Genomic DNA, 144,179 nt, shown 5'->3' on the forward strand with positions numbered 1-144,179 from the left:
ATTGATTTTCACTGCTACACAGACGATACACAACCTTCCATTTCTGTATCACCAGATGATTTTAGCTCCACAGATACATTATTAGACTGTGATTTAAATACTTGGATGTCTCACACCGTCCTTCAGCTGAATCAAGACGAGACCGAGGTACTTATTGTTGGAGCCAAAGCACAGTGAGAAAATCTAGCTACACATTTTAATTCACGGGTAATAAAGGTAAAACACCAGGTAAAAAAACCTAGGTGTTATTTTAGATTCTGAACATTTTTTTTTATCACACATTAGGAATGTGACCAAAATAGCTTTTTACCACCTGAGGAACATTGACACGTGTGGTCGTTTCTCTCTCAGCCTGATACAGAGTGACTCATCCATGCTTTTATTACAAGCAGACTTGACTACTGTAATTCTCTCCTGTCTGGTCTATCCAAGAAAGCCATTGGTCAACTGAAAAACATACAGAATGCTGCAGCACGGCTACTGACCAAGACCAGATGGAGAGCACACATTACACCCATTTTAAGGTCTCTGCACTGGCTGCCTGTGAGTTTTAGAATTCATTTTAAGATTGGTTTTTAAATCAATCCACAATTGTGCAGCCCAATACATGTCAGACATGCTTTTAAGTTATGTACCCAGTAGGGCCTTCAGGTCCTCTGGCACTGGCCTTTTAACTATCCCAAAGCCTAGGACCATGAGGCATGAAGAGGCAGCCTTTAGTTATTATGCCCCCCGCCTCTGGAATAGCCTGCCAGAGAACCTGGGGGGGCTGAAACTGTGGACATATTTAAAAGCGATCTTAAAACACATATTTTTTGCTTTGCTTTTCCTTACGGTGCTTTTTAGTTGTTCAGTTTGAGTCAATATTTTGTTTTTTATTTTATGTTTGTTGTGTAGTTAATATTTCAGCTTTTATTTTAATTGTTTTTTATGTTTTTTTCCTGTAACCCACGTTGCGTTACATTCCATGTCTGATATGGGCTGTATAAAGCTTAATTTGATTTGATTTGATGTTGTGAACAGAGTTCCCCATTGTGGCAGTGGAGCTATGGTATGGGTAGGTATAAGCTACGGACAACGAACATAATTGCATTTTAACAATGGCAAGTTGAATGCACAGAGATAACGTGACGAGATCCTGAGGCCCATTGTTGTGCCATTCATCCGCCACAATCACCTCATGGTAATGCATGGCCCCGTGTCGCAAGGATCTGTACACAATTTCTGGAAGCTGACAATTTCCCAGTTCTTCCATGGCCTGCATACTCACCAGACATGTCACCCATTGAGTATGTTTGGGATGCTCTAGATCGACGTGTGTGTTCCAGTTCCCGCCATTATCCAACAACTTCGCACAGCCATTGAAGAAGAGTGGGACACAGGATGCAGTTCATAATAATGGCCGGAACGGAGCTAATGGAATGGCATTAAACACCATCATGTGTTTGATGTTTATTTAACTAGGCAAGTCAGTTAAGAACAAAATCTTATTAACCACGGCCTACCCTGGCCAAACCCTAACCCGGACGATGCTGGGTCAATTGTGTGCCGCCCTATGGGACTCCAATCACAGCGGGTTGTGATACAGCCTGTAATTGAACCAGGGTCTGTAGCGACGCCTCTAGCACTGAGATGTAGTGCCTTAGACCGCCGCGCCACTCGGGAGCCCATGTATTTGTTACCATTCCACCAATTCCACTCCAGTCATTAGAACGAGCCCATCCTCCCCAATTAAGGTGCCACCAACCTCCTGTGGAGTGGGACAACATTCCACAGGCCACAATTAACAGCCTGATCAACTCTATATGAAGAAGATGTGTTGTGCTGCATGAGGCAAATGGTGATCACACCAGATACTGACTGGTTTACTGAGCCATGCCCCAACCTTTCTTTTAAAGTACCTGTGACCAGCAGATGATCTGTATTCCCAGTCATGTGAAATCCATAGATTAGTGACTAATGAATTTATTTCAATTGACTGATTTGCTATTATGAACAGTAACTCTAACTCGTAAAATCTTTGAAGTAGTTGCATATTGAGTTTATATTTCTGTTCAGTGTATTTGTACTAATGCATGCATGCAACTGTCCTTAGGACCTTTTTGTTTCTATTGTCCTTATTTTAAATGTCTTTAGTTCTGATCTTGAGCTGTTCCTGTCTAATGATGTTCTGTATTATGTCATGTTTTATGTTTTGTGTGGACCCCAGGAAGAGTAGCTGCTGCTTCAGGGGATCCTAATAAAATACAAAACACTAAAAAGATGCAATGTTGTTTCTATGGTGTGATGACAGGAAAAAAAACATTTACGAAGACATGTTAAGTTTTATTCTAAAAACATAAAAAGTTTCATTTTAAGGAGACAGATTTTGCTCAAGCTATTCATTCACAACATAAAAGGCATTGGCTGCTGTTTATTGCACATGAATTAAGAGAGTGAAATGTTTACTGCTCTTTACAAGAAGTTAATGTCGAAGCTAGAAAAATTTACATTTCAAATGACACTTCTATTTAGCACTCATCACCAACCTCAACATTTCACCACATGGCAAAATAATTGTAGTCTTTTCATCTTGCATAATAATTGTAGTCTTTTCATCTTGCATAATATACAAACAGTCCTGCACCTAAGATAATTGGCAGGACGATAGACTTGATATGCCCAGTAATTTCTCAAACACTTGTTGGTAATTACCAGGAGAGTTTGACTTTTAACTCTAATCCAAATGTGTGATAGAAAAACCCTTATACTGTACATTTGCCATTTTACTCAATTGAGTAGAACCCCACAATAAGTGTATTTTATTTCTACAAGGCACATGCTTTACAATCCCTTTCTTTTCATGACATTCATCACTGATCTGCCCTCTGTGTGGAGGAAGAACTGTTCTTACATCATCAAAATCGTCAACAACTACAGTACATGGGGCATCAAGGCACTAAACACTCTGCAGCCCAGTCAATAAAAATGTGACAGGAATTTTTCAATAAGGCACATTTTAGAGAAGTACCTCAGAGGGTTGTAACAAATACAAAAAGTGCATCAATATATTAATTTAAAAACGTTTTTTTAAATTGTTCCGTTCGACAAGGGAGGACAGGTTTTTTCTTATTTACATAATACAATACTTAGTGGCATCATATAATCACAATCTAAATCCATTAGAATTACTTCACCTTCCAGTTTCAATAAAGTATGCGTGTGCTGGGAGGGGACACCCGTCAGCTCTTTGGCTCAATTACCACACTATTAACTTCTCAGTGAGGCCATACCATTACAATTGCATTGTTTGTGCATTTAGCAAAAAATAAATAAAGGCCTCAAAACATCTGATATTGAACTTTTTTTAGGGCCTAATATGTGACAGCTACATGGATGCATGGGGGAAACAAACATGGTGCTTGTGTGTATAACCTTCTAGTGCCACCTAGTGGGAGTTCCACACTGCAAGTGATCGTATCTTATCAAACTATACTCCCTCATCTCTTCTGTCATGGAACATATCTATAAATGTGGCATACACTGAAGAGACTCCATTTGGAGACATTTAAGTTAGTCAACTTTGCTATTGGCAAGGACTAGGTCAAGGAGAATAGTAAGGCAACCTAAAACCTGCCATTTTCACCCTGAGTGGAGTAGGGACGTGAGCCTTGTATACTGGACGAGGATGAGAGCGCTGTGGGTTTATTCCCACAACTTTATGCATATCGATTGAATTCCAGAGACAATCAATCAGAGCCATGCACGTGAATGGGGTGTCGAGGCTGAACAAGGTTCCGAGGGGGTCCCACTCACTCTTTCCTCATTGGATGTGCAGGATGTCACTCTCTTTCAATCCGAAGCGGGTCTTATACTTGTCAAAGAGGCTCCTGAGGGACTTGATGTACATGGCATGGTACAGTTCCACCATATCCCGAGTAGGCTCCTCAACCTTTGGTACCGTGATCGGTTCACCCACTAAGAGAAGGGGGTAAAAATCAATATCCGCACAATCAACTTTGACATTTTACTTTTTGGTTTGACGAACTGCAACGTTTAACATGAACATGGCCTTGATGCAGGGAAGAGAAAATGTTGACTGTGTGGTTGGTTCTGTTAACACAGAGGAGCTAGAGTTGCCCTTGAACTGCTTGGTAGTAACCATAACCTGACCTAGCATTGTAATTACTTAAGATTTTTACAGATGGACAATAATCTACAGATCCTGGCTGACAGAACAATTTGAGTTGAGCATATATTTTGATAGATAAGATCAATAAGATAGATGGATAACAGGAGGCTGCTGAGGGGAGGATGGCTCATAATAATGGGCGGAACAGAGCGAATAGCATCAAACACATGGCCTGGATCACTATCAGAAACTAAGTCATCCAGCACTAAATGCCTGAGAGACACTTTCAGTGTGGTCTTGGAGAGGGTTTCTCACCGATGGTGGTGATGGGTTTATTGTAAGGCACCATTCCCCAGGAGTCGGAGAAGAGGCCACAGCCATGGAACAGACAGGGAGCAAAGCCCAGAATCTTCTGCAGCCGCTTCTGAGCTAGCCGACACCAGGTTCCCTCCTCAAAGATCACCTGCTTGTACACATTGTTCTCCCCAAAGGAGTAGACCGGCACCAGGTCAGACCTGACAGAGAGCAAGGGTTTACATTAGTCTCCAGAAGTTACTCATAGGGCATAATGGATATCACCTGATCTCTGAATGATGATGACTTGTTTTGGTGCTTCCCTGCTCTATTTCAACATGTCATGAAAACACATTATGAGGAATTTAGAAAAGGAACCTTTGGGAAGCATTTAACCAGGGTAACATAGGCCTACATGCCACTTGTCTTAGAGATCCTAAAAATATGAGCCAGTGACCCAGAAACGTACTGTACATGCCAGGGGAAATTAGCAATCATGCATGTTATCGAAGGTTGTTGTGAATGAGGGTCTAATCTACATAACATTTTATACAACCTCTAAGACACCATTAACCAGCGTATCTACAATCAACCATCAAACAATATTTATCACTGAAGTGGGCTTGTTTGTGTAATATTTGTGTTGTGGAGAAATGACCAGGCAGGAGACGGGAGTACAGTTAGTTTTCGTTTAGTCAAAACCTCTCGTGCTCTACAGTTCCCGGGCACACTAGTGCATTTCCTATTAGGTGTAGTAACGTAACACTGTCGTAATACATCACCGCTTAGTAACAGCATAGTAACTAATATAAACAGATGTAGATCCCAGATACTACACTCCTCCCCCATAGTTTTTAACTCCCAGAGAACAGGGTAAATATGTTAGGGAACTACTAATGAAATATCTGAACAATGCATTCTTAACATTTTTCAACTACTGGGTTGAAGCAGACTTTTCAGAGCCCAGCACAAATCCAGGGGATTATTCTGCCCCGAAGATGGAGTTTGTGTCCTAATAACTAACCCAGGTAATGTCCGTTTTCTTTCCTTTTATCTAGGACATATTAAAGTGTTTGTTTGTTTTACTGTCTGTTACCTTAAACAGCTCAACTCACAGGTCAAGCTTTTGAGGTGCCCTTCACTGTCGAATAGGATATCTCCGCTCCTCCTGGGCTTCCGGTAGTGGGCCAGGTTCGGGTGGAAGGTCAGGCTCTGTCTCTCCCGTACGTCCACAGTCAGGAGAATAGTCCTGGGGGTCGTTATTGTTCTTGTTCTCTCAGCGTTTCTCTGCTGGGGCGTTGGACCGTAGCAGATGATCCACATGAACGTTGACCTGGCGATGACCAATTTGGACTTGGTAAGTCAAAGGTCCTTTGCGTTGCAAGATCACACCTGAGTTCCACAGGCTCTTGGGGTGTCTGAAATCACGTACCATCACCCTCTCTCCCTCTGAATTCTCTGACAGTCTTTGAGTGTCTGTCATGAGCTTTCTTCTGCTGTAGCTGGTGCTTTGCCACAGTGCTTGACAAGTCTGGTTTCAACAATGTCAGGCGGGTACGTGGTTGGCGTCTCAGAAACAGTTCAGCTGGTGTACATTCCGTTACTGTGTGTGGTGTGTTGCGGTAAGTAAACAGGAACCGGGGAAGCCTTTGTTGGGTGGGCACAGACTGAACCTCGAGTCTAGTCCAGGCCTTCTTAAAGGTTTGCACGGCTCTCTCCGCTGCTCCGTTTGATGCCGGATGGTAAGGTGGTGACCGGATGTGCCTTACTCCATTGTTCTTGAGAAACATTTCAAAATCGTTTGACGTGAAAGGAGGGCCATTGTCCGATACGAGCTCCTTGACTAGTCCAAAGGATGCGAACAGGTGTCTGAGAAGATTGATGGTCTTCTCAGCTGTGGTCAGTTGAGTAGGGAACACTTCCATCCACTTGGAATGGACATCGACGACAACAAGGAAATGTTGCTTGTCAATCTCGGCGTAATCCACATGGATGCGTTCCCAAGGTGTAGCAGCCCAGGACCATGGATGAAGAGGTGCAGCAGCAGGCTTGTTGCGAACAGCTTCACAAGGTGAGCAGTGGCCTACATGCTGTTGAATGTCCTGATCCAGTCCAAGCCACCACAGATAACTGCGAGCGAGTGCTTTCATTCGAGTGATCCCTGGATGTCCCTCATGCAGGTCAGATAGCAGTCTCCTCTGGAATTTGTGAGGTACCACCACCCTTGATCCCCACAGAACACATCCTTGATCAGTGGACAACTGGTCTTTCTTGTCGATGAATGGACGAAGGTTATCGTCATTTACAAAGTTTGGCCAACCTCCTAATGTTAAGTCCAAGACTTTGGAAAGCACTGGATCTTTCCTTGTTTCCTCTGCTATGTCTGAAGCAGATATGGGCAGTTCGTCAATGAGAGAGATCTGGAAGACTGCTCTATCATCTTCACTGTCGGAGTCACTATTGCATGGTAGTCTTGATAGTGCATCTGCATTTGCGTGATCACTGGATCGTCTGTACTCAATCTCGTAGTCGTAGGCTAACAATATCAGAGCCCAACGTTGCATTTGAAGTGCAGCAAGGGTTGGTATAGCTGATTTTGGTCCAAGGATGGCCAACAGAGGCTTGTGATCTGTCAGCAGTTGGAACTTCCTTCCGTACAGGTATTTGTGAAACTTCTTCACTCCGAATATTATGCTCAGGGCTTCCTTCTCAATTTGAGCATAATTTTTCTCACTTGGTGACAGAGTCCGTGATGCAAATGCAATAGGGTGTTCTTCACCTGACGATAGAACATGTGAGATGACGGCTCCTACTCCGTATGGAGATGCATCACACGCGAGTCACATCTCTGTGTTGTAGTGGGCAAGCCACTTGCTCTTTAGCAGACGATGTTTGCAAGTCTTGAATGCTTCTTCGCATTGTGGGGACCAATTCCACTTTGTATCGGCCTGCAGCAGTTGGTGAAGCGGATGTAACAATGTGGACAAGTTTGCCACAAACTTTCCGTAATAGTTCAGGAGCCCCAAAAATGACCTCAGCTCTGAGATATTTGTGGGTGCTGGTGCGTTTACGATTGCTTCCACCTTGCTGTTGGTTGGGTGCAGGCCTTGTGCATCAATCTTGTATCCGAGATACTCCACTGAGTCCTGGAGGAACTCACACTTGCTGCGTTTCATTCTCACTCCGTATTTCTCCAGTCTTGACATCACTTTGTCCAGCACTACAAGGTGCTCTCCAATGGTTGGTGCTGACACGAGGATGTCGTCCATGAAGCACACAACGTTGTCTATACCGTCCAAGATCTGATCCATTGTGTGTTGGAATATCGCTGGAGCTGTCGAGATTCCATAGGCCAAGCGATTGAATCTGAATAGCCCCTTGTGTGTATTGATGGTCAGATACTGTTCTGACTCCGGATCCAGCTTCAGTTGCTGATAAGCGAATGCCAGGTCCAGCTTACTGAAAACCTTCCCACCAGCTAGAGTGGCAAACAGATCTTCAGCGTTTGGTAGTGGATATTCCTCTGGTAGTATGCAGCGATTTACTGTGACCTTGTAGTCACCGCACATTCTGACGGTCTTGTCTTTCTTTGGGACTACAACAATCGGAGCGGCCCAGTCGCTCCTCGCTACTTTCGTGATTATGTTATTCTTCTGTAGGCGGTCCAGTTCCTTCTCTACTGCTTCCTTAAGAGCATAGGGAACTGGACGTGGTTTGTGAAAGATAGGCTTGGTTCCTTCTTGCACTCTGACTTTTGCTGTGAAGTCTTGTATTTCGCCGTAGCCATCTTTGAAAAGTTCTTTGTGCTTCTCCAGCATGTTAGTGAGTGTAGCCTGACTCACTGGTTTGTCCTTTCTCAGACTGAAGATTTCTCCCCAGTTCAACTTGATCTTTTGTAGCCAGTTTCTGCCTAGCAAGGCTGATTTTTCTCCTTTAACAATGACAAGCGGTAGCGTCCACTCCTTCCCCTCATACCGGACTGGTACCTGGATCTGCCCTAACACAGGAATAGTGTCACCAGTGTATGAAGAAAGGCGGATGGACGCTGGCTGAAGAGGGCACTCTTTCAGTTTTTCTTTGTAGAGTCTCTCTGGAACCAGAGATACAGACGCTCCGGTGTCCAGCTGCATTTTTACCGGTTTTCCCGCTAACTCCATGTTGAGATAGATTCCATCTTTTTGTTGTTGAGCTGTGTACACTGTGGACAGTTCCAATACTGTTTCAGTAGTACCTTCCTCTTCTTGTGCTGCGTCTGACACTGTGCGCTCTTGCTGTGCGTTTTGAGGCTTTACACACTTTCTGTAAATGTCCAACCTTTCCACAATTGTGGCACTTTACATTTTGGAATCGACATTCACTGTGCTGATGATTATCTCCCCCACATCTGTAGCAACTTGGCTTAGACCTTTGAGATGTGGGCTGCTTTGTTCTTGTGTAACCTTGAGGACGGGACTGAGAAGTGTGACTTTTGTGAGCCTTTTTCACCACGTGCATCACTGACCTTGTGAACACCTTTCTGACGTTCTGCATATCCCGATAGCTCAATAGTATCCCTGTGGGCAAGCTCGAGTCCAAGTGCGATATCACAGGCTTTCTGAAAGGTCAGGTCCTTCTCTGACAGAAGCCTTCTGTGATATGCTTCACCTGTGAGACCACATACAAACTTGTCTCGAAGAGCATCATCAAGAAATTGTGCAAACTCACATGTACTTGCCAGCCTTTTCAAAGCAAGGATGTAGTCAGCCACGGTTTCCCCTTGACTCTGGTGACGTTGGTAAAATCTGAAACGTTCTGCAATGAGAATTGGCTTAGGCTTGAAATGCCTTGAAAGAGTTTCAGTCAGTTCTGCATAGTTCAACTCCACTGCTTTTATTGGTTCAATGAGACCTTTCAGCAATCCATACTCAGTTGGACCCAAAACACTGAGAAATACGTCTGCTTTCTTTTCATCTTTGATTTCATTTGCAGCCAGCCAACGCTCAAAACGCTCCAAATAGGAATCAAAATCCTCTTTTGTAGCCTCAAACTCTGGTACTCGACCAATGGTTGCCATTTTCACAGTTAATTGTTCAGTTTCCTTATTCCTTAATTTTCATCTAATTCTTCACTTCAGAAGTTTCTGCAATTACTTCGTTCACTGCACTCATTTGTAATAATGTACACACCGTGTTACGTTCCTTCTTCCTTTTTTTTTCTTTCTTGACAATATTTCTCCACTGAGATCGCCTAATTTCAATGGGTTCAATGACAGTTTTTTTTATTTAACCACCAGAGGGCAGTGTCGCTATTCTGGACTCCAATAGTCTTGCTACTTGGCAGCTCCTGAACACTGTACCTGCTAGCAGTGCTTAGCCTTTTTTTACTGGCGAAAGAAAATAAAAAATAACTGACGAATTACGTAATTATTTTGAGTTTCATTACTCACGCAACATTCTTCCCTTCAAGCAATGTCCGTTAAAGAAGTTTAATCACCTCGTCGCCACTGTAATATTTGTGTTGTGGAGAAATGACCAGGCAGGAGACGGGAGTACAGTTAGTTTTCGTTTAGTCAAAACCTCTCGTGCTCTACAGTTCCCGGGCACACTAGTGCGCATGTGCATTTCCTATTAGGTGTAGTAACGTAACACTGTCGTAATACATCACCGCTTAGTAACAGCATAGTAACTAATATAAACAGATGTAGATCCCAGATACTACAGTTTGGATAAGTTGAGCAAGTCAAAATGGCAGCCTAATGGGTCTGGAGTAGAGTGGGATTCCCAGTTAGTCTGATCTGGTCTACGCCAGCTCACTCAGTGTGCCGAAACAGTGTTCTCAGGAGTCACAATCTGATGGAGTCCATCCTTTGGCCTTGACCCAGGTGTCTGTGTACTATATGCCAGGAGGAGCTCTGAGCAATTGAGGACCAATTACCACACAAGTAAGTGTTTTGTGCCAATCAGGGTTGTGGTCAATTCCAATTTAAAATTCCAATTAAATTCACTCATGAAGTGGAGAATTTACATTGAATTCAATATAATTTCAACAATCTTGAAATTAGACCGTTTTGACTTTGAATTTAATTAGAATTCAATATTTGTAAATTTCACAGTTAATGAACTTCGTATCACAAATTGACTGCAATTTAAATAATTTCAATATAGCTAGGTTGTCTGAACAATGACATGATCAGCCTGAAGAAATTGGAATTTTCGGGGATAATATTGCATTAGAGATTGAATCCTTGGAATTGACCTAACATTGGAATTGAGAGGAAATGAATGTCTGAATTCAAAGACTGACCTGGAATTTGAATTAAATATAATTTTCAGGGAGGGGGGAATTGAATTAGAATATAATTTTTAGACTTAACCCAACCCTGGTGCCAATCCTATTGTTGAGCCAATTCTCTCGATTCAATCCAATTGGTCATAATGACATTAGATTTACGGTCTAATATTTCAAAAACTAGTGTTGAGGATAAACGTAGACAAAGTCCACTAAGGTAGGAATACTCCAGGGCTGTTTTGTGCAATACCTAACATCAATACGTTCACATTGGCAGACTAGATATCCTGCACTCTTCTTTAGCAGTTTATTCAGTTCAGTGTTTTTCTGTGCTGGCCCGATGAGATGTCTTACATAAAAACAAACACCATGTAGTCAGATCAATTGATGTGTGTAACAGAGAGGTACACTATGTACAAATAAGTATGTGGACACCCCTTCAAATTAGTGGATTTGGCAATTTCAGCATCACCCTTCCAGCATTGGCTGGAGTGGTGTAAAGAGCGCTGCCATTGGACTCTGAAGCAGTGGAAACGCGTTCTCTGGAGTGAATCACCACACTTGACCGTCTGGCAGTCCGACGGACGAATCTGGGTTTGGCGGATACGAGGAGAATGCTACCTGCCCCAATGTATAGTGCCAACTGTAAAGTTTGGTGGAAGAGGAATAATGGTCTGTGGCTGTTTTTTTATTTTTTATGGTTCGGACTAGTTAGTTCCAGTGAAGGGAAATCTTAAAGCTACAGCATACAATGACATTCTAAACGATTCAATGCTTCCAACTTTGTGGCAACAGTTTCAGCATGAGAATAACCCCATGGCCAAAGTGAGGTTCATACAGAAATGATTTGTCGAGATCGGTATGGAAGAACTTAACTGGCCTGCAAAGAGCCCTGACCTCAACCCCATCGAACACCTTTAGGATGAATTGGAACGCCGACTTCCCAGGCCTAATTGCCCAACATCAGTGCCTGACCTCACTAATGCTCTGAATGGAAGAAAGTCCATGCAGCAATGTTCCAACATCTAGTGGAAAGCCTTCCCAGAAGAGTGGCGTCTGTTAAACCAACAAAAGGGTGGACCAACTCCATATTAATGGCCATGATTTTGGAATGGGATGTTCGACGAGCAGGTGACCACATATTATTGCTCATGTAGTGTACGTGTGTGGCCAGGATTTGTGTATGGCAGAATGTTTGTGCTCTACTCTCACCCTTGCTGGAGGGCCAGCCTCACAAAGCCCTTGCGGTTATTCAGGGTGACAGAATTCATGCCTGGAGCACAGTTCAGAGATTCTGCTGCTCCCCCGACAACGATGACCACTGCGTTGCCAGTTCCATTCTGAGAGAGGAGGTAGTCGATGGAGTTACGATTCACTGGGCAGATACCTGACGCACGGGAGAGAATGGGGTTAGGCTCAGCAATCACACATGAGCCCAAAGACCAAACCATAAAGTCTGTTTTCAGTAGACATTATTTAAGAGAAAATACATACTGGTTGAGCACAGACACATATTATTGCTGTACATTTTACATTACACTGCAATACTACTCTAAATGACCAAATTAAGATAACCTGCACTGTTAGCTTTTGACAGAAGCAGCTCCCTACAATAGCGAGATCAGCAAATACAGGTTGGTAGACAGAGGCTGGCTGTTTCGTCCTGGCTGCGCAATAGGACAAAGCTCAGAGTTCTGCCAAATTACAGTCTGTAGATAAAGGGCTGTTATCAGCAGTTTAAAGAGAGAAGAGGCAGCCTCTTCAGAGGGACAAAACTCCCAGAAACCATCTCACCCCCAGACATGAGATAGTCTCTAAGGACTGGCATCCGGAAGTTTCCAGCCAGGGTGGCAAGAGAAGGCTTGATACCCGGGAACTTCTTGGAGAATCCAGTGGCCTCAGTCCCAAAGTTACAGAAGGCTCCGAAAGAGAAGATCCCATGGGGGTGGTACCCAAAGATGTAGTTTCGGCTGGGCAGCAGGTTATGTGTCTTGATGAGCTGGAAAAAAAGATGACAAGAGAGACATGATTAGACTGTACTATCACACCAGTCTCAGAGGAGAGGAGGTTTAGAGGATGTGTTAAGACTAATGTCCTGAAATTGGAACAGCTTATCATTTAAGCCCTGATATGATGCATCTTTTGCACTCAAGTAATAAAATAAATTTACAGGCAAATAAGGCAAAATGTGCGGTGTGTCTGGGATGTTTACCTGCACGTTTCCACTAAATAAAATGTATTTATATAGCCCTTCTTACATCAGCTGATATATCAAAGTGCTGTACAGCCTAAAACACCAAACAGCAAGCAATGCAGGTGTAGAAGCCAGTTCCATTCTGAGAGAGGAGGTAGTCGATGGAGTTACGGTTCACTGGGCAGATAGTGTGAACAGTAGTTTCATTACAGAGATGCAATACTGCCCCGGTCAACTGTAAATGCTGTTATTGTAAATTGTAAAGGTCTAAATCAAGTAACATTTTATTGGACACATACAAAATGGTTAGCAGATGTTAATTGGAGTGTAGCGAAATGCTTGTGCTTCTAGTTCCGACAGTGCAGTAATATCTAACAATTCCACAATGACTACCTAATCACACAAATCTAAAAGGGATGGAATAAGAATGTTTATTTAACCAGGTAGGCTAATTGAGAACAAGTTCTCATTTGTAACTGCGACCTGGCCAGGATAAAGCATAGCAATTTGACACGTACAACAACAGAGTTACACATGGAATAAACAAAACATACAGTCAATAATACAGTAGAAAAAATAAAACAAAAAGTCTATATACATTGAGTGCAAATGAGGTAAGACAAGGAAGACAATAAATAGGCCATGGTGGCGAAGTAATTACAATATAGCAATTAAACACTGGAATGGTAGATGTGCAGAAGATGAATGTGCAAGTAGAAATACTGGGGTGCCAAGGAGCAAGATAAATTAATAAAATACAGTATTGGGAATATATGTACATATTCATGAGTCGTCGCTCATATGGATGAGCGATGACCGAGCGGCATAGGCAAGATGCAATAGATGGTATAAAATGCAGTATATACACATATGAGATGAGTAATGTAAGATATGTAAACATTATTACAGTGGCATTATTTACTGTGACTAGTGATCCATTTATTAAAGTGGCCAATGATTCGAGTCTGTATGTAGGCAGCAGCCTCTCTGTGTTAGTGATGACTGTTTAAGAGTCTGATGGGCCAGCTTTGATGCACCTGTACTGACCTCGCAGTGGCTCAGGTGGTTCTTGTCCTTGATAGTCTTTTTGGCCTTCCTGTGACATCGGGTGCTGTAGGTGTCCTGGAGGGCAGGTAGTTTGCCCCCGGTGATGCGTTGTGCAGACCACACCACCCTCTGGAGAGCCTTGTGGTTCAGGGCGGTGCAATTGCCGTACCAGGCGGTGATACAGCCCGACAGGATGCTCTCAATTGTGCATCTGTAAAAGTTTGTGAGGGTTTTAGGTGACAAGCCAAATTTCTTTAGCCTCCTGAGGTTGAAGAGGCGATGTTACGCCTTCTTCACCACACTGTCTGTGTGGGTGGACCATTTCAGTTTGTCTGTGATGTGTTCGCAGAGGAACTTAAAACGTTCCACCTTCTTCACTGCTGTCCCGTCAATGTGAATAGGGAGGTGCTCCCTCTGCTGTTTCCTGAAGTCCACGATCATCTCCTTTGTTTTATTGCCGTTGAGTGAGAGGTTGTTTTCCTGACACCACACTCCGAGTGCTCTCACCTCCTCCCTGTAAACTGTCTCGTCGTTGTTGGCAATCAAGCCCACTACTGTTGTGTCATCTGCAAACTTTGATTGAGTTGGAGGCGTGCATGGCCACGAGTGAACAGGGAGTACAGGAGGGGGCTGAGCACGCACCCTTGTGGGGCCCCAGTGTTGAGGATCAGCAAAGCGGAGGTGTTGTTTCCTACATTCACCACCTGGCGGCAGCCCGTCAGAAAGTCCAGGACCCAATTGCATAGGGCGGGGTTGAGACCCAGGGCCTCAAGGTTAATGATGAGCTTGGAAGGTACCATGGTGTTGAATGCTGAGCTAGAGTTAACCAGCATTCTTACATAGGTATTCCTCTTGTCCAGATGGTATAGGGCAGTGTGCAGTGTGATGGTGATTGCATCGTCTGTGGACCTGTTGGGGCGGTATGCGAACTGAAGTAGGTCTAGGGTGGCAGGTAAGGTGGAGGTGATATGATCCATGACTAGTCTCTCAAAGCACTTCATGATGACAGAAGTGAGTGCTACGGGGCGATAGTCATTTAGTTATCTTTGCCTTCTTGGGACAGGGAGTGATTGAATATGTCTAAAACACACCAGACAGCTGGTCTGCACATGCTCTGAGGACGCGGCTAGGGATGTCGTCTGGGCCAGCAGCCTTGCGAGGGTTAACACGTTTAAATGTCTTACTCACGTTGACCACGGAGAAGGAGAGGGGGGGCCCCACAGTTCTTGGTAGTGGGCCTCGTCGATGGCACAGTATTATCCTCAAAGCGGGCAAAGAAGGCGCTTAGTTTGTCTGGAAGCAAAACGGCGGCGTTTGTGACGTGGCTGGTTTTCTTTTTGTAGTCCGTAATTGTCTGTAGACCCTGCCACATACGTCTTGTGTCTGAGCTGTTGAATTGCAACTCCACTTTGTCCCTATACTGACATTTCGCTTGTTTCATTGCCTAGTTTATGTTATATATATATATTCCTAGTCATCTTTTCATGGTTAAATGTGGTGGTTCACGCTTTGTTGTGTGAATGCCGTCATCTATCCACGGTTTCTGGTTAGGGTAGGTTAATAGTCACAGTGGGTACAACATCTCCAATGCATTTCCTTATAAACTCACTCCATATTGTAAGGGCATGCACAGAGCCCTTACCTCAACCCCATCAACCGCCTTTGGGATGAATTGAAATGCCGACAGCGGGCCAAGACTAATCGACCAACATTAGTGCCCGACCTCACTAATGCTCGTGGCTGAATGGAAGCAAGTCCCTGCAACAATATCTCAACTTCTAGTGGAAGGCCTTCCCAGAAGAGTGAAGGCTGTTATTGCAGCAGAAGGGGGGCCAACTCCATATTAATGTCCATGATTTTGGAATGAGATGTTTGATGAGCAGGTGGCCACAGTGTACCTTTGATAAGCAGCTAGCCAGCTAGCTCCAATGCCAATTTTAAGTCTTTCTAAACTAATATCTGACAAACTCAGAAATATGAAGTTATTTCAGAATGAAAGTTAACTGGCTAGCGCATCATGCTGTGACATTGTTAGCTAGCCATCCTGGTGCACTCGATCTTTTGAGCTGACTGCTCGTTCTAAATAGTATAATCTATCTGTTCAAAAACAGTGTCAGCATGTGTAGCAGTGGTTATTCAGTTTGATATGCAAAAGTAAAATAGGTGTATTTATGCTGTTGCTCAAATGCACAAAATCACTTGAGAATGTTTGATTTTTAATAAATACATTTTTTTAAAGTTTGAAAACTTGCGATTATATTTCTGCCATGCTGCTTTGTTGACCACTCCAACCACCTTGTGCCCCGGGCATTCAGCCAATAACCGGCCACCGCTGTATTTGATAACATACATGCAGTGAGTGGAAGAGAGAAGGAGACCTTGCTGGCACTGCAAGATGTAAGCCACCGTCCCTGCATGCACTGACACACTCACGCTGCCACCAGCCAGGCCTGACTACCAGCTGGCATCCAACTGCATTAGTTGCACAAGCTAAAACAAGTTAAGCAACCATTCATCTGAAACAGGATGTTGACATGTGAAGTATCTAATGTGTCTTAAGCCCCACCAATACCTGGCATACAGTGCGTCTTTGAGCCAGAAAACCCTACAATTGATGCCCCTTAACTCCACATCACAAACAGCAGTAAACATCATCCTAGTTACCAACCCAAAAAAATACAATACTTTAAGTCTCTAATCGATGCAGAGACATGTTATCAAACACAGCCATTTTATTCAGTTTGCATCAGAGCTACTTGATGCAAATAAGTGATCATCAAGCCACTCAGACAGAAACAGTCAGTGCTCAAAGTATGGATCACAAGCAGGGCCAAAGTTCAAGCTCCAGAGGCAACACACACACACACACACCTGAATCCCCCCTGGCTGTTAACCAAACTGTCAATAATTGAGTAATTTAAGACTACCTTTATTCGGTGACCATATCCAAGATCTGGCTTCGCTTTAAGAGCCTTTGACTATACTTTCTATGTATGAGTGAAAGAGATTGTATGGTAAAACATTTATTGTAGGGTTAATGTTTCTAAAATGCTCCATTTTAAACACTTAAATCAAATAGCTGAACTGAAGGACAAGTAAACATAGCAGATGTAATTTGAATGCCGTTGGTTCATTGATATTCATGAGGAGTGTGAAGGCATACAAACAACTCAGCTAATTCAACCCTTGGTTAGCAGGGCAGCGAGAGAAAGCACAAGAGGAACTTGCCAAAAAATGTGAAGGCAAAAAATGTATTGCTGTTAGGATACCAAGAGAACGTGTCTCCCAACAATCTCCAGATGCGGAGGAGCGAAATAATACAAATTAGAAAAAAACTCAGCGATGAGCTGTCGCCTATCAGGCGGGGCAAAGCCTATCCTTTCAACCAACGTCAACTCCTTATAGCATCATCAGGGAACAGGAACCAACAGCTGATACTGGATACAGTCACAGATAAGGTTATCGTCAAGCTTGTGCTACAGCACACCATAATCAATAAAAACATTGATGCCCTTTAACTTTGTATCTGACCAGAAAAAGCACATTTTATCATCTGTACAGGCAGGCATATCCATGTTGTATTCCATCAAATTTCCAGTTTGATAGCAAACCTAATTATCTGGCCTTATGACAACGCATACACACTGACAAGTGAAAACCATCCCACTTTTATTTGTTTATACATCCTCCAATATAAAGAGGTCAAGATGCTACATAGCACTGAATGGCCCATTCCCAAATCACACATTCCACACACACCCGTAAGTTCACACATTATACCTTTAAAAATGTTAGGCCTATTCTTTTCCACTCACCCTGATGGGAAAGTAATCTCTGAAGTAAGTCCACACAGTCCAGTTCCTCACCCAAGAGGACCTCCTGCCACCTGAGAAAACCGAGGTAATGGATAGATCTCCAGTCAGAATAATACTGAATAATGAATCATGTAACCCACATAATGATTAATGTAAATAAACAGTAACATAGTGCCAATTAACTCAATTTCCCAGCACAGCTCCTTATGGTCACAGACACAAACCACTGCTTCTGAAATGACACCAGTTTCACACACACATTACCAGTCAAAAGTTTGGACACACCTACTCATTCAAGTGTTTTTCTTTAGTTTTACACATTGTAGAATAATAGTAAAGACATCAAAACTGTGAAATAAACATATGGAATCATGTAGTAACCAAAATAGTATTAAACAAATCAAAATATGTTTGAAGAATACAAGTAGCCACCCTTTGCCTTGATGACTGCCAAACGTGTGCAAGGCTTTCTCTCAACCAGCTTCATGAGGTAGTCACCTGGAATAAATTGCAATTAACAGGTGTGCCTTGTTTTAAAGTTAGTTTGTGGAATTTCTTTCCTTCTTAATGCGTTTAAGCCAATCAGTTCTGTAGTGACAAGGTAGGGGTGGTAAACAGAAGATAATATGGACTTGGTCTTTTACCAAATAGGGTTATGGCAAGGAGAGCTAAAATAAGCAAAGAGAAATGACAGTCTATCATTACTTTAAGACATGAAGGTCAGTCAATACAGAACATTTCAAGAACTTTGAAAGTTTCTTCAAGTGCAGTCACAAAAACCATCAAGCGCTATGATGAAACTGGCTGTCATGAGGACCGCCACAGGAAAGGAAGACCCAGAGTTACCTCTGCTGCAGAGGATATGTTCATTAGAATAACTGCACATTCAGATTGCAGCCCAAATAAATGCTACAGAGTTCAAGTAACAGACACATCTCAACATCAACTGTTCAGAGGAGACTGCGTGAATAAGGCCTTCATGGTTGACTTGCTGCAAAAAAAAACACTACTAAAGGACACCAATAATAAGAAGAGACTTGCTTAGGCCAAGAAACACAAGCAATGGACATTAGACCGGTGGAAATCTGTAATATGGTCTGATGGATTTTTGGTTCCAACTGCCGTGTCTTTGTGAGACGCAGGGTAGGTGAGCGGATGTTCTCCGCATGTGTGGTTCCCACCGTGAAGCATGGAGGAGGTGTGATGGTGCTTTGCTGGTGACACAATCAGTGATTTATTTAAAATTCAAGGCACACTTAAGCAGCATAGCTACCACAGCATTCTGCAGCGATACGCCATCCCATCTAGTTTGTGCTTAGTATGAGAGTGATGGAGTGCTGCATCAGACGACCTTGCCTCCACAATCACCCAACCTCAACCCAATTAGGATGAGTTGGACCACAGAGTGAAGGAAAAGCAGCCAACAAGTGCTCAGCATATGTGGGACCTTCAAGACTGTTGGAAAAACATTCCAGGTGAAGCTGGTTGAGAGAATGCCAAGATTGTGCAAAGCTGTCAAGGCAAAGTGTGGCTACTTTGAAGAATCTCAAATATTATTTAGATTTGTTTAACACTTTTTTGGTTACTACATTTCATAGTATTGATGTCGTCACTATTATTCTACAATGTAGAAAATAGTGAAACTAAAGAAAAACTCTTGAATGAGTAGGTGTGTCATACACACACGTTCATATGTTTGGGGCCACTTACATTTATTCCTGATTATTATTTGACCATGCTTGTCATTTATGAACATTTTGAAAATCTTGGCTCTCTCTAATTTTCTCCTTCTCTCTTTCTTTCTCTCTCTCGGAGGACCTGAACCCTAGGACCATACGTCAGGACTACCGGGCATGATGACTCCTTGCTGTCCCCAGTCCACCTGGCCTTGCTGCTATTCCAGTTTCAACTGTTCTGCCTGCGGTTATGGAACCGCCACCTGTCCCAGACCTGCTGTTTTCAACTCTTAATGATCGGCTATGAAAAGCCAACTGAAAATTATTCATGATTATTATTTGACCATGCTTGTCACTTATGAACATTTTGAACATCTTGGCATAGTTCTGTTATAATCTCCACCCGGCACAGCCAGAAGAGGACTGGCCACCCCTCATAGCCTGGTTCCTCTCTAGGTTTCTTCCTAGGTTTTGGCCTTTCTAGGGAGTTTTTCCTAGCCACCGTGCTTCTACACCTGCATTGCTTGCTGTTTGGGGTTTTAGGCTGGGTTTCTGTACAGCACTTCGAGATATTAGCTGATGTACGAAGGGCTATATAAAATAAACTTGATTGATTGACTTAGAAATGTCCTTGTTTTTGAAAGAAAAGCAACTTTTTTGTCCATTTAAAATAACATCAAATTGATCAGAAATACAGTGTAGACATTGTGACATTGTTAATGTTGCAAATGACTATTGTTGCTGGAAACTGCTGATTTTTAGTGGAATAACTATATAGTCATACAAAAAATAAATAAAATAATCTGCCGTTTCCAGCTACAATAGTAATTTACAACAATAACAATGTAACCTGTATTTCTGATCAATTTGATGTGATTTTAAAAATGGACCAAATAATTAGCTTTTCTTTCAAAAACAAGGACGCTTCTAAGTGACCCAAAACTTTTGAACGGTAGTGTATGTATATAAACTCAGCAAAATAACTATTCGTAAAAATCCAAATAACTTCACAGATCTTCATTGTAAAGGGTTTAAACACTGTTTCCCATGCTTGTTCAATGAACCATAAACAATTAATGAACATGCACCTGTGGAATGGTCGTTAAGACACTAACAGCTTACAGACGGTAGGCAATTAAGGTCACAGTTATGAAAACTTAGGACACTAAATAGGCCTTTATACGGACTCTGAAAAACACATTCATCTGCGTGAACGTGCCTTAGGCATGCTGCAAGGAGGCATGAGGACTGCACGTGGCCAGGGGAATAAAATTGCAATGTCCGTACTGTGAGACGCCTAAGACAGCTCTACAGGGAGACAGGATGGACAGCTGATCGCCCTCGCAGTGGCAGACCACATGTATCAAACACCTGCACAGGATCGGTACATCCGAACATCACACCACGGGACAGGTACAGGATGGCAACAACTGCCCGTATTAAACCAGGAACACACAATCCCTCCATCAGTGTTCAGACTGTCCGCAATAGGCTGAGAGAGGCTGGACTGAGGGCTTGTAGGCCTGTTGTAAGGCAGGTCCTCACCAGACATCACCAGCAACAACGTCGCCTATGGACCAGACAGGACTGGCAAAAAGTGCTCTTCACTGACAAGTCGTGGTTTTGTCTCACTGGGGGTGATGGTCGGATTCGCGGTTATCGTCAAAAGAATGAATGTTATACCGGGGCCTGTACTCTGGAGCGGGATCAAATTGGAGGTGGAGGGTCCGTCATGGTCTGGGGCAGTGTGTCACAGTATCATCGAACTGAGCTTGTTGTCATTGCAGGCAATCTCAACGCTGTGCGTTACAGGTAAGACATCCTCCTCCCTCATTTCGTACCCTTCCTGCAGGCTCATCCTGACATGACCCTCCACAAATTTCTTGTTAACAAACTATAGTTTTGGCAAGTTGGTTAGGACATCTACTTTGTGCATGACACAAGTAATTTTTCCAACAATTGTTTACAGACAGATTATTTCACTGTATCACAATTACAGTGGGTCAGAAGTTTACATACACTAAGTTGACTGTGCCTTAAACAGCTTGGAAAATTGCAGAAAATTATGTCATGGCTTTATAAGCTTCTGATAAATGATGTCAATTAGCCCGAGTCAATTGGAGGTGTACCTGTGGATGCATTTCAAGGCCTACCGTCAAACTCAGTGCCTCTTTGCTTGACATCATGGGAAAAATCTAAAGAAAGAGACCTTGGTCAAGGAGGTGACCAAGAACCCGATGGTCACTGACAGAGCTCTAGAGTTCCTCTGTGGAGATGGGAGAACCTTCCAGAATGACAACCATCTCTGCAGAACTCCACCAATCAGGCCTTTATGCTAGAGTGGCCAGACAGAAGCCACTCAGTAAAAGACACATGACAGCCCGCTTGGAGTTTGCCAAAAGGCACCTGAAGACTGAGACCATGAGACACAAGATTCTCTGGTCTGATGAAACCAAGGTTTAACTCTTTGGCCTGAATGCCAAGCATCCCGTCTGGAGGAAACCTGGCTACACCGTAGGGATGGTGCATGGTGGTGGCAGCATCATGCTGTGGGGATGTTTTTTCAGCGGCAGGGACTGGGAGACTAGTCAGGATTCAGACAAAGGTAAACAGAGCAAAGTACAGAGATCCTTGATTAAAACCTGCTCCAGAGCAAGTTTCTGAATGTCCTTGAGTGGCCCAGCCAGAGCCTGGACTTGAACATCTCTGGAGAGACCTGAAAATAGCTGTGCAGCAACGCTCCGCCACCAACCTGACAGAGCTTGGGAGGATCTGCATAGAAGAATGGGAGAAACTTCAAAATACAGGTGTGCCAAGCTTGTAGCGTCATACCCAAGAAGACTCGAGGCTGTAATCGCTGCCAAAGGTGCTTTAACAAAGTACTGAGTAAAGAGTCTGAATACTTATTTAAAAATGTGATATTTCCAGTTTTTATTTGTAATAAATTAGCAAAAATTTCTAAACATGTTTTTGCTTCGTCATTATGGGGTATTGTGTGTAGATTTAGGGAAAACACAATGTAATACATTTTATAATAAGGCTATAACCTAACAAAATGTGGAAAAAGTCAAGGGGTCTGAATACTTTGAAAGCACTGTATAGAAGGGCACAATTTAACCACAATAGGGCAACGGCAGCCATTAGGTTAAGTAAGGAACCGAAAGGTTGCCAGTTCAAATCCCAGGACTGACAGGGAAAAACCCTCTCAACCTGACCATTATTAAGAGCCGGTTTGAGTGACCGTGGTACTTGCCTTGTTTGGGGGTGTTCCAGTCGAAGATTAGCCAGGTAGTGTACATGGCAGCGATCACCCAGAGGTCTGTGCAGAACATGTAGATTAACAGCACAGTGCAGCTGATGCCTATGTGGTCAGATAGGAGAGAGAGCAGAGGAACAGCTATTCAGCACCTGCACTGTACTGTCAAGTATGCAGGCCACTAGGAACTGAGACATTTTTAGCTTCCAGTTATTGTGACATGGGGCAGTGCATTATCAGGCTGAAACTTGAGGTGTTGGTGGTAGATGAATGGCACAACAATGGGCCTCAGGATCTCATTACGGTATCTCTGTGCATTCAAATTGCCATTGATAAAATGCAACTGTGTTCATTGTCAATAGCTTATGCCTGCCCATACCATAACCCCACCATGGGACACTCTGTTCACAACGTTGACATTAGCAAATCGCTCGCCCACACACGCCGTCTGCCCAGTACAGTTGAACTGGGATTTATCCTTTAAGAGCACACTTCTGCAGCATGCCAGTGGCCATCAAAGGTGAGCATTTGGCTACTGAAGTCAGTTATGAAACTGAACTGCAGTCAGGTCAAGACCCCGGTAAGGACGACGAGCACGCAGATCAGCTTCCCTGAGACGGTTTCTGACAGTTTGTGCAGAAATTCTTTGGTTGTGCAAACCCACAGTTTCATCAGCTATCCGGGTGGCTGGTCTCAGACATTCCTGCAGGTGAAGTAGCCGGATGTGGAGGTCCTGGGCTGGCGTGGTTACACGTGGTCTGCGGTTGTGAGGCCAGTTGGACTTACTGCCAAATTCTCTAAACGACATTGGAGGCGGCTTATGGAGAGAATTGAACATTCAATTATCTGGCAACAGCTATGGTGGACATTACTGCATTCAGCATGCCAATTGCACACTCCCTCAAAACTTGGGTCATCTGTGGCATTATGTTGTGACAAAACTGCACATTTTAGAGTGGCCTTTTATTGTCCCCAGCACAAGGTGCACCTGTGTAATGATCATGCTGTTTAATCAGCTTCTTGATATGCCACACCTGTTAGGTGGATGGATTACATTGGCAAAAGAGAAATGCTCACTAACAGGGATGTAAACAAATCTGTGCACAACATTTGAGAGAAAAAAGCTTTTTGTGCGTATGGAACATTTCAATCTTTTATTTCAGCTCATAAAACATGGGACCAACACTTGACATGTTGTGTTTATATTTTTGTTTAGTGTAGTTAGAGCCACACAGAGATCCAGTCACATTCTCACCCATGGCGAGGAAGGAGATGACCCACTGAAGAACTGCGATGACCTGAAGGTGTTTCTCCAGCTTGGATCGAAGGGCAGGCCATGGAGGGGAGGGCAGGTCCTGCAGGGACAAGAGGATGCTATAGCCTGTGCCTAGAGAAGATAGACAGGGTCATAAATGAGTCAATACTGTACAGTACATCCACATCAATCGATTAAGTCACAGTTGTAGTCAGTGAGAAGACTAGAATATGAAAATAATAAACTGTCAATCCTTTTCCAGGTTCTCAAAGTATGTCAAATACACAAACAAGGGACATTAGATTAGACACTAGAGAGAAAATGAACAAAATGTTCATCCCTTACAAAGCTCCGTGATCAAACAGACCACAAGCAATAAACATCACGTCAAATTCCTCATGCCACTGCAATTGCTATAGAAACAGAGCAACTTACCACCATGGTCTGATCACTACTCATAAAGAGCAGAGCCACAGTCCTGACAGCTACATGTACACTTAGTGTACAAAATATTAAGGACACCTTCCTAATATTGAGTTGCACCGCCCCTTTTGCCCTCAGAACAGCCTCAATTAGTCGGGCCATGGACTCAATGAGGTGTCAAAAGCATTCAACAGGGATGCTGGCCCATGTTGACGCCAATGCTTCCCACAGTTGTGTCAAGTTTGCTGGATGTCCTTTGGGTGGTGGACTATTCTTGATACACAGGGGAAGCTGTTGAGTGTGAAATATCCAGCAGTTTTCAGTTTTTGACACACTCAAACCAGTGCACTTGGCAAATCTTGTATCTTGCCCAGTCACTCTCTGAATGGCGCACATACACAATCCATGTCTCAATTGTCTCAAGGATTAAAAATGCTTCTTTAACCTGTCTCTTGACCTTCATTATGACTTTACACCCCATGCTATATTGTGGATTGAGAGTTACCTGTAAGATGGGAAGCCCTCTCCCCATAATAAAGCACTGCTCTGCCTTCTTAACAACAAGGCAGGTCCTACAGGCCCTAGTTGTCGCACCTGGACTACTTCCCAGTCGTGTGGTCAGGTGCCACAAAGAGGGAACTGCCCCTTAAAATGTACACGCAGAGCTAAAATTAATAATATGCATGTCAATCGCTCAAAGTAGAAGAGAGATTGACGTCATCACTACTTGTTTTTGTAATAATGTTGAATGTGCCGAGCTGTCTGTTTAAACTACTAGCACACAGCTCGGACACCCATGCAAACCCCGTCTTCAAGTCCAGAAAAGACTATGGGAGGTGCACAGTACTGCATAGAGCCATGGCTACATGGAACTTTATTCAACATCAAGTAACTCACACAAGCAGTAAAATCTGATTTAAAAAGCAGATAAAAATATACCTTATGGAACAGCGAGGACTGTGAAGAGTTACACACACAGGTATAAACACACACGTACACCTGGATTGTGTGGCGTAGTAGAGTAGTGGCCAGAGGGCACACACTTAATGTATTGTGAAATCTGTTGTAAAATGTATTTTAATGTATGCATCTTACTGCCTTAGTTTTTACTGGACCCCAGGAAGAGTAGCTGCTGCCTAGGGATCCATAATAAATACAAATCTACACTGGTTGAAGTTGATTTAACAAGTGACATCAATAAGGGGATCATAGCTTCTTTCATCTGGATTCACCTGGTCAGTTTGTCTTGGAACGAGCAAGTGTCCTTAAAACCTATTAAACTCTGACCCCCCCTCTGGTGGCATTTTCTAAATGACGCAAAATATTGTATAATACCCTCAATGTACATTTCGGTTCCAAAATGATTAGTCTTAAAAACACATGCTTAGTACTGTTAGAAAAGGTAAGAACTATGGGATTCAGATACACGTGTCAGAAACAATGTGACTACTACAGAGCCTGATGCAGCAAACAAAACTTTGTCTTATAGGAATGATATACATATGAAGTGAAATCTGAAGTATATCTATCCATTGATGTAAATATATGTCTGATTCCCAGTTCATCCACTAGACAGCAGTAGGAGGCCACATCATGTCTCTTGGCTACTTGGGTCTGGTTTGGGTAGTGAGTCACTGTGCCAAAATAGCTGAATGGATTTTTAAGCCTTTAAATGAACTTAGCAATCAGGGCTTTGATGTTCCGGAGTTTTTAAATAAGATAGACAGGTGAAGAAACTTCAAAACGACTTTCCCATTCACTTTTCCTATTGAAAACAATGAGCAAGCAAAAAGGCGCATGTGGAGGATGCATACAAGGCAATGTGGATGGAGAAGGAAATGCAATTCTTTACAATGACCATCAGGGTGGACCCTTTCCATGCATACTAAATGGTTGCACTTTTGGTGACTTGACCTACATTGCATACTATATAAATATGTCCCATAGCGCATGATTTAGAGCCTTTATGGGGTTCGATTAAATAAAAAAGACATGGCCTGTAGCTTCAAATGATATGTCACACCGGGCCCTGTACATGGCCCAAAACAACTGCTCAGAGTTTAACTGGTTAATGTTTTATACAGTACCAGTCAAAAGTTTGGACACCTACTCATTCCATGTTTTTTCTTTATTTGGGCTATTTTCTACATTGTAAAATAATAGTGAAGACATCAAAACTATGAAATAACACATATGGAATAATGTAGTAAGAAAAAAAAAGTGTTAAACAAATCAAAATATATTTTATATTTGAGATTCTTCAAAGTAGTCACCCTTTGCCTTGATGACAGCTTTGTACACTCTTGGCATTCTCTCAACCAGCTTCATGAGGTAGTCACCTGGAATGCATTTCAATTAACAGGTGTGCATGGTTAAAAGTTAATTTGTGGAATTTCTTTCCTTCTTAATGTGTTTGAGCCAATCAGTTGGGTTGTGACAAGGTACAGTAGACAGCCCTATTTGGTAAAATACCATGTCCATATTATGACAAGAACAGCTCAAATAAGCAAAGAGAAACGACAGTTCATCATTACTTTAAGACATGAAGGTCAGTCAATACAGAAAATTTCAAGAATTTTTCAAAAGTTTCTTCAAGTGCTATGATGACACTGGCTCACATGAGGACCGCCATAGCAAAGGAAGACCCAGAGTTATCTCTGCTACAGAGGATCAGTTCATTAGAGAGTTACCAGCCTCAGAAATTGCAGCCCAAATAAAAACTTCAAAGTTCAAGTAACAGACACATCTCAACATCAACTGTTCAGGGGAGACTGTGTGAATCAGGCCTTCATGGTCAAATTGCTGCAAAGAAACCACTACTAAAGGACACCAATGAGAAGAAGAGACTTGCTTAGGCCAAGAAACACAAGCAATGGACATTAGACTGGTGGAAATCTGTAATTTGGTCTGATGAGTCCAAATTGAGATTTTTGGTTCCAACTGCCATGTCTTTGTGACACGCAGAGTAGGTGAACGGATGATCTCCGCATGTGTAGTTCCCACCGTGAATTATGGAGGAGGCAGTGTGATGGTGCTTTGCTGGTGACACTGTCTGCGATTTATTTAGAATTCAAGGCACACTTAACCAGCATGGCTACCACAGCATTCTGCAGCGATATGCCATCCCAAATGGTTTGCGCTTAGTGGGACTATCATTTGTTTTTCAACAGGACAATGTTTTTCAACAGGACAATAGCCCTCTCACACCTCCAAGGTGTGAGAGGGCTATTTGACCAAGAAGGAGAATGATGGAGTGCTGCATCAGATGACCTGGCCTCCACAATCACCCGACCTCAACCCAATTGAAATGGTTAGGGATGAGTCGGACCGCAGAGTGAAGGAAAAGCAGCCAATAAGTGCTCAGCATATGTGGGAACTCCTTCAAGACTGTTGGAAAAGCATTCCAGGTGAAGCTGGTTGAGAGAATGCCAAGTGTGTGCAAAGCTGTCATCAAGGCAATGGGTGGCTACTTTGAATCTAAAATATTTTTGATTACAACATGATTCTATGTGTTATTTCATAGTTTTAATGGTCTTCACTATTATTCTACAATGTAGAAAATAGTACAAATAAAGAAAAACCCTTGAATGAGTTGGTGTCCAAACTTTTGACTGGTACTGTATATCAGTGGCGGTCAGTGCCGTTTAATGAGCATGGCCGTATTTCCATTACAGCATATTGGATGACTGTCATTCATATTCCATTCACCCAGCTCAATGTAACATCGATAGGTTTAGGTTACTACCCATGATACTTTATTTTTTCCCATACCCATCATGAGATTGCTACTGTACAACCTAGCCTATGAATTAAAGTTTATTATGTAGGTGCACAGGTCGAGAGACATTTTTTTTAGTAATCAGGGTGACAGACTGACACATTCAATACCGCCTTGCAGTCTTGCCTGCATCTAGCTGATCTAGGGCATAATCATTAGTCTAACAGTTGCAAAAGAGCGTTTCTATTGGACAAATTCAGATTTATTTATCCCAGTTTCATTCCATTTAAGAATTTTTTTTTCTCCAAAGTATAGGCGGAATGAATACACCTCTGATCACACACAAGCACAGTTCCCTTTCATAGCAGCCCCATTCAAGCAGCATGATCACTTTGCTTGTTGTATTCCTTCTCGCATATACGCACTCTCTTCCTCTCACCTTTTCCCCTTCGCTTGTGGACTTCAGTGCACAATACATCAGCTGTCTGTGACCAGGTGAAAAAAAAACTTTCCAAGCCAAAGCTTCATACATCATAACTGTTACACACAGCCTACATCTTTGTCACCATATTATCTAACGTCATAGTCAACATAGCTACTAGACCTAACGGGTTAGTAAACATGCTACAATTATGCAGTACAATGTTCAGTCAGCAAGCAGTATGGAAGTTACACCGGCGGGCCCAATGGCAATACATTTATAAAACCAAAACCTTACCTTGACTTGGAAGAGTTCCAGTATTGGATAGCCATAGCCAGCTAGCTAACATAGCATCCATCTCTGAGTAGGCTGAACTAGCTACCTGCATTTGTTAGCCAAGTAAGTGAAAAAATACAAAGGAAATTGCTAGCCCTCTCTCGCTTCTCCTTAATTTTTGAAGACATTAATTTGCTCAAAACTGTTCAACTTTAGTCTTTCTCTAGGAGTCAACTACTCACCACATTTTATGCACTGCAGTACTAGCTAGCTGTAGCTTATGCTTCCAGTACTAGATTTATTCTTTGATCCTTTGATTGGGTGGACAACATGTCAGTTCCTGCTGCAAGAGCTCTGATAGGTTGGAGGATATCCTCCATAAATTGTCATAATTACTGTGTAAGTCTATGGAAGGGGCTGAAAACCTTGAGCCTCCTAGGTTTTGTATTGAAGTCAATGTACCCAGAGGACAGAAGCTAGCTGTCCTCCGGCTACACCATGGTGCTACCCTACAGAGTGCCGTTGAGGCTACTGTAGACCTTCATAGCAACACAGTGTGTTTTAATAACTATAATAAACATATCATCAAATTATTTATCTAAAAATAATTTTAATGTCTCACTATTTTTTATGAAATTCACTGAGGATAGTCCTCCACTTCCTCCTCTGAGGAGCCTCCACTGATGTATATAGTGACAGACCAGAACAAGAACGAGCCACTGAGGGGACACTTCTTAATCTACTCAAGTTCATAGTGCCTCATCAGCAGATCTTTCCCATGCCACGGGACAACACAACCACGTAAACCTATCTTAATGGACTAAATAACACTGCATCGTGCTGTCAAACAAAACACTATCCGTTCTGCACTCTGGCCCACACTTGCATAATTAAGTCAATAATGCTTTCAAAATCAGGGCTACTGGGCAGTATCAGCCTCAGGGGGTCAAAGACTTCATGTAGACTAGTAATACTACACAGTGAATCAGTCACTAACCTCACATCTTTCCCCTTACCGGGCAGCTTTCAGCAGGGCACAACGTTGTGGAAAGTTGCTGATATACATATATTATGTTGAACAAACTTGAGCCTCTGGCATGTAGAATAAATGAACTTGTCAGCCCTATTCATGATATGTACTGTATATCTTCAACATTCACATTTGCCAACTGAAATTGGCCCTGGTGTACACTTTTTTACTTCTCTTCCTTCACAGATCAGACCCCTAAAAAAAATACACAATCAACATGTATGAAAACTACTGTGCCCAAATACACTCTTCACCACACACCAATGTGTTGGCTTATCTGATGTCTTTCAGAACAAATGGCTTACATGACAATGACGTATTGCATCCACAACAAACTTCTGATTATGTTTTGGGCTGTCATAGTTCTGTCATAGTTGAATGTTTTGCAAGCTGCTTCTTCATCTCACGAAAGCTGATTACACGCCAACACAGGATTTGGAATATAGTGGAGATGATCCAATTATCAAATGACTGCGGATTATCAAATGACTGCCGCTTGATAGGATGACTGAAGTCTGTGTGCAATTTGTTTGCAGTGAATTTTGAAAGAGGGTGCATATCTTACCTTTTAGGGCACCGGAGTAGGCAGCAAGTATGGTCTTCATAACTGTGGCTCCGGGACTAAACAGATTACAAGACTTGGAAATACTTGCTGCTTCAAAGTTTGTAAACTCTACAGCTCCTCTAACATGACTGCCTTCCACTGTACTGAATTGAAGCACCGAGCGCACATTTAACCGGTATGGGAGGAGCCAGTCACAGTCAGTATGGGAGGCGGTGGGAGATGTATTTTTATTTACAAACCGATGCGCTCCTGGAAAATAACCTAAGTGGATGCAAATTTGGCACTGTCTAACTAACACTTGGGCCTGAAGGAGGCAGGCACGGTTAACACTGAACGGGCACTGTCACTATCTCACCGTGTGTATTTACTGGACAGTCACGTGATGTCGGCAGCGATCAACGGTTGTGTTTTGACCATTTCCATCATATCTGACAGCCCGCCCCGCTATGAAATTCTTATAGATTTTTTACTTTTAGCACCACCCTTACAAAAAAGATTGCAGTATTTAAACTGTAGTAATAGTGCAGTAACTGCAGTCGTCTGTGGTATTTTGGACGCAGTAATCGCAGAATAACTACAGTGTACAGCACTCTAACTGCAGCACTCTAACTGCAGTTACACTGCAAAATTACTGCAGTAAATAAACTGTTATTTTGGACGCAGTATTTGCAGCATACTGCAGTTAAACTAGACTCTAACTACAGTTATACTGCAGTGTACTGCGGTTATACTACACTCTGACTGCAATCTTTTTTCGTAAGGGCATTAAAGCTGAACGTGTCAAACATGCTTAACAGGTCACTATGGTTAGCCAATGCCTAGTTGTTTTGGCTACTTTACGAGACAGGATTAGAGAGATGGCCACGCAAGACACTTTTAGCCTATCTGGTAGAATAATTGACATGAGCAGTCAGGCTGGGGAAACAAGGGTAAATGTCTCCAATCACTTTAACATATTTTTGTTGGGCAAGTTAGAATTCTCACACAGGTTGTGGGTCCTTCAGTGAGCCTAAGGAACAGAACAGAGGACATGAGATGCATGTTGGTAAAGAGACAGCCTTTCACTGCTCTTGAGTTTGGTATTATATTTTTTTCTCAGAGTGTGACTTTATTGTATTGAGAAGGTAATACCAACATGTTCAGAAACAAATCAAGGAATCCATCAAGCTGTTGTTCAATTTGATTTAATAGCACATTGAGCCATGGCATAGAAATGTCCCCCTGGCTTTTCAGTTGGTCAGTGTGCAGATGGGCAACTGTCGACAGTATATTGTGCAAGGCCCTGGTCAGTTCAGTGCCCTCCCCTGGGTGTTTCAGTTTCTGGCAGAGACTCCAGAAGTACTGCCTTTCAACCACTACCTCGTTGCCAAGCCTGGCAAACACACAGAACACATAGAAAGAACACATAGAACGGAAACCACTCGACAAGATTTGACACTGCCCACTGTGGACACATACTAAGACATCTAAGATATTTTCTGTACAGTAGGCCTACAGTACATGCTCTTCTCAGATATTGCAAGTACATGTAACTTTATCATGCCCCTGATTCATTAAGGTCCAAAGAGTTGATCAGGCAATGCCAACAGAGATGGGGTAATGGCCACAGTCTAGACACACAGAAATCAAATGGGATCAGAATCAAAAGTGTATTTGGCTGATATCTACTGTACTGTCGTTGACCCTTGAGCATTTTTATTTTGGCATCAACTCATTACAACCCATCTGGGTGGTGTTCCAGTTTATTTGAAAGTGTTATATGCCTTTATGACACCCTCATAGGTGTCACGATCTGTTATGATGCACTGGTAGGGTTTCAGTCATAACCACAGGAAGTAGTTTGGGGGTGCTGTGAAAAAATATTTTGCCAGCGCTGAAGACGTCTATATTGGTCCACTAATACAGGACTAGTAAAGGATTGTATTTGAGTGTTTACCAGCATTTGTAACTTGAGTCTGATAATTATCTGTACAAAACAGTTAATCTGATAATACTTGAGGAATATGAAAATACTTGCTTGATATATGTTTTCCAGTTTCTTGAAATACTTTGCAAACGCAACTTATTTCTATGTGAAATCTTAAATGGTCTATTCATTCCTTTTCCATTTTAGTAGACACTCTTATCCAGAGCAACTTACAGTAATGAGTGCACACATTTTCACACTTTTTCATACTGGTCCTCCATCATTTACCTCCCTTGTTAGTGTAATGGTGAGAGGTTAGAATGTCTTGGGGGTATGATATTAGTGTGTCTGTATTTTTCTCACTCGTCATTATTCACGATTCATTCAGGATTAATGTAGAAGTGTTTAGAAACATATTGTATTCTTATTTACAATAAAAGTGACTCCAAAATGACACAATAAATTATTTACCATTCATTTCTATTTGGCAAAAAATGATCTGAAACACAACCAGAACAACAGCATATGCATCCAACAGATGTGTAGAGTCACAAGCTTAATGTAGTCATTGTGTGCTATGAATATGGGACCAAATACTTAACATTGTTTACTAATTTAATACACATATAATTGAATTTGTCCCAATACTTGTGGTCACCAGAAAGTATTCATACTCCTTCACTTATTCCACATTTTGTTGTGTTACAGCCTGAATTTAAAATGGATTAAACATGTATTTTTCTCACACAATACCCCATAATGACAAAGTGAGAACATATTTGTAGAAATGTTTGCAAATGTATTGAAAATGAAATACAGAAATATCTCATTTACATACTGTAAGTATTCACACCCTTGAGTCAATACTTTGTAGATGTCACACCCTGGCCTTAGTTATCTTTGTTTTCATTATTTATTTTAGTTAGGTCAGGGTGTGACATGGGGAATGTTTGTGTTTTGTCTCGTCTTGGGTGGTTAGATGGTAAAGGGGGTGTTGGGTTTAGTGTATGGGTTTGTGTTCAGTGTATGTTTCTAGGTATGTCTATGGTTGCCTGAGTGGTTCTCAATCAGAGACAGATGTCTTTCATTTGTCTCTGATTGGGAGCCATATTTAAGGCAGCCATGGGCATCATGTGTTTGTGGGTAATTGTCTATGTCTATGTTGCATGTGTGCACTTAGTTCAGGTTTAGCTTCACGATCGTTTGTTTTGTTCATTTTGTAAGTGTTTGTTTTTCCTTCATTAAAAGAAGATGTATTTTTCACGCGCTGCGCCTTGGTCCTCTCTCTCTTATCAAGACGATCGTGACAGTAGAAGCACCTTTGGCAGTGATTACAGCTGTGAGTCTTTCTGGGTAAGTCTCTAAGAGCTTGCCACACCTGGATTGTGCAACATTTGCCAATTATTCTTTTCCAAATTCTTCAAGCTCAGTCAAATTGGTTGTTGGTCATTGCTAGACAACCATTTTCAGATCTTGCCATAGATTTTCAAGTAGATTTAAGTCAACACTGTAACTCGGCTACTTAGGAACATTCACTGTCTTCCTGGTAAGCAGGTCCAGTGTAGATTTGGCCTTGTGTTTTATGTTATCGTCCTGCTAAAAGGTGAATTCCTCTCCCAGTGTCTGGTGGAAAGCAGACTGAACCAGGTTTTCCTCTAGGATTTCGCCTGTGCTTAGATCCATTCTGTTTCTTTTTTATCCTGTAAAACTACCCAGTCCTTAACGATTACAAGCATACTCATAACATGACGCAGCCACCACTATGCTTGAAAAAATGGGGAGTGGTACTCAGCAATGTGTTGTATTGGATTTGCCCCAAACACAACAATTTTGCAGTATTACTTTAGTGCCTTGTTGCAAACAGTATGCATGCTTTGGAATGTTTTTATTCTGTACAGGGCTTCCTTCTTTTCACTCTGTCAATTAGGTTAGTATTGTGGAGTAACTTCAATGTTGCTGATCCAATGTTGTTGTTATTACGCTCTGTAACTGTTTTAAAGTCACCATTGGCATCATGGTGAAATCCCTGAGCTGTTTCCTTCCTCTCCGGCAACTGAGTTGGGAAGGAGTGTATTGATACACCATCCAAAATGTAATTAATAACTTCACCATGCTCAATGTCTATTCAATGTCTGCTGTTTTTTGTTTACCCATCTATCAATAGGTGCCCTTCTTTGCAAGGCATTGGAAAACCTCCCTGGTCTTTGTGGTTGAATCTGTGTTTGAAATTCACTGCTCGACTGAGTGGATCTTACAGATAATTGTATGTGTAGGGTACAGAGATTAAGTAGTGATTAAAAAATTATGTTATACACTATTATTGCACACAGAGTGAACCCATGCAACTTATTATGTACATTTTTAACTGAACTTATTTAGGCTTGCTATAACAAGGGGTTGACTACTTATTGACTCAAGACCTTTCATTTTTTATGAATATGTCAACATTTCGAACAGTTCACCCGATACGGAGGAAAATACCCTCAATTGAAGCTGACAGTCTGCACATTAATGTCATAGTCATTGTGTCATTTCAAATCCAGTGCTGGAGTACAGAGCCAAAACAGCAAAGCATGTGTCACTGTCCAAATACTTTTGGAGCTCACTGTATATTTGAGACTTGAGGAGACAAGAATAACGGTGCAGGAAATATATATTTTGAAAAAGGCATTGATATTTAAAAAAAGGATATTGTAATCTGATTTCACATTGATTTAACCAGGTATAACCCCATTGGACACATGTCAAATAATGCAGTTGGGGGCTAGCGACCTGGCTGTAGCCCTGTTATACACAATGCCTACCCCCCAAAAGTAATTGTGAATTGTGGATTTGATTATGGATTGAGTTACTTGGAGTACTCTACAGGCCACTCTATACTCCTGTTGGTGTCAAATGTTATCACAGGGCAGGAAACTCTCCAAATACTGTCATTTTGCCAGTCTGCCAATCCTGCCACTTTGCCAGGGGAGCCAGACCATCTTTCTATGCAGGTCATTGTCACACACCCCTCACACTCCCACACCACGTCATGCTGAACTTGAAGATGTTTGGAAATCAGTATTAGCATTAAATAATGGCTCATCAAAAAAAAAATGATTTCGTTTATCTATCACCTGCTACTTTACCGTCTTCCTTTCTGTGTCTCTTTTTTGTATTCACGCTCTCATTCTCTCCATCCTTCTTTCCCCTGTCATTTTCATTCTACCCACTGGGCATAGACATCAGTTCAACATTTAGTTTTGATTTCAATTTGGTTGAGTTGTCAACTAACGTGAATTAAATGTGAAATCAACAAAAAATATTCACGTTCTTGGATTAAGGTTAAAAGTTGGGTAAAAAACAGACGAAATTCCCTTACATTGATTACTTTTTGTAAATCCAATAATTTCCCCACGTTGATTAAACGTCATCACCTTTATTTTTTGTTGAAATGATGTACCAATATTTGCCCAGTGTGTAGATTATTGTAGTCTTTTCTCTGTCTCTGCCTGTGCTTTTCTTTCTTCTCTTTCCTGGCCTGAGGGTCATTGGTCTCTGTTGAAAGTGCCTGGATACAGTCCAAGTCACACTAATGTGACCAGCTGCCAGTCTGCTGCCCGTTTGGAAACATTTTACCCTTGCCATTGCAGTCATAAAAAAGTGTTGCGAAAGTTCACAGACAGCCTTATCGCTGATGGACCAGATCTAACTCTAAACTGTCACTGACCCTTGATTAATTAATCAGAACTGGATGACAGCTGTGTGCAAAGTTTATCCAGTGAATGAGATTTGAAAACACCTTTATTAAAATAAATTAACTGGTATTATAATACAAATGTACAATCTTAGTGACAAAAATGGCATCAGTTATTTTAACAGATTTTATTTTACAATATTAAAATTAATTAATATATGACCCTTCTGTTGAGACAGAGACATTGGGATTTTATATAAATGGAAACTTATTAAATCAGATATACTACCATTATGTAAAACAGTGAGTATAGTCTTTTATATAGGAATCTAGAGGCCTCATAAGTGAGGATACAGTGCACCACCCCATTACATGACATCTCCCTACAAATTCAACCTCTGACGATATGTGATAGGACATTCAACCTTAGGGCAATTCCACAGCTGAGACTCACCTTTTCACTGAACGTGTATGCCAAGCAAAAACCATTGATTGAAAAGTTTAACAAACCATACACCTATATTCAAAAGTCTACTTTTAACAATTGCCACTGAACATTTTACTAAAACACATTTACTTGAGGAACAGTGCAGATGCAAAGTTTGGTTAAATGACAGCAAAATCTCCTTACGTTTTTTATGTCACCACGTTTTCCAAAAACTTCCTGCAGAAGGAATCGGGTGTCAGCTATGATATGACACTTTGAATTTGAAAAAATCTATTTTGGTTATTGAACTACAGTACATGAAGTGGATCAACACCCGGTAACAGAATGATGGTAACAGAATGACATAACGGGTCCTTGATTTGTACTATACAGAAATGCATAATTGTTCATGTCATTCTCTTCATGGTGATGTATCCTAAATAGGTACACAAAGGTAGAAAAATGTAATATCCTCCTTTGCATGTTTGGGTATTATCCTACACACTGGCTATTATACTAATGAGCTCCGCCTCCAAACAAGAACAAATAGAGCACAGTACAGTCCAGTAGATTGTACTGTACTATACTGTACTCTACTTTTCTTTACTAAACTATACTCTACTCCACTCTACTTTTCTTTACTGTACTGTGCTCTACTGCAACTGTTTGTGAGAATTATTGCAGTCATTCTGTTACTGATTTTTTGGTCACTCTGTTACCACTTCGGTAACAGAGTGTTATAATTCATAAACAAAATTGTTATCAGTGAAAACACTAACTGATTGGTAAGTCCATCTCCCGGCTAGCTGAAGAGGTCCATCAGCCACTCCTGGGCTACAATACCTATTTTGCCAATTGGCCTGGAGCCCTTTTACTGCCGGTTCGGAGCCCCACCCATCCTTCACGAGGGGGTTCTTCAACTGGCTACAACGTCGCGACATCCCCTGAATGCCCATCTGCTAGCCTGCTAGCCATGGCCCACTAGCTGTCTAGAGCATATTGGACTGTTAGCTGAAGAGATCCATCGGCTAATTTCTTGGGCCACTATACCTATTTTGCCAATTGGACTGGATCCCTTTACTACACGGAACCCTACTAACCCATCACGACTGGTCTTCCGACGTAACCGCACAAGGAGGCTCCGCACAAGGAGGCTATAACAGACTTCTTCCGTCGCAACTTCCTCTAAGGCCCTTCTGCTAGCTTGCTATCCCCGGCCCGCTAGCTGTCTGAATTGCCGTGTCTCTAGCCAGCCTAACTACTCACTGGACCCCTATGATCACTCGGCTACGCATGCCTCTCCCTAATGTCAATATGCCTTGTCCATTGCTGTTCTGGTTAGTGATTATTGTCTTATTTCACTGTAGAGCCTCTAGCCCTGCTCAATATGCCTTAGCTAACCCTCTAGTTCCACCTCCCACACATGCGGTGACATCACCTGGTTTAAATTATGTTTCTAGAGACAATATCTCTCTCATCATCACTCAATGCCTAGGTTTACCTCAACTGTATTCACATCCTACCATACCTTTGTCTGTACATTATGCCTTGAATCTATTCTATCGCGTCCAGAAACCTGCTCCTTTTACTCTCTGTTCCGAACGTACTAGACGACCAGTTCTGATAGCCTTTAGCCGTACCCTTATCCTACTCCTCCTCTGTTCCTCTGGTGATGTAGAGGTTAATCCAGGCCATGCAGTGCCTAACTCCACTCCTATTCCCCAGGTGATCTCATTTGTTGACTTCTGTAACCGTAAAAGCCTTGGTTTCATGCATGTTAACATTAGAATCCTCCTCCCTAAGTTTGTTTTATTCACTGCTTTATCACACTCTGCCAACCCGGATGTCCTAGCCGTGTCTGAATCCTGGCTTAGGAAGACCACCAAAACCCCAGAAATGTCCATTCCTAACTATACCATTTTCCGACTAGATAGAACTGCCAAAGGGGGCGGAGTTGCAATCTACTGCAGAGATAGGCTGCAGAGTTCTGTCTTACTATCCAGGCCTGTACCCAAACAATTTGAGCTTCTACTTTTAAAAATCCACCTTTCCAGAAATAAGTCTCTCACTGTTGCCGCTTGCTATAGACCACCCTCTGCCCCTGGCTGTGCACTGGACACCATATGTGAATTGATTGCCCCCCATCTATCTTCAGAGCTCGTGCTGCTAGGTGACCTAAACTGGGACATGCTTAACACCCCAGCCATCCTACAATCTAAGCTTGATGCCCTCAATCTCACACAAATTATCAATGAACCTCCCAGGTACAACCCCAAATCCGTAAACACGGGCACCCTCATAGATATCATCCTAACCAACTTGCCCTCCAAATACATCTCTGCTGTTTTCAACCAAGATCTCAGCGATCACTGCCTCATTGCCTGTATCCATAATGGGTCCGCGGTCAAACGTCCACCCCTCATCACTGTCAAACGCTCCCTAAAACACTTCAGCGAGCAGGCCTTTCTAATCGACCTGGCCCGGGTATCCTGGAAGGATATTGACCTCATCCCGTCAGTAGAGGATGCCTAGTTATTCTTTAAACGTGCCTTCCTCACCATCTTATATAAGCATGACCCATTCAAAAAATGTAGGACCAGGAACAGATATAGCCCTTGGTTTACTCCAGACCACGAAAACATCCTGTGGCATACTGCATTAGCATCGAATAGCCCCTGTGATATGCAACTTTTCAGGGAAGTTAGGAACCAATATACACAGGCAGTTAGGAAAGCTAAGGCTAGCTTTTTCAAATTTGCATCCTGTAGCACAAACTTAAAAAGGTTCTGGGACACTGTAAAGTCCATGGAGAATAAGAGCACCGAAATTGTTGCAACCCCTATTACTAGCCTGTTCAACCTCTCTTTCGTATCATCTGAGATTTCCAAAGATTGGAAAGCTGCCGCGGTCATAGCCCTCTTCAAAGGGGGAGACACACTAGACCCAAACTGCTACAGACCTATATCTATCCTACCCTACCCTTCTAAGGTCTTCGAAAGCCAAGTTAACAAACAGATTACCGACCATTTCGAATCCCACTGTACCTTCTCCGCTATGCAATCTGGTTTCAGAGCTCGTCATGGGTGCACCTCAGCCACGCTCAAGGTCCTAAATTATATCATAACCACCATCGATAAGAGACAATACTGTGCAACCGTTTTCATCGACCTGGCCAAGGCTTTCAACTCTGTCAATCACCACACTCTTATCGGCAGATTCAACAGCCTCGTTTTCTCAAATGACTGCCTCGCCTGCTTCACCAACTACTTCTCTAATAGAGTTCAGTATGTCAAATCGGAGGGGTTCAATTGAACAGGGTTCAATTCTCGGGCCGACTCTCTTCTCTGTATACATCAATGATGTCGCTCTTGCTGCTGGTGATTCTCCAATTCCACCTCTACGCAGACGACACCATTCTGTATACTTCTGGCTCTTCTATGGACACTGTGTTAACTAACCTCCAGACGAGCTTCAATGCCATACAACTCTCCTTACGTGGCCTCCAATTGCTCTTAAATGCAAGTTAAACTAAATGCATGCTCTTCAACCGATCGCTGCCCGCACCTGCTCGCCCGTCCAGCACCACTACTCTGGACGGTTCTGACTTAGAATATGTGGACAACTACAAATACCTAGGTGTCTGGTTAGACTGTAAACTCTCCTTCCAGACTCACAATAAGCATCTCCAATCCAAAATTAAATCTAGAATCGACTTCCTATTTCCTAACAAGGCATCCTTCACTCACGCTGCCAAACATACCCTTGTAAAACTGACCATCCTACCGATCCTCGATTTCGGCGATGTCATTTACATAATAGCCTACAACACTCTACTCAACAAACTGGATTCAGTCTATCATAGTGCCATCCGTTTTGTCACCAAAGCCCCATATACTACCCACCACTGCGACCTGTATGCTCTCGTTGGCTGGCCCTCGCTTCATACTCGTCGCCAAACCCACTGGCTCCAGGTCATCTACAAGTCTTTGCTAGGTAAATCCCCGCCTTATCTCAGCTCACTGGTCACCATAGCAGCACCCACCCGTAGCACTCGCTCCAGCAGGTATATTTCACTGGTCACCCCCAAAGCCAATTCCTCCTTTGGCCACCTTTCCTTCCAGTTCTCTGCTGCCAATGACTGGAACGAACTGCAAAAATCACTGAAGCTGGAGACTCATATCTTCCTCACTAACTTTAAGCACCAGCTGTCAGAGCAGCTCACTGATCACTGATCACTGCACCTGTACATAGCCCATCTGTAAATAGCCCATCCAACTACCTCATCCCCATACTGTATTTATTTATTTATCTTGCTCCTTTGCACCCCAGTATCTCTACTTGCACATTCATCTTTTGCACATCTATCACTCCAGTGTTTAATTGCTATATTGTAATTACTTCGCCACCATGGCCTACTTATTGCCTTACCTCCCTTATCTTACCTCATTTGCACACACTGTACATAGGCTTTTTCTACTGTATTATTGACTGTGTTTGTTCATTCCATGTGTAACTCTGTGTTGTTGTATGTGTCAAACTGCTTTGCTTTATCTTGGCCAGGTCGCAGTTGTAAATGAGAACTTGTTCTCAACTAGCCTACCTGGTTGAATAAAGGTGAAATAACATTTTTAATTTTAAAATAAGTAGTGGCTCTTAGCTTTCGTTTGACAATTTGATATGCTCCTCCTATAAACTGCACATGTTGGTGCTCATGGGTCTTTTTACATGGAAATAACCCTTACACAAGTCTCAAATCTCCCTGACAGATGTCACTTCAAATCCTCTTGACAGATGTCTCGGGAATAAGTGAAGAAATGTGGCTCTCGGATAATTATACTAGTCCCCTGTTACCTTGTCCTGAGGAATGGAAAATGCATGTAGGCTACCATCTGAAAGAATTGGGCATATTGAGCGCTTAAACAGTGTACATTTATGCATTTTTTTAAAAACACAGATTTTTTTATATTTTGTAAAATATCTGCAGACATTACATTTTTCTTAAGATGGGAAATAAGTAAATAAGTGTGGGATGGGCACATACTCAATACAGTGGTTTACATGAAGGGAAATATCCATATCCATATCCATATCATATTACATGTCCATATCAATTCATTGGTTTGCTTGTCTTCTGTAGTTTGGTCTGGATCCTTCAGTTGGTTATGGCAGTAAAGGTTTATCTGTTTGAGGAAAGTCAAGTGAGAGGATTTGGTGGTGCAACGCCAAAGGTGGTTTGGAAGCCTCTCTCGCCTCTCTTTCCTCTCCTTCTCCTCCCCTCTCTTTTCTCTCCCTCTACCCTCTCTCTCTCACTCCTGGTTGTGAGTTCTGCTCAGACGAAGCTAAGGTGTTGGTCCTCTGGCACTCCGTACTTGCCCTTGTGCTCCTCAAACAGCTGGCTGAGTTCTTCTGTGTAGAGCTGATGGAGGGCATCCAGCTCCTCCACTGTGGGCTTTTCATTCTTCTCCACTCTGATTGGTCGTCCCACTGTGTAGAGGTCAAAGGGTATGCATGATGATATCACGTTCAAATATAGGTTACTGTAGTAGTGCATAACGCACAAAAATGTATTTGCTTTTTGGATATGATTTTTATTGAAGGTATTTGTTTAACATAATATGATGGCATTTTCAAGTGGGGATTGCCAAATAGATGTACACAGTGCCAGCCACTGTTGCTGAGAGGTTGCAGCCAACTGACGCAATCAAACTATCTAGCAAGTCAAATATATCCAATGGGCAAATGTGTCCCTCTCTGCCAGATAGTTTACTGCCAAAAACAAAAATTGCCTTTGCAACATAGTCCCTTTAAGCTAGAGAAAAGGATAAATAAATTGGGTAGATATAGTGGACAGCTACTGATAACCCCTCTGGCTTCAACTGGCAAGGCCCAACATTTCTAAAACCTTGCTTAGAGTTATCTGGTCTACTTAACTATGAAATTGGAACATTGTCCTAGGCATTAATTCAGAGTGACAGTGAAGATCAGACAGTGACTCACCCACAGTGTTGATGGGCTTCCTGTAGGGCATGATACCAAAGCTGTACTGGAAGATGCCCCGCGCATGGAAGAGAGGCAGAGAGATACCCATGATGCTCTGCAGCTTGTCCTGAATCCAGCGGAGACAGGTGCCTCGAGGGTTCTCCACCTGGTCAAACAACTCGTTCTCTCCAAAGGAGAAGACTGGCACCAGATGGGCACTATAGAGGGAATAGGTGGAGGAGAGGAGATGCGGAGAGGGGTGGAAGAGAGGTGAGGTGAGTTGAGACAGAAGTTTGGCCTTCAGTTTTGTTACGGTCATCTCTATGAGTTTGTAAGGTACAGTATATTTGTAGAACGCAGACCCATGCAGTTTCCATTTCACTACTAGGTGTTGAAGTTATTCCTAAACTATTCTACTATTTATGAAATTCATAAGCAGTCATGTAAAACACGTGATTTGAGCAAGCTTTGTGTATCCCACAAAATAAGTTATGAGCTACTGTAGCTGGACTTGCTGTATAACCAGCAAAGTCAAGGGAAAACTGAATTGTGTAACACTGGTGTCACTTGACTCGTCCCTCTGCATGTCATACAGTGCTTGCACGCACCCAATAGAAATTCCCAAAGGGCTTACACAAGTCACTATTTCAGGAAGCTGCCCACAAGTACACACTGTACATATTCATATCAAACTATGATGAAGTGATTGATACAATTGAAGTCACTTGTGCAACCATGAGAGTAGTTATAAGATTTCATCAGAGACAAAGATAATAAAATGTCCTCCTTCCCCTCTGGCACTGGTCTTACCCATGTTCCATTGCCAGTTTGACAAAACCTTTCTTATTGGCCAAGAGAATGGTGAAAGCGCCAGGGCGTGCGTCCAGGGCCTCGGGGGCTCCTCCCACTGCTATAACAACAGCATTCCCACCTCCCTGTCGACGTAACAGATAGCTGGCACTCTCCTTGTCCGAGGGAATCAGACCTGGGAAACACATTAGACACACAGGTCAGGTGTTCGTAACAGTGGGGGGAAAGTTTGGTACACTATTCTTCACTGTCGAACGATGATCAAACTCAAAGATGTTAATTTGCATCATGCTGGTTGTCCCCAATCAATCAATCAACTAGTGAATCCGATGTATTTATATTACCCTCTTGTCTTTACAGCAACATACACTGAGTATACCAAACATTCAGAACACCCTCTGAATGGCACACATACAAAATCCATGTCTCAATTGTCTAAAGGCTTAAAAATCCTTCTTTAACTGGTCTCCTTCCCTTCATCTACACTGATTAAAGTGGATTTAACAAGTGACATCAATAAGGGATGATAGCTTTTCACCTGGATTCACCTGGTCAGTCTATGTCATGGAAAGAGTTCTTAATGTTTTTTATACTGTATGTCAAAGTGTTTCACAGTAACCCGGCCTTGACCTAAACCCAACCCCACTAACCTGCCATCATGATGTAGTCTCTGAAGAAGGGGGCTCTGAACCAGAGAGGCAGCATCAGCAGGAAGCTGTCAAGGCCAGGGAACAGCTTCCTGAAACCTGTAGCGTACGTACAGAAGTTAATGAAGGCTCCAGCCACCAGCACCCCATGGGGATGGAAACCAAGGATATAGTTCTTCCCGGGGTCCAAGTCTGCTGTCTTCACCAGCTGCAACACACAGGGGATTCACTTGTGAATTCAATAGTCATAATAGTTATGTAGTTATGTACTATACAGTAAACAGGGTGCATCACATTCATTTCTAAATCTGAATCTTTGTGAGAGATTTTCTGAAACGTTTCAAAGATATATTGAATCTCTAGGAAGCCTATGAATTGACTTCCAGGTATTTGGCCTATATCTTCATGTCATGTGTATCTTCATCACATGTCACCTGTGTGAGTTCTAGTTGTTGTTCGCCTGCCTCCACAGGGGCTGTGAGTAGAGACTATCCTGCCTCTAACCAGTATCAACCAGTGTCGCCTGTCTCTTTGCACGGGCAGATAGGAGATAAACAGGAGGAAGGATCATGCCTGTTGTCTCCCTTGATAGGATGGTCACAGGTCACTGGATGGGGGCAAAGTTTCTTGTTAGCTAGCCATATGCCGGGAATGTTATGCCCATACATGTCAAACCAAAGCTGCTAAAAACACTTTTTGTATCGACCTCAGTGTTTGAGATTAGCAGACCAAGGCCAATGAGCTCCAATAATCAAGTCCACACCTATTAGTTATAGGGCTACGCTAACCTCTTACTAGCAAAGCAAGGGTAGTCATAGTAAACACTAAGCAGGCTTTGGGTGGGCTGCATTGACTTAATGGATTGAGATGATTCATTCAAGGACGAACCACCAATTGTTAATAACCCGTTTGACCTTCTCTCGTTCCTTCTCTTGTTTGTCTGTAATCCTCTGTCTAATCATGAGATTTTGCTGTTTCCAAAACCAGATTACAGAATTAGTCAAACTCTAAGACTAAATATGCCAATAATATTTCTGATTCTGTTGTCTGGGGCCATGCAGTCATCGGATGTCTGGGGGTATTTGGCTGACCCCAATATCTCAGCATGGGGAATGCATGTTTGGGAGTGTACTGAATGTATATTGGGGAATGAAGCTTTATCAAAGTTTGGCTTATTGGCCAACAAAGATGTCGTATGAGTGAGAATGGAGCTCTAGTCATGGGTTGCCATAGAGATAACACTGGCCAATTATTTAATGACCACAAATTATTTTGGTCTGTACTGGAGACAGCCTCTATTTGTATTAGCTCCTGTTCCTCCATGTTTACAAACAGAATGGGTGTCCACTCCTATGCCCGCTGATACGGTGAACCCATTTTTCACATAATCTCCCACTCATGCTTGATATACAGTAACCTACATTATATTTAACTCTACCATTTGAACTCAGCAGAGGTTTTAGGCATGCTGTTGGATTTTGGCTTGGAGTTGGGTTCAAACATGACGAAAAGTGTATACATTCTCCAAATTCAAAGTGATGAGAGGAGTCAGTGTCTATAAACTGTAGTCACATGTTTTCAGTTTGCATGTCGGGGTGCAGGCGGAGGAAATGACGCTGTCATTAGGGATGGTAGTGGAGAACCAGACCTCAGTAAAAGCGATAACACCCTCTGAAGGACACTGCTCTGTTCAGACTAACATTTGCTCTTTATTCCAGCCTTAATAATGCATGAAGTCAGATGCTCAGTTGGCACTTAGGGGATAATACAAGGGAAATTACATTCCAGGTTTGAAGAAGTGATCTTTGTTTGATACTTGGTATCTGGTTGTGTATCTTTCCTTGAGAAATTAAGGAAAGTCCATATGAACTAACGATGATGATGCTCGTTCACTGTAAATTCCCTTGTGGAATCGATCTGTGTAAATTCACCATGTGGCATTCAGAACCAATTCATGTTTTGCTTGAGGGAGACATTACTCTCTCTAATACAGTTTTTCTCAGTGGTGTAGTGGTCATAAACCCACTTATTTTTTTCTGCGTCCATTGCGTATACTCACTTCTTAATCCCCATGATGCATATCAAAGTAGTGTAGTGGAGGCATACACCATATAAATGATTAAGGTTGATGGAACAGATCAGAATGTTTAGCTTAAAATGTTGATAAACTATACATTTCTTTACATTTTAGGCGCAGCAATGTGCACACGGCGGTAGGCCTACATGCAAATATTCCAAAAAGCAAATTTGCAGGAAAACACCATTCTAAAATGTGCACCACACATGCAAACGGTTTCATGGACAGAGATGGAAATATCATTAGAAATTTAGAAAGAGGGAAGATCTAAAGATGCAGCAACTATCATGGGTTGCTAATGTGACTAGGATAATAGGATAATGCCTTTGGCTGCTAGACAATGAAAGAAAGTTAACAGAAAACCAATAGAACGCATCCGAGGAAGTCTTTATAAAATAATTGCCTCTATAGGCTACTTTGAAGCAAGTTAAGAAAAATATAGCAATCCTAGCCGTCTTCTGGTAGATGGAAAGGCTTTCCCAAAAACCTTCTCAATAAAATGGAAACTAGCTACAAACTAGCCTATGCCTACCTGATAGAATGATATCATGATTATTTGCATCAATCCAGTGGCCATTCGTTTTGCAAACTCAATTTTACAAAAACACCACACTTGAATTAAAGGGTAACTACACTCTACAGTTCATACATTTTCCCCAGACCACAAAAGTGGTCTCTGGATGTGGTTTAAACATTGTTATGGACTTAGAACATCTAATGTTGTTTTTCTATTAAAAAGTGTGACTAAGAGTGAAAACCTGAAAAATAATATGCAATGTGCCTACTTGCACAGTACAGCTTGGGTTGGGATTTATAATTTCAGGACATTCAGAAAGTGTCACTGTTTCTCATATAACTTTTCTCACAGGGCGCCTTTCCTTCGCCGGGCAGACCTTATGGGAAATTTTGTACAACCATTTTTTGGATCTGTGTTAAAACGTCTCTATAGCAAAACAGCAATGATCAAATGCTCAAATACATTTACAGAACTTCTGATAATTTTCTTGCCTTTGTACCCGAGTTGAATATCTAACGCCCCCTTTTGCAAAACTAAATTCAAATGTCATGAGTGAATACAAAATTCACTGATAAGTGCTTTCTTCACAGAATATTAACACATTGTTTTCATTAGAAGATAAATGTGTGCAATTGTTTACAGCATTCTGTAACTACTGTGCACAAAGGTCTGAAATCTTCTCATCATTCATACCATGTACAATATAGGGAAATATCTAGGCAATGAGGACTGCCTAATTTCTGTGATATCTTTTTAAAAGTTGGGTTACTCCTAAGTACAAGCATTTCGCTACACTCGCATTAACATCTGCTAACCATGTGTATGTGACCAATAAAATTTGATTTGATTTGATCATCTCCAACATTGATAACTTTGAAAATCGATAACATTGTTCCAAGAAATGCTTAAATGTGATTGAGAAAAACTGTCAAACATATTTGCCTTAATACAAATCTGTCTGTAAACTCAATAACCAAATGAAAAAATACTAGTTTACTATAGAATACAACAGTACTTACTACAGAATGTAATAAACTGTAGTATACTATACTACACACTGTAGTCTCCTTCGATTATGTGTAGTACTTATTATAGAATGTTATAGTATATTGCAGAATACTATAGTAAATACTACAGTATTATCTGCATAAAAACACTAGTAAATACTACAGTCTGCAAAAACATTACACTTTAACTATAGCAAATACTACAGTATTTATTTTGCATAGCCCCTCTCATTCCCCACCCCCATATCGCAATTTGTGCCACTCATACAGTAAGTGAGAAACCTACATGCCAAGTATAGACCATATATTGTGTTCCGTACTGGTTATAGAAAAGAACAGAAGCCTTGAACTAGCCGTTCAAACTGCAGTCCTACATACCAACAAGTGAAGTAAAAAATGTGCTCTTTCAGTATTTCTCCAGTAAGGAGAAAGACGTGGCCTTGGGAAAACACTGGACACACAGGAAAGGTGATGGTAAGGACACACTGTGCTAAGTACAACAGTACAAGAGATAAGCATCCTATCAAGAAAGATATCAGACTCACTGATAACAACAGATACAGTATAATTCATAGCAAGTCTCTTGCCCTAGTATCACTGTTTTTCCTATAATCACTTTTTTTGAAGAACTTAGCTAGTATTCCATTTTCTGTACCATTTCATGTAACAGTAAAAGCAGATAACTATTATAACTAATAGAAAAGATAATGGGATATTAACATAAAAATGAACAATTTGATGAGCATGCTTTGTTACATGTTTACAATGAAGGTTTACATTGGTATGTCCCACTTAGACTGTCCTTGGAAATTTAAACGCATCTCTGAATAAGATAAACACTACATTTATCTGAGGCTGATTTCTAGGTCATCTGAAAATACCAATTGTATCTTTGATTACAATGATCAATAGAAGCTTTAAAGAAAGAGACTCAGTTCAAGCGAAAAAATAGTTCTATATCAAATCAAATTTGTCACATACACGTGTTTAGCAGATGTTATTGCGGGTGTAGCGAAATGCTTGTGTTGCTAGAGCTAACGAAACACAAAAACACAAAATACTGCAAAGTTTTCTAAGAGCTAGAACATTTTACATTTTAGTCATTTAGCAGACGCTCTTATCCAGAGCGACTTACAGTAGAGTGCATACATTTTATTACATTTTTTTATTTTATTTTTACATTTTTTACATTTCATTACATTTTACATACTGCGACAAGGATATCCCTACTGGCCCTCCCTAACCCGGACGACGCTATGCCAATTGTGCGTCGCCCCACGGACCTCCCGGTTGCGGCCGGCCCAGCCTGGGCGCGAACCCAGAGACTCTGGTGGCGCAGCTAGCACTGCGATGCAGTGCCCTAGACCACTGCGCCACCCGGGAGGCTAGAAGCACGGCTAGAAGCACGGCACGGCTAGAAGCACGGCTAGAAGCACGGCGCGGCTAGAAGCACGGCTAGAAGCACGGGAGAACTGTCGGCTCCATTTTTATTTCTGTCAGAATCATGGATTTAACAATGGCAAAGAATTTATAATTACTCATGTGACCCGATTGAAACTTTGAAATAGTTTATAGTAGATAACAAAGTTCTGCATTGTAACTGGAAGGAGAAATACACTGCTGAGCCATTTTGTTGTTGATGTTCACATGCTTATCAGTGCTTATCAGTACAGAACAAAGTGTAAATTCTGACCACGGGCAAGAGCGTGGACCCATCTCAGCAGAGACAGTTCTTAGGATAAGACCATTGATGATCAAATAAATTCCAATTTACATCTCTCAGCTGAACTTGTCTCTCTATGCACAATCCATATTCCACCACTAGATGGAGACATCAACCAGCAACAGCTGTGGAAGGGCCCATCCCTCCCTCGTGTCAAAAAACATGCACTGACCTGGGCCCTGCTCTTTTATTGATAAGCCCCCTAAATAATACAGACACAAACACTCATATGTATTTTTCTGGCATCACTCCTAAGCTGAGACCTGACAAAGAATGAGATCTGACAGCAAATGAGCCAATTACAGTGGGATCAGAATGGGCAGCAGGAGGATGTGGCCATCATGCGGAGGGAGCATACATACCTCCACACAATGAGAGACCTCATTCTATAATTGGCATTATCAGTTGTGCTGTCTGGCTGGGCCCTGCCTGCTCCTGTATAGAGATAAGGGCTGAGGAGCCACTGCCAGATCGCTGGACTCATCCGCTGCGGAGGGCTCTAGCCTCCAGTCCAAATAACACAGGGGGGATTTGAGATGAGGATGATAGAGTTTACTGGTAGCAAGAGATGTTGGAGATACTGCCTGACCTCTAACCAATAAATTGAATAAAGGACTTTACATCTCCATAGTATATGCACTCCCACAGAGAATGTATGAGAATTGTCTGTATTTATATGAAACATGTATTCTCAACTGAACATTAAAAAAAGGACAACTCTACACTACAGTTCTGACTGAGTATTGTCATCAGCAGCTCGCAGTAAAATCAGTAAAATCTGTAAAGTCAGTAAAGTCATCCCACCTTGACAGGGAAGTAGTCCCTCATGTAGTCCCAGACACGTAGATGGCACAGGAAGTGGAACTTGCGGCCCCCCTTAGACGGCGTTTCCCAGTCGACGAAAAACCAACAGGCATACAGCACGCTGATCAGCCAGAACCGCGTGAACATCAACACAAGGAACATCATGATGCAGCATGGAGCTGGAGTAAGACGACCAATACAGAGAGCCAGACAGACAGAGACACATAAACATTAGTCAACTGGGAATATTAGTGTTAAAAATCTATTTCACAGAAATGGAATACATGTATTTAGTTTTCTATGTGATTTGGTCGTTTATATGAGAAAAACAGTGGAAGTGCGGCAGTCTATAAGTTGGGGTGCCTTGAGGTTGATAGAGCAGCTTTATGAGGTGAAGGGCACTGCACTATTAGGTTACAACTTAACCTGCTGACGCACTGAGCAGCAGAGGGACAGGGATAGAGAGAGAGGGACAGGGAAGAGAGAAAAAGCTAGGGAGGGGTAGAGAGAGAGAGACCTTCTAAGCAAACCAAGAATTGTACTACAACTCAAGCCATGAGTTTGACCACATGACTTGAACAGATTAACCAATAACTAGGACCCAGAGTTTCTTGGTCATGAAAAACCAATACCAAGCAGTGAGTTCCCTCTTGTCCACTAGGTACCACTGATGTATCCAATCCCTCTATGGGAGAATAAAAAGTGTGGATGGCCTAATGGACAAATCTATTGTGACACACACTGGCATGATATCATGCACGGAAGACCATGGAGGTGTCTCCACTGTCTAACACATGTTATGTAAGAGTTAGTAAAGAGTAACTTAAGGCAGTGTCTTCTGCATGCACTTTCTTTGGTCCGTTTCAGGCACAACTCCATGGGCTCAAGGAAGTCAGCCAGCAGTGAGCCTGCCTGGCAACTCTCATAGAATTCAATTTCAGCTTCTCCACACCGAGCAACCCATTAAATAAACAAAACTATACACAAGCCTCCCCACTTGTTACGCAATGAGGAAGAAAGACTAACTAACACCGTTGCACAGCACACAGACACACATAGACAGGTCAGGACAAACAGAGCAGAGACACAGACACTCACCCAGGCCGAGAAAGGAAAAGACCCACTGCAGCACTGAGGCCATCTGCAGTCTCCTGGTTAGTGGCAAGTCAGTAGGGGCAAATTGGATCTTCATGGTGAGGAACTGGAGAGAGCCGAGAGCTAGGCAGTGCAGGCAGATGGGAGGGTGAGGTCTGGGACTAGTACACCCAGGAGAGGAGTGAACAAAGTGGGTACAAAGTCTGCCTCTCTCCCTCTTTCTTTAGTCTTCTTATCGTTTTATCTCTGTAATCCTTTCAATGAATGGGTTGATTACTCAATCCATATCTATAGCTTCAAGAACTTTGATCTTGCTGTTACTGAGCAGCTTTAAATGCCCTTCACTTTGAACAATAAACAAAGTAAAGTTATTGTACAGTGAGCTGTCAGCAACAATAGTGTTAAATTTATATTATCTATTTATAGATACTGCATACTTTGACAGCCTGTAGCCAATCAATATCCAGATTAGTTTTCCATTAAGTGTGTTGTCTTCTGGTGATTGAAACTCTTGATGTTCTGCTGTTCACCAATCAGTGCTCAGCCCCAATACGTTTTATCCAGGTGCTTATAAAAGGGTTTTGAGCAGTTGATTCACATTTTAGTCACTTAGCAGACACTCTTATCCAGAACGTCTTACAGGAGCAATTAGAGTTAAGTGCCTTGCTCAAGGGCACAGACAGATTCTTCACTTAGTAGGTGTGGGGATTCAAACCAGCGACTTTTTGGTTACTGGCCCAACGCACCCTAAAGAGAGATTAGCCCTGTGCTATCAATCTTTCTTTTCGGTGGTTTATATGATGAATTATTGGAAAAAAAAGGCAAAAGTTAGTTGAATTTCTAATGCATTATCACTATGCTTTCAACAATCTAAAAGTACAACCAAATTTCAATGGAAAAACAATGTCTGATTTTTGGTTTAGTTGTTACTCAAGATTTCTGCACAGATTATTAAAGCAATTGTGAAGATCTCCACCGACCTAAGATGACCTATGCATGCTATCTTGAATATGCATGCTTTATATGATTATATAAGAATACGTTTATAGTTACAGTAACCTCAAAATGTGGCCATGGGTAAGTTACCCATTTTGAGGTTGAATGTTAAATTAGTTTGTAAGATAGCCTTAACTTTAGGCCATTCACTGTATTAAAAAAGTAATATTGAATTGTGTTTTGTTGACAACACAATTTAAAGGATATGTACAGTTGAAGTTGGAAGTTAACATACACCTTAGCCAAATACATTTAAACTCAGTTTCACAATTCCTGACATTTAATCCTAGTAAAAATTGTTGTTTTAGGATCACCACTTTATTTTAAGAATGTGAAATGTCAGAATAATAGTAGAGAGAATGATTTATTTCAGCTTTATTTCTTTCATCACATTCCCAGTGGGTCAGACGTTTATATACACTCAATTAGTGTTTGGTAGCATTGCCTTTAAATTGTTTAACTTGGGTCAAACGTTTCAGGTAGCCATCCAAAAGCTTCCCACAATAAGTTGGGTGAATTTTGGCCCATTCCTCCTGACAGAGCTGGTGTAACTGAGTCAGGTTTGTAGGCCTCCTTGCTCGCACACGCTTTTTCAGTTCTTCCAACAAATTTTCTATAGAATTGAGGTCAGGACTTTGTGATGGCTACTCCAATACCTTGACTTTGTTGTCCTTAAGCCATTTAGCCACAACTTTGGAAGTATGCTTGGGGTCATTGTCCATTTGGAAGACCCATTTACGACCAAGCTTTAACCTCCTGACTGATATCTTGAGATGTTGCTTCAATATATCCACATCATTTTCCTACCTCATGATGCCATCTATTTTGTGAAGTGCACCAGTCCCTCTTGCAGCAAAGCACCCCCACAACATGATGCTGCCACCCACGTGCTTCACGGTTGGGATGGTGTTCTTCAGCTTGCAAGCATCCCCCTTTTTCCTCCACAATGGTCATTATGGCCAAACAGTTCTATTTTTGTTTCATCAGACCAGAGGACATTTCTCCAAAAAGTACGATATTTGTCCCCATGTGCAGTTGCAAACTGTAGTCTGCCTTTTTTCTGGCGGTTTTGGTGCAGTGGCTTCTTCCTTGCTGAGCGGCCTTTCAGGTGATGTCGATATAGAACTCGTTTTACTGTGGATATAGATACTTTTGTACCTGGTTCCTCCAGCATCTTCACAAGGTCCTTTGCTGTTGTTCTGGGATTGATTTGCACTTTTCGCACCAAAGTACGTTCATCTCTAGGAGACAGAACGCGTCTCTTCCTGAGCGGTATGACGGCTGCGTGGTCCCATGGTGTTTATACTTGCGTACTATTGTTTGTACAGATGAACGTTGTACCTTTAGGCGTTTGGAAATTGCTCCCAAGGATGAACCAGACTTGTGGAGGTCTACATTTTTATTCTGAGGTCTTGGCTGATTTCTTTTGATTTTCCCATGATGTGAAGCAAAGAGGCACTGAGTTTGAAGGTAGGCCTTGAAATACATCCACAGGTACACCTCCAATTGACTCAAATGATGTCAATCAGCCTATCAGAAGCTTCTAAAGCCATGACATCATTTTCTGGAATTTTCCAAGCTGTTTAAAGGCACAGTCAATTTAGTTTATGTAAACTTCTGACCCACTGGTATTGTGATACAGTGAATTATAAGTGAAATAATCTGTCTGTAAACAATTGTTGGAAAAATGACTTGTGTCATGCAGTTCCAGCAGAGGCACTGGCTTGATCCCATTCTTCAATTTATTTTTGGAGATGTGAATCCAACATAATTAGTTTCAAAAGGATATTGAAGTGTGTTTGCCTGTCAACAAAACCAAATATCAACATTTGAAGGAGATTTATCTTCTGCTTGGATATTTCCATCATCTGTGCCACTGACTTAGACTGGCTTCCATTCCAGTTTGTCTACAAATTAATAATTGATAGTTGGATTCACATCTCTATCCCAACCAAAAATTGTATTTAAAGAATAGGACTAAATCAAATCCAACACACTTTAAATAAGGTTTGATTTGAGTCCTATTCTTTAACTTGGATTTTTGATTTAGATGGAGAAGGGAATGCAGTTATTAATATGTGGCCACACTGGAATTAAAGCATATTATTAAGTAAAACTTTACTCCAAAGCCTCCATACAATGACACATAAATAAAGAAAAAAATGTCATCCAATTGCAGTATGGACAACAGCTCAGTTTATTCCCTATTTAATATGCTAAAGCACACCATCAACCTGTCATGCTTAATTACCTTCTTCAATTGTAGCCTACGTGAATGAGCCTACTACTAGCAAATTCTTAGTAACTTGCTGTGAACGTATGGAAACATAAAACTATAATGGAATTGAATTGGTTGAAGCTTCAAAACGTCTCTCCTCACTGTAGACATTGCGTGATGATGACGATGCCAGGTGATATTTCTCTGCTTCAATTCTGAGCATCCATCCTGTCATGGGGGGATGCTAGCGCGTGGGCGGGGCAGACTTCCCTTGCAGTGTCCTGTCGTAGTGCAATGTGCATGACGGGACAGAACGGGCAGAGCTGAGAGCAGCGCAAAAGGAAAACATCCGAGACAGTAATCTTCATATTTGGATCATGGATTTATCAATCGGCTATTATCGCTAAACATCGGAGATTGCACCATTCAATAACTCGGACATTTTGTTCCTCTTTAGCAGGATACCGGGGCCCATCAAGAGCCGAGGAGAAACAGTCATTTTCCCTGCTCGGATCCGTGGCATATTGAAGAATTGTATCGCGCGCAGGAGCTGAGCTATAACCGACATCATGGCGTGGCCCTGCATCACCAGGGCGTGCTGTATGGCCCGCTTCTGGAACCAGCTGGACAAGGGGGACATTTCTGTGCCATTGGTTTTCACCAGGTACGATGTCTCGGAGATGCAGCATCTTAAGCTGCAGCACCAACAAAAACAGCCGCATAACCAGGCACAAGCGAGCGCAGTCGCCATAGAAACGCAACCCATTCACAGCGACCAGGCGGTAGCGGCTCGTGCGAACTACGGTATCGCTGCGTCTGGGGAGCGCGCGTGTGGTTCTGTAATGCGGCAAGACTTTAAGCACTGGAAAGTGCGCCCTGAACCATCATGTAAACCTAAGAATGAATATCACACTCCCGAGATCCCTTTTAATAACAAGACACAATATCAGAAGGATTTCCAGCCGTGGCCCATTCCTAAAAGGAGTGACCATCCTTGGATTCCCAGACCCAATCCCTCCATCTCCATCGGCGATGATCGCGTCCAGGATAGGTCCAAACACGCGGAGGTTGACATCGGTGTGGAGAAATGCGAAATTGCTGACAAATTGCAAGAAAAGGAAATCCTGGGAGGGAGTAAAAAGAAGCAACCTGCAGAGAAGGAGGGTGAAAAGAAAGTTAGCATCAAAGTGGAGCGAGAAGACGCGGCAGGGGCCAGAGGCAGGGCGGCGCTAGATGCGCTAAACAGGCAGTTAAAACAGGAAGTTACTGTTGGCAGCTCATACAAGTAAGTTATAAACGCACTTCACAGGTAAAACCCAGAATCAAACATTGCATCATGTCATTGTGGATGTTTAATGCGTTTCCAAAGTGGCTTTGCTGATGTTTTGCCTCTGTGTTGTAGGTGAGTGAGTTCACCTTCAATATGAGGTTGTGTGAAGGTCGTCACATATTAATGAGATAAGCAAATAGGCCTACATGTAAAATATTCCTGATATATCATTCAGTATCAGACATCAAACATATTTTTTTACCAAGGAATTCTAACCACTGCTTTCTATTCAAAACTTTGAAGCAGATTTGCCTCAATAAAGTACCATGGATAAAACAGCATCGATCATAGAAATAGTGTAACAGTAAAACGTATTGTTCTGAAGGTCTTTATTTATACATAATGTTACATTCAAAAGGTTTGTGCTGAGGTAGAATTAATGTCCCTGTTAAACTAAATCTGTCTCTGTCCCAGCGTTATGCACTGTGCATGAATGATGATGGAGAGCTGCCATGTCTCTGTCTGGCTCAGTGAGCTGAGCACTAAGGCCCGTGCTAGATATGCAGTTTACACAGACACAGCTTGGAGCAGCGGCAGTGCCATGTTTTTGTTATGCTCTGTGAACAAAGATGGTGGATAAGTTGTTTAGTCATCTGCCACATCCCATTAGAGTTCCTTACAGAGTAGTTGCCAGGGAGTGAGTGCCACAAAGAGTTTGAGTGTTTGAGGATAACAACTTGAGAAAGTTGTGCCTTTGTTCAAGATTCATCAGTACCACTTATTGCTTGTCCTATTTCAGTTCTCTGCTTAATTTGGCAAGAGTACAGTCCCATGACCAAGATATCACACTCCATAGGCTTTATGTCTGAGCCTTACTGCCAAACACAGTACCTCTGGTCTGATGAATAGAAACACATTTCACCCAGTGAGTGTGACATGACAAAACTAAGCCTGACTCAGCTGTGAATTATATTAGAACACTTCCTTACTGAAGTTACCCACAAAGCATATATTACTAACACTAGGGCTGAGAATAATATTCTCCCTGACATGAGGTGGTGTGAGAGAGGAGAGCAAATGCCTTTGATTTAGTTAGCCATGAACATTGTTCAGTAACATAACACGTTCAGTAACATTGGTCTCAGTGAAGGGGCAGTAAATTGGTTTAGGAACTATCTTTCTGACAGAACACAATGTGTATATGCGGACAATAACAAGTCTGGCTTTCTTGAGATTAATAGAGGTGTGCCCCAGGGTTCCATTTTAGCTCCTGTGTTGTTCTCAATTTGTATTAGTGATTTGGGAAATGGGATGCAACCAGCAAAGTTACATCTATATGCAGATGATAGTCATATACTCATGTGCTCCTTCATTGGTTCAGGCTGTTGAAGAGCTCCAGACTGTTTTCAGTCACTGCAGGCCTCCCTTTATGCTCTCAAACTGGTCATGTATGTACAACAAACTAAATTCATGACCTTTACTAGAGCTCGCACTCAGCCAGAGAAGAGCATTGTCATATTATCCATTAAAAAATTGTCATCCGACAAATACTTAGGTATTTGGTTGGATGACAAGTTGTCCTTTAAAGTTCATATGGAGAATCTTGTGAGGAAGCTTAAATTGAAATTGGGTTTTAATTTTCGTAATGAGGCTTCCTTCCAACTTATGGCTAGAAAGAAGCTTGTTCAGGCCACTTTTCTCTCTGTAATTGATTATGGTGACTTGTTGTATATGCATGCAGCCTCCTCAGTCTTACAGAGACTGGATTCTGTTTATCATGCATCCTTGCACTTTAATATAAATGCCAAGTCACTCACCCACCATTGCACCTTGTACCAAATGGTAGGTTGGACCTCACTTTATATGCGCAGTAAGCTACATTTGTATGTGTTCATCTACAAAGCCCTTTTGGGTAAACTCCCTTTTTATCTCTGTAATCTGGTCTCCTTCACCACCAGCAGTTACCATACCCCGTCTGCTAAGTGGTTGCTACTTAAAGTCCCCAGGACATTTACAGTATTATTAAGTAAGACTGCCTTCTCGTCTTGTGCACCAGAGGCATGGAATAGTCTACAATCCATGCTTCGTCTACTGTAGATATGTCAGTGCCACTGGATTCATTTAAAATGTTGATGAAAGACTGTTACAGAAGAGTGCAAATGCTTTTTTAAAGCTGGATCATGTTGTTGTATGTTTTAATTCTGTAATGTATTGATTGTTGCTGCCTTCTTGGCCAGGTCTCCCTTGAAAAAGAGACTCTGGGTCTCAATGGGCTTTTCCTGGTTAAATAAAGGTAGAAATAAAATAAAAAACAAGTCTGGCAGCTGGTCACAGTGGTGCACTCCACTGTTGTTGTGTCAGTATTGTTCTGCAGCCAGTGGGGACCAGCCCAGGGCGGAAAGAGACCTGCTCAGTCCTCACATGGCATGAAATGGCTGCATTGTGACAAGTAGGAGCCCTGAGTTTGTGTGAGCACGGAGAAAGACAGAAGCAGGTCAGCTGTTGGTTAATCTCTGACATACACACACACACACACACGCATGATCACGCACGTGCTCACACATACACATATAAACACACACTGTTATGAAGAGCCTTGCCGATGGGGACTAGGCTCCTTGGGATGTGGGTGTCTGAGGACAGAGGAGTGACAGACAGATATCCTAGTCTGACCGTGTTGAAGTTTTCAGGTCCAATACAGACTTTTTTTAATCACAATTAGAGGTCGACCGATTAATCGGATTGGCCGATTAATAAGGGCCAATTTCAAGTTTTCATAACAATCGGAAATCTTTTTTTTTTTGGACACCGATTTGGCCGGATTTTTATTTTTTTGTACACCTTTATTTAACTAGGCAAGTCAGTTAAGAACACATTATATTTTCAATGACGGCCTAGGAACGGTGGGTTAACTGCCTTGTTCAGGGGCAGAACGACAGATTTTTACCTTGTCAGCTCGGGTTCAATCTTGCAACCTTACGGTTAAACTAGTCCAACGCTCTAACCACCTGCCTTACATTGCACTCCACGAGGAGCCTGCCTGTTACGCGAATGCAGTAAGAAGCCAAGGTAAGTTGCTAGCTAGCATTAAACTTATCTTATAAAAAACAATCAATCAATCATAATCACTAGTTAACTACACATGGTTGATGATATTACTAGTTTATCTAGCGTGTCCTGCGTTGCATATAATCGATGCAGTGCGCATTCGCGACAAAGGACTGTCGTTGCTCCAACGTGTAGCTAACCATAAACATCAATGCCTTTCTTAAAATCAATACACAAGTATATATTTTTAAACCTGCATATTTAGTTAATATTGCCTGCTAACATGAATTACTTTTAACTAGGGAAATTGTGTCACTTCTCTTGCGACAGAGTCAGGGTATATGCAGCAGTTTGGGCCGCCTGGCTCGTTGCGAACTGTGTGAAGACTATTTCTTCCTAACAAAGACAGCCAACTTTGCCAAACGGGGGATGATTTAACAAAAGCGCATTTGCGAAAAAAGCACAATCGTTGCACGACTGTACCTAACCATAAACATCAATGCCTTTCTTAAAATCAATACACAGAAGTAAATATTTTTAAACCTGCATATTTAGCTAAAAGAAATCCAGGTTAGCAGGCAATATTAACCAGGTGAAATTGTGTCACTTCTCTTGCGTTCATTGCACGCAGAGTCAGGGTATATGCAACAGTTTGGGCCGCCTGGCTCGTTGCGAACTAATTTGCCAGAATTTTACGTAATTATGACATAACATTGAAGGTTGTGCAATGTAACAGGAATATTTAGACTTATGGATGCCACCCGTTAGATAAAATACGGGACGGTTCCGTATTTCACTGAAAGAATAAACGTTTTGTTATCGAGATGATAGTTTCCGGATTCGACCATATTAATGACCTAAGGCTCGTATTTCTGTGTGTTATTATGTTATAAGTCTATGATTTGATAGAGCAGTCTGACTGTGGTGGTAGGCAGCAGCAGGCTCGTAAGCATTCATTCAAACAGCACTTTCGTGCGTTTTGCCAGCAGCTCTTCGTTGTGCTTCAAGCATTGCGCTGTTTATGACTTCAAGCCTATCAACTCCCGAGATTAGGCTGGTGTAACCGATGTGAAATGGCTAGCTAGTTAGCGGGGTGCACGCTAATAGCGTTTCAAACGTCACTCGCTCTGAGACTTGGAGTAGTTGTTCCCCTTGCTCTGCATGGGTAACGCTGCTTCGAGGGTGGCTGTTGTCGATGTGTTCCTAGTTCATGCCCAGGTAGGAGCGAGAAGAGGGACGGAAGCTATACTGGCAATTCTAAAGTTGTCACGTTCCTGACCTGTTTTCTGTTGTTTGGTATGTGTTTATTGGTCAGGGCGTGAGTTTTGGGTGGGCAGTCTATGTTTTCTGTTTCTATGTTGGTTTTGGGTTGCCTGGTATGGCTCTCAATTAGAGGCAGGTGTTTGACGTTTCCTCTGATTGAGAGTCATATTAAGGTAGGTTGTTCTCACTGTTTGTTTGTGGGTGATTGTTCCTGTGTCTGTGTAATCCACATGGGACTGTTTCGTTTGTTCGTTCGTTTTAGGTAGTCTGTTCCTGTTCTTGCGTCCTTCGTCTATATGTAAGTTCGTTTGTTTCAGGTCTGTTGCCTTCGTTTATTGTTTTGTAGTTTGTTCTAGTGTTTTGTCAGTGTTTCGTCTGTTTTGAAATAAATCGTTATGTATTCATCACCCGCTGCACCTTGGTCCGTTCATACACCATCAGACGAACGTTACAAAAGTGCCTATAAGAACATCCAATAGTCATAGGTATATGAAATACAAATTGTATAGAGAGAAATAGTCCTATAATAACTACAACCTAAAACTTCTTACTTGGGAATATTGAAGACTCATGTTAAAAGGAACCACCAGCTTTCATATGTTCTCATGTTCTGAGCAAGGAACTTAAACGTTAGCTTTCTTACATGGCACATATTGCACTTTTACTTTCTTCGCCAACACTTTGTTTTTGCATTATTTAAGCCAAATTGAACATGTTTCATTATTTATTTGAGGCTAAATAGATTTTATTGATGTATTATATTAAGTTAAAATAAGTGTTCATTCAGTATTGTTGTAATTGTCATTATTACAAATAAATAAATAAAAATCGGCCGATTAATCGGTATCAGCTTTCTTTGGTCCTCCAATAATCGGTACCGGTATCAGCGTTGAAAAATCATAATCGGTCGACCTCTAATCGCAATATCAAATCATTTCTAGGTAACAATTAAGTACCTTACTGTGATTATTTTTGACAATTTTAATTGAAAACAAATAAAAAATAGCTTCTAAGCAAAGAGCAATTTCTGAAGCAATAATTTTGCTAGGACTATCTGGGAGTGGTCTGGGTGGGAATGGGAAAACTGAAAACTAGGTGCTATTGGTCTATTAATTAATTTACGGCCAAAACTCCATCGAACCAAAACAGGCTGAAATTTCAGGCGGTATTTTCACAATATTATTCGAACCTCATAGTGTGAAAATATATATAAAACACAGGAAAATCACTTTTTTCCCCTGCACTGGGCTTTTAACTGCTCAGAGGGGCTTCATTCACCTTGCTTTCATGAGACTGTTTATAATTTGTGTATGATAAAACTTTGTCTCACCGAATGCCACTGCATGGTTGTAGATTGACGTGACATTCATACAAATGAAGGATGTGAATGAGGTTCGCTGCATATAGTGGTTGCTCCCAATTCAGTCATGTAAAAAGGATCAGCTTCAGTTAATGCAATTCTCCTCCTGGACCTACAACATAAATGAGGCCTGTTCAGAAAACCAGGACTTTTATCCAAGCTCTCCTAGAATAGGATATGAAGCTTCTTGACTTCAAGTTACAGATGGAACCTGACTGGATAGCTGGACCACATCCTAATTTGTGTTCAGCCAGTCAACCATTTCTCCAAAACAATGGAAAATAGCTGTCTCTCAGAGGAGATTGTTTATGGCACCGTGAAGTAAATAAAACTGCCCTCACGGTACAAAAACAAAAGTACTGAAGCTGAACCAAGAACTATGCCTGGACTCATCTTTTCAAAATGTAGGCCATCTGAAATGATTCTGTGCAGCCTGGATGCCCCAAAGAAGTAGCATTTATGATGAAAGCCTTGCTTTTATGTCAGGTTTTAGTCATTCCTCACTTCTCACCTTTTTATTTTGATTTCACAATAACATGAGTGCATGACGTAGTGGATGGTGAACGGTATGGACTGTGACAGATGTGATCAAGATGGCGCCTGTGCAAGATGGCGCCGACAAGATGGCGCCTCGCTTCAGGTCCTTAGGAAACTATGCAGTTATTTGTTTTTTTATGTATTTCTTACATTGTTAGCCCAGAAAATGTGTGTTATTACATACAGCCGGGAAGAACTATTGGATAAAAAAAGCGATGTCAACTTACCAACATTATGCCCAGGAATACGTCTTTCCCGAAGTGAATCCTTTGTTCGGACCTCCACACTGGACATGGGGTCTTATCCCAGAGGCCGACCCAAAATAACGCGGTCGCCGCAGGAGAGGCAGACGGAGCGGCCTAGTGGTCAGATTCAGAAGGCGAGCACACCATCCACCGCTTCCGAGCATATTACTTGCCAATGCCCAATCTCTAGATATCAAGGTGGACGAAATTAGGGCACGAGTTGCCTTCCAGAGAGACAGAGATTGTAACATTCTCTGTTTCACGGAAACATGGCTCACTCGGGATATGTTGTCAGAGTCGGTACAGCCACCTGGTTTCTTCATGCATCGCACCAACAGAAGCAAACATCTCTCTGGTAAGAATAAGGGTGGAGGTGTATGCCTTATGATTAACGACTCATGGTGTAATCACAACAACATACAGGAACTCAAGTCCTTTTGTTCACCTGACCTAGAATTCCTTACAATCAATTGCCGACCACATTATCGGCCAAGAGAATTGTCTTCGATTATAGTAACCCCTCCCCTCTATGTAAACTGGAAACCATACATCCTGAGGCTGCATTTATTGTAGCTGGGGATTTTAACAAAGCTAACCTGAGAACAAGACTTGCTCAATTCTATCAGCATATCGAATGTGCGACACGAGCCGGTAGCATTCTGGACCATTGCTACTCTAACTTCCGCGATTCATACAAAGCCCTCCCCCGCCTTGCCTTTTGCAAATCTGAACATGACTCTATTTTGTTGCTCCCAGCCTATAGACAGAAACTAAAACAAGAAACGCCCATGCTCAGGTCCATCCAACGCTGGTCTGACCAATCGTATTCCACGCTTCAAGATTGCTTCGATCACGTGGACTGGCGTATGTTCCGGATAGCCTCAGACAATAACATTGATGATGCACATGCTGACTCGGTGAGCGAGTTTGTTAGCAAGTGCATCGGAGTTGTCGTACCCACTGTGACTATTTTCCTAACCAGAAACCGTGGATGGATGGCAGCATCCGCCCAAAACTGAAAGCGCGAACCACCACTTTTAATCATGGCAAGGCGACTGGAAACATGACCGAATACAAACAGTACAGTTATTCCCTCCGCAAGGCAATCAAACAAGCAAAGCGTCAGTATAGCATCACCCAAAACCCTCACAAACTTTTACAGATGCACAATCGAGAGCATCCTGTCGGGCTGTATCACTGCCTGGTATGGCAACTGCACCGCCCTCAACCGCAAGGCTCTCCAGAGGGTGGTGCGGTCTGCACAACGCCTCACCGGGGGCAAACTACCTGCCCTCCAGGACACCTCCACCACCCGATGTCACAGGAAGGCCAAAAAGATAATCAAGGACAAGAACCACCTGAGCCACTGCCTGTTCACCCCGCTATCATCCAGAAGGCGAGGTCAGTACAGGTGCATCAAAGCTGGGGCCGAGAGACTGAAAAACAGCTTCTATCTCAAGGCCATCAGAATGTTAAACAGCCATCACTAACATAGAGGCTGCTGCCAACATACAGACTCAAATCTCTGGCCACTTTAATAAATTGACTTAATAATGGTATCACTAGTCACTTTAAATAACCCCACTTTAATAATGTTTACATATCCTACATTACTTATCTCATATGTATATACTGTATTCTATACCATCTACTGCATCTTGCCTATGCCGCTTGGCCATCGCTCATCCATATATTTATATGTACATATTCTTATTCATCCCTTCACATTTGTGTGTACAAGGTAGTTGTTGTGAATTTGTTAGATTACTTGTTAGATATTACTGCATTGTCGGAACTAGAAGCACAAGCATTTCGCTACACTCGCATTAACATCTGCTAACCATGTGTATGTGACCAATAAAATTTGATTCAAAGACCTCTATTTTCTATCTCCATCAAAGCCACCATTGTGTAGACTTCAATGATTTGTACTAGCTGTGACTGAGGAACCTGCTGCCACTTCAGGCAGAGCAGAGGTTAAGATCCCTCAGCTCAGCTGCCTTCCTGCTTTGTTCCATGTTTACGCTTTGAACGTCACTTTTGCATAAGAATCAAATTAGAATAACCCTAGGGTCAGGCCTCACCTGGTGTTTTTATGCTTTGTTTACTCCACTATCATTATCATCCACACCAACCACCAGCCTTTTCCTGCTGGGGTAATCAGACAAAGACAATAAACACAGTGAGCAACAACACAGACAGTTCTTCTCTTCATCTCATGAAGCAGTTATTTTCCTTTGTTGAAATCTAATTAGAAAACAATCAAATGCTGGGCTTTCAGAGGCAATTATGTCTTCCTCTATTGCATAATGTGCGATAAGCGGTGGATGATGAATGGGGAGCAGGTAGCATTACTTTAAGGGAGACAGGTAGTTTAGCTTAGTTTCCTTTAGCTCAGAGGGATGCAAGGGGAGGCCATGAATTGTTTATTTGAGATGTTTTCAGTTGCATCACAGCACAACATGTTCATGCCAACATTGATTCATTTATTTATTTATTGTGATTTCTATTTTACAAACACCATTGACTCATTCGATACCCACCTCACTCTCATCACGGTTAGATGGACAACTGGCTAGTCATTCACTGGCCATAGGGACCTCTTCTCTGCACACTGCCAACCAGTCCAGACCAGGGTGTTCACAATGCAAATGAGAGTGCCTTGTTTTATCCTAAGATCACCCCTGCCTGCAGAATGAATGTCGCATGTGAGCAGAGCAGCAGTAGCGGCTGAAATATTGTAAAGAGGCCAACAGATTTTAGTGGATTTAAAAATGATCCTCTTAGAATGCCTGTAAAGCCTGGTGTTTCCACCGACATGCAGGCAATGCGTGCTGAATCACTGAATCTAACCACCCAGGCTCTGACTGGGGAGAGAGTGATGGAGAAAGAGAGGGAGGGCAGGACATGCTGCTCAATCTCTCCTCACAAAGCTTAGCTTCCAGGAACTCCCTGCAGATGCAGGCAGGTTAGGATCAGAGGTGTGGCATTACATGGTAGACTGAAGAAAGGATTCTCTAACTGAAGTGTTAAACATTAATTTTAGGATTATGGTCATTCCGTATTCAGTTAGTGTCTATGCATATAATGTACTGTATAAAGCCAAGAAATTAGCATAACCAACTTGAGGCAGTTTACATTGCTCTTTCTCACTTCTCACAAAACGTGTGTTTATTTTGTGTAAAAAATGTCACTGCTGCTATGAAATACTTGGGTGAACCACGATGGCTAAGTTGGTAGAGCATGACGCTTGTCACGTTCCTGACCTGTTTTCTGTTAGTTTTGTAGGTGTTAGCTGGTCAGGACGTGAGTTTGGGTGGGCAGTCTATGTTTTCTGTTTCTATGTTGGTTTTGGGTTGCCTGGTATGGCTCTCAATTAGAGGCAGGTGTTTTCATTTCCTCTGATTGAGAGTCATATTAAGGTAGGTGTTTTCACACTGTTTGTTGTGGGTGGTTGTCTCCTGTGTCAGTGTTTGTATGTTACGCCACACGGGACTGTTCTCGGTTTGTTTGTACGTTCGGTTTACATGGCACCAGCCTTACGCATGGTGTCCCCGGTTCGCCTACATAGCCCGGTGCGGGTTATTCCACCTCCCCGCACTGGTCGGGCGACGGGGAGCATTCAACCAGGTAAGGTTGGGCAGGCTCAATGCTCAAGGGAGCCAGTACGCTTGCACGGTCCGGTATTTCCGGCGCTACCTCCCCGCCCCAGCCCAGTACCACCAGTGCCTACACCACGCACCAGGCTTCCAGTGCGTTTTCAGAGCCCTGTTCCTCCTCCACGCACTCTCCCTATGGTGCGTGTCTCCAGCCCAGTGCCTCCAGTTCCGGCACCACGCACTAAGCCACCTGTGCGTCTCCAGAGCCCTGTACACACTGTTCCTTCTCCCCGTACTCGTCCTGATGTGCGTGCCCTCAGCCCGGTGCCACCAGTGCCGGTACCACGCACCAGGCAAATAGTACGCTTTGAGAGTCCAGTGTGCCCTGTCCCTGCTCCCCGCACTAGGCTTGAAGTGCGTGTCTCCAGTCCGGTGCCTCCAGTTCCGGCACCACGCACCAGGCCTACAGTGCGTCTCAGCCGGCCAGAGTCTGCCGTCTGCCCAACGGCGCCTGAACTGTCCGTCTGCCAAGCGCCGCATGAACTGCCCGTCTGTATTGAGCCTTCAAAGCCGCCCGTCTGCCATGAGCCTGCAAAGCCGCCCGTCTGCCATGAGCCTACAGAGCCTTCCGCCAGACAGGAGCCGCTAGAGCCTTCCGCCAGACAGGAGCCGCTAGAGCCTTCCGCCAGACAGGAGCAGCCAAAGCCTTCCGCCAGACAGGATCAGTCTGAGCCATCCGTCTCCGCAGCGCCATCTGAGCCATCCGTCTCCGCAGCGCCATCTGAGCCATCCGTCTCCGCAGTGCCATCTGAGCCATCCGTCTCCGCAGCGCCATCTGAGCCATCCGTCTCCTCAGCGCCATCTGAGCCATCCGTCTCCTCAGCGCCGTCTGAGCCATCCGTCTCCCCAGCGCCGTCTGAGCCATCCGTCTCCCCAGCGCCGTCTGAGCCATCCGTCTGTCCCGAGCCATTAGAGCCGCCCGTCTGTCCCGAGCCGTCAGAGCCGTTAGTCAGTCAGGAGCCGCTAGAGCCATTCGTCAGTCAGGATCTGCCAGAGCCGCCAACCAGACAGGATCTGCCAGAGCCGCCAACCAGACAGGATCTGCCAGAGCCGCCAACCAGACAGGATCTGCCAGAGCCGCCAACCAGACAGGATCTGCCAGAGCCGCCAACCAGACAGGATCTGCCAGAGCCGTCAGTGAGCCATGAGCGTCCAGAGCCGCCAGTGAGCCATGAGCGTCCAGAGCCGTCAGCCAGCCATGAGCGTCCAGAGCCGTCAGCCAGCCATGAGCGTCCAGAGCCGTCAGCCAGCCATGAGCGTCCAGAGCCGTCAGCCAGCCATGAGCGTCCAGAGCCGTCAGCCAGCCATGAGCGTCCAGAGCCGTCAGCCAGCCATGAGCGTCCAGAGCCGACAGCCAGCCCGGAGCTGCCAGTAATCCAGAACTGCCCCTCAGTCCAGAGCTGTCTCTCTGTCCGGAGCTGCCTTTCAGTCCGGAGTTGCCCCTCTATCCTGAGCTACCTCTCTATCCTGAGCTACCTCTCTATCCTGAGCTACCTCTCTATCCTGAGCTACCTCTCTATCTCGACCTACCTCGCTGTCCTGAGCTACCTTGTCTTGGTGTTGCCTCTTATATTAGGTGGGTGGAGAAAGAGGGTGGTCATTCTAAGGGGGAGATGTAAGCTGGGATTGACTATGGTGGGGTGGGGACCTCGCCCTGAGCCTGAGCCACCACCGTGGTCAGATGCCCACCCAGACCCTCCCCTAGACTTTGTGCTGGTGCGCCCGGAGTTCGCACCTTAAGGGGGGGGTTATGTCACGTTCCTGACCTGTTTTCTGTTAGTTTTGTAGGTGTTAGCTGGTCAGGATGTGAGTTTGGGTGGGCAGTCTATGTTTTCTGTTTCTATGTTGGTTTTGGGTTGCCTGGTATGGCTCTCAATTAGAGGCAGGTGTTTTCATTTCCTCTGATTGAGAGTCATATTAAGGTAGGTGTTTTCACACTGTTTGTTGTGGGTGGTTGTCTCCTGTGTCAGTGTTTGTATGTTACGCCACACGGGACTGTTCTCGGTTTGTTTGTACGTTCGGTCTTTTGTGTAGTCATTTTCCTGTTCGTGAGTTCTGCGTTGTATGTAAGTTCGCATGTCCAGGTTTGTCTACTCCGTTTTGTTGTTTTGTTAGTCTATAGTGAAGTTCGTGTTTTCGTCTTTTCTGTAAATAAATAATGTCAACTTCAGAAGCTGCGTTTTGGTTCAATCCATGCTCCTCCTCTTCGGATGAAGAGGAGGAGGAACACCGTTACAGCTTGCACCGCCAGGATTGTGGGTTTGATTCCTAGAGCCACCGACAAGTAAAACGTATGCATGCATGACTGTAAGTTGATTAGGATAAAAATGTCTGCTAAATAACATTATTATATTAAATGCTAGACGCAGCTAACATTATTAAAGGTGTGGGTACATCCGAGGTTTAGCCATGCATCAGAACATACAACACACTCTGTGGTGATTTCACTGAGTTGCAATATGTCACAGTGTAGCCAATAGCCATCTGACTGCATGGGCAATCTTGACAGGCTACAGATTCAGCTACCGTAACGCCAGAGGCAAGCTGATCCCAGAGGGAGGAGAGAGTATTGATCAGGAACAATCAGCAGTTGGCGACATGTAATGGCTGACTGACACAAAAAGAAGCAGTGTCAGTAAATCAAGGCACTGTTACTGTACACTGGGATTGCTTGATTCACCTCAAATGTTTAGAGAATGTCTGGCTGGGTTCCTCTGTTATGTACTGTATTATGTATAGATTTATTATTGATTCTGCCGTGTAGTAAATCTTGCAATCATTTTAGACGTGTATGTTATTTTTTATTTGAAACTCTGGGTCACAGTCGGATGGGCTTCAGATTAGAATTTCTGTCCTGCCAAAGTGGGATGTCGTAGGAAGGTCAATTTACAGTAAAAAAGACTGGCTGTCCGGTCAAACTGATTATGATAATTATTTTGTATTTAACACTGTATGATACTTTACTGTCCAATGTAAATGCTGCAATCAATTGGATTTATTCCATATCCTCTCATGAATGGATGTAACCTAACTGACATGGCATGGATGTAACTGTTTTAATTAATGCTGAGAGATTTTATTTGGCAATAGATTTCTTCAGACTAGCGCTGTAGCTATGTGTGCTAATGGTCCTTTTGCCGTTCTCTGCCCTTTCTAAGCCTCTAAGAGAGAAGTGCCAGATTGTTCCCTCTCTGCCTGGCTGTTGCCTGGCGTGCTATGTTAGAGAAGGGTGGCATGTGGATCTTAGCAGTGTTGTTCCCTGGCATCCCTCCACCACTTGTTAGTGCCAGTGTCATAACGTCATAGTGACAACATATCTCATCTTTCCTGCAGGGTCAGCAGGGTCAGCTCCAGGTACCAGGCAGAACCATTAGTGGATAGCCATACAGCAGTAAGAAAAACAGTATGTTATCTTGGCAAGACCTGCTTTTCTACATGGCCGCCCAGTAATAAATGCAGTATGTTAACTTGGTAACAAATAACAGCTTGTTTTGGCAGAGGAAAGTTTCATTTTAGCACCACATAATAGAGGGAGTAAAGGGACATAAAATGAGACGCTATTAGGGGTTTAGAGTTGTTCGAGTTATTAGATGTGTGTAAGAAGTGAGCAAGTATGTTCAAGAATCTTCCTCACAAATCACATCATACGTCAAACATTTTCATACTTGTCTTTGACAAAGATCTGTTTTGAAAGAAATGGAAGGAGACTAGGTACCAAGCACACACTGACCTGGAAGACACTAGCTTAATTGTTACCAGTCATATGAGTATGACGTTGTCCAGCTTGCTATGTACAGTATAGACTTGTGTTTGACTCTCTCTCTGGCAGTCCTACCACTACCCCGTCACTTGCGCCCTGCGCGGGTAGTAGCATTCTGTGCCCTTGGCCACAGACATTGTATAATCTGACCTTGTACTGTCTCTCCTCTCTTTTCCTGCCCAAGCATTAAAAGTGGACTTCAATCTTTTTATGTAACAACTCTGTGATTCCATCTCACTTCCACTCCACTGGAGCTAGGTCTATCTATCTAACCGCCAGCCGCTCTTACTTTAACCACTAGTCCACTCATCAACATCCTGGGCACTTTACTTTATGAGAAAATAAAATAGTTTGGCTCAATTTATCATATCTGACCAAATGCTTAAACTTTAGAGTTTGATGGATAATTTAGTTGTATTGATAAATGTGGACTGTTATATAACTGCAGTATCCTAAGTTAGATATTTTTGAAATGCCACACGGTAAGATCTTATTATCAAATGCCAGTTAAGGTTAAATTAAATACATGAACAACTTTGATAAGGAAACAGTTCTGAAGTGTGTCACACTACATCAAAAAATTGGGGGCTCACAGAGATAGTGTTTCAGTCTACCTATTGGGTAAATTAAAGGCAAGCTTCGTCATACATCATACTAACTGTTATAGGCCAATTTCTATTTTGCCCGGTTTATCAAAAAAAAGTGTTGGAAAAACGTGTCAATAATCAACTTACTGGCTTTCTTGATGTCTATAGTCTTCTCTCTGGTATGCAATCTGGTTTCCGCTCTGGTTATGGATGTGTCACTGCAACCTTAAAGTTCCTAAATGATGTCACCATTGCCCTTGATTCTAAGCAATGTTGTGCTGCTATTTTTATTGACTTAGCCAAAGCTTTTGATACAGTAGACCATTGCATTCTTCTGGGCTGGCTAAGGAGTATTGGTGTCTCTGAGGGGTCTGGCCTGGTTTGCTAACTCCCTCTCTCAAAGAGTGCAGTGTATGAAGTCAGAACATCTGCTTTCTCAGCCACTGCCTGTCACCAAGGGAGTACCCCAAGACTCTATCCTAGGCCCCACACTCTTCTCAATTTACACCAACAACATAGCTCAGGTAGTAGGAAGCTCTCTCATCCATTTATATGCAGATGATACAGTCTTATACTCAGCTGGCCCTTCCTCGGATTTTGTGTTAAACGCTCTACAACAAAGCTGTCGTAGTGTCCAACAAGCTTTCTCTGCCTTTAACCTTGTTCTGAACACCTCCAAAACAAAGATCATGTGGTTTGGTAAGAAGAATGCCCTTCTCCCCACCGGTGTGATTACTACCTCTGAGGGTTTAGAGCTTGAGGTAGTCACCTCATACAAGTACTTGGGAGTCTGGCTAGACGGTACACTGTCCTTCTCTCAGCACATATCAAAGCTGTAGGCTAAGGTTAAATCTAGACTTGGTTTCCTCTGTCGTAATCACTCCTCTTTCACCCCAGCTGCCAAACTAACCCTGATTCAGATGACCATCCTACCCATGCTAGATTACAGAGACGTAATTTATAGATCGGAAGGTAAGGGTGCTCTCGAGCGGCTAGATTTACTTTCCCATTCGGCCATCAGACTTGCCACAAATGCTCCTTATAGGACACATCACTGCACTCTATACTCTTCTGTAAATTGGTCATCTCTGTATACCCGTCGCAAGACCCACTGGATGATGCTTATTTATAAAACCCTCGTAGGCCTCACTCCCCTCTATATGAGATACCTACTGCAGCCCTCATCCTCCACATACAACACCCGTTCTGCCAGTCACATTCTGTTAAAGGTCACTCCTCTTTTCAGTTCGTTGCAGCTCGCGACTGAAACTAGCTGCAAAAAACACTCAAATTGGACAGTTTTATCTCAATCACTTCATTCAAAGACTCAATCATGGACACTCTTACTGACAGTTGTGGCTGCTTCACGTGATGTATCGTTGTCTCTGCCTTCTTGCCCTTTGTGCTGTTGTCTGTGTCAAATAATGTTTGCCCCCTGTTTTGTGCTGCTGCCATGTTGTGTTGCTGCCATGTTGTTGCCATGTTGTGTTGCTACCGTGCTGTGTTGTCATGTGTTGCTGCCATGTTGTGTTGCTGCCATGTTGTTGCCATGTTGTGTTGCTACCATGCTGTGTTGTCATGTGTTGCTGCCATGCTATGTTGTTGTCTTAGGTCTCTCTTTATGTAGTGTTGTGGTGTCTCTCTTGTCGTGATGTGCGTTTTGTAAATTTTTCTTCTTTTTTTATCCCAGCCCGTCCCCACAGGAAGCCTTTTGCCTTTTGGTAGGCCGTCATTGTAAATAAGAACTTGTTCTTAAATGACTTGCCTAGTTAAGTAAAATGTAAAAAACTTTTCATATAAACATGCCATACAAAAGGTAGCGTTACTTTGTACATATAGGATAGCTCGAGATAGAGGGCTGAGGTAGATGTAGATAGAGGACCAAGTTTGGATGTTGTGGTTAGGGCTGTTACGGTGACCGTATTACCGCCACACTGGCGGTCTCAAGCCGTTTAGTCACGGTAATTAGGCTTCTCCAAGCTCTGATGCTGCTGATGGTCATTAGTAGCCTACCAAAACTTGCTAACTGCCTGGTACTCAGCACTCTATTGTTCCTCTAATCCCTCTGACATCAATGCAAATGTTATCGAAAATCTAATCAAACACTTCACGAGAGCCCATGAGCTCATGTTGTGCAACATTTCTATAGGCTATGTAATTGCGTGAGAAAACAGAGTGATGGCCTCTATTAAAAAGAGGATCCCATCAGCTTTCTTTAAGCTAGGCCTACTATATATTGATTTACAAACTTTCCAAATATTAGGCACATTGCTTCTCTTTAGAAACAGGAGTATAGCCTACCTGGCTGCCATGAAAAGGAACCACGATGTCACGTGTGCTCCTTCTCCAAGTCACCAGGCTGCTTGTTATGGCGCACACCTGTCACAATCGTTACGCGCACCTGCGCATCAGACTCACCTGGACTTCATCACCTCCCTGATTACCTTCCCTATATATACAGTTGAAGTTGGAAGTTTACATACACTTAGGTTGGAGTCATTAAAACTCGTTTTTCAACCACTCCACAAATTTCTTGTTAACAAACTATAGTTTTGGCAATTTGGTTAGGACATCTACTTTGTGCATGACACAAGTAATTTTCCCAACAATTGTTTAGACAGATTATTTCACTTATAATTCACTGTATCACAATTCCAGTGGGTCAGAAGTTTACATACACTAAGTTGACTGTGCCTTTAAACAGCTTGGAAAATTCCAGAAAATGATGTCATGGCTTTAGAAGCTTCTGATAGGCTAATTGACATCATTTGAGTCAATTGGAGGTGTACCTGTGGATGTATTTCAAGGCCTACCTTCAAACTCTGTGCATCTTTGCTTGACATCATGGGAAAATCAAAAGAAATCAGCCAAGATCTCAGAAAGAAATTGTAGGCCTCCACAAGTCTGGTTCATCCTTGGGAGCAATTTCCAAACGCCTGAAGGTACCACGTTCATCTGTACAAACAATAGTACGCAAGTATAAACACCATGGGACGACACAGCCGTCATACCGCTCAGGAAGAGACGCGTTCTGTCTCCTAGAGATGAACGTACGTTGGTGCGAAAAGTGCAAATCAATCCCAGAACAACAGCAAAAGACCTTGTGAAGATGCTGGAGGAACCAGGTACAAAAGTATCTATATCCACCTTAAAACGAGTCCTATTTTTCGACATAACCTGAAAGGCCGCTCAGCAAGGAAGAAGCCACTGATCCAAAACCACCATTAAAAAAGCCAGACTACGGTTTGCAACTGCACATGGGGACAAATATCGTACTTTTTGGAGAAATGTCCTCTGGTCTGATGAAACAAAAATATAACTGTTTGGCCATAATGACCATCGTTATGTTTGAAGGAAAAAGGGGGATGCTTGCAAGCCGAAGAACACCATCCCAACCGTGAAGCATGGGGGTGGCAGCATCATGTTGTGGGGGTGCTTTGCTGCAGGAGGGACTGGTGCACTTCACAAAATAGATGGCATCATGAGGTAGGAAAATTATGTGGATATATTGAAGCAACATCTGAAATCATCAGTCAGGAAGTTAAAGCTTGGTCGTAAATGGGTCTTCCAAATGGGCAATGACCCCAAGCACACTTCCAAAGTTGTGGCAAAATGGCTTAAGGACAACAAAGTCAAGGTATTGGAGTGGCCATCACAAAGCCCTGACCTCAATCCTATAGAAAATTTGTGGGCAGAACTGAAAAAGCATGCGCGAGCAAGGAGGCCTACAAACCTGACTCAGTTACACCAGCTCTGTCAGGAGGAATGGGCCAAAATTCACCCAACTTATTGTGGAAAGCTTGTGGAAGGCTACCCGAATCGTTTGACCCAAGTTAAACAATTTAAAGGCAATGCTGCTACCAAATAGTAATTGAGTGTATGTAAACTTCTGACCCACTGGGAATGTGATTAAAGAAATAAAGCTGAAATAAATCATTCTCTCTACTATTATTCTGACATTTCACATTCTTAAAATAAAGTGGTGATCCTAACTGACCTAAGACAGGGAATTTTTACTTGGATTAAATGTCAGGAATTGTGAAAAACTGAGTTTAAATGTATTTGGCGAAGGTGTATGTAAACTTCCGACTTCAACTGCATATATGTCACTCCCTTTGGTTCCTTCCCCAGGCGTTATTGTTTCTGTTCCTGTGTCATGTCTGTGCATTTTTCGTGTTTCTTATTTTGTAGAATTTATTAAGACACTCACTTCCTGAACTTGCTTCCCGACTCTCAGCGCACATCGTTACACACGGGAAACGCGTCCTCCGTTCGCTATTTAAGTGCATAGATAACACGTATTTTCCCCCCTGCTTCGAGACAGGTGCTTGATAATGGTCCATTCTCAATAAATACAAATTCACATATATATTATTTAGTATATGTAAAGACAAGCATAAATCAAGAAGAGTCTAGTGGTGTAATGATGCGGCAGTGAGGTGGAAGCAGGTACAGGTGTAACGTTTTAATAAAACCAAAAACACAACACCAACATAAGACAGTACGCCAAGACAAGAACAATACCAACTGGTGAGTGAACCTGGGAGAGTGACATATAAAGGGGAGGAAATGATGAAGGTAATGAAGTCCAGGTGTGAATCATAATGATGAGTGCCAGGTGTGCGTAATGATGAATCCCAGGACCGGTGGTTAGTACTCTGGCAACGTGGTACGCAGGGGGGGGAGGAGCAGGAGCAGACGTGACAGATGGGTGACAATATTATACTTGTGAATGATATATTATCACTTGTATATGATGTCCAGCTTAAGGCAAGGAACAGTGCATGCCTTTTTTTGCAACTTTTTCTATTCATAGTCACAAACCTGATGTAGCCTAGACCATAGGGCTATATGTTTTGATAAGGTTTGTATCACAACTAAAGTGGCCAAATAACTTCTTGAAATTAAGCACATTAATTTGCTTTACAATGGGTGTAGAGCCTAACTGGCATACAGTACATACTGTACACAGTGCGTGAGTTTCAAGTTTGGGGAAGAACATTTTCACCTAATTCACCTAATTCGAGACACCTTTATAATAAAAGCATTACATGCATAATTGCATTTGCGGTCACTTTTGAGAATGGTGTTTTCTGGCAAATGGAAAACTGCCGTGTGCGCATTGGTGTGCTTATAATATGAAGAAATAACCTAATAGTTTATCAACATTTTGAACTAAACGTTCTTATCTGTTGCGTCAGGCTCATTGCTTAAAAACGTTTTTTTGATGCTAGTGGTTTTATTAATTTGGGATCTATCGCATCCCACAACTGTCCCAGACTATGTTTGGAATATTTATTTTTCGTATAGAATAAAATAGGTAAACTTTTGTACTATGGCAGATAGTAGATTGACATAGGCTAGTGCTTTTGCTGTTCGTTAGGCCTACTCATCTCATTGGCTGACGAAAAGTAAATGTGGACAGTTTTTCCAAAATGTTCAATATGCACCTCGGAATTGGATAAGGACATGCACGCAGTTGCGTCCCAGATGTGTCTGTCTTCACTTGTAGCCTATGAGAAAGACCCGATCACGTGACAGATAGCCATTGAAGTGAGATGTGCTTCGGCACGCGGCCGGGAGAAGGGACTTATAATTATTATATTCAGCCCAAGGGCACAATGGCCACTGGCCGCAAAAGGCCTGGATTTTTTTAGGGGGCATTACGGCCACACAAAGGGGATGCAGCCAGGAAATTTGAGGCCTTATCAAGTGTTTGTCAAATTGTGAATGAGAGACTGGTGAATTGTGTACAGCCTGTACAAAAAAACTAAGCAGAGCTCATGCATTTCATGTGACTTTTTTCAAATCATCCTTAGAGTCGCATCATGCAGCCTTAGAATGTATTAAAAATCAAACCATATAGCCCAACAAATCTTGTCTGCTAAATTAATTGTGTAGCCCACAGCCATATGGCATAGCCAGATCAGGGCCTAACATAACGACAACTCAGAGTATGCTATTTTGTTCCTCTGAAATAGACTACATTTTCTTCATATCATGTTTTTTTTGACTTGTCTGAAATAAATAATGGATTTATTGTGATGGTGCAGGCTATATTACTTGAATTTATTAGACTTTTTAAAATGTAGATGTTCCAAAGGTCTGCATCAGTGGCTATTCGTTGAAGCCAGAAAATGCTAAATGTGTTTATGTTAACTAACAGTCAATTACTGTGAGACCGGCAGTTATTTGCTTGACGATCACCGTCTGACAAAATGTCATGACCGCCACAACCCTAGTTGTGGTTTGAAGGCAGAGCAGATGATGTTCCATTGGCGTCAGAATAAGAGAATGCAGATCATTTTCTCTTTGAGGCATTCTCCTTATCACCACACATTCTGTTATTTTTCTCCACTCACATTCGATCCCATGACAACCTATTACAAGAGGATCTTTGAGGTATGGATCCAGCTTTGATTCATACTCTGATGGAAAAGAGCCAGCTACAGATACAGTCTGATTTATTTTCAGCCTGAAACTGTGTATAACCTAATGGTCTTTAAGGCTGGCTGGCTGTTATTTAAGCCTCCTCGTCATCCATCCATGGCCATGCTACAGTAGCTGCCATGGGTTGAGCTATAGTGTGATAGATTTCATATCTTTCTACGTGATCTTCAGCAGCAGTTTAATTGTTATAATGGATCTGTAGTAGGGTTGCAAAGGGTCGGAAACTTTCCGGGAAATTTCGTAAATTTTCCATGGGAAGTTAAGCCCTGGAATTTGGGGAATTTTGCTTAAATTCATCAAAAAAGTTAGCTTATAACAGTGAACCTTTTTGGTGGGATACACATAAGGCAATGCTAGGTCTTGTGGCTTTTTTTGGTTAAAATATCCCCAATTCAATGGAATTGCAACCCTCTGCATGCACAGTGCATTCTTCCAAGATCTTGCACACTAATGAGATGCTATTGAGCCTACACTACTACACTGTCTGAGCCAAGGACTACATGCTTTCTGGTAAGTTTTGATTACAATTCTGGGTGGGGTGAATATATTTTATTTGACATACATTCTTTTTTGTTAACTAGTAAATAGTTGCCTACAGCAAAGTGTGTTTTAAATCATTTCTAACTTGTTAACAATTTCTGCTATTTAGTTTTTGCTACCATGTGTGTTTAGCTTGCTTGAGCCTGCTAACTGAGGAGTGTTAATTCACCTGTTTCCATATATGTTTCATTTTAAAACATTTATCTTACAAAGAAGTTCTTTCATCTAACTGCTTAACTATTTATCTGTACATGGAATTGTATTTGTTTTTTTTACTCCAGTTTTTCTAATTTTTACAGGAAACTGCCACTATCTGATGTGTGGAGACATTTCACTGCAGCTAATGTAGAAGGAAAAGCTGTGTACATTTGCAAATACTGTGCCACATCATATGTGAAGAATCCATTTTACTCAATGGAGAAACATAGTCAGAGAAATGCTGATGAATGTCTTGCTCGAGCTGTGTATGCAACTGGTTTACCTCTGACGCTCACAGGCAATGTGTATTGGAATAGATTTCTGAATGTTCTTCGCCCATCATACACCCCTCCAACCAAACATGCTTTATCTACTAATTTGCTAGATGCAGAGATCAACAGAGTTCAAGTGAAGGTCAAGCAAATCATAGAGAAAGCAAACTGTATTGCAATATTTTCTGATGGGTGGTCGAATGTTTGTGGGCAAGGAATAATTAACTACATCATCTCCATCCCTCAACCAGTATTCTACAAGAGCACAGACACAAGGGACAACAGACACAGCGGTCTCTACATTGCATATGAGCTGAAGGCAGTCATCAATGACCTTGGACCACAGAAGGTATTTGCACCGGTGACAGACAATGCTGTGAACATAAAGGCTGCTTGGTCTAAAGTGGAATAGTCCTATCCTCACATCACACCCATTGGCTGTGCTGGTCATCCATTGAATCTGCTCCTCAAGGACATCATGGCACTGAAAACAATGGATACACTCTACAAGAGAGCCAAGGAAATGGTTAGGCATGTGAAGGGTCATCAAGTTATAGCAGCAATCTACCTCACCAAGCAAAGTGAGAAGAATAAGAACACCAGATTGAAGCTGCCCAGCAACACCCATTGGGGTGGTGTTGTCATCATGTTTGACAGTCTCCTGGAGGGGAAGGAGTCTCTCCAAGAAATGGCCATATCACAGTCTGCGGATATGGACAGCCCCATCTAGAGGATCCTCCTGGATTATGTATTTTGGGAGAGAGTGGTAAGCAGCCTGAAACTCCTGAAACCTATAGCAGTAGCCATTGCACAGATTAATGGAGACAATGCCATCCTGTCTGATGTTCAGACTCTGCTTGCAGATGTAAGAGAAGAAATCCGTACTGCCCTGCCCACTTCACTGTTGCTCCAAGCAGAGGAAACTGCAGTTCTGAAATACATCAAAAAGTGTGAAGACTTCTGCCTGAAGTCTTCAAACACAGCATCGTACATGTTGGACTCCAAGTATGCTGGCAAGAGCATCCTGTCTGGCGCAGAGATCAACAAGGCCTATGGTGTCATCACTACCATGTCTCGCCACCTTGGCCTGGATGAGGGCAAGGTTCTTGGCAGTCTGGCGAAGTACATTTCCAAGAAAAGGCTTTGGGATGGAGATGCAATATGGCAGTCGTACCAACATATCTCATCAGCCACCTGGTGGTAGGGACTTTGTGGATCTGAGGCTCTTTCCCCTGTTGCCTCCATCATCCTCCAAATCCCACCAACATCAGCCTCCTCAGAGCGCAACTGGTCCTTGTTTGGGAACTGTCACGAACCGGCTCAAAGCCTGTAACAAAAGGGAGACAACGTGGAGATAAGGAGTAACAATATATATATTTATTAAGTAAAGTAACTAGGTATAATATACAATGGTGTGTGTAATCAGTAATCAGTAGTGTAAGTGAGTGTTTTGCATGCATGAATGTGATAATGCAGGGTGTTGAAAGATGCTAAAGTAAACAACCAAAAAACCACCAAGAAACACAACAAAATCTATAAAGGTGTCTGCATGGAGAGAGTCTCCTCCATGAATGGGGAAGTGGTGCATTTATCCTATGACAGTGGGCCCAGGTGTTTCCCATGTAGCTGACGACCCTCCCAACTCCGCCCACCGGCATCCTAATAAGGAAACAAGAACAAAGAGAGAATACGGCAGACAGAGTGGGAGGGTCGTCACAGAACACACACCAAAGCACGCAACAGGCTGATCAATACAAGGGTTGAAAAATTGGTGGCCATCTGGGAAAATGTTAGGCTTTTTTAGCCTCACAACGAGCCATCCTCAACAAGGTTGGAAAGTGCCAGTGAAGATGAGGCCTCAGAGTCTGATGTTCAAGAGGTGGACATTGAGGAGGTCCAGGGAGAAGACATGGAAGCCTGAGAGGAAGACAACCAAAGCTTTAGTTTCAAGACTATCATTTTACAGGTGTATATTGAAAACATTTTTGGGAGATGCGATGGATCATTGGGGATCATTCAATATTCCCTTTCTTTTGTTGTTCAGTGAAATCATCCCATGTGAAGAGTCAACTCATTTAATTAAAGTTCAATTTGTAACTAAATAGTTATTTTTATTTCTATTGGAAGGATTTAATAATTTGCAATTATGTCTACTTATGATAAGGTAAAAGGTTTATGTTTCTGTCTCCATATGATATGGTAAATATATCCAATGCAAAAAACATCTACATTTAAATGGTATTTGTAACGGTCGTCATAGTCGTTCTCCTCCTCAGACGAGGAGGAGCATGGATCGGACCAACACGCAGAGTGGGTAGTGCTCATGATAATTTATTAACTCGAAACTGAACACTAACATGAAACCAAAATAACAACCGACAACAGTCCCGTGTGGCACAAATACAAACACGGAACCAAACACCCACAAAACACACGTGAAACCCCGGCTGCCTTAGTATGATTCTCAATCAGGGACAACGATTGACAGCTGCCTCTGATTGAGAATCATACCAGGCCGAACACAAAATCCCAACATAGAAAATCACACATAGACAAACTCACCCAACTCACGCCCTGACCAACTAATTAAATACAAGACAAAAGAAAACAGGTCAGGAACGTGACATAACCCCCCCCTTAAGGTGCGAACTCCGGGCGCACCAGCATAAACTCTAGGGGAGGGTCTGGGTGGGCGTCTGTCCACGGTGGCGGCTCTGGTGCTGGTCGTGGTCCCCACCCCACCATAGTCAATCCCCTCTTCCGTAGCCTCCTCCAAATTAACCCCACTAGATTAAGGGGCAGCACCGGACTAAGGGGCAGCACCGGACTAAGGGGCAACACCGGAATGAGGGGCAACACCGGACTGAGGGGCAGCACCGGACTGAGGGACGGATCCTGGCTGGCTGGCTCTGGCGGATCCTGGCTGGCTGGCTCTGGTGGATCCTGGCTGGCTGGCTCTGGCGGATCCTGGCTGGCTGGCTCTGGCGGATCCTGGCTGGCTGGCTCTGGCGGATCCTGGCTGGCTGGCTCTGGCTGGTCCTGGCTGGACGGCTCTGGCTGGTCCTGGCTGGACGGCTCTGGCTGGTCCTGGCTGGACGGCTCTGGCTGGTCCTGGCTGGACGGCTCTGGCTGGTCCTGGCTGGCGGACGGCTCTGGCTGGTCCTGGCTGGCGGACGGCTCTGGCTGGTCCTGGCTGGCGGAAAGCTCTGGCTGGTCCTGGCTGGCGGAAGGCTCTGGCTGCTCCTGTCTGGCGGACGGCTCTGGCTGCTCCTGTCTGTCGGACGGCTCTGGCTGCTCCTGTCTGGCGGACGGCTCTGACGGCTCGGGACGGACGGACAGCTCTGACGGCTCGGGACAGACGGACAGCTCTGACGGCTCGGGACAGACGGACAGCTCTGACGGTGCTGTGCAGGCAGGCAGCTCAGACAGCGCTGGGCAGGCAGACAGTTCAGACAGCGCTGGGCAGGCAGACAGTTCAGACAGCGGCTGCGCTGGAGAGGAGGAAGGCTCTGACAGCGCTGGACAGGTGGGAGCAACTGGAGAGAGAAGACGGAGAGACAGCCTGGTGCGGGGGGCTGCCACCGGAGGACTGGTACGTGGAGGTGGCACCGGAAAAACCGGACCGTGAAGGAGGACACGTGCTCTTGAGCACCGAGCCTGCCCAAACTTACCAGGTTGAATGGTCCCCGTAGCCCTGCCAGTGCGGTGAGGTGGAAAAACCCGCACTGGGCTATGCTGGCAAACCGGGGACACCATTTGTAAGGCTGGTGCCATGTACGCGGGCCCGAGGAGACGCACTGGAGGCCAGATGCGTTGGGCCGGCTTCATGACACCCGGCTCGATGCCCAACCTAGCCCGACCAGTGCGGCAAGGTGGAATAGCCCACACTGGACTAAGCACGCGTACTGGGGACACCGTGCGCTTTACCGCATAACACGGTGTCTGACCAGTACGACGCCCTCTCACTCCACGGTAAGCACGGGGAGTTGGCTCAGGTATCCTACCCGGCTTTGCCACACTCCGCGTGTGCCCCCCCCCCCAAGAAATTTTTGGGTCTGACTCTCGGGCTCCCAACCGTGTCGCCGCGCTGCCTCCTCATACCAGCGCCTCTCTGCCTTCGCTGCCTCCAACTCCGCCTTGGGACGGCGATATTCCCCTGGCTGAGCCCAGGGTCCCTTGCCGTCCAGGATCTCCTCCCAACTCCATGAGTCCTATGTCTTCGGTCTCTGCTGCTGCTGCTGTCTGTCCCCACTCTGCTTGATCCTTTCTTGGTGGGTGTTTCTGTAACGGTCGTCATAGTCGTTCTCCTCCTCAGACGAGGAGGAGCATGGATCGGACCAACACGCAGAGTGGGTAGTGCTCATGATAATTTATTAACTCGAAACTGAACACTAACATGAAACCAAAATAACAACCGACAACAGTCCCGTGTGGCACAAATACAAACACGGAAACAAACACCCACAAAACACACGTGAAACCCCGGCTGCCTTAGTATGGTTCTCAATCAGGGACAACGATTGACAGCTGCCTCTGATTGAGAATCATACCAGGCCGAACACAAAATCCCAACATAGAAAATCACACATAGACAAACCCACCCAACTCATGCCCTGACCAACTAATTAAATACAAGACAAAAGAAAACAGGTCAGGAACGTGACAGTATTAATATTAATTCCCATATATTCCCGTTAATTCCCATATATGCCCATTAATTCCCACAGAAAGTTTCCACCTCTGAATATTCCCCAAAATGTGCAACCCTAGTCTGTAGTACTTGAGCCTGCCTGGGCTGCTTCCTCTATCCAGGCCAGTAATAGTGTTACCTAATCCCCCCTCCCTTCACTGCTGTAGTCCACAGAGGGAACATTGAATTTTTCACTGTGGTCTTTTATTCTCTTGGTGTGTGTTGCGTGGTTGTGCGGGGGTTGGGGTCTCCTGCTGCACAGAGTGGGGTCACTGGAGAGCCTTGACAGGTAGTTTGTCCTTGTCCAGGGACCAGGGCGGGAGTCATCTGTTTACATTTGGTGTTTGCTACCTTAGTCACATGAACAATGGACATTGGCAAGGAAGGAAATACACTGTGAAAAGCCAAATCAACCGGAAGAAAAATGTAAATGTTTTATACACTGGTAAGATAGTATGAAGGAGCAGTGGGAAAGGGATGAGGAAGTTTTTTCTAGCTTTTAAATGGTAGTAAAACTAAATGCATGCTCTTCAACCGATTGCTGCCCGCACCCGCCCGCCTGACTAGCATCACTACTCTGGACAGTTCTGACTTAGAATATGTGGACAACTACAAATACCTAGGTTTCTGGTTAGACTGTAAACTCTCCTTCCAGACTCACATTAAGCATCTCCAATCCAAAATTAAATCTAGAATCGGCATCCTATTTCGCAACAAAGCCAATGTCCTTTACAAAATAGCCTCCAACACTCTACTCAGCAAACTGGATGTAGTCTATCACAGTGCCGTCGTTTTGTCACTAAAGCCCCATATACTACCCACCACTGCGACCTGTATGCTCTCGTTGGCTGGCCCTCGCTACATATTCGTCGCCAAACCCACTGGATCCAGGTCATCTATAAGTCTTTGCTAGGTAAAGCCCCGCCTTATCTCAGCACACTGGTCACCATAGCAACACCCACCCGTAGCATGCGCTCCAGCAGGTATATTTCACTGGTCATCCCCAAAGCCAACACTTCCTTTGGCCGCCTTTCCTTCCAGTTCTGTGCTGCCAATGACTGGAACGAATTGCAAAAATCACTGAGGCTGGAGACTTATATCTCCCTCTCTAACTTTAAGCATCAGCTGTCAGAGCAGCTTACCGATCACTGCACCTGTACACAGCCCATCTGTAAATAGCCCACCTAACTACCTCATCCCCATATTGTTATTTATCTTCTTGCTCTTTTGCACCCCAGTATCTCTACTTGCACATCATCATCTGCACATCTTTCACTCCAGTGGTAATGCTAAATTGTAATTATTTCGCCTCTATGGCCTATTTATTGCCTTATACCTCCCTACTCTTCTACATTTGCACACACTGTACATAGATTTTTGTCTATTGTGTTATTGACTGTACGTTTGTTTATGTGCAACTCTGTGTTGTTGTTTTTGTCGCACTGCTTTGCTTTATCTTGGCCAGGTCACAGTTGCAAATGAGAACTTAAAAATAAAAATAAATAAATAAAATATATAATGAATGAATGTTTCCACCTGACCTTCCAATAAGTTAAGTGAGTATAAGTTAATATGTCATGTCCCAGCCTTCAGCTGCCCATCAGTGAGAAGACTATCATGTAGTAATTTATGGAAAATTAGGTCTGCTTTTATGAGTTCAAAATCCATTACAACTTTTAAAATCAACTTTATCTATGGGCAGTTCAATCTAAAACTCCAATTAGTAGCAACATGTTCGTTTATATACCTGCTATAGAATTGATAGTGAACAGATCTCACTTTGATGCCTATCTCTAATTGCTCTTGGATGTGTCTGGAGGTTGGCTCGTCCTGTACAGAACCCCTCTATGAGACAGACTAGAGCTCAGGCTGTTCTGTGTGAAAGCCATGGAGCTGACCTTCTGAAGAACTGCTGTGTCTGGACTACATTAAACACCTGAGCCGCTGGCTGCCTGGCACAGTCACCAACCATCTCCTATACATTACATACACCCACTCACTCATACTGTGGGAGAGACCCAGTCATTCCACTACGTCTATTTCTATATCCAAACAGTTCTATGTAAATGCACTTGTTTGTAAGTGACTGCTTATTTGCAAAATACTGTTACTGCATATTTCTTGGGGGTTTTGAATGCCTACATGCTGCAACACAAATTGCCCTTTGGTACAATACAGATTTAGTCTTCTCTCCTGTCTATAAATAGATTGTAGGTTGAAATATGAAGAGAGCTATTTTACTGAGTGTATTTGGTGCTGATTCTTCTCGTAGGACGGAGTTCAAAGCCCACAGGGATGTGAAGCCAGTGAAGCTGATCCGAGCCAAGTCCCAGTACCTTCCCCCTGAGGAGAAGACCAGCCTGGAGACCAGCTATAGCGCCACCTACAGGGGAGAGCAGGGCAAACAGCAGCCCAACGACAACAAGGCTGTGGACAGGAGGAGGATACGCAGCCTGTACAATGAGCCCTACAAAGGGCTACAAGAGACCAAGGTGAGAATGTTTTAGATCATGTCCTATTGACTACTCCTATTGTACAGCCATAATGCAGCTAATCTCCTATTCAGAACCACAGCCTTGCAGAGTGCGTTTTCAAGCCCACTGTAATGACAGAATCTTTCTCTTGGAGGGCTGCTGTTCTCTTTACTGTGTATGTTGTGATGGCAAATCATATCAGTAATACTGAAGCAAACACAATATCAAACCGAGGAGTTACAGCTCTTTGCAGAGTCATTTACACCTGCTGCTAATGTCTTTGGGGATGGTATATATAAATAATCTCCATCTTCCCCCATCCCCTGTGCCTAGGTTAAGAGGTCTAACAGTGCTCCCCGATCCAAACCCAAAAAGGCTGGCACCACGGTAGCTAGTCAGGGCGGCAAACCTGTCAAGAAGGCCAAAGAGCAGAAGCAGCCGGGCAGCACAGCACTGCGGGGCACCAAGAAGACGACCTCTGAGAACCAGCCCACTGAGTCCAGGCCTGCGGAGGGGGACAAGGAGAAAAGTAAAGAGATGAACAACAAACTGGCTGAGGCAAAAGAGTAAAAATCATTTAGCACTACTTTTTATTCTTCTTTGGGGAAAGAACACGAAGGCTGCAAAATTAATTAGAAGTTCTCATCCCTTTTATGTTATGTCTCTCTCTCTCTCGTCTCTCTCTAACCCTCTTTCTCTCTCTTTCTCTCTCTTCTCTCTGCCTCTTGGCTAAGTTAGATGTAGTTACAGTAAATGTCAGGGTTGTGACATGACATGTCGTTGCTTCCCCGCCTCACATTACATTAGATCACCGTAGTAACAAGGGGGCGTGTTCATCCGCTTCCTCTGTTCCCCGATGCCACCCTCCACCCCCCTCTCTCCACGTCTCCATCTCAAGGTTACCATGGCTACCGGCTGCCTGGTTAGCCAATGAATGGCACGTGCTATTGTTGCATGAGCCCACCGACTAGCAATCCTGTGTGGTTGGCTTCCATCTTCCAACTGAACAGATTGCTTTGTTGAGTTTATCAAGGATTTTTGTGAATGAGAAGACCATGTAAATTGGCTCAGTGACTGGACTCGATTTCTGTAGCTGTAACTTTCAAATGTATGCAAAGATACATTTATAAATGAATGCATAGACACATTAGATACTCATCTAGGATAACGGTCTGAAAATCTTTGATAAATGTGCAGCTTGGAGTGTATCGATCCATGGCTGAGTTTGTGCCTGCTCTGTATTTCCTGAATGCTGTCTTCTTGAGCAGGGCTCCAGGTCTGTCTGTTTTCAGATTGGCATTACTAAGATGCTTTGTTCAACTTTGCTATCATTCTTGAATGCAATGTCTAACTTTGTAAACCTAATAACTATGTTGATTGTGGAGGATGTGGGAATGGTTTTGAACAAGTAATTGTCAGGACAACATTTAAAACCTCATACCCTCTCATTCAAATTGTTCTCTCTCTTTGCAGTCAAATTCATTCATCAAGTTATTTTAGAGGTCAGACAAGGCTATCTTGTTTCATCAACCTTGTTGCCAAGCTGGGAGCCATCTGGGTTACTGTAACATGATTATGCATTACTAGACCAGTCATTTGCACAGCAGATGAGAATTTCCATTGAATTAAATGTTACTATCATGCAATTATAATTACATTCAGCATTTAAAAAAACAACATTACATTTCACTGAGTCACGATAGGAATTTGATATTGTGGCTCTATGGTCTTTAGCTATGCTTTCACCCAGCCCATATACACTCTATGTAGCTGTAGCTAGGACACACACACAGAGTCATGGTTGACTGGAACCAACATGATTATTTAGGCCCCCATGGCACTAGCAGATGAGAGAAGCCAACAACAATATTCACATCCCAGAGGTCTAAAGAGGTGCATGGCTGGATGTGATACTAGTTAAAACTCTTTCTCTCTTCCAGCACATTCATGGTTTTATAATTATATGTTATTTATTGTTTTATTTATTAATCTATTTATTTGGGTATAAAACACTAATTACTTCTGCTAATACCATTATTGTAACATACCCCCAAAAATGTGTCTGCGATGTTATGGTAAGTTGAATGCTGGCCGTTTGGAAAGTTTATTTTTCCGGACTTGTTTCTGTCTTTGTTTCTGGTTTATGCATGTTGTGTCTCTATGTTTCTGTCTAGCATGGGCCTCAAACAACTGGCCTCTTCCCTGGACCAGGGGTGTGTGTGTGTGTGTTTGTGTGTGTGTGTGTGTGTGTGTGTGTGTGTGTGTGTGTGTGTGTGTGGATTTCATTAGGTTGAGAAGTTTACGTGTAGATGTCAAGATTATATTAAACACATTCAACTCCAAATATATCTCTCCTCTGCTGCCTTCTATGGCAATCTAAATATAGTAGGCATAGGCTACCAATGTAGAACGACTTGATATTCTCACGTGATTTGATTGAATTAGGACAAGCAGCGAAACTACATTTTATATTTGGTTTACATTTGTATCATACTTCTGCATATGTATGCAGTTTCTTGAATGGGATATATTGAGCGAGCAAAGAAAATTATCTGTATTACAAACATAAACCTCATTATGTCAAAATGAATCAGGTTTGTATTGGTTGTATAGTGCCAGTAGAGCTCTATTGGCTACTACACGTGTCTACTTGTGTCTTAGCAGATAGTAGTAAAGACCAGAACAGCGTTTCAGACTGCTGGGATGGCGTAGACCACAATAGAGCAGTGCATTGTGCTGTGCAGGACTTGCTGGTCATGGGCCACCCCACACTCCCCAGTCTCTCTCTTGTGTTGTTGTCATCTGTTGTGCTAGTCAGAGCCCCCTGGCTCCCTCCCCTCCATGTTGAATACTGGAGTGTGTTGTCTCTCCATTTGCCATGGTGGTGTCTTGAGTTAGTATGTCACAATGAACCACCATGCCATATTCCGCTTAGACTGAGCATGTGCCCACGGAGCGATGGGTGAGGGCCATCTCATTAGCATTTTGCAGCCTTTGGCTGGGGGGGGTCTTTCTCTCGTAACACAGGAAGAGGTGTCGGGGAGGTCATACATGTAAAGTACTGACACACAGCACACCCAGTGCTATCGATCTTTAATCCAAACATTAGAAACAAAAAAATAATAGAAAGTAATAATGGTACAAAGAAGTTACAGAATGTATTGGACACAAATATTTTACCGTGACGTGCTTGTGTTTCTCTCTGCTTGCTCCTATTTACTGAAATATTATGAATAAATGCAAAAGCAGAAAAAGCTGTGTCCTCTTGGTTCTTTGTGTTGAAACGTATGGAGGAGGAGGAGGGTGAAAGAACCGTGGTTGCAGGTATTTGTTGAATTGTTTTTGTGTCTTTATCTTTGTGAGACATGAGATGCTTTTTAGTGAGTGAATCCACATGGAAGAGAATTTTGCCTTCAGGTTTTCTTTAGCGCTTATCAAAGACATTCTGGCATGAGTTCTGACATCCTTCAAAGGGCTTGCATATTGCTGCTACACTATGTGAGAGCTGAGGAATATATTATTTTGCATCATGTGTCCAAATATATTCAAAGACCTTGCCCAAATTATACAGCAATATGCAAGTTAAGGATGGGTAGAACATTATTCCAGAATTGGATGTCATGTATTTACTGGGCCAACAAACTGTTTGATTAATGAAATGTTCTTTCTCTGCGTGTAACAAATGTGACATTTGGATATTTCTAAAATCATTATAATCATGTAATTACTATATTTTCCAGCTTCATCTGGTATCGTTATTAGCTTTTCGAGGATGTCAAATTTGGATATGCTGTGCAAGGTGAAATCCTACCTCTAGAAAACCTAATGAGTGACATTCTGATTCATTTGAAGGGTTGTGCTAAAACAGTACCACTACATACAGCTCTGTCAGCCAATCCGTGATACAGGCTGGGTGCAGACGCTAAAGCAACACCTGTGGGGCTGTACACTACCCATTCCAAGGTAACCTAAAAACACACCCAGCTGCCACAAGCCACAAATCTCTCATTCATATGTGCTCATAATATGTATTTCAAAGTCATGATTTTTTAAATATTTGATAGTGGCACAGTTTTGTTTTGAAAATCGTTGTACTCCGATACAGTTCCCACCAGGTCAGATCCCTCATACATTTCTCTTCCATATGGAAACTAGAGTAGGGGAATGAGTGTGTGGGGCTGTCTGTGTGAATGCTTGGCTGTCATGTCCTATAATGTACGTATGTCTCCTCTCTTAAGGAGGCCTTGGGTCTGCCTTGTTGTAGTAGAATGGCTATAGTCCAGGCCATCTTGGAATCCCTCCTTGAGCTACTGGAAGATGCTAGATGCATTCATTGCTCCTGGTTATAAGAAATAGGCCAAGGCTAAACAAATTGCATGGCTATGTAGTAAAATGTGATTTTTGAATTATTCACACAGATGACTAGAGATCGCCCATCTTTTTCTATTTTTAGAGCAACTAGATTAACCCTACCGTGCAACCACTATTATGTGATATAACTTTATTTGATATTATATCAAAGTGATATCGTAATTACACACGTTACCAGTGTGGTTATATATAAATGATGAATAAACCTGTGGGTAAACACACCTACAGATATATGTTTATAATAACACATAGTTATCCTTTTTGGTTTGATCATTTTGATAATTTGATGTAATGTTGTTATGGTGTCTGAGTGGGACCTGCAATCCGAATGTTATATAATATTACCAAATGTGTGGTTATTTTATATGGGCTGGACTTGGTACTAAATCTGAATTGTTTATTGAAAATATGTCGATTCAATGTTTATTGGGGTGCATGGTCGGAATAGAGTGGGGAGGTACAGTAGTTCTAGCATTGGAGAGAGACAGTTCTGCTACTGGAGAAGATAGTAAGTGCATGTTTTGGTCCCCTCAAGTTTAATTTTAGATTATATTATTCCTGAATGTCCTGTGGCTGTTTATCCTTGAACACCCTGAGACTCATTAGACTCTCATTATTCCCATTAGTGTGCTCTAGCTTTTAGTCTGAGAAGGTTTCAGCTGACAGATTGGATTCAAACTCAGAGAGCAGTGGCTATTTATTGATCTGAACATAACACAAAATCCTAACTTTGATTGAAGAAACATTTGAACTTTTTGGGGGAATTGAGGAAGGTAGGCGGGCGACCTATGTTTTTTTTGTTGCTATTTTAGGTTTGAAGTGATAAGAAACCAAGAGAGAGCTTTAGCAGCTTTCTCTGAGACTGAGCTTCACATCCCCACTGTGGCAGTATAATGTTGCCCTCTCATATGAGTAGTCACAGGGTGCTCAACTCAACTCAGCAAAATTCTTTGTGATTGGCCTCTGAGAAATGCCTCATCTTGTGTCTCTTTGTTTTTGTCTTTTTCTTTGTGTCTTAACTCTGTGCTGCCTCGCCTCCTAGAGAGCTTAATGACGAGGTTCTCCGACCCGGTGATCATCATTCCCAGGGTGCCGTTGGAGGAGAACCAGAAGCACTGGAGGAAAGACCCGAACCACGGAGGAGCGGCGTAGTTGTGCACTTTGCCCCAGATGTAAAGTATGAGTAGATCCACTAGATCTGTACTCTAGGGACATACTGTACTGTAGGCCTATTGTATACAGGGAGGGACTGCTGTCCTGTTCTGTACTGTACATATCTAGTATTTTCAACTCAGTTCTATTGGGAAAAGAGATATACCCCATTAACAACTCCTCTGCGTGAGGAGGCTAACCAAAATAGGATGCACGTAGCGTGTTTGAAACAGCTTTAGGGCAGTGCGGTCATAGCTGTTTGAGCAAATGCAAATGCAAAAGGTGCTATAAGTTTAATTTCCGTTACATGCTTTTGTTTTAAGAGAATGTTTTAATTTGGTAATGATGTTAGAAATGCCAAACCATAAAGTGCTTATTGAAAGAAAAAAAAAGAACTGTATATTGATCAATTCAAATGCAAATAAATATAGATAACTTGCTGATTTGCTAATCTGTGTTGTATTTTTATTGGTGTGTGACTTATTGGTGTTAGTTTAGAACAGACCAAGAAGCTATCCACAACTCTGAGTACACTGAAGAAGATAGAACTGACACTGAAAAGCACAGTGGAAAATAGCCTACAATAAACACACTTCAAAATGAAACATGTGAAACACACTCATATAATATCGAGGTTCTCGGGCAACCCCTTTTTAAATGCTTTAGGACACATATTCCTTTTTCATTTACTGTATGACTCATTCTAGTCTAGTGAATATTTGTGTGAGAGTGCTGGTATGCTCTGTTTACTCTGGATAAGCGCTTGTGTGAAAGGGGTTTAAGGGCTTTGCTAAAGCAGCTATTTCTCTGTTGATCTTCATATTGCTCTTCATTAAATACCCCTCTCCCTTTTCTTTGATTGTGAAGTGAAAGATGAGAATGAATTTGTATTGGATGATAAAATGATAAGTATGCACATACGTTATCTGATTGTACAGATGTGCTCTGCTGACTCATTCTCCTCAATGTGCCTAGCCCAGAGGAGTAAACACACGCACGCACGCATGCACACAACACTTTTATATGAAGCCTTCACATCTTCACATGATGCCACATAGACTTGAGCTGCTCATCAGGATTGGAGGACTCGTATCTCTAAGTTTGATTCTCCTCCTATAGACTGTGTCTCGTGATTACATGGAGGACTCGTATCTCTAAGTTTGATTCTCCTCCTATAGACTGTGTCTCGTGATTACATGGAGGACTCGTATCTCTAAGTTTGATTCTCCTCCTATAGACTGTGTCTCGTGATTACATGGAGGACTCGTATCTCTAAGTTTGATTCTCTTCCTATAGACTGTGTCTCGTGATTACATGGAGGACTCGTATCTCTAAGGATGAGTCATGGAAGGAGGATTCTCCTCCTATAGACTGTGTTTCATTACTACATGGAGGACTCGTATCTCTAAGGATGAGTCATGGAAGGATGAGTCTCCTCCTATAGACTGTGTTTCATTACTACATGGAGGACTCGTATCTCTAAGGATGAGTCATGGAAGGAGGATTCTCCTCCTATAGACTGTGTCTCATGACTACATGGAGGACTCGTATCTCTAAGGATGAGTCATGGAAGGATGAGTCTCCTCCTATAGACTGTGTTTCATTACTACATGGAGGACTCGTATCTCTAAGGATGAGTCATGGAAGGATGAGTCTCCTCCTATAGACTGTGTCTCATGACTACATGGAGGACTCGTATCTCTAAGGATGAGTCATGGAAGGATGAGTCTCCTCCTATAGACTGTGTCTCATGACTACATGGAGGACTCGTATCTCTAAGGATGAGTCATGGAAGGAGGATTCTCCTCCTATAGACTGTGTCTCATGACTACATGGAGGACTCGTATCTCTAAGGATGAGTCATGGAAGGATGAGTCTCCTCCTATAGGCTGTGTCTCATCACTCTCATCACTCTATTCCACATCAAGTAACTCATGCCAGCAGTAAAATTTGATTTAAAAAAACAGATAAAAATACACCTTATGGAACAGCAGGGACTGTGAAGCAACACGAACATAGACACATGCATACAAACACACGATAACATGCGCACTATACACACATATACACATGGATTTTGAGTTGTAGATATGTGGTAGTAGAGTAGATGCCTGAGGGCACACACTTAATATTTTGTGAAATCTGTTATGAATGTATTGTAATGTTTTTAAAACGTAGAACTGCCTTAATTTTGCTGGACCCCAGGAAGAGTAGTGGGGATCCATAATAAATATAATTACAATACACATAAGTCTCCTCCTACTACCAGTAAACATTTTGCTATCTACAGTACTTACAATGTTCAAAAGCAATGAATAGGAAATCATAGCCTACAAACCTTCCAATTAGAATCTTTTTGTACAGTTATTGTCGGTCATAATGATTAGAGGAGATTTTCAGCAATTGTCCACATAAAACTGTTGTCTATGACAGGAACAGGGTAGAGGGGAGGGGCACCAATGAATCCTCCCCAGTATTGGAGAGCACAGTGTTGACCCGTATTGACATTTGACCTAGTGACTGTATGGCAATCACCATCTTCCCTTAAGCTTACTGTATGCTTCCCAGTCGAAACAGTTCGCACATATATTATGCAGAAATGTTGTGCCGTTTTTGTTTGTTTTGGTATTCGGCAGCATTCGGCAGGGTTATTTTCGGCTGTTGCTGAAGTCTACGCCTCCTCGTCGGTGATTGATCCACAGTAGGAATTCTTCATTGAAGTGTTTGTTGTCATTCAACTACAGACAACTAGTTTTCATGCACATTATTTAACTTGAGAAATACTGGACCAAATATATGTAAAAGTGCATGACTAAAGGCTTCATTCAGCATGCTTCACTTCGGCTGGCCGAACTCGCATACTCGCATAAAAGACTTTCGCTTGAAAAATTTGAAAAAAGCATCAATAGTATTGTTCACCAATTTTGAGACGCCGTAGGCCAGTATAAACTTCCTCCAAATAGTCAGAATGAATCTAAGATAAGTCAAGAAATCTGTGATTAATTTAGAAGTTTTTGCAGAGGAGATTTTAGTCACGCAATTTTACATCTAACTAAGATGTTTGGTGCAGTATTTCTCAAAGAAATGTTTAGCAAAAATTGAGTCGTCTCTCGTTGAATGACAACAAAGACTTTATTGAATAATCCCTACTGTTGACCAATCACCGACGAAGGGGCGCAGACTTCAACTACCGACTTCAGAAAAAAATGTATTGTGCCCGAACAGCCGGGGAAAAAACTCACGAAGTCCAAAGCAAACAAAAACATCCAGTGGTGTAGTGGTGCCTGGAGAAGTGGGTATACTCAAATTTTGCCAAAACATTTCCAATTGGCCTGCCCAGCGAAGGAAAGGTGCCCTGTGTGAAAAAATGTAAAAAAATGTATGAGAAACAGGGACATTCACTCAATGACCTAAAATCATAAATCCCATATTGGTCTTTCATAGTCAGACCAACCCAAGCTGTCCTATGCAAGAAGGCTAATAGTAGTCCTACTAATGAAACAAAGTAATTAGTCTGTCAACTGTTTTCGCTCTCGAAGTCACACTTTTACAACATAAATACAACATAATTGCATGTTCTAAGTCCATAACAATCTTTGAACCACATCAAGAGACCACCTTCAGGGCCTCCCGGGTGGCGCAGTGGTCTAGGGCACTGCATCGCAGTGCTAACTGCGCCACCAGAGTCTCTGGGTTCGCGCCCAGGCTCTGTCGCAGCCGGCCGCGACCGGGAGGTCCGTGGGGCGACGCACAATTGGGCTAGCGTCGTCCGGGTTAGGGAGGGTTTGGCCGGTAGGGATATCCTTGTCTCATCGCGCTCCAGCGACTCCTGTGGCGGGCCGGGCGCAGTGCGCGCTAACCAAGGGGGCCAGGTGCACGGTGTTTCCTCCGACACATTGGTGCGGCTGGCTTCCGGGTTGGAGGCGCGCTGTGTTAAAGAAGCAGTGCGGCTTGGTTGGGTTGTGCTTCGGAGGACGCATGGCTTTCGACCTTCGTCTCTCCCGAGCCCGTACGGGAGTTGTAGCGATGAGACAAGATAGTAATTACTAGCGATTGGATACCACGAAAATTGGGGAGAAAAGGGGATAAAATTAAAAATAAAATAAAAAATAAAAAAAAGAGACCACCTTCGATCGAGGTCTTGGAAAAAATCTAAGAAATGTAGTGTGTGTAGTTGCCCTTTAATTCAAATGTGCAGGCATCTAGCACTGTTATTTGGTTAGCAGTATTTCTGTTGTACATGAGATGGAGTTTGCAAAAGAAATGGCCACTGGATTAACTTCTACTTCATCACAATCCCGGATCCGGGAGCACCCCCATCAGTAAAAAAGCTGACTAGCATAGCCTAGCATAGCGTCACAAGTAAATACTAGCATCTAAATATCATTAAATCACAAGTCCAAGACACCAGATGAAAGATACACATCTTGTGAATCCAGCCATCATTTCTGATTTTTAAAATGTTTTACAGGGAAGACACAATATGTATTTCTATTAGCTAACCACGATAGCAAAAGACACAACTTTTTTTCCCACCATTTTTTTCCTGCATAGGTAGCTATCACAATTTCGACCAAATAAAGATATAAATAGTCACTAACCAAGAAACAACTTCATCAGATGACAGTCTGATAACATATTTATTGTATAGCATATGTTTTGTTAGAAAAATGTGCATATTTCAGGTATAAATCATAGTTTTACATTGCAGCCACCATCACAACTCTCACCAAAGCAACAAGAATAACTACAGAGACCAACGTGAATTACCTAAATACTCATCATAAAACATTTATGAAAAATACACAGCGTACAGCAAATGAAAGACAAAGATCTTGTGAATCCAGCCAATATTTCAGATTTTTTAAGTGTTTTACAGCGAAAACACAATATAGCATTATATTAGCTTACTACAATAGCCAACCACACAACAGCATTGATTCAAGCCAACAATAGCGATAACGAATAAACCAGCAATAGATATTAATTTTTTCACTAACCTTCTCAAACTTCTTCAGATGACAGTCCTATAACATCATATTACACAATACATATAGAGTTTGTTCGAAAATGTGCATATTTAGCGGCACAAATCGTGGTTATACAATGAGAATAGTAGCCAAGCTGCCAACAAAATGTCGGGAGAAATCTTGGGAGAGGCACCTAATCTAATCATTAACTAATCATAAACTTGACTAAAAAATACAGGTTGGACAGCAAATGAAAGATACATTAGTTCTTAATGCAACCGCTGTGTTAGATTTTTAAAATTAACGTTACTACGACATACAGCGTGCGTTAAAGCGAGACCGCACCAAAATTAATGGCGGAATAGGAGTTTTACATTTTTCAACAGAACAACGAATTAACATCATAAATAGTTCTTACTTTTTGATGAGCTTTCATCAGAATCTTGGGCAAGTTGTCCTTTGTCCAAAAGAATCGTTGCTCGGTTGTAGATTGTCGCCTTCAACTTTGGAATTAGTAGTAAACATTAGCCATGTGGCCCAGACGTGCCCAACTCACTATAACGCAGCACAAAGAAATATCCGAAAATCGCAATATACTGATATAAACTGATATAACTCGGTTTAAAATAACAACATTATGATGTCTTTAACACCTATATCGAATCAAATCAGAGCCGGATATATCTAAGGCCTATAACGGGAGCTTTCCAGAACGCCATCCTGAGGTCTGTCTTGCGTCATGGCGAATGTTGAAAAGAGTGCACCCCACGTTCCCAGACCCTTTATATGGCATCAGATCTGCCTAGCAACTCCATTCCAATTCTCACTATTTGCTGACATCTAGGGGAAGGCGTATGCAGTGCATCTCGACCAATAGAAGACATGCAAATGAATAAACTGACCCCAGAACAGCCTGCCTGATTTCAGATTTCTCACTTCCTCACAGGAAGTTTGCTCCAACTTGAGTTCTGTTTTACTCACAGATATAATTCAAACGGTTTTAGAAACTAGAGAGTGTTTTCTATCCAATAGTAATAATAATATGCATATTGTACGAGCAAGAATTGAGTACGAGGCAGTTTAATTTGGGAACGAAATTTTTACAAAGTGAAAACAGCACCCCCTATTGAGAAAAGGTTTTAATGCAAATAATCATGATATTCTGACAGGTATACTCAAATTACATAATTTACATATTTCTTAAATTATCTTTAAATTATAAATGAGACGATTTTGAGGATGTTTACTGGCTAGTGTGTTAAGGGCTACTTTGTAGCTAGCTAGTTAACATTTAATAGAGAAGGTTTTGGGAAAGCCTTTCCATCTACCGGAAGACTGCTAGGCCTATCATTAGCATCACTAATAGTGATGGGTCGTTCGCGAACGAGTTGGGTCTAAGAGCCGGCTCTTGTAGGTGAACGTTGGGAGCCGTCTCGCATATCAGAAGAGCCTAATCTATTTATAAAAAAATAAAAAAATTAAGATATGAATAATCAAAAGATTTAATTGAATAGAATTAACTAATTCAAAGAACAAAAAATAAATAAAAATAATATAGGCCTAAATGCTCAAGCGTACACATTCGTTCTGACTGTCTGCTCAGACTCACCTGTTGTTCCTGTCAATCAGACACGCAATGTCAATCATATACATTAAAAAAGTTATACTTTAAATGCAAATGTGTAATAGCATTCTTCTTTTTTACATTTATTTCAATTTGTGGGATGCTGCAGTTTAGCAAATTGTTATTTATATTTCTTTCATATGGTGCAATATTCTATTATGCTGTTCAGATTGTATTCGTTTTGAATGGTTAGATGTATGTGCACTTTGTTTATATACATTAAAAAGTTATACTTTAAATGCAAATGTTTAATAGAGTTCTTTTTCATAACAAACCAATGCATTTTTAAATACATTGTGGTTAAGGTAGAGTATGATTTCATTTAATAATTTAATTAGAATTGTTTTAACACCAATCATAGTCAAACTATCGCAAACTGTTTGACTTGAAAAAATACAAAACATACTTTTTTTTGTTGAGCTAAGCCGAACGAGCCGACTCACTGAAAAGGCCGGAATGCCCATCACTAATATATTTTTCCTCCACTACACCACTACACCATTTAAAATGTCGTTATAATATCTGCACGAACTCTTCCAAACTGTTTCGGCTGGGAAGCATTCAGACACCTTTAGACCTCCGCTTCAAAAACATCGATATCAATTACATATTTCTTAAATTATCTTAGATTAATTCAGATGATTTTGAGGATGTGTACTGGCTACCGCGGTTTAAGGGCCATGGCTAGACGGGATCCAGCTTTTGTCAAATTAATGTCAGACTTGACTATTCGTAGCAGGTTAGAAGCATTTACGCAGCGGGTTACGATAATTAACGTAGCATGTTAGGAGAATTAGGTTAAAGGTAGGAAAAGGGTGACGGTAGCTAAAATGCAACAAAAAAAATCTACTTTTGACATTAATTTGACAAAAGCTGGATCTTTTCTAGCCATGACCAGTCTCAAGAGTGATAAACAGTAATATTGGTGCTTTTTTGTAGTTTTTCAAGTGAATATATTTATTTTAAGGGAGTGTGCTAGCCGAGCTCTGCTAATACATGCTGACCAGACCCGACACGTCGCGTGCGCGAGCGTCGCATAATAAATTTAGAAATTCATGTTATTCAATTATTGCACCCACACTGCTCGCGCGGCTGAAAGTCCTGCCTCTCCCATCTCATTGGTTTATAGAAGCAGGTACCCACGTGCCATCTCCTCATTGGTTATACCCACGTGGGCGATTGAAAGACGAAATGTTTTGCTGGTCGTCGTGTTAAAAGTGTAAGTTAGATGCCAATCACCATATAAGTTCAAAGATGAAAAAGCCTGGAAGGAGGAGAGATGACTAGAAACGATTTGGCTAGCTAATTAACGTTAGCTAGCAAGTGCAAGCTAACTAGCTAAATTGCCATACATGTTTAATGCTTTTCGACCTGTCCCCAACAAACAGAGTTTGTTTTGATATTTTAACCTGCGTGTCGGTGATCGCGTTTGGTGTGGGGGGGCAAAATATATTTATGCACGATGGCGCAGGCGGTTTGGGTTCCGTGAGCAAACCGAACCTATATATGCAGACGCCTTTAGACCTCGCAATGACGCCTCTCAACACAGATTTCAAAGTTCATACTGTATATAAATGTTCAGAATGGAATGTTGAAAATGAAATGATCTGTACTTCAGCAAGTAGGTGAAAATTATAACATACAGCACAATCATCCCTGCCACTGATAATAATTATGGTACTAGACGAAATGCAGTAAAGACCTCATACCCTGACTACACCGCTTGTGTCGCGTGCGTGAGGTTGCAAAATAAATGTAGGAATCTATGTTATTCAATTATTGCACCCACACTGCTTGCGCGAGTCTGCGTTGCCAAGAGCTAAAATAATAGTCCTTTCTATTTCTGACGCAGATCGAGCTGCAAGTCCTGCCTCTCCCATCTCCTCATTGGTTTATAGAAGCAGGTACCCATGTGCCATCTCCTCATTGGTTATACCACGTGGGTGATTGAAAGACGAACTGCTGCCGGTTGTCGTGGTAATACAATGAAAGTTTAGATGCCAATCACCAACGATGAACGATGAAAAAGCCTGGAAGGAGGAGAGCGGACTAGAAACAATTCGGTTGACTGTTTTTATGTGTGGATTAATTGTCAGAGTATAGGACCTTGTGCATTTCAGGTAAAATAATAACCTAATGTTTATATCCCAGGACAAATTAGCAAGCAACAGCAAGCTAAATAGGACAAATTAGCAAGCAAGTGCAAGCTAACGAGCTAAATTGCCATAAATGTTAAATTCTTTTTGACCTGTCCCCAAATTAATGTCATTGGTTCAGAGTTTGTTTTGATATTTTAACCTGCGTTCAGTGATCGCGTTTGGTGTAGGGGGACAAAATAAATGAATGCATGATGGCGCACGCGCGTGGTGAATATCCTCACCACCAGCAGTAATTATGTAGTTGAGGTGCTTAGATTTGGCACTGGCTGGTAATGGTAAATTAACGGACAATGGGCTGAAAGTAAGAGGAAGAGAGAACATGAATTAGTAATGGTCTGAAAGCCCAGGGAGATGACAGACAGACAGACCAGCAGTTAGGGTGATAAATGCTGTCTGTGCTTCCTATCTGCCAAATGGTCTGAGGATGGAAGAGAGGAGGAGGGGAAGAATGAAGGGGAAAAGGACAGAAAGATCAATTTGCAGCCATTACATGGATGTTTGGCTCAGCTGCCTCTTAGAATACTGTTTAGTGGGATGTTAAAAAGAAAGACATTAGTCTTCTGTGGCCCCGCCTAGTCCCCAGTTTCGATGTAATATGTTTGGAAAGGACTCCCAGACACTCATAGTGGTATTTAACAATTGGGGTTCTTTGGAAATTCAGTGCAGTGTTTTCTTATTCACTCTGTGAATATTATGGATGATCCAACACATCTGCACACCACAGGGTTGAAAAAAAAAAACCTGGCTAATGTTCTTAAAGCCAGATTCATTGCTAAAGGAATCCTTAATTAGGTAATTAGATCAGGGGGGAAAACACCTACTTGTTAATTTTTGGAGTGAAATGAAATCAACAAAATTGCAGAAGTGGATAATTGGGAATCAAACCTATGGTGCTGAAAATCATTGGATTAATTTGATTGAAGGAGGATGTTATCATACTGGTGGGTACTGGTATGGCAACTTCCGGTTGCATCACCGCCTGGTATGGCAACTGCTCAGCATCCGACCGGTAGGCGATTCAGAGGGTACTGCGTAAGGCCCAGTATATCACTGGGGCCAAGCTTCCTGCCATCCAGGACCTATATAGTAGGCGGTGTCAGAGGAAGGCCCAAAAAATTGTCGAAGACTCCAGTCACCCAAGTCATAGAATGTTCTCTCTGCTACGCACGGCAAGCGGTGCCAGAGCGCGAAGTCTAGGACCAAAAGGCTCCTCAACAGCTTCTACCCCCAAGCCATAAGACTGCTGAACAATTAATCAAATGGCCACCTGGACTATTTACATTGACCCCCCCCAACTTTACCCCTACCTACATGTACAAATTACCTCGACTAACCTGTACGCCCGCACATTGATTAGGTACCGGTACCCCCTGTATATATCCTCATTATTGTTATTTTATTGTGTTACTTTTAATTTTTTACTTTAGTTAATTTGGAAATATTTTTTAAACTCTATTTCTTGAACTGCATTGTTGGTTAAGGGCTTGTAAGTTAGCATTTCACGGTAACGTCTACACCTGTTGTATTTGGCGCATCTGACAAATACAAATTGATTTGATTTTGAATCTACAGTTCCCTCAGCTTTACAATGTGGGTATTTTTTAAACATTTATTTAACCTTTATTTAACTAGGCAAGTCAGTTAAGAACAAATGCTTATTTACAATGACGGCCTACCCCGGCTAAACCCTAACCCGAACGACGCTGGGGCAACTGTGCGACGCTCTATAACTGTAACAATCAACTATTTTTGTTTTATTTTGATGGAGGTTTGTTCCTTTGATACTTTGCCTCAGATCACTGTTTCACCCTCCCAAGAAGGTGGGTTGGGGTTGTATGCGTTAATTGGGGGTGGGGTTTATATGAGTCCTCGTCCACACAGATTGTACCCCCCATCCCACCACCCTCCAGGTCTCCAGGGTACGCCTCTGAAAGAAACCAACCTCCTGCTGTTTACCATGTATCCCTCCACAGGGCTCGCCTCTCAGAGAGAGAAAGGTGTGTGTGTCACAAAGGTGTGTGTGAAGTGGTGGTGTGAAATCATCATACACATGATGGGCCCGGCCTGCACATTTACACATGCACGCAGCACAGACATACAGACCACCAAGTCTTTGATGTATTTGATAAATGTACCATACCTTCATGTAATGTTATCTAATGTCAATCATCCAAAATGTTTATAGTGTGACCATATCTAATTCATGATATTATAACACTGTGAAATCCCAACATTTGTTGTCCTACCTATGTTTTAATTTTTTTTAATGCAATGACCCAACAGTGTCCTCTAGTGTATGGATCATTACAGTAGTTCTTAGATTGTATCACAAATTCAACATTTCACCTCATAAATAAAGATTGGGGAAATATTCTCTTCCTCTGCTACAAATGTTCCAATATACAAATAATTCCTTTTTATTTCTAGTTGTTCGTTTATGAACATATTTCACATATTTTAGCAGGTCAATATTTCAGGATGTGTCTGCTATTGACTTTAGAAGACTTCAGGATAAATGGTAGATAAATGGTAGATTTTCTCAGTTATAGAAAAATATCAGTTTAAAAGAAAATGAAGGGATTGCAGAATATATTATATTTTTTAAATAAGATTTACTATACAAATCCTAACAAGACAACATTAATTTCCAAGGCAAACAGTGCTTTGTATACAGTATGTATTTAAATGTATCAATGTTAAAAAAATTGAAGAGACCCTGATGTCATCCAAATTAATAATGATTTCTGCCCTTTTGATACACTTAGTTTTTTAATAATATGCCTTAGTTTAATCAAAATTATCTGTATTGACCTCTTCATTTCTGACTACTAGGCAACAGCTTGAAGAAATGAAATACCAACTTTACTATGTCTTTGAGTTCCCTAAAACTAGCCTAAAAGTGTTCCAGCACTAAGTATTGAAAACATGATAGGTATAGTTATCTTGTTTGGGTTTGAGGCTGAAACTGTAGGTTCCAATTCGCTTCCTGTGGCTGAAGAACAAGGAAGAGAGACTCCCGATAAAGAGGAGGAATAGTCCTATTCCCAGTAAACTGTAGCCCACCAGACGAAGAGTATCAGATCTCTCTTCGACGGACACTGCCAGAAAACATGTCAGAATATATTAACTCCACAATATGTACAGTTGATCATCCTATACATCATGTAGCCTTGTACAAACCATCCTGAGCCTTTTTCTAAAATGTGTTATTAGATTGGAGAACACATTAGGAGGGATCTTAGACCATTCCTCCATACAGAATCTTTCCAGATCCTTGATATCCTTTGTCTACCCTTATGGACTGCCCTCTTCATTTCAAACCACAGGTTTTCAATGGGGTTCAAGTCTGGATACTGAGATGGCCATTGCAAAATGTTGATTTTTTTGGTCAATGAACAATTTCTTGATGTGTGTTTGGGGTTATTGTCTTTGTCTTGCTGGAAGATCCACTTGCGGCCAAGTTTCAGCATCCTGGCAGAGGCAACCAGGTTTTTGGCTAAAATGTCCTGGTACTGAGTAAAGTTCATGATGCCGTTGACCTTCAAAATGGAATGACATGAATCCCTCCCAATGTGTTCTCCAATCTCATAAAACGTTTTAGAAAAAGACTCAGTGCCATTATCCTCGCAAGGCGAGGTATTGAAAGGTATTAAAAATGGGTGACAATCATTTTGACCCCTATCTTTTTGAGAGAAAAAATTATTACAAGTTACACAAAATCTCTTTGGGTGAGCAATTGTATTAGTATAAAATAATATACTTTTCCATTCTTTATAGCTCAGTATTTGCATGATTTATTTTATACATTCTTTTTGCTCATCTTTATCAAGGGTGCCAATCATTTTGGACTTGGCTGTATATGAAATTAGCAGTAGCCTAGTCATCACGTTGTCACAGTATAGCTTTTTTTGATGCAGTCTCACTTTGAAGAGCATTTACTTTACCTTTGTGTGATCGAAGCAATGGTCCACAGGATGATTTTGCTGTTCCAATTAGATTGGAGAATCTTTCTCTCCGCCCAAAGCAATCCTGACAAAGGAAAAGATTATGGAAAGAAAACAGCATTGAACTACACTGAACAAAAATATAAACACAACATGCAACAATTGAAAAGATTTTACAGAGTTACAGTTCAAATAAGGAAATCAGTCAATTGAAATAAATTCATTAGGTCCCCTATCTATAGATTTTACATGACTGGGAATACAGATATGAATCTGTTGGTCACAGATACCTTGAAAAAAATGTAGGGGCGTGGATCAGAAAACCAGTCAGTTTCTGGTGTGACCACCATTTGCCTCATGAAGCGCAACACATCTCCTTCGCATAAAGTTACTCCATATTGGCGGAACTGGAACATGCTGTTGTACACGTAGATCCAGAGCATCCCAAACGTGCTCAATGAGCAACATGTCTGGTGGGTATGCAGGCCATGGAAGAACTGGGACATTTTCAGCTTCCAGAAGTTGTGTACAGATCCTTGCGACATCATGCTGAAACATGAGGTGATGGCAGCGGATAAATGACACAGCAATGGGCCTCAGGATCTGGTCAAGGTATCTGTGCATTCAAATTGCCATCGATAAAATGAAATTGTGTTCGTTGTCCAAAGCTTATGCCTGCCATACCATAACTCCACCATAGGGCACTCTGTTCACAACGTTGACATCAGCAAACTGCTTGCCCACATGACGCCATACAAACTGTTTCCATCTGCCCGGTACTGTTGAAACCGGGATTCATCCGTGAAGAGCACACTTCTCCAGCGTGCCAGTAGCCATTGAAGGTGAGCATTAGCCCACTGGAGTTGATTACGAAGCCAATCTGCAGTCAGGTCAAGACCCTAGTGAGGATGACGAGCAAGCAGATGAGCTTCCCTGAGGTGGTTTCTGACAGTTTGTGCAGAAATTCTTCGGTTGTACAAATCCACAGTTTCATCAGACGATCCCGCAGGTGAAAAAGCCGGATGTGGAGGTCCAGGGCTGGCGTGGTTACACGTGGTCTGCGGTTGTGCGCCGGTTGGATGTACTAACAAATTCTCTAAAAATGACATTGGAGACGACTTATGGTAGAGAAATGAACATTAAAATATCTCACAACAGCTCTGGTGGACATTCCTGCAGTCAGCATGCCAATTGCACGCTCCCCCAAAACTTGAGACATCTGTGGCATTGTGTTGTGGACACAACTGCACATTTTAGAGTGGCATTTTATTGTCCCCAGAACAAGGTGCACCTGTGTAATGATCATGTTGTTTAAGCTTCTTGATATGCCACACTTGTCAGGTGGATGGATTATCTTGGCAAAGGAGAAATGCTCACTAACAGGGATGTAAACACATTTGTGCACAACATTTAAGAGAGAAAGCTTTTTGTACGTATGGAACATTTCTGGGATCTTTCATTTCAGCTCATGAAACATGGAATCAACACTTTACATGTTGTGTTTACACTTTTGTTCAGTATAATTAAACATTCTCCAAGTAGAGCATTTTTCAAGAGCCTCTAGGTAGTCATATCAAAGGGGTTGAACACAGTGGTTAAATTGAACTGGAGATACCCGGATCAAAGCGAGAGCCAGGCAGAGCCGAGCTCTAGCACCTTATGGGAGTAGGATAAAAAGCAGGATAAAAGTAGTAACCCTAACCCAAACCCTAGAATAGTAATACATTGTACTTACAGCAGTAACACTAACCCTAATTCTAACCCTAATCTTGGCATAATCCTTTTATTCAACCCGCCAGAGCTTCCCCACCTCCGAATACCCCATTTAACCCCTGGTTGGAGAGTAAATCTAGACATCAAAGTAAATATTGTATATTTGAGTAGTACAGTATGAATAAATCTGGACAGATGCTCACAGGCTGGCAGGTGGCCGAGCCAGTCTCGATACAGATCTGAATCTGGCAGTGCAGGTAGATGACATTCAGGTTAATGTAGGAGAAGATGCGAAGAGACAGGCGAGACTTGCTGGAGTTGCCGTTCTCCACGACTGTGGTGTATGTGTTTGGGAGGGGACAGCTGATTAGAAAGAGAGATACAGATTACCGGCAGAAAGCTTAGAAAGTACCCAAACACATCTAAATCTTCAAGCAAATGTCCATCCTCGGATGGACAATACATATAAATGGTATTCTATTATATGCCACGGAATAAAAACCTAGCATCTAAGCTAACTATAATAGGGCACCTTCAAAAGCAATTGTAGAACAGACCTGTTTTCCAGAAAAACATAGGTTGTTGGTTCTAAGGGGTTGCTGCTCTGGGTGGCCCAGCACTTGTTGATGACCACTTTGATCTGGGCAACCGTGGAGTCAACGCTGACCTCGACCACAACATCCTCCTCAGGAGACAGGCTGTAGTTCTGGGGGAGGGGTGACATTCCATTCAGGAGCTGAAATGTCACGTAGAACGTCCCTGAGCCCATGACAGCATCATTGATCATATCATACCTGTCAATACACCATAAGATATTATGTAAATAAATAGCTAAATATATCATGGATACTGAATATTCAAATGCACTCTATGTCAATAAGAGAGATATTTGCAAGCATGTATTTGAGTAGTGAGGTAAAATTGGGTTCTAGACATGTTTATTTTTCAGTCTAGCCTAGCAGTGATTTGTGGGAGTTAAAAGGTGGAGGGAGGTGGATATGACCATAGTGACATAGATAAGGTAACCATGGCACCTGGCAGAGCGTACCCTGTGGTGCTGTAACCAGAGGAGATGATGATGCTCCTCCTGAAGGTACACATGATGGGGACCTTCAGCCGTACTGTGGGAACCCTTGTAGTGTCGTCAGGCAAGAGCTGAGAGCTCATAGAGTTGTACAGATTCACCTGAGCAGTGTAGTGAGTGCTGTTCTATAGTGCAAAAGTTAACATGGGTATTAGTTATTTTATTTTCTAACAGACCATGAGGACAGTTCAATCTAGTTTGGTCATCCAACACCTGCACCTACAAGATACCATGGTGACAGGCTGCATGTTTTTAATGTATAGAATAAATGGTACATAAATAAGGACATTTTAACCTGTTAAATCCAGGTCTGTTTTGTACATTATAGAATAACCTTTTATTTAGCCTAAACACACCAGAGACTATGCTCTTTGTGACACAAGGGGGCAGTAGGTAGCACCCTCTAGCCACTGACTGACAAGTTTACTGACTCACATATAAGAGCTGTGTGTTACACTCGTCCCAAGCCACCGTCAGCTGGACGTGGCTACTGTTCCCTCCGTTCACGCCACACTCCTGTCTCCCTAGGAACAGGGAAGAGTCCCCAATGTGCCCCGACCACAGGAAGTCCCTGGCCACTGTCACCGTGATGGCACTGGCCCTGCACTCCACTGAGATGGCTTCCGTATAAGAGACCAGAGGAGCCAGAGATGTAGGAGTCTCAGGCTGCAGACTGGTTTTGATGAGACCGCTGGTCATTTTTGTAGGAACTTCAGTGATGGTTGAGGTTGTAACTGGCGCCATGGTTGTGATTGTGACTGGAGTTTTGGTTGTAACTGTTGCGTTCATTGCAGCTGCATCTGTATTGTTGGATGTAATTGAGGTTGTATTGTAGGTGGTAGTGGTTGACACTGTATTGCTGGTTGTAACGGGAGTGTTTGTTGTGGTTGCGGACATAGGTGTGGTTGCGGATATAGGTGTGGTTGTGGACATAGGTGTGGTTGCGGATATAGGTGTGGTTGTGGATATAGGTGTGGTTGCGGATATAGGTGTGGTTGTGGACATAGGTGTGGTTGCGGACATAGGTGTGGTTGTGGACATAGGTGTGGTTGTGGACATAGGTGTGGTTGTGGTCAAAGGAGCTGTATGGCAACAAAAAAAAGACAATTACAGTTTGAACTGTAGTGAACTGATTAGGCAGTGTGAGACGAATACTCTAGTAACCATATCCAGATCTGAATTTAGACTACCAAAAAGGGAAAGCGATTACTCCATTTTGTCTACCTGAACAGACCCGTCCCGGCCTAGAGGGGTTAGAGTCCGTGAATCCATCCAGACAGAGACAGCTGTAGGAGCCCCAGGTGTTAGTGCACTGGGCCCATGGGGAGCAGTCCATGTCCCCTGTACTGCACTCATCAACATCTGTTTGAAACAACAACAAAAATCTGGCATTGAATATCAGGTTAACAGTTTATGCAGATTGGTATCACTAAATGTGCTCTCCATCTAATGCTAACAGAGAGTTATCTTATTTCATATTCAACCTATATTTAACCAGAAAGCCCCATTAATTCAAATAATAATTTTCAAGAAAGGCCCATTGGAGACCTGGCACATCATCTTGTACACATCCTTTTATCAAAATCTAAGTATTCTTACAACTGTACAAGGTTAAGACAGCGTTACCATTTATGCTGGTGTTGTTGCTGTCAACTGTGTATCTGGAGCTGTTCTGTAGGGCCTGCATCAGAGCAGAGGACACTTTCAGGATGTCCTGGGACTGACTGGGTGTGAAGATGATGGTGAAGTTCACTACTACACTGCCAGGGGCCAGGCCTGTGATCTGAACCCTCACATCTCCTGAGTTTACCAGGGCCAGAATATCAGGAGGGAGAGACTGGAGGATCTGTGGGACAGTTAGAGGAGACAGTGTGTTTGTGTCAGTGTCATTTGATAGATACTACAACATTCCATGTTCTATAAGTGAGTACAATGACAACATTCAAACATTCAACATTTGTAAACATTCAAAAAACATTTGTCTAAGCAGCCGTTGTGTGGTAGTCTCCTACCTCTTCCATAATACTACGACTAAGATTCTGATACGCCTGGCTAGTAGGGTCCAGCAGGGCATCAGTGAACTGCACATTGGTCAGGTGAGCTGTTGCTCCAAGTGTCTGTGCAGCTGTGAATTGGATACACACATCCAGCCAAAGCACTGTAGTCACTAGAACAGTTTCATATCTGCTATAAGAGTCAGCATAACGTGAAAGTGCTTTCGTAAGTGAAACCAAATCATATTGCTGTGTCAGTGTGTAATGAATAATAGAGGGCTTTCCTCTTGTCCTTGTTCAGATGGCTTTGGCCAGCAGTTCACTATAGGGCACACCATATCAGCCTCCTTATGCATAAAGCACATATATCTAAAATGTACTGCATCAGTTTAAGTATGCACACATTTTAAGTGATATTGTTATAACAAAACTGAAAAATATGACAGAAAGTTGATATTTTAAACACATTCTTTACATGGTACTTACCAGTCTTAACCAGCAGCAGCAGGCTGGCCCCCTGGCTCCCATGGGGACAGGAAATGACAGTAACGTTGTAGAGAACCCCAGGCTTCAACAATGTCACCTCCCAGACTGACAGCCCCGTCTCCCAGCGTCCCCTGACCTTTGACCCCTCCATCAGCACCACCAGAAAGCTAAACCCGCTCTGGGATTGGCCAGTCATCCAGGACACGCAGAAGGAGGAGCCAGTGACGTTGGAAGCCTGCAGGTTGGTGATGGGGGCGGGGTCTGGGGGAGAGGGGAGAAGGGAGACAGTAATCAATCTCAACTTCTATGAAATATAATTTTATCAATTAGGAATGACTTTGTGAGAGTCTAAGTTTTTTAAATTATGATTATTAAAGATGTATGTGGAGCACTTTGGAGAATATTATGCAAACAGCCTCAGGGGTTCTTAGAAACAGCAGGGGAGTCATTGGGGGAATTTCTATCAACAAAATATTAGAAGTGATATTTTAAAAAGTCCATACGCTTAAAACTGTTGCTGTTGTACAATGTATAATGGGTGTGTTAATTGATTTCCATACTGCATGTTGATGGAGATGGTGGTGATACACTCAGGGACACCATCAGAGTGGGCTCAAGGCTGGTTTGTGGCATAGTGCTGGTCTGCTGGTGATGTGTCTGCCATGCCGGTACAGAGGGGGCCGAGGTGGAGAGGGTTGGGGTTGGAGAGTTGGGGTTAGTGGTATGCTGGAGTGAGGTGGAACTACTCCAGGATGTGAGAGCTGTACTGATTTCAGGCCTGCTGGAGGTCAATACAGTACTCGAGGGTATCACTGCGGTACTGGTCTCAGACCTGTTGGAGCTGGCTTTAACTGGGTTATGTGTGGCAGCATGTATATGGGTCGAGCTCAGCATCATGCTCCTGTCTGTGGTTGTAGCTATAGCTGTTGGGGTATCAGTGAAGCTGGAGACCTGGGACTGATAGCTGGTGCTGTTGGGTGGCAACTCTGTAGCATTGGCCCACCAGAACATATGAGTGGCATTACTGGGCATGGGTGAGGTCACAGGGTCAGCAGCTGAAAAGAGAACGAACAGGTTGAGTGTTAGCTACAAACTTTTACATCTTTACATTAATTTCATATAACCCAGAGTATGTACACACCACTCCCTGTCCTTACCTTGGCAGTGTACCCCTTTGTTGTTGGGGTTGAGATCAATTAATCCTGGATGGCAGGTGCAGCTGTAGGAGCCCTCTGTGTTGGTACAGTCTGCCTGACGTGAGCAGCTGCTGAGAGCGGCATGGCTACACTCATTCATGTCTGAAAGGACAGCAGCATAATGTGTAGTAGATACTGTATACAGGATATACATTATACAGTGTGTGTGTGTCTATTCGTTTTGTGTGTGTGTTCGCACTGGTGTGTGTTTTTGAGAGTGTGTGTCAACGGCCAGTTTTCCATTTCCAGAGGAAACATGTCGCAGATGAGTGTAAAGAGGAAGTGGAGGCAGAGTGGGACACCGTGGTGTTACTGAGTCAGCTTTTCCTTAGCAGGGTTTTCAGTAACAAGAGAACAACTATAACACATACATCATTATATCCACCAGAAAACCCTGTGTATTTTACGCCCCACAGTACAGTACAGAATCCCCTTACCTTCAACTGACACCGAGGTGACTTCTTCAATGTGTATGAGAAGAAGGTGCAGCTTTGTGGTCGTGTTGGACAGGGACAGAATTTCAGGGGAACTAATCAGCAGAGAGGAGGAGGTTCTAAATGGCCATATAGGCCAGGAGCTGATATAGTATACAGAGACGTCATAAGAGTCCAGCGCTCCAGTCACCTGTAAGCCAATACAGAATGGTCATGGCCTATACTGGGCACATACGGTGAGAAATATAGGGACTATATAATGGACCATCATTGAGAAGAACATAGGGAGAGATACAGTAACCTACCACAGAGTGCAGCAGCCTTGTGTGGTTCAGGATTCCCCCGTCCATGGATATCAGCCGCTGGTAATCTGTCTTCACTGTCACAGTGACGTGAAAGCACCAGCCTCTACCGCCTGAGTGAAATAATTAAGAATACTTGTATGTTTACAATATAATTTTCTGTGACTGTACTATACAATGAATATATATATATCAGGAGCGGCACCTGAGAAAGCATTTTCCACCACCATTAAATAAACACCAAATTATGGAATTTCTCATGGAAGAATGGTGTCTCATTCCTCCAATGGACTTCCAGACACTTATAGAATCCATGCCAAAGAGCATTGAAGCTGTTCTGGTTCGTGGTGGCCCAACACCCTATTAACTTCTTATGGCTGGGGGCAGTATTGAGTAGCTTGGATGAATAAGGTGCCCAGAGTAAACTGCCTGCTACTCAGTCCCAGAAGCTAAGATATGCATATTATTAGTATATTTGGATAGAAAACACTCTGAAGTTTCTAAGACTGTTTGAATGATGTCTGTGAGTATAACAGTACTCATATGGCAGGCAAAAACCTGAGACAAAATCCAACCAGGAAGTGGGAAATCTGAGGTTTGTAGTTTTTCAACTCATCGCCTATCAAATATACAGTGGGATATTGGTCATATTGCACTTCCTAAGGCTTCCACTAGATGTCAACAGTCTTTAGAACCTTGTTTGATACTTCTACTGTGAAGGAGGAAGGAATGAGGGCTCTTTGAGTCAGGGGTCTGGCATGCCATGAGTGCCATGAGCTGCCCACTCGCATTCACGTGAGAGTTAGCTTGCGTTCCATTGCATTTCTGAAGACAAAGGAATTCTCCGGGTTGAAACATTATTGAAGATTTATGATAAAAACATCCTAAAGATTGATTCTATACATCGTTTGACATGTTTCTACGGACTGTAACGGAACTTTTGGGCTTTTCGTCTGCTCGCGCCTCATGAATTTGGATTACTGGGCTAAACGCGCTAACAAAAAGGAGGTATTTGGACATAAATTATGTACTTTATCGAACAAATCAAATATTTATTGTGGAACTGGGATTCCTGGGAGTGCATTCTGATGAAGATCATCAAAGGTAAGTGAATATTTATAACGCTATTTCTGACTTCTGTTGACTCCAACATGGCGGATATCTGTATGGCTGGTTTTGTTGTCTGAGCGCTGTACTCAGATTATTGCATGGTTTGCTTTTTCCGTAAAGTTTTTTTGAAATCTGACACAGCGGTTGCATTAAGGAGAAGTATATCTCTAATTCCGTGCATAACACTTGTATCTTATATTAAAGTTTATGATGACTATTTCTGTAAATTGATGTGGCTCTCTGCAAAATCACCAGATGTTTTGGAAGCAAAACATTACTGAACGTAACGCGCCAATGTAAACTGAGAGTTCTGGATATAAATATGCACTTTATCGAACAAAACATACATGTATTGTGGAACATGAAGTCCTATGAGTGTCATCTGATGAAGATCATCAAAGGTTAGTGATTAATTTTATCTCTATTTCTGCTTTTTGTGACTCCTCTCTTTGGCTGGAAAAATGGCTGTGTTTTCTGTGAGTAGGTGCAGACCTAACATAATCGTTTGGTGTGCTTTCGTCGTAAAGCATTTTTGAAATCGGACACTGTGGTGGGATTAACAACAAGTTTATCTTTAAAATGGTGTAAAATACTTCTATGTTTGAGGAATTTTAATTATGAGATTTCTGTTGTTTTGAATTTGGCGCCCTGCACTTTCACTGGCTGTTGTCATATCGATCCCGTTAACGGGATCCCAGCCATAAGAAGACATTTTATGTTGGTGTTTCCTTTATTTTGGCATTTACCTGTATATCTTTGATCACAATGAAGTTGATCTGGGATCTGTACCTACCTGCAGACTGAGGGTCCATACAGAGAGAAAGGCCTTCTCTCTGGCAGCACTTTTGCCAGCCTGGGCAGTCTAAGTCCCATTCACACCCTCCACTCCTGGGTGCCTCCACGACACCTTCAGGACAGGACCCTGGCTTAGCAGTGAACTCTCCACTTCTGTTCATAGCTTAATCAAAGAGAGAGAGAGAGTATCTGATTAAATGTTTACAAAGAGCACTGTGAATAGCAAACTATAACTGTGTTCTTGGTCCACAGCCCCATCTAGTGTTCTTTGTTAGCTGCTCCATATAAACAAGTCTCCATGACTACTGGTCCTGATTGTATTAGGGCAGGGCCATAGTACTGATGTACTGTAAATTGTGAAAATGACCAAACTGTTAAATACATTTCTTACACTTTGTAGATACTTCTGTGCTCTCCTAAACATATTTTCTTTTCATGTTGAACAAGTGCTAAAATACAAGCTAAAATACTCACATAAAGCACAGTAGCTTCCCACTTGTTCATAGCCATCACAACACCTCAAAACGTCTTTGGTGACATTCATGTACTCAGTCCGATAGGCCTTTTTGTAAACAGTGACCTCACACATCTTCCAGGGTAGCCAGCCGCCACATGACCTCCTGACCGTATAAGAGATCTTATAGGACAACACTTTACTCACCACTGTGCTCTCATGTCGAGTACACAGGTGGTAGCTGGACATAGACAGGTCATATCCTGAAATACAGGAATGGTTATATTATATATGTAATGGAGACTATCCATGTTTTTATGTTTGCAGAATCTAAGACAAATGGGCAGGGCATTCCAAAAAAACAGTCACAAAAACATAATATTGGAAAATAAGTATTTGCAGATCAATGTTGCATAAATAACAGAATATATGAACACAAGCACATAACAGGTTTTCATTTCCACAACTGCGGGCGTTCATAGGAGTGCCCACAGCCAAGGAGTGCCCACAGTATCAATGCAGGTACAGTAAAAGAAATTGAAAAATTTGCATTGCTTCTGGTTTAAGAATTACTAAAACATATTTACAAAGATATCATGGAACATGGTAATAAACAGTAGAGCATACACATTATCATATTATTGATTGTGTCATAATTTAATTTAGCTTATTTTCCTACCTTCAAACAAAGTGTTGTGTCCCCTACAGAGGTCCAGAAAGGCCGTGGCCAGACAGAGAAAGGATATCCAACTCATCTTGAATACATAAAATACGGCATGCATTCAAGGACCATGCTGCACGTCCATTTTCAGAGCTGAGTTGTTGGTAACTGTTCTGAGTTTCTTTCCCCTCATCATCCACACCCCCTGATCTTCTCCTCCCTTGCTCCCACAGTCCCAAGTGTAACACACTGCATGGCAATATGTAGAATCTAGATGGAGAGAGTACACAACTACATGGAGAGGGTGTATTCATTCACATTTGGTTCAAGTGCCATTTCTGGAGTCAAATTGATTCCTTTGTATGTTCCTATGTTCCTGTATGTTTTGACAGAGCATTTCAGGGATTTAAAACTACTATTAATCCCTAACTGTGGCAATTTATCACCCCAAAAAGTTATAATATATAACCATACAAGGATTTGTACACATTTGTAGTTTTGCTTTTGTGCACTGGTTGTGTTATGACCTGCCATGGCACTGTCAGTGCCAGCAAACAACATGTTAGTGATGCTAGAGAGGGGAAAATGGTGGCTGTGAGATGAGAGCAGCAGTGTCTGTCCCAGGTGACTTGGTTTCTACTCAGGTCCCCATGGCAGTGTTTACTCTCATATCCTCACTCATCTCCTCACCCACAGCCTCCGACAGGCAGGCAGGCAGGCAGGCAGGAGGGGTATTGATTTCGTCACATTTCCCTCAAAGACTAATAAAAAATAAAAAATGTTCCACCCCTTCAGAAAAAGATCTCTATATCCTCTGGAATTTAAAAGGTTTACTCATCACAGCACATTCCTTACTGGCTTGGGGATGTTCTACATCTTGTAATTCTAATGTGATTTGAAATTTAACCATCAGTAATAGGAATGAATCAATTATTATGTTGTGAGTCACTGGGCCATATAGGCTGTGCTGGAGGGCGGGAGGGTGGTGCTCTCAGTGAAGAGGGTTGGCTCAACCTGAGTGGCACAATAACCATTTGAAGGTGTCGGCATCACATTAGTTAGTTCCACAGATCCACAGTTTCAGGTTGTTCTATCCAGTTTATGCACATGCACTATATATGCAACAATATGTGGAAACCCATTCAAATTTGTGGATTTGGCTAGTTCAGCCACACGCGTTGGTGAGAGGTGTCTAAAATCGAGCACACAGCCATGCAACCTCCATAGACAAACATTGGCAGTAGAATGGCCTTAATGAAGAGCTCAGTGACTTTCAACGTGGCACCGTCATAGGATGCAACAATTCCAACAAGTCAGTTCGTCAAATTTCTTCCCTGCTAGAGCTGCCTAAGATCACCATGTGCAATGCCAAGCGTCTGCTGGAGTGGTGTAAAGCTCACAACCATTGGACTCTGGAGCAGTGGACATGCGTTCTCTGGAGCGATGAATCACACTTCACCATCTGTCAGACCGGCGGGCAAATCTGGGTTTGGCAGATGCCAGGAGAACGGTACCTGCCCGAATGCATAGTTCTAACTGTAAAGTTTGGTGGAGGAGGAATAATGGTCTGGGGCTGTTTTTCATGGTTCGGGCTAGGCCCCTTAGTTCCAGTGAAGGGAAATCTTAATGCTACAGCATACAATGACATTCTAGACGATTCTGTGCTTCCAACTTTGTGGCAACAGTTTGGGGAAGGCCCTTTCCTGTTTCAGCATGACAATGCCCCTGTGCACAAAGCAAGGTCCATACAGAAATTGTTTGTTGAGATCGGTGTGGAAGAACTTGACTGGCCTGCACAGAGCCCTGACCTCAACCCCATTGAACACCTTTGGGATGAATTGGAACGCAGACTGCAAGCCAGGCCTAATCGCCCAACATCAGTGCCCGAGCTCACTAATGCTCTTGTGGCTGAATGGAAGCAAGACCCTGCAGCAATGTTCCAGCATCTAGTGGAAAGCCTTCCCAGAAAAGTGGAGGCTGTTAAAGCAGCAAAGGGGGAACCAACTCCATATTAATGCTCATGATTTTGGAATAAAAGGTTAGACGAGCAGGTGTCCACATACTTTTGGTCAAGTAGTTTACCTTAAAGTATTCACATATACACACAGATTATACATACATGTCAAAATGAGGCAATAGCAGTGCCACACCTTCCTTGGATCATCCGGTTGCCAGAAACGGTACTACATACAGTATGAGCCCTACAGACAAATAACCATATATGTGCCTTTTACATTTTCAGATTAGTGATGTTTTCAAATGTCATTATCTGCTCACTGTAACGTCAAGAGTTGTTTACAGACATAGACGTAAATAGTAGCAGTTGTGTCCTTTCAGATGATGTGTAACATTTGACTCCAAATGATTTAGATTGTTTAGACAAATGCAACTACATCAGCTGTTTTAAATTATTCCAAATGAAGATACATTATATGGTTCTTCGTTTGTAATGGTCGAAGACTTTCTTTTTGGCAAGTAGACCACAACAACAAGTGCCTTCTGGATATATGCAATGAGAGAGAGCAGACGTGCCATAGGCTGCGTTTACACAGGCAGCCCAATTCTGATAATTGTTTCACAAATTAGTCTTTTGACCAATCAGATCAGCTATGAAAAATATCTGATGTGATTGGTCAAAAGATCAATTAGTGGGAAAAATATCTGAATTGGGCTGCCTGTGTAAATACAGCCATAGTGATGTCTTTTAATCACACCTCTATAATTAGTTTCAGTGGTAAAGTGGATCTGGTTACAGAGAAACACATTCATCCACCAATGTCAAATGCTGATTTTACCTAATGCTTTCCTCAAATGGTTGTTGTCATTCATTAGATATATAAAAATAAATGAACATGACCAGTAATAAGAGCAAAATACATTTTGCATTTCCATTCAGTAATTCCACATAATTCAATAGTAGATTATCCGTCTATGGTTTTAGAGAATCACATTCTCGCCTACAGAATATTGATACTTTGCAACTGAGACAGCAATGTTGATCTGATTCGTATTCGTATTGCTTCCCAATGAAATGTTTAAGTCTCAAAGAACGAAAATATGACCTGCCACTTTAAGAGGTTTAAATTTGCCTGTCACGTCCTACATTCCCGCCTACGGGTATAAAGCAGCCTATCAGAACGCAGCACACGTGACGAGCGTTGTATTTGATGACCTCATCCCTGGAGTGGGATGACGTCAAGTTCAAGATGGATGGAATCACGACTACCACACACTCAACAGAATTCTGATATAAATTCTTGTTCGTGTGCTCCGTGGGAACAGAACGAAGACATAGGGGTAAGTTTAGAAAGCCACAAAACTACTTGGTTTAGATTATCTGGCGGTAGTGCCTTATATTTGAGTCTTGTTTGGAGAAAATGTTTTTTTCCTGACGTAACTCAGAGGGGGTTTCTTCTTCTTTTTATAAGCCTCACGAGCAACTGCCCTATGTGTGCTGTAGATGCTGCGTCTGCGCTGTAATGAGGGCGAAAATACAGTAGCGGGTGTGTGCGCGCACACTCACTGACCACGCACTCGTTTCTCGAGGACTGGCGTTTGATTCTGTTCCATTGAAAGTCCTGAATCATTCTCAGAATGCGCATTTCGGATGCAACTTTACTCTTTCGGAAACATTGTAACACCAAGTGATCATGTGATATCACTGCCAGCAACAGTAACAAACAGACCACGCAATGCGTTATTTGTTTACATTTTCATTCACCAATGTATACCATAACGAGGAAAATACTTGCCAGAGTGATAAAACCAGTTTCATTTTAACGTATGTGTCATCAGGAATTTCAGCCACGTCTCGCGTATGATCTAATGCTTGCTCCCCTGACTTCCCATCAGACACATTCTATGGGCGCGCAGCGTTCTAAACTTTTCTGATATGGAACGTGTCAGACACGTTTATTTATCATGTGGAATTGATATCCGTGTCCACAGTTATGTGTGTGTGGAACGGAATGAACGCTGCCTGCGTCCCTGCTAAATATGACCCCCATGGCATGCCATGTCTTATGATTTAAAGACATGATGTAATCGAAATAGAACCTATAAATGCGCATGCGTCATGTTATTTGCGCTTATACCACAGATAGGCCTAGATACATTAACTCCTACCAGTAGCTGATCTAAACTACTCACTTACATTTAACTTACTTTTATTCAAAATGATATCTGTGTTTTAGTATTCTAAAATGAAGGATTTAATAACGAGATAAATAATAGGCTATTTTCACTAATATATTTATATCAATCAGTTGGAACAGACTGCATAGCAAAATAAATACAGCAGCAATAAATATACGTGCTTTCATCTATATCTCATTCATACATTTCTGAAACATGGGCAAATATAAATTTGCCATAATGCTATTAGATTCTTATACTTATTGCAATTTTTCTGCTGTTATGTATTTCTTCAGATTCAAGTTATTTGTTTGATTTTATGTATAGGCCTATCAATTTTCAGGTAACTCTTTACTTTAACTTTTTTACTGAAAACATGTGAATCAAAATGCGGCTCTTGAAATAAAAAGGATCTCCTTTTTGTTCTTGCCTTTCAGCCAGAATGGAGAGTCTGGTGCACTACAGTAATCCATCCCACAGCCTCTCTGTGCTGGGGGTGCTCAATGAGCAGCGCCTGAGGGGGCAGCTCTGTGACACAGTCTTGGTTGTGGGGGATCAGCGGTACCAAGCCCACAGGAGTGTGCTCGCCGCTAGCAGTGAGTATTTCCAATCACTGTTCACGCGAAGGGAGTCTGAGCCCCACAAAGTGATACAGCTGGACTTCTGTGAGCCTGACGCCTTTGAGATAGTACTGAATTACATATACTCATCCTCCCTCTTCGTGGATAGAGGCAGCCTGGCAGCCATCCAGGAGCTGGGCTACAGTCTAGGAATCCCTTTTCTAACCAACATTATGTCAACAAGGCCGCATGTGTCCTACTGCGTCTCCAGAAAAAGGCTGTCCTTCTCAGAGGACGATAACGACATCCAGCTGAGGAGTGTCATTGTGCGCCAGAGCCGAAGGGGTGATGCTCCCGGGCCCAGACGCTACAGTTCAAATGATCAAGGAGAACAGACTCAAGCTTCAGGACACAGGAAACCAAACGAATCAGCCAGGAACACTGCATCCAATCCCAGAAAATCAGCTGAAGCAGCTGGTGAGGGTTCTGATAGCAAGCCCATCAGTTCATATGCCTCCATCTTAAAGGGGAAGACATCATCACACACAGGGGCATCAGTAAGGCCACAGCTCACCTCCTCAGTCTCCTTCAGTGAATCTCCAACAGTCATGTTACAGTCTGATCTAAGCACTAAAGAAGAAGAGGAGGAGGCGCAGAGACTCTACAGATCCAAACCACAATTTCAGGGCCAGGTAGGGGATCCTAGCCAGACCATTGACAGGAGTGGCCCACTCATAAAAAGCCTGCTGCGCAGGTCATTATCCATGGACAGTCCCGTCCCAGTCTTCTCCCCCACACTGGAGCTCAATAAACTGCAAGGTCGAGAACAGTCTGTTGTTAAGATGGTGGCAAATACAGAGGAAGGGATTCAGAAAGAGCACAAACAAAGTGTGAAAGTAGTTCCGCCGCTTCTTCTCAAGTCAATGCACCACAGTAGGTATGATAAAGATGAAACTCCAGGAAAGGAGTTCCATGTGAAGACAGAGCCTAGCAGCCCACTGTCTGACCCCTCTGAGATCATTAGAATCACAGTTGGGGATTCTCTACCAGTTAACCTCAAAAACAATGAAATGGATTTTGACCAAGGCCCTACTAAGCCATTTTCTAAACTCCCTGGAAAGAGAAGGGTGAGGAGAGACAATCGAAGGTACCCATTCAAAAAGTCTAAAGGGGTGAACGAACATGATTTCCCATGTGAAGATGACGACGACAATATGTCAGAATCTGTACCTCACAACTCCAACATGGATGACAATGATGAAGACTGGACTGATGATCCCAGGAAGAGCAAGATGTTTAAATGTTGGATCTGTTTGAAAGTGTTCAGATCCAATGCTGGATTGCACCGCCACGTTAACATGTATCACAACCCAGATAAGCCATACGCTTGTGACATCTGCCACAAACGCTTCCACACTAACTTCAAAGTCTGGACCCACTGCCAAACCCAGCATGGAGTGGTACAAAACCCTGCTTCATCCTCCAGCTCATTCGAGCTGGATGAGAAGTTTCAGAGGAAGCTGATTGATATTGTGCGGGAGAGAGAAATAAAGAAAGCCTTGCTCATGAAGCTGAGGAGAAATAAGCAGGGTTCGCAGTCTCAGGTATTTGCCAAAAAAGGTGGCCTGAGGTCCAAGTCAAATTTGATATGCCCTTACTGTGGGATATTGTTTGGGTTTCTGTCTCAGTTCAAGCAGCATTTGAAGACACACCCTGCGGAGAGAGACAACCAAGAGACTGAGAGAGAGAGCAGTCTCTACCAAAAAGACCAGCCCAGTCAGAGAGAGAACACGGACACAGAGGTTTACTCCTGCAGACTCTGCAATGAGAAGCTGTCCTCTCTCTTTGAGCAGGGAGACCACGAGAGGGGCTGTCGACACGCAACCGTGTGCCCTTACTGTGGCCTCCGATTCTCCAGCCCAGCGGTTAAAAAAGAACATGAAGCACACTGCAAGTACAAGAAACTGACCTGCCTGGAGTGCATGAGGACCTTCAAGTCTTCCTTCAGCATATGGAGACACCAGGTGGAGGTTCACAACCACAACATTATGACTGTTAAGGAGCAGATGAGCCATCGAGAGGAGAACAATGGAGAAGTATCTGACCACTTCGGAAGGCCTCTCCATGCCCAGGAGTCTGTGGGAGCAGGGAGCTCCAGAGAGGACATAATCTACAGTGACTCCTCAGGTCCGCCTATGTTGGACTCGGAGGATTCTTCATCATTCGTGCCCGAGGACCTGAATGCTAGCCAGTGTCACAACGAACATCACGGCGAGCTGACAGTGAAGGATGAGCCCATTGAGGAGGCCGTGAGCGAGAGGGAGGACATGATGTCTGGGGCCTCCGTCGAGCCTGAGGAGCCAGGCGTGTGGCCCTGCGAAAAATGTGGCAAGCTCTTTGGTGGCCACAAAGACCTGGAGCGTCACCAGGAGCTGCTGTGCCACATCAAACCCTTCATCTGTCACATCTGCAACAAGGCCTTCAGGACCAACTTCCGCCTTTGGAGCCACTTCCAGTCCCACATGTCAACCTCCGACGAACCTGGAGCGAGAGAGGTTGATGACAGGCACCCTTTGTCTCCCTCCCCCTCACCACCACCAGCGGTCACACATGCAACTGGATGTCCTGCCACACAAGTTTTTCCACCTAAACCAGTGGAGGCAGATTCAGTGGAAGCTAAAGCTGTGGTAGCAAAAGAGAAGGAGAAGCCTGGAAGCTCGTCGTCAATGCCCAGGACCAAGAGGCCAGAGATGGACAGATCACACAGTAGCCCCCTACCCAAGATGGATAGTGTGGATAATTCCCTCACCCCTCAGGAATCAGAAACCCTTTTTTACCATGCCCCCACTCTCTCTGCCCTCACATTTAAGAGGCAGTACATGTGTAAGCTCTGCCAGAGAACATTCAAAACTGCCTTTAGTCTTTGGAGCCATGAGAAGAGCCATAGTCACATTTAATTATGTCTCACACAAACACCTGTACTCTGTTTTGAGCATCTGAGATGATACTTTATGCTCACAGCATCGTAAGAGATCAAATACAACTCAGCCGACACAAGAAAGATTTTGAATGTATCTATTGCTGTTGGTAGTTGGCTTGCCTTCATGTTATCTTTTCCAGTGGCCATGTGTCATAGAGGTGAGAAAGTGAATGTCTGCAATGAACTGCTATTTGACTCATCAGCTCCTTACAATGGTTACTTTGCCATTGATATTAGATTTACACAGTACTGACCTAATTCAGATAACCCCCTTTCAGTTGTCTTTACCTATAGAACTATTTTTTGGATTCAAGAAAGAGCTTTGTTTAGGAATTGCTGTACTGTACAATTCAAGAACAGTTACGTGCTTTTGCTTAAGTTGTGAATTTTTGTTGATTGATGTGTGAAGATGACATTATGAAGATGATATTAGTGGCCTCAGGCATCATGTTTATTGATATGCACTTTGCAATTCTGTTCAATATTTACATTACATATAATGGTCAAATTACATTGATTTAATTTCAGTTATATGAATCTTTATTTTGAATCCTCTGCATTCCATTAACATTTCAGCTGTAATCTGTTTTGTACCATAAAATTATGGTTTTCATATTGACTATTTGTGTTAATTCTTCATTCTGATTTTGTCGTTGCCTCAATGATATTTCATGTAGATTATACAAGTAAACAAGACCAAAGACCAGTTAGTATTTCAACTGACACTTTTTTTTAGTTGTTGTAAATCCTGAGTAAAATAAATAATTTCTTGTTTAATTTTAGCTATCACTCATTAAATTACAGATTATCATTAGTGGATTATTGTGTAAAGAATATGGAAAATATGTACTTTTGGGAAAGGAGTTTTGTTTACGTTCTGCCCACTGGGTGTGGTGTATGGTAGATTTAGTTTTTAATGATTAATTTGGTACACAAATACAACACCACACAAGCGACTTGTAGAGTGAATTTGAATGGAATTCACAGGAGTGAATTTGAATGGCTAAGAACATGTGTATTTTACTCTCTGTCGGCTCAATACTAGTATGATTAAGTCTGAAATAGTTTGTATGAGGTTGATAATTACACAAGTAATCCTATGAATTGATTGCATGGCCTTAGCATATGCATCCTGAGACAATTTTACAATAGTTCTGTTAAAATGAAGCACAGTCAGAGTTTTTGCATATTAACTTTTTGTTTACATAGATATTTAGAATGGTTTACAACCAAGAGCCAATAAGTGTGTGTGTATGTATGTATGTATGTATGTATGTATGTATGTATGTATGTGTGTATATATATATATATATATATACTGTACCAGTCAAAAGTTTGGACACCTACTCATTCCAGGGTTTTTCTTTATTTTACTATTTCCATATTGTAGAATAATAGTGAAGACATCAAAACCATGAAATAACACATGGAATCATGTAGTAACCAAAAAAGTGTTAAACAAATATATTTTATATTCTTCAAAGTAGCCACCCTTTGAATTTGTTAACACTTTTGCACACTCTAGTCACCTGGAATGCATTTCAATTAACAGGTGTGCCTTGTTCAAAGTTAATTATATATGTATGTGTATGTATATAATAATTAAGAACATGTGAAAGCAAGACTGTTGCTCTTGGGGGGTAAAAGTGGGATTTGGAAAATAATTCCCTGTCCTATAACAGTCAGAATATAAAGTGTATATTTTGGTTGTTTAAGTGTATACTTTTTGCTGTGGTGGTGATGGCTTCTTAATTACACCTGGAAAAAGGATTTTGAAATTTGGTGGTTAGGTTCAAACAATGTATATATTTATATTTGTGCTCTGGATTTTATGCAAGATCATTAAAAAAAGAAATTGAGTGCAAAGATATAAAATATAATTTTGTGTATATGGCAGCGTTTGTATAATTGTGTACCTATAATTAGTTTGTTTATGAAAATACATACTTTGTGTATTACTGTGCTATTTCTGCAATGATTAATATTTGTATGGTTGCTCAACATGAACTGCAGCAGTTTAGTTTTTTTCTTACAGTTTTTGTGCTTGAATTTTTTTCTGTAATAAAGAGTTGATAATTCAGTAGCTGCCTTGATATTGAGTGTGTATATTGTTTGTATTGTGCTTATAAGAAACTAACACCCTTGAATTAGGGCTGGGAATTGCCAGGGACCTCGCGATACGATATTATCACGATACTTAGGTGCCGATACGATATATATTGCGATTCTCATGTTTCTATATGTATTGCGATTCGATACTGTGATTTTATTGCCGTTAGATATTCCAAACATATTGCTCACCATGTGTCTGCTGCAGAGGGACAAGAGAGAGCCATGAGAAACACACATTTTTATCAGGCATGGAAATAAGTGCTGAAAACAAATTGGCTCCCTATTTAAAAAGATGACGTTTTGGTGCAGGTACACCCAATTAACGGCAAAAATATATTGTTCTATTGTCCAAACTATACGATATATTGTTAAAAATAATATCCCTAAATGTAACTGTAGCGATCCCCCCCCCCCCCCCCCCATCACTACCTGGAATCATGATTGTTTTCAGGAGAAGTTGGTATGTGTTTAAATTAGTAATGTCTCTAGTTGGCTTTCGTTTCCACTATGGAACGGTTGAAACTGCTATCATGTTTGCACTAGTTGCACCATTATTAAGGCATGACCAAAGCTGTTACAGATAACAATGCAAAATAGATTAAAATGAACTAATGTGACCAAGAGAAATGGTGCCAATGTTTTTCCTTGGACAGATGGTCACTGCCGTGGGTCACAGATATGTTTTTCAAACTGTTTGGCCACTTGGACAGTGGTGACTAATTTTTTGGCTGTGACTCTGGAAGTGAATTTGCTATCTGCTCTGTGGCCCTTGAGAATATAGACTGGAAATGCTTTGTTCTCCATTATTGTACAAGGTCATCCTGTGAATGAAAAATACATGATTGGAGAGGAAACCTTTGCAACTTAGATGAGGAAAAACATCCACACAGCTGCATGGCAAATACTGCTTTTGAATAAAGCATCTGGCCTCTCAACCTAAAAAATGACTTGACTGTTTAGTTACTACTTTATTTGAAGATTTCCTCAACATCTTTACAACTTGACCTGTCTGAAGCTGCATGCTTGGTATACAGTATACCACAGAGTTTCTAAATTATATATATATACTGGGTGTGGTGTATGGTAGATTTTGTTTTTAATTATTAATTTGGTACACAAATACAACAGCACACAAGCGACTTGTATAGTAGAGTGAATTTGAATGGAATTCACAGGAGTGAATTTGAATGGCTAATAACATGTGTATTTTACTCTCTGTCGGCTCAATACTAGTATGATTAAGTCTGAAATAGTTTGTATGAGGTTGATAATTACCCAGAGAGGCAAAATGGCGAGACTTCCCGGAACACTTGCGAAATAGACCGAACAGACCAGGTTTATATCGAAGGAGTGCCTATGAATTGAAGGCCTGCACATGTGCAGTTCAGCACGAGATTACCTTTATACCTGATGACGCGTTTCTGTGCATGAGTTTAACTAGCTAACATCGCCATAACATTGCCTATAAGTGTGATCTGGGATTTCTATTGTCAGTGGCGACACATCATTCAGGGCAGGCGGGACAGAGCCCCACCTGTTTAGCTATGATTTTGGCTGTTTTGCATGTTGTTTTGGCATTAATACGTGTCACATATCAGTTTGCAAACAATGTAAAAAAATAAATAATAATTGAGTTAATAAAGCCGCATACAAACATGGTCTCTTTTTTGCCTTCTTGAGTTTGGCAGCTCCAAAATGCAGGTGTTTCAGCCCAGCTCAGTGCTTTCTGCGTAGGGGTGGTAATGTTCTCTAGTTGTGTCGTAATTGGCTCAGTGTTCTGTCACTCATAGGGATGCCACGTCATTGCAAAATCTATGGGGAGAGCTCAAAAATTCAAGCCCCTTGGGTGCTGTCATAGAGTTACATTAGAAGTGCCCATGCAAGAAGGCTCAAAGTCATTGGCCACAGATAAAATGACGTCAAATCACGTTATATCTACAGTAGCTTTGATTGGACTGATCATGTCAACATCAACTTTCAAAATCTTAGCTAGCAAGTTACATAGCAGTCATCATCATGAATCAAGTCAACAATCTACTGGCAAATCCTTTTCAATCCTTGTCATATGAAGATAAGTTATAGATAAAACGTATCGGTGCTCATCGACCATTGGACATTAACATTACACAACAAGTGGGAAATCGCAAATTCAACAATGAGTGGTTTGGAAAAATCAGTGGCAAACTGCAAGCATTGCAAAGCAATCACTAGCCTGCTATTCAGTGGAGTGGATGTGTGGTCCAAGTCTTTAAGAATCTCTTTTAAGGGTTTCTTTTCCAAGCTTAAAAGGATAAACATTGGCCATTCTGTCAATCCAGCATGACTTCTGCCGCTTTCAAAACAACTGGAAACTCAGAACTGGAAAATCTCAGACTTCAGTGAGTTCAAGACAACTGGGAACTCGGGAAAAAAACGAGCTCTGACTGGGAAAATACGTTTGAACAGTCATGCAACTCTGAATTCCAAGTCGGGAATTCTGGCTTTTTCGAGAGCTCCGACCTGAAGATCACTAACGTCATGATTCTACCTTGTTTTTTTCCCGAATTACCAGTTGTCTTTGAAAGCACCATAAATCCAGAGAATGCCAGACTTTGATGACAAAGTTTGCCTACGAAAGACCACCGCACCACCTTCCTGTTCAAGTGAGCATAGCACAATAAGGCGAGTCCAAAAATGAATTGTATGCTGCTGCATAAATGATGTAATATGCCAGGGAGATATGTATACTGTAGCTAAGAAAGTAATACTAAGTGTATGTTGTGTAGTAAGCTGTTAGTAGTCCATGTGCCCCACCCTATTAATTTGGGCCATTTCCCCTCATAATTTAGCCTACTGTTCTGTGGTGGTGCACATGTAACCTATAGCCTGTTTTAGAGAAATGTCATCATCGAATATTGTAAGAGCTTTAATTGTCTGCTTATATGCCCCCTTTATTTATCCTACGGTTCTGACTCGGTGTACAGGGAGAATACTGTAAGAACGGCCCATGTTATGAATTCTGTCGTCGTACATTTAAAAAGTGCTGAACAACTAGTTATACTGACTATGTCCGTCCTAGCTCGCTCATTGTCTTAATCGAAATTACGGATTGCCATTTATCCTCTCGTCGTCCCCTTATGCCATAGTTTGTACATCTCAATTGTCAGTAGAAACCACATTTGTTTAAGCCAGTCAGCCATATGAGCTATGTTTTTTTTTTAAGGCAGTAAATGAGGCTGAATGAACTGTTTCACTGCCAGACAAGGCTCTGCTGATAGCCAGGAGTAAAATTGGTAAGGTGTTGGGACTGCTGTTGGGGCAGCTTTATGTAGGCCCTAACAGTTTGTGGGCACCGTTTGTCACCGTTATAGTCCAATTAATATATTGTTAAGTGTTGTGTAGTGGCTTTAATGACATGCATCTAAAAGAGTTTGCCCCAACATTTACATGCTAAAATCGCCACTGTCTATTGTAGAAGCAGTTTCTGCCTATCTTCATACTGTACTGTCTTTGAATATACTTCACAAATCTGAACCTGTAAAGGAGAAGACAGACCAACACAAATGTCAGTCGTCTGCAGTAAATCACCTGCTTGGTGTGGAAGAAGCGCGGCAATTGAACGTGTAGAGTCAGGAAATGAACAGAAAATGACGACCAATGTTCTGTGGTCAGACGCAATAGGACGGCCACTCACTGCGCACGGCCGAAGTTTGCGTTGGTCTGTCTTTTCCTTAATTAACATCAGTAAGCACAGAACCAGGTGGTTTTCTAGAATAACAATTGGGAAAGTGAAGTCAGTTAGGATTATCGATTTTATTTTCAAAAGTGAAACACCTTTCTGCACATTATTTTCTAATAACAAAAGCTAATGTCAGAAACATAAATAAGATAGTTACTTTACAATTACTTAAAGCAGTTATTAAATGAAAACCTGTTTCAGACAGACATGCTACTTTTGCAGCACTTTCTTCATACAAAAACATAAAAGCTCAAATTGTACTATCGGATGTGAAAGGTCATGTTTCAGTGTTGACAAAGGCATTTTGTGAAAGAATAGGGATAGATAACTAGGATCCTAAAATGACTGCTTACAAATGTGAATAAAGCGGATTAGACATTTGATGGTGGTACTTCTAGTGTACTACCAGTGCTTCTAACTAATACTTAAGACACTCACAGGCCTGCAAATGCCCTTGTCAATGAAGCAATTACATCCCATAGTCAATAAAGCACACAGCCTAGTCCCTGATCCATTTGTGTTGTCTTGATAACATCCTATGGTCACAATCATAGGAGTTGGCAAGACAGCACAAACAGATCTGGAACCAGGCTACCCACAGCCATGTTTTACGATGCAAATCATCTTGAGACTCCCTCACAGTGCTAAGGTGTCTTTTATCAGCCTTCTCATGGTGGTGCTTACTGAGGTGCCCAGCGTATCAGTGATCTGAAAAGTGATTTTGTACAGGTAAGGCTGTACGTCTTTGAGGCTGGTGTCGAACACATTGTCCACTTCCGACTGTGTGGGCATTTTGGGTAGGTACTCGTGCTGGTTGATCACCTCCACAATGTTGATCACCTTCTCGCCCAGCTTCTCGCCCACTTTCTCCCGGCAGATCTGTCTCTCCTGCTCGTTGGCCAGGTTGACGACATTGACCTTAATGCTCCAGACCTCCCATGGAATACACTCATCAGAGAAAGGCCAGCGAGACTTCTTTTTCTGGTAGAACTCCAGTGAGATTTGTCCCATTCCATCAGTCCCGTTGCCCATGGCATCCTGTAAAGAACAACATAGATCCAGAGGTCAATGGATTGCAGTTTAAGAAAAATACAGCTAGCTACATGTTTTAATGTATAATGTCAATTTCAATATCCAAACAATCAGAATAATCAGACAGGCCTACCTTGAATTCGCCCACTGCTTTCCTGATGACCCTGTCAAGCTCATCTGAAGAAACACGAACAAAACTGAAATCAATAAAGTCGCAGTCAATGTCCTGTGTGCCAACAGTGCCAATGGAGTAGGTGCCCTCTTTCTTGTAGTGAAATTTTCCAGTGCTGCGATGCAATAGGATAGTGTGCAACAGAGCCAGCATAGCCTCGTCGACCTGTCTTCCCTCCACCGACACCTCCAGAACCTCTGAACGGCAGTTCATGATGATCTGCTTCCCCACAGTGGCAGGTTGAATATATGGGGAAACTAGCAAGCTATTGAAACACACCCTTCAATTGTTGTTTACGTTCCATAAAACAGGGCTAAACATCAAAATGAGCTAGCTAGCGGACGTTAGATGCTACTGCTAGATAGCTATTGTGAGTAGTTAGCTATAACGCGCAGCAAACGTTATTTCCCTCGAGCAAGTTCGATGGTTATCAAGAGAAGGCGCAACTTTCAGATTCACTTGATGAATATAGCAACATATGTTGTTGCTTGCTAGCTATGTTCTTTAAATGTATTTATTCATAATAACTTGCTGACACAAAGTGTAATGTCGTCGTTCTTACTAGAGAGGAGGAGCCATTTCTGTAAACACAACACTGGAAAATCTACGGAATGTAGTTTGGTCCAATCCGAGCCTTGTATCTCTGCAACGTAACATAACGTGTATCGATAATAGCTATGTAATTGCAGTTATTTCCGCATCAGAAAGCTGATTTTCTTATATAACAAAATGTATTTGAAGATATAATTGATAGTTTCAAAAGACCCACTTGAGGTTAAAACAGGGCGCACTTGGGGTGCTTTAAGATATCGCTATGCACTCTGGGAATAACAGTTCAAGTCACATATATCGCATTGGCAAGTTTTCGATTTCGGTCATCGTTGGTGTCGGAGATGCTCTGCAAGTTTGAGATGAGGCTTTATAAGAACTTCACGAAATTATCATTCCCCCCCCGTCGTTTAAAGCTAGCCACATATTACTTTTACTTTGTTTTACACCATGGACGCCAGAAATGATTCATGAACATTACATTTTGGAATACGTGTTACTGGGTAGCAGCTAGCTAACTTGCTTGCTAGCTACCTACTGCAATTTACTAGAATAACGTTACACGTTAGCTAGCAATCGAATGAAAGAAAGGTCTGAAGTTAGCTAACTTACTGTTGTTGGCTAGCTAGTCAAAGACAGACATTTGATACAATGTTGTTCAGCTAGAGCTGTGGAACTTACTTAGAAGCTTGGTAAAACGTAACGTTACTCAGAATAACACTCACGTTATTTTAGCTAGCTAACGTTACTTGCAATAAAGGAAACAATGTATTTTACTTGCTTGTTTTTAGCTACCTAGCTAGCATTCTTCTGACTGCAGTTTTCAAACCAGATAGATAGCAAGATTAACGTTACATCCTTGAGAAGTCTGTCGCCAGCCAAGTTACTCGTCTTGGGTATTTTATTTTCGTTTAAAGTTGCTCCTCAATCAGGAGCCAGGATATTATTGACAAGAGGCTGACATTAGCTTGCATACTGGTTCAGTGGTTGAACTTGTGGTAGCAAGACTAGCTCCCATTGCTATAATAGCTGGATCTAGTCCTCCGTTAGCTAGCTGTCTTGAATGACAGGGACTTTCTTGCAAAGATCATCAGACCATGTTTTTGTACTGGTCTTACTTTTAAGGGGGCGTTGTTATTAGCTAAATACATAGCTAGCTAACCAAGTAAATTGCTGAGGATGCCTGGCTCAGAAATTCATCTTCCAAATGCTGATTTGGGAGAATTGGACTCAGAAAGTCTCCCTTCAAATTCCGGTTTGGGAGACTTGCCATGGCTTTGCATGGTTACACTGTTCATTGCCTCCATCATTACATTGATACTGTATCTAGTACAGTATTTTTACAGCGATCTACGGATACAGATGCCTGAGCAAAACAATGCTGGTTTGGGGGAAGCGGACGTTCTGTTGGGATGGGCGCTTTCACTGAACAGTTGGAAAAGTCAATGGAGAGGGGCTTGGTGCAGAGCTTTGAATGATGAATCGACGAAGTCTGGGGTAAGTCTAGCTACCGTTTGTACGCCATATATGTGATACATACGTTTCCATTACTGGCCGTTACAGGTTAGCTTATACTTAACGCCACCATGGAATTTTCAAATAACCTGCTCTTGGTGCTACTGTGGATTTAATATCTTTCTGAGTTTTCTGTGGTTTTTGTAGAATCACCTGCAACTGTACACGGACATTTACAAGATACCCTTTCCCCCTAAACGAAAACAAATACAGTATCGCTAATAGCAGGTTAGTTGAAAAATTCAAGTCCCATGTCAACCAATAGCTTGTTTCACTTAACAAATTATTATTGGGAAACTACAGAGCTGACTGTAGCTACGCATTTTTTTTTAAATAGTCCCTGGTAGACTTTACAAAGAATCCACTGTAGCCAAACAAACAATATATGAATACAGGATCTTTATGAACCTAACAAGACTTGAGCACACATGTGAGCATCGTGACAGCACAAGCTCCCTGTCACAGAATACAGTGTCAACAATCTTGATTCCCATACATTGACACTGCCTTGTTGAAACCTCAGCTCTCAAGTTACTGTCAAGAGTTGAAGCCCCTGTAGCTGCAAACTGTAAACGTGATACAAATTGTAAAGGTGATCCATTTCTTCCATGTTCTCTAACTCTTTGATTGAAACTGTCAAAATGAAGTGTAATGTTGAGATAATGACAGTTATTGCTGATCACCTCCTGACCTGATCGGTGTACTCCTAACTCACACAGTGCCCAGTGCAACTAATATTAGAAGAAGACGGCCTCGAGTCATCAGAACTGGTGGTTGGCCAAGTGTCCAGCTTCAAGAAGTCTGCTAGTCAGAAGGTAAGATAGTCTGATACACCGGGACTGGCTCTCATCCAATGGTTCTCAATAAATTGCACACACAATGTAAAGCTCAGTACATTAATGAATTATAGCCCAGATATGGTTTTATCATTGTTTTTGAATGCTTCTTTTCCTGACTAAAATCAAGAGTGAGTTAAGATGAGGAATCTGGATCAATGTTGTCATTGTTGATCCCAGTGCAGCGTCCTCATTCTCCTCCTATAGCCAATGAAATAATTTTTATTTTGGCAGTGTTGGCCTCTTTAACATTCATTACAGCTGGAAAAGTAAGCATTTATGCTGTTGCCATTTCCTAATCAACATGCCCTAATGTCATAACCCGGCTCTGTAGTCAATCCACTCTTCCACTGTAATTCAATGTAGAGGGGCTGCTCTACTGGTGCTACAGCCATTTAACTTAATTTCAGGTCTGCAGTGGCCAATCTCCTGAGTTACACAATGTCCATTAACTTCACTGGCACTTCCAGACATTTTCCCCCTCCCCTTAAATTGTCTGGCTGGAGCCAATAGCAGCCTCTTTGCAGTTTTCATGCTGTAAGCACACTTTTACTACCTCCTCTCCAGTTCTAAGTTTATGGGATCCTCATATAACCAGCCCTCTTCTAAAAGGAAGGTGAACAACATTCTCAGAAGTTATCAATAAGATTTTCAACAATAGCATTGGCAGATTTTGTATGGAGAAACAAAGCAAAGCAGTGATTTAAACTAGTCTGTGTTATTAAATGCCTGCTCAGTTTTTTGGGGGCTTTTCTGTAATATGCAAGATCCAGATGCTGCTTCATTGTTTTTTGCTCCCAGAGACTTTGGTGAACAAAGGTGTGTCCTTGCCCTGCCTCCATTGGTATGTGTGTATGCAGTAAGAAGCTTATGTAGCGGTCCCCTTATAGCCAGCCCAGTACAGATCAGCACTGTAAAACAACTCGGAACTCGAGTTCTCCAACTTCTGACTCCAGTGTATTCAAGACAACTGGGACCTCTGGAGTGGAGAAAAACTAGCTCCGACTAGGAAAAATCGTTAGAACGGTCATCTAACTCAGATTTCTAAGTGGGAAACTTTGGCATCTTTCTAGCGCTCCAACCTGAAGATCAATGATGTCATGATTTGACCTAGTTTTTTTTCTTCCAGAGTTACCAGGTGTCTTGAAAGCACCATAAGGAGACGAGGGAACCAATGACAAGGAGGGTCAAGCAGGGAGAAATGGGCAGTACCTGCCTTTAATGAGATGCTTCATGTTTGAGCTTTCAAGTTGATTGTTGTCACACTCTGAAAAAAGCAACACACATTGTTACCATTAAGAAAAAACTACAGGTTAACCAATTGTAATGTGAGCCACGTATGCAGTTTGCAAGAATACCATAATCATAGTTAGGCATGTTTAGCACCAAGCACCTTTTTACCTCAAATACATTTTTGAGTGTTCCCTCGCTTATTGTATGGTACTATTGTAACTATTTGCTGTCTTGTCTTCTCCTAGGCTGCACGATGCAAGGTGGTCGGGGACAAGCTTCAGTTCTCCCTCAGTGCTTCACCATCAGCCATGTCTCCAGGAGAGCCCTGTAGGTACAGCGTAACGATATCTCCACTTGAACTGCAGGTAAATGAACACAACAGTTGTGCTCACTACATCTGCAGCTATAATCTATCCCTTCCCATTTCTATTGGAGCTATGCTTAATACGAACAAAGGGAGAGCGAGTCAGAGGTGGCAGGGTTCCTGGTTGTCTTAATGGAGGAAGCTCTGATTTATTGAACATGACGTACTTCAGCAGAGCTTCGCTTCTGCTACGAGAATCAGATTAAATGGCGAGGACCTAGAGGTTGATAAATGCCCTGGAGACCTTGTTTAAATTATTGTCAGTGTCATGTAAAATACTGAAAGGGATGAGTTCCCAGCTCCCTCATTTTTTGGTTCCCACTACCTCCACTTTCATTGTTAGGAGTATAATCACAGACACAATCACATACTAATGGTATTAAGAATTTTCCCAAAAATAATTGTCTTGACGTTGAGTGATAGGCTCTCTTTCATGCAAAACAAAGTAGAGATGGCTTGATTCATCTATTTTAGTAGCACGGCCCATAACTGACTGGGCACGATTTACAGTCAAGTCTCAGGTTTACAGTCAAGTCTCAGGTTTACCCACAATGTTTACGCAATCTAGCCTTTGTCTCTCTGCTTGAATTAAAGGTATTTTGAAATAAGGTGCTTTACTTGTTGCCTCATTGTGGGCCTGATCTGAATCTGCCATAAATACAAATCCAGTGAGAGGTTTAATAGGATACTTTGGGGATTTTGGCAATGAGGCCCTGTATCTACTTTCCCAGAGTCAGATGGACTCGTGGATACCATTTTTATATATCTGTGTCCAGCATGAAGGAAGTTACAGGTAGTTTTGCGAGCCATTGCTAACTAGCGTTAGCACAATGACTGGAAGTCTATGGGAATCTACTAGCATGCTAGCAGTTACCCGATACTTCCAGTCACTGCACTAATGCTATTTAGCAATCCCCTTTAAAAAGCTGAAGTCTGGATTAAGTTCGGTCAGGACACCTTTGTTATTGTTTTGGATATGCTGTTGTTTTTGGGTGGTGTAGAAGGAGACTATTTGTTTTTTACAGGTCTCTTCGGTTTGGTCTGGAAAACTCCTAGGGACAGGCTTTTCGAAATATTTTCATCCTTTTTTATGTTGCGACAAATGACTGACTAACCAACACTAGAATTGTTCTTGTCATGGGTAATTGTGAATGGATATACACTGAGTGTACAAAACGTTATGAATTCCATGACATAGACTGACCAGGAGAATCCAGATGAAATCTATGATCCCTTATTAATGTCACTTGTTAAATCCACTTCAATCAGTGTTGGGGGTGGGGGGGATGTGTTAAAGAAGGATTTTTAAGCCTTGCGATATGGATTTTGTATGTGTGCCATTCAGAGGGTGAATGGGCAAGACTAAATATTTAAGTGCCTTTGAATGAGGTATGATAGTACATGCTTGACACAACTGTGGGAAGCATTGGAGTCAACATGGACCAGCATCCCTGTGGATTGCTTTCAACATCTTGTAGAGCCCATGCCCCAACAAATTGGTGCAACTCAATATTAGGAAGGTGTTCTTAATGTTTTTTTGTGCACAGTGTATTTATACAGTATATTGAGACAGTGTGTGTTTCTCTTTCTGCCTCACACGCTCTGTGGTTGCGCGGCTCAGTGCACTTTGGCTATGTAAATCACACAGTTCTAACATTACTGTAGTATGATTGCAGTGGAGGCATTTCATGTGACTCACGTGATGAAATAAAATTATCAGTCACATGCGCCAAATACAATAGGTGTAGACCTCACAGTGAAATGCTTACTTACGAGCCCCAAACCGACAATCCAGTTAAGAAAAATATGGATAAGAAATAAAAGTAACAAGTAATTAAAGAGCAGCAGTAAAATAACAATAGAGAGACTATATACAGGGGGGTACCGGTACAGAGTCAATGTGCGGGGGCACCGGTTAGTTGAGGTAATATGTACATGAAGGGAGAGTTATTAAAGTGACTATACATAGATGATAACAACAGAGAGTAGCAGCGGTGTAAAAGAGGGGGAGTGGAGGGGGGCAATGCAAATAGTCTGGGTAGCCATTTGATTAGGTGTTCAGGATACTTAAGGCTTGGGGTAGAAGCTGTTTAGAAGCCTCTTGGACCTAGACTTGGTGCTCCGGTACCGCTTGCCGTGCAGTAGCAGAGAGAGCAGTCTATGACTAGGGTGGCTGGAGTCTTTGACAATGTTTAGGGCCTTCCTCTGACTCCGCCTAGTACAGAGGCCCCAGTGATGTACTGGGCCGTTCGCACTACCCTCTGTGGTGCCTTGCGGTCGGAGGCTGAGCAGTTGTCATACCAGGCAGTGATTCAACCAGTCAGAATGCTCTCGATGGTGCAGCTGTAAAACTTTTTGAGGATCTGAGGACCCATGCCAAATCTTTTCAGTCTCCTGAGGGGGAATAGGTTTTGTCCTGCCCTCTTAACGACTGTCTTGGTGTGCTTGGACCATGTTAGTTTGTTGGTGATGTGGACATCAAGGAACTTGAAGCTATCAACCTGCTCCACTGCAGCTCCGTCAATGAGAATAGGGGAGTGCTTGGTCCTCTTTTCCTATAGTCCACAATCATCTCCTTTGTCTTGATCACGTTGAGGGAGAGGTTGTTGTCCTGGCACCACACGGCCAGGTCTCTGACCTCCTTCCTATAGGCTGTCTCGTCGGTGATCAGGCCTACCACTGTTGTGTCATCTGCAAACTTAATGATGGTGTTGGAGTTGTGCCTGGCTGTGCAGTCATGAGTGAACAGAGAGTACAGGAGGGGACTGAGCACACACCCCTGAGGGGCCCCTGTGTTGAGGATCAGCGTGGCGAATGTGTTGTTACCTACCCTTAACACCTGGGGGCAGCCCGTCAGGAAGTCCAGGATCTAGTTGCATAAGGTGTTTAGTCCCAGGGTCCTTATCTTATTGATGAGCTTTGAGGACACTATGGTGTTGAATGCTGAGCTGTAGTCAATGAAGAGCATTCTCACATAGGTGTTCCTTTTGTCCAGGTGGGAAAGGGCAGTGTGGAGTGCAATAGAGATTGCATCATCTGTGGATCTGTTGGGGCGGTATGAAAATTGGAGTGGGTCTAGGGTTTCTGGGATAATGGTGTTGATCTGAGCCATGACCAGCCTTTCCAAGCACTTCATGGCTACAGACGTGAGTGCTACGGGTCGGTAGTCATTTAGGCAGGTTACCTTAGTGTTCTTGGGCACAGGCACTATGGTGGTCTGCTTAAAGCATGTTGTTATTGCAGACTCGGTCAGGGAGAGGTTGAAAATGTCAGTGAAGACTTGCCAGTTGGTCAGCGCATGTACACGTCCTGGTGATTCATCTGGCCTTGTGAATGTTGACTTGTTTAAAGGTCTTACTCACATCGGCTGCGGAGAGCGTGATCACACAGTCTTCCGGAACAGCTAGTGCTCTCATGCATGTTTTAGTGTTATTTCCCTGAGCATTGAAGTAGTTTAGCTCATCTGGTAGGCTCGTGTCATGGACAGCTCTTGGCTGTGCTTCCCTTTGTGGTCTATAATGGTTTGCAAGCCTTGCCACATCTGACAAGCGTCAGAGCCGGTGTAGTATGATTCGATCTTAGTTCTGTATTGACGCTTTGCCTGTTTGATGGTTCGTCGGAGGGAATTGCGGGATTTCTTATAAGCTTCCGGGTTAGAGTCCCGCTCCTTGAAAGCGGCAGCTCTAGCCTTTAGCTCAGTGCGGATGTTGCCTATAATCCATGGCTTCTGGTTGGGGTATGTACTAGAGGTAGACCGATTAATCGGATTTCAAGTTTTCATAACAATCGGAAATCGGTAATTTTGGATGCCGATTTTTACCGAATTTAAAAACATATATATATTTTTTTATACACCTTTATTTAACGTTTATGGTGAAATATAGCTCATTCAATGCTGTCTTACCACCCCAGTCAGAGGCTGGCACTATGTAAACAGCTACGAAAAATACAGATAAACTCTCTAGGTAGATAGAGTATCTCATGATAAGCTGAAGACCACACTACCTCAGGTGAGCAATAGCTCGAGACTTCCTTAGAAATCGTGCACCAGCTGTTATTTACAAATATACGTAGTCCGCAGCCCCTTGTCTTACCAGACGCCGCTGTTCATTCCGTGAAGCATAAGGTATTACAGTTTTCAATGTCCCGTTGGTAGTTTAATCCTCTGCGTAGGTCATCTATTTTATTGTCCGAAGATTGCACGTTTGCTAGCAGAATGGAAGAAAGTGGGGGTTTATTCGATCGCCTACGAGTTCTCAGAAGGCAGCCTGCCCTCCGGCCCCTTTTTCTCCGCCTCCTCTTCACGCAAATCTGGGCCTGTAACCGAGAAAGCAGTATATTGTTTGCGTCGGGCTCCTCAGACTCGTTAAATGAAAAAAAGGATTCTGCCAGTCCAGTGTAAGTAATCGCATTCCTGATGTCCAGATGAGAGGTCAACCGATTAATTGGAATGGCCGATTAATTAGGGCCTATTTCAAGTTCGTAACAATGGGTTTTTGGCATGCCGATTAATATTACAACCCACGAGGAGACTGTGGCAGGCTGACCACCTGTTATGCGAGTGCAGGCAGCAAGGAGCCATGGTAAGTTGCTAGGTAGCATTAAACTTATCTTATAAAAAAATCAATCTTAACATAATCACTAGTTAACTAGCTTGTCCTGCGTTGCATATAATCAATGCAGTGCCTGAAATTGTCACTTCTCTTGCGTTCAGTGTAAGCAGAGTCAGGGTATATGCAGCAGTTTGGGTTGCCTGGCTCATTGCGAACACCATTTCTTCGCCATAATTTGACATAATTATGACAACATTGAAGGTTGTGCAATGTAACAGCAATATTTAGACTAAGGGTTGCCACCCATTCAATAAAATACGGAACGATTCCATATTTCGAAATGATAGTTTCCCGATTTTACCATATTAATAACATAAGGCTCGTATTTCTGTGTGTATTATATTATAATTAAGTCTATGGTTTGATAGAGCAGTCTGACTGAGCGGTGGTAGGCAGCAGCAGGCTCGTAAGCATTCTTTCAAACCACACTTTTCTCCGTTTGCCAGCAGCTTTTCGCAATGCTTGAAGCACAGTACTGTTTATGACTTCAAGCCTATCAACTCCCGAGATTAGGCTGGCAATACTGTAGTGCCTATAAGAACATCCAATAGTCAAAGGTCTATGAAATACAAATGGTATAGAGAAATAGTCCTATAATAACTACAACCTAAAACTTCTTACCTGGGAATATTGAAGACTCATGTTAAAAGGAACAGCCAGCTTTCATATGTTCTCATGTTCTGAGCAAAGAACTTAAACGTTAGCTTTTTTACATGGCACATATTGCACTTTTACTTTCTTCTCCAACACTTTGTTTTTGCATTATTTAAACATGTTTCATTATTTGAGTCTAAATTGATTGATTGATGTATTATATTAAGTTTAAATAAGTGTTCATTCAGTATTGTTGTAATTGTCATTATTACAACTAATATATATTTTTCTAATCAATAATCGGTATCGGCGTTGAAAAATCATAATCGGTCGACCTCTAGTCCAGAAGTTATTTTCGGTCATAAGAAACGGTACTGGCAACATTATGTAAAAAATAAGTAAATAAATTAGTTGCAAACAATTGAACAAAAAACAATCGAATGGGGGCACGTAAAATGTCTGCCTTCTCCGGCGCCATTTTAAAAGTCTAAGCTACTTTAAATGGAATCCTTTTGTTCTCAGGTATTTTTTTTCCTCAACCAGAAGAGACTAGGCTATGTTCATTCACCATTACTATGACACAGGAAGTTTGTTGTCAACATTTCCGCACACATTGATGATAAATAGTCGTGTTCAGGCAACAACAAAAAGAAAGTGCATTTGGAAATGATTCAGACCCCTTGACTTTTTACACATTTATGTTACAGCCTTATTCTAAAATTTATTAAATTGTTTTTTTCCCCTCAAGCTACACACAATACCCCATAATGACAAATCAAAAATCGGTTTAGACATTTTTGTAAATCTATTTTTAAAAAGCATACAGTACCAGTCAAAAGTTTGGACACTAATTTGCATTATTCTATAAGTGTTTGCCTTATGGAAGCGGGATTGATTCTCACAACAAAAATGTATATGTATGTACAGTTGAAGTCAGAGGTTTACAAACACTTAGGTTAGAGTCATTAAAACAATTTTTTCTACAACTCCATACATTTCTTGTTGACAAACTATAGTTTTGGCAAATCGGTTAGGTCATCTACTTTGTGCATGACAAGTAATTTTTCCAACAATTGTTTACAGACAGGTTATTTCACTCACAATTCCAGTGGGTCACAAGTTTACATACACTAAGTTGACTGTCTTTAAACAGCTTGGAATATTCCAGAAAATGATGTCATGGCTTTAGAAGCTTCTGATAGGCTAATTGACATCATTTGAGTCAATTGGAGGTGTACCTGTGGATGTATTTCCAGGCCTACCTTCAAACTCAGTGCCTCTTTGCTTGGGAAAATCAAAAGAAATCAGTCAAGACCTCAGAAATATAATTGTAGGCCTCCACAAGTCTGGTTGATCCTTGGGAGCAATTTCCAAACGCCTGAAGGTACCACGTTCATCTGTACAAACAATAGTACGCAAGTATAAACACCATGGGACCACGCAGCCGTCATACTTCTCAGGAAGGAGATGCGTTCTGTCTCCTAGAGATGAACGTACTTTGGTGTGAGAAGTGCAAATCAATCCCAGAACAGCAGCAAAGGACCTTGTGAAGATGCTGGAGGAAACAGGTACAAAAATATCTATATCCACAGTAAAATGAGTCACATATCGACATCACCTGAAAGGCCGCTCAGCAAGGAAGAAGCCACTACTCAGAAACCGCCATAAAAGCCAGACTACAGTTTGCAACTGCACTGTTACGCACGCCTCTATGAAGAGGGAACGCAACACCCTGCTACAACTCAACTCCCCGTGAAGTGAAAGAGGTATGGACTGTAGGTGTGAGTAAGGATGACAAAAGGCAGAGAATTCACCGTTTACTAGGAATTTATTCCTTCACACGGTCATTTTGGGGGAAGGGGGCTGGACAGAACTTAAGCAAAGAAAGTAAATATCAAAGCCCCCTCTCCTACCTTACCTGCCTACCCACTACTTACCTAACTTAGCACCACCTGGTGCGCTAACCAAAATACAGGGGGTAGTCCACCCAGGTCTTTCCTAGTGTGCCTAGACAGTGAATATACTACGGGTATATGTATGCCCACGGGCCTCTCGCCTAAGCACTCCCTAGGTGCGTTCCCCTTCCCCCCTGGCAACAAATGAAACAATATTAAACAATTTCACAAACAAACTGAGAAACACAGGACATCAAATAAGCTCTATCTGACTGAGCAACAAACTAACACAGAACATACCAAAGCTGCTCCCAGCAACAACTAACACAGTAAATAACCCACCGCCATCAGCCTTCTCTCTCAGCAATCATCTTAGGATATGCAATCAATCTCCCCTCTGAGCAACAGAACACTGGCTTATATAGCTTCAGAAGGAATCTAATTGAAGACAGCTGCGTCCTGACGAGGGGGCGGGGTCAGCTCGCCAATCATCAATTCGGGGCCGACCAATCAGCTGCTTGGGGAGAATTTCAGGAATCCATTTCCTGAAACACACACTCAAATACACAAACGACAACACAGAAACTGGGGAACGTAACATGCACATGGGGACAAAGATCGTACTTTTTGGAGAAATGTCCTCTGGTCTGATGAAACAAAAATAGAACTGTTTGGCCATAATGAACATTGTTATTTTTGGAGGAAAAAGGGGGATGCTTGCAAGCTGAAGAACACCATCCCAACCGTGAAGTACGGGGGTGACAGCATCATGTTGTGGGGGTGCTTTTCTGCAGGAGGGTCTGGTGCACTTCACAAAATAGATGGCAATATGAGGAAGGAAAATTATGTGGATATATTGAAGCAACATCTCAAGACATCAGTCAGGAAGTTAAAGCTTGGTCGCAAAGGGCTCTTCCAAATGGACAATGACCCCAAGCATACTTCCAAAGTTGTGGCAAAATGGCTTAAGGACAACAAAGTCAAGGTATTGGAGTGGCCATCACAAAGCCATGACCTCAATCCCGTAGAAGATTTGTGGGCAGAACTGAAAAAGCGTGTGTAAGCAAGGAGGCCTACAAACCTGACTCAGTTACACCAGCTCTGTCAGGAGGAATGGGCTAAAATTCACCCTACTTATCGTAGGAAGCTTGTGGAAGGCTACCTGAAACATTTGACCCAAGTTTAACAATTTAAAGGCAATGCTACCAAATAGTAATTGAGTGTATGTAAACTTCTGACCTACTGGGAATGTGATAAAATAAATAAATGCTGAAATAAAACATTCTCTCTACTATTATTCTGACATTTCACATTCTTAAAATAAAGTGGTGATCCTAACTGACCTAAGACAGGGAATTTTTACTAGGATTAAATGTCAGGAATTGTGAAAAACTGAGTTTAAATGTATTTGGCTAAGGTGTATGTAAACTTCCGACTTCAGCTGTGTGTGTGTGTGTGTGTGTGTGTGTGTGTGTACAAACACACACAGTTGATTTATTTCATAGTTTTGATGTCTTCACTATTATTCTATAATGTAGAAATGAGTAAATATAAAGAAAAACCCTTGAATGAATAGGTGTCCAAACTTTTTACACACACACGCATATTTATATATATATTTACTGTATATATGTATGTATGTATGTGTATATGTATATCTGTGTATGCGTGTGTGTGTAAAACATTTGGACACCTATTCATTCAAGGGTGTTTCTTTATATTTACTAATTTCAACATTATAGAATAATAGTGAAGACATCAAAACTATGAAAAAACACATATGTAATCATGTCATGTAACCAAAAAAAGTGTTAAACAAAACAAAATATATTTTAGATTCTTCAAAGTAGCCACACTTTGCCTTGATGACAGCTTTGCACACTCTTGGCATTCTCTCAACCAGCTTTATGAGCAATGCTTTTCCAACAGTCTTGGAGTTCCCACATATGCTTAGCACTTGTTGGCTGCTTTTCCTTAACTCTGCGGTTCAACTCATCCCCAAACCATCTCAATTGGGTTGAGGTCAGGTGGTTGTGGAAGCAAGGTCATCTGATGCAGCACTCCATCACTCTCCTTCTTGGTCAAATAGCCCTTACACCCCCAGAGGTGTGTTGGGCCATTGTCCTGTTGAAAAACAAATGATAGTCCCATTAAACCCAAACCAGATGAGGTGGCGTATCGCTGCAGAATGCTGTGGTAGCCATGCTAATAAATCACAGAATGTGTCACCAGCAAAGCACCCCCACACCAACACACCACCTCCTCCGTGCTTCACGGTGGGAACCACACATGCAGAGATCATCCGTTCACTTTCTCTGCGTCTTACAAAGACACGGTGGTTGGAACCAAAAATCTCATATGGACTCATCAGACCAAAGGACATATTTCCACCAATCTAATGTCCATTACTTGTGTTTCTTGGCTTAAGCAAGTCTCTTATTCTTATTGGTGTCCTTTAGTCGTGGTTTCTTTGCACCAAAATCGACCATGAAGGCCTGATTCACACAGTCTCTTCTGAACAGTTGATGTTGAGATGTGTCTGTTACTTGAACTTTGAAGCATTTATTTGGGCTGCAATTTCTGAGGCTGGTAACTAATGAACTCATCCACTGCAGCAGAGGTAACTCTGGGTCTTCCTTTCATGTGGCGGCCCTCATGGGAGCCAGTTTCATCATAGCACTTGATGGTTTTTGCGAAAGTTCTTGAAATGTTCCTTATTGACTGATCTTCATGTCTTAAAGTAATGATGGACTGTCATTTCTCTTTGTTTTTTTGACTTGGTATTTTACCAAATAGGGAATCTGTATTCCACCCCTACCTTGTCACAACACAACTGATTGGCTCAAATGCATTAAGAAGGAAAGAAATTCCACAAACTAACTTTTAACAAGGCCCACCTGTTAATTGAAATGGATTCCAGGTGACTACCTCATGAAGCTGGTTGAGAGAATGCCAAGCGTGTGCAAAGCTGTCAAAGCATAGGGTGGCTACTTTGAAGAATCTCAAATATCAAATATATTTTAATTTGTTAAACACGTTTGGCTGGCTTGTTGACAGATACAAAAAGCCTCAAATTTGCCCGGATGGCCACCAATTTTTCAACCCTTCTATTGGTCAACCTGTTGCGTGCTTTGGTGTGTGTTCCCAAACAAGGACCAGTTGCGCTCTGAGGCGGCTGATGTTGGTGGGATTTGGAGGATGATGGAGGCAACAGGGGAAAGAGCCTCAGATCCACAATGTCCCTTCCACCAGTCTTCACACTTTTTGATGTATTTCAGAACTGCAGTTTCCTCTGCTTGGAGCAAGAGTGAAGTGGGCAGGGCAGTAAAGATTAGAAAAAAATGAGTAAAAAAAACAAATACAATTCCATGTACAGATAAATAGTTAAGCAGTTAGATTAAACAACTAATTTGTAAGATAAATGTTTTAAAATGAAACATGTTTGGAAACAGGTAAATTAACACTCCTCAGTTAGCAGGCTCAAGCAAGCCAAAATCCACATGGTAGCAAAAACTAACTAGCAGAAATTGTTTCAACACACTTTGCTGTAGGCTACTATTTACTAGTTAAGAATCATGTATGTCATATAAAATATATTCACCCCACCCAGTATTGTAATCAAAACTTACCAGAAAGTATGTAGTCCTTGGCTCAGACAGTGTAGTAGTGTGAGCTCAATAGCATCTCATTAGTGTGCAAGATCTTGAGAATCAGCTGTACATGTGATGGAAGAATGCACTGTGCATGTGATGAAAGAATGCACTGTGCATGCTGAGGATTGCAATTCCATTTAATTGGGGATAGTTTAACCAAAATTTGCCACAAGACCTAGAATTGCCTTATGTGTATCCCACAAAAAAAGGTTCACTGTTATAAGCTAACTTTTTTGATTAATCTAAGCCAAATTCCCAAATTCCAGTGAAACATAGTTTGGGACACTTGTGGGATGCGATAGATCCCAAATTAATACAACCACTCGCAACAAACAGATCAGAACGTTTAGCTTAAAATGTTGGTAAACTATTAGGCTGTTTCTTTACATTATAAGCGCAGCGATGCGCACACGGCAGTAGGCGCGAATGTTCCAAAATGCAATCAATTTGCGGGATAACACGGTTCTCAAAAGTGACTGCAAATCTGATTTATGCATGTAATTATTTAATATAAAGGTGCATTTTTATGGTTTAAATTATCTTCCCCGAACTTGAAGCTCAAGCGCCGACTATGTATGCCGGTTGTAATGCAGATTAATGTGCTTTATTTTAAGAAGTTATTTGGCCACTTTAGTTGTGATACAATCCTAGGCTAGGCTACCTGAGGTGTGCGACTAGGATTTGAAAAAGTGCAACAACAAAAAAGGCATGCGCTGTTTCTTGCCTTACTGCACATGATGGGTGTCATTCACAAGTGATAATACATAATTCGCAAGTGATAATATTGTCATAATATCAGACTTCTTAATTTAATGTTTTCTTCACATATACTAAATATATGTGTGAAATTACTTTTCATTTAGGAAGGACCATTATCATGCACCTGTCTCGGAACAAAAAAATCTCTGCACTTAAATTGCGAATGGAGGACGTTTTTCATGTGGTTAATTTTTATGCTAGCCAATTAGGCTATACTCCTATTGTAAAGCGAAGCAATGGGTTTAATATTAGTAAAGTGGATAAATAAATATAGTAGGCTTAACCTATAGAAAGCTGATGGGATCCTTCTCTTTTAAGTAGAGGCCATCAAAACTCATGCAATTCTCATGCAATTGCATAGCTTATAGAAATGTTGCACAACATGAGCTCATGGGCTCTCGTGAAGTGTTTGATTAGATTTTCGATTA

At 42.3% G+C, this 144,179-nt stretch overlaps 7 protein-coding genes across 8 annotated transcripts in view; 3 read left to right on the forward strand and 4 right to left on the reverse strand.

Annotated features, from left to right (window-relative positions):
• Positions 1-2,304: 2,304 nt before the first annotated feature.
• Positions 2,305-30,601, reverse strand: dgat2 (diacylglycerol O-acyltransferase 2). Its single transcript, XM_038990152.1, has 8 exons — positions 30,349-30,601; positions 23,916-24,047; positions 22,658-22,765; positions 17,729-17,799; positions 12,467-12,671; positions 11,885-12,059; positions 4,427-4,626; positions 2,305-3,957 (listed from the first exon to the last, which is right to left on the reverse strand). Exons 1-8 carry the CDS (start codon positions 30,386-30,388, stop codon positions 3,803-3,805), a joined length of 1,086 nt encoding a protein of 361 aa, XP_038846080.1. The 5' UTR covers positions 30,389-30,601; the 3' UTR covers positions 2,305-3,802.
• Positions 30,602-41,280: 10,679 nt separating this feature from the next.
• mogat2 (monoacylglycerol O-acyltransferase 2) lies at positions 41,281-51,285 on the reverse strand. Its single transcript, XM_038988933.1, has 6 exons — positions 51,020-51,285; positions 49,922-50,100; positions 43,797-44,001; positions 43,147-43,321; positions 42,355-42,554; positions 41,281-41,841 (listed from the first exon to the last, which is right to left on the reverse strand). Exons 1-6 carry the CDS (start codon positions 51,111-51,113, stop codon positions 41,687-41,689), a joined length of 1,008 nt encoding a protein of 335 aa, XP_038844861.1. The 5' UTR covers positions 51,114-51,285; the 3' UTR covers positions 41,281-41,686.
• Positions 51,286-54,765: 3,480 nt separating this feature from the next.
• map6a (microtubule-associated protein 6a) lies at positions 54,766-90,106 on the forward strand. Its single transcript, XM_038988420.1, has 4 exons — positions 54,766-55,515; positions 84,382-84,601; positions 84,917-85,112; positions 89,997-90,106. Exons 1-4 carry the CDS (start codon positions 54,800-54,802, stop codon positions 90,104-90,106), a joined length of 1,242 nt encoding a protein of 413 aa, XP_038844348.1. The 5' UTR covers positions 54,766-54,799.
• Positions 90,107-101,103: 10,997 nt separating this feature from the next.
• On the reverse strand, positions 101,104-124,411 carry umodl1 (uromodulin-like 1). Its single transcript, XM_038990153.1, has 18 exons — positions 124,094-124,411; positions 113,051-113,302; positions 112,392-112,634; positions 111,916-112,080; positions 110,016-110,125; positions 109,714-109,900; positions 109,238-109,378; positions 108,641-109,135; positions 108,081-108,341; positions 107,613-107,725; positions 107,227-107,446; positions 106,825-106,962; positions 106,036-106,682; positions 105,565-105,725; positions 105,074-105,310; positions 104,720-104,879; positions 102,804-102,888; positions 101,104-101,957 (listed from the first exon to the last, which is right to left on the reverse strand). The coding sequence occupies exons 2-18, from the start codon at positions 113,151-113,153 to the stop codon at positions 101,770-101,772; spliced, it is 3,654 nt and encodes a 1,217-aa protein (XP_038846081.1). The 5' UTR covers positions 113,154-113,302; positions 124,094-124,411; the 3' UTR covers positions 101,104-101,769.
• zbtb21 (zinc finger and BTB domain containing 21) lies at positions 116,222-121,483 on the forward strand. Its single transcript, XM_038990154.1, has 2 exons — positions 116,222-116,329; positions 117,604-121,483. Exon 2 carries the CDS (start codon positions 117,609-117,611, stop codon positions 120,681-120,683), a length of 3,075 nt encoding a protein of 1,024 aa, XP_038846082.1. The 5' UTR covers positions 116,222-116,329; positions 117,604-117,608; the 3' UTR covers positions 120,684-121,483.
• Positions 124,412-126,591: 2,180 nt separating the features above from the next.
• atg101 (autophagy related 101) lies at positions 126,592-128,338 on the reverse strand. Its single transcript, XM_038990157.1, has 2 exons — positions 127,702-128,338; positions 126,592-127,574 (listed from the first exon to the last, which is right to left on the reverse strand). Exons 1-2 carry the CDS (start codon positions 127,951-127,953, stop codon positions 127,173-127,175), a joined length of 654 nt encoding a protein of 217 aa, XP_038846085.1. The 5' UTR covers positions 127,954-128,338; the 3' UTR covers positions 126,592-127,172.
• The window catches only part of LOC120045191 (C2 domain-containing protein 2-like), a 26,775-nt gene continuing 10,427 nt past the window's right edge, over positions 127,832-144,179 (forward strand). Inside the window, exons 1-3 of one of the 2 annotated variants that reach the window (XM_038990155.1) lie at positions 127,832-129,786; positions 130,524-130,619; positions 132,119-132,238. In XM_038990155.1, the coding sequence (XP_038846083.1) occupies positions 129,469-129,786; positions 130,524-130,619; positions 132,119-132,238 (534 nt within the window). In that variant the 5' untranslated portion in view covers positions 127,832-129,468. Of the gene's footprint in view, positions 129,787-130,523; positions 130,620-131,769; positions 132,239-144,179 lie in introns of both variants that reach the window. The other variant, XM_038990156.1, reaches the window with a different exon arrangement.

The sequence above is a fragment of the Salvelinus namaycush genome, chromosome 3 (assembly GCF_016432855.1).
Source record: "Salvelinus namaycush isolate Seneca chromosome 3, SaNama_1.0, whole genome shotgun sequence".
Lineage (NCBI taxonomy): Eukaryota > Metazoa > Chordata > Actinopteri > Salmoniformes > Salmonidae > Salvelinus > Salvelinus namaycush.

Excerpts from the sequence above, each read along its gene's own strand:
- atg101 (XM_038990157.1), bottom strand. The coding sequence starts at position 127,953 with ATGAACTGCCGTTCAGAGGTTCTGGAGGTGTCGGTGGAGGGAAGACAG. Across the intron at positions 127,575-127,701 it reads AAGCAGTGGGCGAATTCAAG|GATGCCATGGGCAACGGGAC; the intron begins GTAGGCCTGTCT and ends TGTTCTTTACAG.
- map6a (XM_038988420.1), top strand. The coding sequence starts at position 54,800 with ATGGCGTGGCCCTGCATCACCAGGGCGTGCTGTATGGCCCGCTTCTGG. Across the intron at positions 84,602-84,916 it reads AAGGGCTACAAGAGACCAAG|GTTAAGAGGTCTAACAGTGC; the intron begins GTGAGAATGTTT and ends CCCTGTGCCTAG. Across the intron at positions 85,113-89,996 it reads GGAGGGGGACAAGGAGAAAA|AGAGCTTAATGACGAGGTTC; the intron begins GTAAAGAGATGA and ends CTCGCCTCCTAG.
- dgat2 (XM_038990152.1), bottom strand. The coding sequence starts at position 30,388 with ATGAAGACCATACTTGCTGCCTACTCCGGTGCCCTAAAAG. Across the intron at positions 24,048-30,348 it reads CTACTCCGGTGCCCTAAAAG|GCACAGGCTATAGCATCCTC; the intron begins GTAAGATATGCA and ends TATCTTCTCTAG. Across the intron at positions 17,800-22,657 it reads CTGGAACACCCCCAAACAAG|GTGGCAGGAGGTCCTCTTGG; the intron begins GCAAGTACCACG and ends CGGTTTTCTCAG.
- umodl1 (XM_038990153.1), bottom strand. The coding sequence starts at position 113,153 with ATGCATGCCGTATTTTATGTATTCAAGATGAGTTGGATATCCTTTCTC. Across the intron at positions 105,726-106,035 it reads GTAACACACAGCTCTTATAT|AACAGCACTCACTACACTGC; the intron begins GTGAGTCAGTAA and ends TTTGCACTATAG. Across the intron at positions 104,880-105,073 it reads TATGTTTTTCTGGAAAACAG|CTGTCCCCTCCCAAACACAT; the intron begins GTCTGTTCTACA and ends CTTTCTAATCAG.
- mogat2 (XM_038988933.1), bottom strand. The coding sequence starts at position 51,113 with ATGAAGATCCAATTTGCCCCTACTGACTTGCCACTAACCAGGAGACTG. Across the intron at positions 42,555-43,146 it reads AAACTGGCAATGGAACATGG|TGCCCATCTGGTGCCAGTCT; the intron begins GTAAGACCAGTG and ends TTCCCTCTATAG. Across the intron at positions 41,842-42,354 it reads GAAGCCCATCAACACTGTGG|TGGGACGACCAATCAGAGTG; the intron begins GTGAGTCACTGT and ends ACCTCTACACAG.
- zbtb21 (XM_038990154.1), top strand. The coding sequence starts at position 117,609 with ATGGAGAGTCTGGTGCACTACAGTAATCCATCCCACAGCCTCTCTGTG.